At 43.1% G+C, this 144,179-nt stretch overlaps 3 protein-coding genes across 8 annotated transcripts; 2 read left to right on the top strand and 1 right to left on the bottom strand.

Moving 5' to 3' along the window:
* The first annotated feature begins 58,137 nt into the window (after positions 1-58,137).
* On the top strand, positions 58,138-85,949 carry cldn3c (claudin 3c). The gene is made up of 2 exons (XM_014129625.2): positions 58,138-59,181; positions 83,751-85,949. Exons 1-2 carry the CDS (start codon positions 58,694-58,696, stop codon positions 84,406-84,408), a joined length of 1,146 nt encoding a protein of 381 aa, XP_013985100.2. The 5' UTR covers positions 58,138-58,693; the 3' UTR covers positions 84,409-85,949.
* A 16,172-nt stretch (positions 85,950-102,121) lies between these two features.
* Positions 102,122-115,957, top strand: abhd11 (abhydrolase domain containing 11). The gene is made up of 6 exons (XM_014129624.2): positions 102,122-102,544; positions 104,542-104,677; positions 105,416-105,589; positions 107,536-107,706; positions 110,952-111,133; positions 111,330-115,957. The coding sequence occupies exons 1-6, from the start codon at positions 102,417-102,419 to the stop codon at positions 111,463-111,465; spliced, it is 927 nt and encodes a 308-aa protein (XP_013985099.1). The 5' UTR covers positions 102,122-102,416; the 3' UTR covers positions 111,466-115,957.
* A 1,673-nt stretch (positions 115,958-117,630) lies between these two features.
* bicdl2l (bicaudal-D-related protein 2-like) lies at positions 117,631-138,441 on the bottom strand. Of its 6 annotated transcripts, none has more exons than XM_045690158.1 (8): positions 138,170-138,431; positions 129,498-129,686; positions 128,786-129,351; positions 128,056-128,175; positions 121,734-121,892; positions 120,552-120,640; positions 120,306-120,453; positions 117,631-118,266 (listed from the first exon to the last, which is right to left on the bottom strand). In XM_045690158.1, exons 3-8 carry the CDS (start codon positions 129,320-129,322, stop codon positions 117,925-117,927), a joined length of 1,395 nt encoding a protein of 464 aa, XP_045546114.1. In that variant the 5' UTR covers positions 129,323-129,351; positions 129,498-129,686; positions 138,170-138,431; the 3' UTR covers positions 117,631-117,924. The 6 variants fall into 6 exon arrangements, with proteins under 6 accessions (XP_045546114.1, XP_045546117.1, XP_045546116.1 ...); XM_045690161.1 differs by having other exon boundaries at positions 129,498-129,631; positions 138,170-138,427; XM_045690160.1 differs by lacking the exon at positions 138,170-138,431 and adding an exon at positions 132,654-132,731.
* Positions 138,442-144,179: the final 5,738 nt, after the last annotated feature.

Genomic DNA, 144,179 nt, shown 5'->3' with positions numbered 1-144,179 from the left:
CGTCACATGCTAATGTAAAAAGCTGGTTTTTGATATAAATATGAACTTGATTGAACAAAACATGCATGTATTGTATAACATAATGTCCTAGGTGTGTCATCTGATGAAGATCATCAAAGGTTAGTGCTGCATTTAGCTGTCTTCTGGGTTTTTGTGACATTATATGCTAGCTTGAAAATGGGTGTCTGATTATTTCTGGCTTGGTACTCTGCTGACATAATCTAATGTTTTGCTTTCGCTGTAAAGCCTTTTTGAAATCGGACAGTGTGGTTAGATAAAGGAGAGTCTTGTCTTTAAAATGCTGTGAAATAGTCATATGTTTGAAAAATTGAAGTTTTTGTATTTTTGAGGAATTTGTAATTCGCGCCACGCCTGTCATTGGATATTGGAGCAGGTGTTCCGCTAGCGGAACGTCTAGATGTAAGAGGTTAACCAGCAGTGCAATTCAAGAAGAGTTAAGAAAATATTTACCAAGTAGACTAAAATCAAAAGTAAAAATCAAAAAGTAACACAATAAGAATAACAATAATGAGGCTATATACAGGGGGCACCGGTACCGAGTCAGTGTGCTGTTGTACAGGTTAGTTGAGGTAATTTGTACATGTAAGTGGGGGTGAAGTGACTATGCATTGATAATAAACAGCGAGTAGCAGCAGTGTACAAAAGGGGGGGTCAATGCAAATTGTCCGATGGCAATTTTATTAATTGTTCAGCTGTCTTATGGCTTGGAGGTAGAAGCTGTTGAGGAGCCTCTTGGTCCTAGGCTTCATCGCTCCGGTACCGCTTGCTGTGTGGTAGCAGAGACAACAGTCTATAACATGGGTGACTGGAGTCTCTGACAATATTATGGGCTTTCCTCTGACACCGCCAATTTTGTAGGTCCTGGATGGCAGGAAGCTTGGCCCCAGTGATGTACTGGGCCGTTCGCATTAACTTCTGTAGCGCCTTACAGTCAGATGCCGAGCAGTTGAAATACCTGCAACCTGTCAGGATGCTCTTGATGGTGCAGCTGTAGAACCTTTTGAGGATCAGGGGACCCATGCCAAATCTTTTCAGTCTCCTGAGGGGGAAAAGGTTTTGTCGTGCCCTCTTCACGACTGTCTTGGTATGTTTGAACCATGATAGTTTGTTGGTGATGTGGACACCAAGGAACTTGAAACTCTCGACCCGCTCCACTACAGCCCCGTCGATGTTAATGGGGGCCTGTTCGGCCTGCCATTTCCTGTAGTCCACGATCAGCTCCTTAGTCTTGCTCACATTGAGGGAGAGGTTGTTGTCCTGGCACCACACTGCCAGTTCTCTGACTTCCTCCCTATAGGCCGTCTCATCGTTGTCAGTGATCAGGCCTACCACTGTGTCATCAGCAAACTTCATGATGGTGTTGGAGTTGTGTTTGGCCACGCAGTCGTGGGTGAACAGGGAATACAGGAGGGGACTAAGTACACACCCCTGAGGGGCCCCAGTGTTTAGGATCATCATGGCAGATGTGTTGTTGCCTACACTTACCACCTGGGAGCGGCCCGTCAGGAAGTCCAGGATCCAGTTTCAGAGGGAGGTGTTTAGTCCCAGGGTCCTTACCTTAGTGATGAGCTTCGCGGGCACTATGGTGTTGAACGCTGAGCTGTAGTCAATGAACAGCATTCTCACATAGGTGTTCCTTTTGTCAAGGTGAGAAAGGGCAGTGTGGAGTGTGAATGAGATCGCATCATCTGTGGATTTTTTACATTTATTGATATTTAACCAGGTAGGCTAGTTGAGAACAAGTTCTCATTTGCAGCTGCGACCTGGCCAAGATAAAGCATAGCAATTTGACACATACAACAACACAGAGTTAGACATGGAATAAACAAAACATAAAGTCAATAATACAGTAGAACAAAAGAAAACAAAAAGTCTATATACAGTGAGTGCAAATGAGGTAATGGAGTTAAGGCAATAAATAGGCCATTGTGGCGAAGTAATTACAATAAAGCAATTAAACACTGGAATGGTAGATGTGCAGAAGATGAATGTGCCAGTAGAGATACTGGGGTGCAAAGGAGCAAGATAAATAAATAAATACAGTATGGGGATGAGGTAGGTAGATAGATGGGCTGTTTACAGATGGGCTATGTACAGGTGTAGTGATCTGTGAGCTGCTCTGACAGCTGGTGCTTAAAGCTAGTGAGGGAGATATGAGTCTCCAGCTTCAGAGATTTTTGCAGTTCGTTCCAGTCATTGGCAGCAAAGAACTGGAAGGAAAGATGACCAAAGGAGGAATTGGCTTTGGTGGTGACCAGTGAGATATAACTGCTGGAGCGCGTGCTATGAGTGGGTGCTGCTATGGTGACCAGTGAGCTGAGATAAGGCGGGGCTTTACCTAGTATAGACTTGTAGATAACCTGTAGCCAGTGGGTTTGGCGACGAGTATGAAGCGAGGGCCACCAACGAGAGCGTACAGGTCGCAATGGTGGGTAGTATATGGGGCTTTTGTGACAAAACGGATGGCACTGTGATAGACTGCATCCAGTTTGTTGAGTAGAGTGTTGGAGGCTATTTTCTAGATGACATCACCAAAGTCGAGGATCAGTAGTATGGTCAGTTATACGAGGTTATGTTTGGCAGCATGTGTGAAGGATGCTTTGTTGCGATATAGGAAGCTGATTCTAGATTTAATTTTGGATTGAAGAAGCTTAATGTGAGTCTGGAAGGAGAGTTTACAGTCTAACCAGACACCTAGGTATTTGTAGTTGTCCATAATCTAATGTTTTGCTTTCGTTGTAAAGCCTTTTTGAAATCGGACAGTGTGGTTAGATTAACGAGAGTCTTGTCTTTAACCTCTCTGGGCTAAGCGGGACGAAATCGTCCCACCTACGCAACAGCCAGTGTAATCCCGTGGCGCGATTTTCAAATACCTTAGAAATGCTATTACTTCAATTTCTCAAACATATGACTATTTTACAGCTATTTAAAGACAAGACTCTCGTTAATCTAACCACACTGTCCGATTTCAAAAAGGCTTTACAACGAAAGCAAAACATTAGATTATGTCAGCAGAGTACCCAGCCAGAAATAATCAGACACCCATTTTTCAAGCTAGCATATAATGTCACAAAAACCCAGAAGACAGCTAAATGCAGCACTAATCTTTGATGATCTTCATCAGATGACACACCTAGGACATTATGTTATACAATACATGCATGTTTTGTTCAATCAAGTTCATATTTATATCAAAAACCAGCTTTTTACATTAGCATGTGACGTTCAGAACTACTCACGATAAACATTCACAAAAAACACAACAATTATTTTAAGAATTATAGATACAGAACTCCTTTATGCAATCGCGGTGTCCGATTTCAAAATAGCTTTTCGGTGAAAGCACATTTTGCAATATTCTGAGTAGATAGCTTGCCATCACGGGCTAGCTATTTTGACACCCACCAAGTTTGGTACTCACCAAACTCAGATTTACTATAAGAAAAATTGGATTACCTTTGCTGTTCTTCATCAGAATGCACTCCCAGGACTTCTACTTCTATAACAAATGTTGGTTTGGTTCCAAATAATCCATAGTTATATCCAAATAGCGGCGTTTTGTTGTGCGTTCAAGACACTATCCGAAGGGTAACGAAGGGTGACGCGCCCGGTGCGTCACCCTTTTCTCGTAAAAAAGCGATAATATTCCGACCGGGAGTCGTTGTTTTCGTTCAAAGACTGAAAATGAAAACATGGAGTCGTCTCGTGCACGTGTGCCCCAGTCTCATTGTTCTCAGATCGACCACTTACCAAATGCGCTACTGTTTTTCAGCCATGGCCTGCAAAGTCATCATTCAACGTTCTGGCGCCTTCTGAGAGCCTATGGGAGCGTTAGAAAATGTCACGTTACAGCAGAGATCCCCTGTTTTGGATAGAGATGATCAAGAAGGCCAAGAAATGGTCAGAGAGGGCGCTTCCTGTTTGGAATCCTCTCAGGTTTTGGCCTGCCGAATGAGTTCTGTTATACTCACAGACACCATTCAAACAGTTTTAGAAACTTTGGAGTGTTTTCTATCCAAAGCTAATAATGATATGCATATTCTAGTTTCTGGGAAGGAGTAATAATCAGATTAAATCGGGTACGTTTTTTATCCGGCCGTGAAAATACTGCCCCCTATCCATAACAAGATATAGTATCTTCTCTATCTTCTCAGGTTTTCTGAAACCTCTTTGTTGAGTAACTCAAGGAGTCCATTGGGAAGGAGATGGTTGGCATTGCCTTGGGAGATATAGAATGAATCAGCTCCATAATGGCATGTGCTTTGCCCATGTGGGTGATGCACACCAAGACTGGAAAGACTATCGGGTATGAACTGTGATGTCGAGAGCACAAGCCAGATGCAGTGTGATGTCATGCCCCTGAACCTGCAGGTCACCAGAGCCATGATACTCACTTCCATCATCCTGGTGGTTCTGGGGGTCATGGTCTCCATGGTCGGAGCCAAGCGCACCAACGGCATCAAAGACAAAACGTCTCAGCCCAAGTTGATAGTTATCGCTGGAATACTTTTCATCCTGGCCGGAATTCTCATCCTTATCGCTGTTTCATTGGTAGAAAGATCAATCATCAGCAACTCCTCCAAGTGGATCGGAGGGAAGAAGAAGCTGGGGGCTTCGCTGTACTTCGTCTGGGTGACCTGACCTGCTTCTGATTGGAGGGGTCTTACTGTGCATCACTCTTGGAGTCTTTGGATGGATAGTCTCCCTTGTTCCCTGTGCTATCTCTATATTATGCCTAGCCAAATGTGCTTGTGTACCCTCCTATAGGGACATATGTATGTATCTGATGACGATCACCTCTATCTCCTCCATCCTGGAAGCTTTAGGAGTGATGGGGTTCATCTTTGGGACCAATTGCTGTAACTGCATCAAGAGTAACAGGACCAGGGTAAAGGCCAGGGTTATCGTTGGAATATTCTTCATCCTGGCTGGTATCCTGCAGTTCACCACTGTAGAGCAGCACTGTAGCTGTTCAATGTGAAAGGTTATCTTTCTTATACAACAATAACCAATTGAATAACATTAACGTAATGGTTTGTCTAATGGGGGAACTTGGTGCTATACTGTTCAGAGAATCCATTTAGGCAATTTGGTGAACGTATTCCTTTTCTAAATATATGTTTCCAAAGGATTAATGTAGAGCAAGTGTGAAAATTGCAGCAAAATGTTTTAATTAATTTTTCTCATAAATGGGATTTTAAGGTCATCAACATTTAAAGCAGCATTACTTCCCCATGTTTCTTACAACTACAGTGGATAATATGCCATTTGAAGCTCTGAGTATGTACTTCAATGTAATGTAAAATAAAACATTTCAATGTGGAAGGAGATGGTGGGCATCGCTTTGATATTAAAATTATCATCTCCATAGCGGTCTGTGCTTTGCCAGTTTGGAGAGTGACTGCCTTCATCGGAGCCAACATCTTCACCTCGCATGGAAGGGCTATAGAGGAGCTGTTTGGTCCAGAGCACAGGGCTGATGCAGTGCAAGGTCTACGACTCCATGCTAGCCTTACCCCAGAACCTGCAGCCAGTCAGAGCCATGACCATAATCTCCATCATCTTCTGGGTTCTGGGAGTCTCCATCGTCAGGGCCAAGTGCACCAACTTTATCAAGAACCTAGTGAGATTGAGCCATGTTTCTGAGAGCCTTTGGATGGATAGTCTCTCTAGTGCCCTGTGTTGTCTGTATAGTAGTTTCTTATGGACCCACCAGTGGGTCATATGGACTCTGATGACGATCACTTCCATCTCCTCCATCCTGGGAACTCTAGGAGTGATGGGGTCCATATTTGGGACCAAGTGCTGTAACTGCATCAAGAGTAACAGGACCAGGGTCAAGAGCAGTTTTATAGTTGGAATATTCTTCATCCTGGCTGGTATCCACCAGCTCACCACTCTCTTCTTGTTTGCCCATTACATGATACAGAATATTCCATACCTGCTGGATTATTTGGGTGTTTTGCGTTACTTGGCTGAATTCAATAGGTGGTCCGCCTCCATGCTCCTGATAGGTGGGACCATACTCTGCTGCTGCATCTTCAAGAGGAACCAGTCAGATTCAACAATGACTCAATCAACCTCCCGCTAACAGCTCTGTTGTCACGTCCTGGCCAGTATAAGGGTTCATTGTTATTGTAGTTTGGTCAGGACGTGGCAGAGGGTATTTGTTTTATGTGGTTCAGGGTGGTGTTTTTGTAGTAAGGGCATTTGATTTAATATTCCGGGGGGTTTGGGCACTGTTTTGAGATTCATGTATTCTATGTTCAATCTAGGTAGTCTGTTTCTATGTAGGGTTAATTGGGGTGGACTTCCAATTGAAGGCAGCTGTGTGGTGTTGCCTTTGATTGGAAGTCCTATATTAGTTGGGTGTGTTTGTCTGTGTGTTTGTGGGAGATTGTTCTGTGTTTAGCCTTGTCAGACTGTTTGTTGATCGTGCATTCTCTTTTTGTTATTGTGGTGTTCATTTTGGAATTTATTAAAAGTCAAGATGAGCATACACATACCTGCGGCATTTTGGTCCTCCTTAACCAACGACAACCGTGACATCTGTCTTCAACAGGTCATAGAGGAGTTTATGTCCTATTGTGGTGGGATCACTGTCTGGTGGTGCTGCTGCTGCTGCTACTATTGCTTTAACAGAGACATTCTCTAAATCGTGTCGTACATTACCTTGATTTATCTTATCCGTTCTACCACAGTAAGCAATACGTTGTAAGCAATACGTGAAGTATAGTTATATGGTTATGATTAGCAGTGATTATTGATAATAGCTAAACTTAGAAATCAGTTGAATCAGGTGTGTTACCGCTTGGCTGGAACAAAAGCCTACATCCACGCTGGCGCTTTCTGGGACTGAAATTGTTCTTTGAATTAGTAAGACTGACTAAAAATGGCCACACAAAAAACATTGCCACGTGTTGACTCAGTGACGCACAGAAAAGACTCACAGTTACCACTTCCTTTTAAAAACATGTAAGAATGCTGTCTAAAGGCTGGGGTTGAGGTGGGATGTTTTTATAGCTGGCGGAAATACCACCAAAAATAAATAGCTTTATCATTATTATTTACAAAAAAATGCAACTCTTATTAAATTGCAACTGTTGTGCTGTCTCCTAACTTCATATGGTAGAAGCTCGTTCTTCTTCCTACCACGGGGTTGTTTCTGGACAGGGCCAAGGTCTTATCATGGTGTAAGTAGTACAATGGTTTTCTGAGTTGATAACCAGATGTTAGTGGGTCAAATGTTAGATTCTATCATCACCCATGTATGCTGGGGTGGATTTAGAGATTGGAGAGCCCATTTCAAAATGCCTTCGAGGGGATTCCCTACACCCCAAAACAGACATTTCCTCTGTAAATGAACTGCTATAATAATCATCGTCCCAAGATTTTAAATACCTCTTTCATTTGCATTTTTATTTTATTTTATTTCAGGCAATTATGAAATGTTAACGCCCTATAAAGCTTTGGCTAACACATTTGAGTAAAAACAACAATCAAAATCAGTCGGTAAGGGCCCCTTGACAGCTGCGTGCAAATTACTTGATGTTTTCACACCCTTCATTTCCTCTCTGTGTCTGTCCTGCCAAGCTTAGGCCTAGTTTACACCTGAGATCTCTTATCGAATGCAGACATCAGCCTGACCTAATTACCAAAAACGCTCAACTTCACATCTGCTTCATTCACTTAGAAATATGGTTTCCTGTAAAAGGGCAAAAGAAATTGGTCTGTTTATACCAACTGATTTAGATTTAAACCTAACAGTTTTTTCCACATTTGGTTACAGCTGCAGACAGAACTAGGAGTTCTTCCTCATATTTGATGGTAATTCTGACGTTGGGTTGATCTCCCCAGGTTCCCCATTTCTACCTAGTTCCTCGTTAGTGTCTTTGTCTGGGTAGTAAGGAATTACAAGGACGTAGTTTTGTTCTGGTTTTGTTAGTGGAGTCAATTTCAGCAGAAATTAAAAAGTCAGGGACGAACGACAAGAAGTGTTTTATTTTTCTAAAGCACCTTTTTTACAGTATGGTCACCCAGGGATCTTATAAAATATACTGATCAAAAATATAAATGCAACATGCGAAAATTTCTAATACTTTTTTGAATTACAGTTCATATAAGGATATCAGTCAATTTAAATACATTCATGAGGTCCTAATCTATGGATTTCACATTTTATTTATTTATTTTATTTCACCTTTATTTAACCAGGTAGGCAAGTTGAGAACAAGTTCTCATTTACAATTGCGACCTGGCCAAGATAAAGCAAAGCAGTTCGACAACATACAAAAACACAGAGTTACACATGGAGTAAAACAACATACAATCAATGATGCAGTAGAAGAAAAAAAAATAAGACTATATACAATGTGAGCAAATGATGTGAGATAAGGGAGGTAAAGGCAAAAAAAAATGCCATGGTGGCAAAGTAAATAAAGTATAGCAAGAAAAACACTGGAATGGTAGATTTGTAGTTTGAAGAAAGTTCAGAGATAAAATATAAATAATATGGTGCAAAGGAGCAAAATAAATAAAATAAATAAATACAGTAGGGGAAGAGGTAGTAGTTTGGGCTAAATTATAGAAGGGCTATGTACAGGTGCAGTGATCTGTGAGCTGCTCTGACAGCTGGTGCTTAAAGCTAGTGAGGGAGATAAGTGTTTCCAGTTTCAGAGATTTTTGTAGTTCGTTCCAGTCATTGGCAGCAGAGAACTGGAAGGAGAGACGACTAAAGGAGGAGTTGGCTTTAGGGGTGACCAGAGAGATATACCTGCTGGAGCGCGTGCTACAGGTGGGTGCTGCTATGGTGACCAGTGAGCGGAGATAAGGGGGGACTTTACCTAGCAGGGTCTTGTAGATGACCTGGAGCCAATGTGTTTGGCGACGATTATGAAGCGAAGGCCAGCCAACGAGAGCGTACAGGTCGCAGTGGTGGGTAGTATATGGGGCTTTGGTGACAAAACGGATGGCACTGTGATAGACTGCATCCAGCTTGTTGAGTAGGGTATTGGAAGCTATTTTGTAAATGACATCGCCGAAGTCGAGGATTGGTAGGATGGTCAGTTTTACGAGGGTATGTTTGGCAGCATGAGTGAAGGATGCTTCGTTGCGAAATAGGAAGCCAATTCGAGATTTCACTTTGGATTGAAGATGATTGATGTGATTCTGGAAGGAGAGTTTACAGTCTAACCAGACACCTAGGTATTTGTAGTTGTCCACAAATTCTAAGTTAGAACCGTCCAGAGAAGTGATGCTGGACAGGCTGGCAGGTGCAGGCAGCGATCGGTTGAAGAGCATGCATTTAGTTTTACTTGTGTTTAGGAGCAGTTGGAGACCACGGAAGGAGAGTTGAATGGCATTGAAGCTCGTCTGGAGGGTTGTTAACACAGTGTCCAAAGAAGGGCCAGAAGTGTACAGAATGGTGTCGTCTGCGTAGAGGTGGATCAGAGATTCACCAGCAGCAAGAGCGACATCATTTATGTATACAGAGAAAAGAGTTGGCCCAAGAATTGAACCCTGTGGTACCCCCATAGAGACTGCCAGAGGTCCAGACAGTAGGCCCTCCGATTTGACACACTGAACTCTGTCAGAGAAGTAGTTGGTGAACCAGGCGACGCAATCGTTTGAGAAACCAAGGCTACTGAGTCTGCCGATGAGGATGTGGTGATTAACAGAGTCAAAAGCTTTGGCCAGGTCAATGAATACGGCAGCACAGTATTGTTTCTTATCGATGGCGGTTACGATGTCGTTTAGGACCTTGAGCGTGGCTGAGGTGCACCCATGACCAGCTCTGAAACCAGATTGCATAGCGGAGAGGGTGCGGTGGGATTCGAAATGGTCGGTAATCTGTTTGTTGACTTGGCTTTCGAAGACCTTAGAAAGGCAGGGTAAGATGGATATAGGTCTGTAGCAATTTGGGTCAAGAGTGTCACCTCCTTTGAAGAGGGGGATGACAGCAGCTGCTTTCCAATCTATGGAAATCTCAGACGACACGAAAGAGAGGTTGAACAGGCTAGTAATAGGGGTTGCAATAATTTCGGCAGATAATTTTAGAAAGAAAGGGTCCAGATTGTCAAGCCCAGCTGATTTGTAGGGGTCCAGATTTTGCAGCTCTTTCAGAACATCAGCTGAATGGATTTGGGAGAAGGAGAAATGGGGGAGGCTTGGGCGAGTAGCTGTGGGGGGTGCAGTGCTGTTGAATGCAGTAGGGGTAGTTAGGTGGAAAGCATGGCCAGCCGTAGAAAAATGCTTATTGAAATTCTCAATTATAGTGGGCTTATCGGTGGTGACAGAGTTTCCTATCCTCAGTGCAGTGGGCAGTTGGGAGGAGGTGTTCTTATTCTCCGTGGACTTTACAATGTCCCAGAACTTTTTAGAGTTGGAGTTGCACGGGCGAATTTCTGTTTGAAAAAGCTAGCCTTGGCGTTTCTAACTGCCTGTGTGTATTGGTTTCTAACTTCCCTAAAAAGTTGCATATCGCGGGGGCAGTTCGATGCTAATGCAGAACGCCACAGGATATTTTTGTGTTGGTTAAGGGCAGTCAGGTCTGGGGAGAACCAAGGGCTATATCTGTTCCTGGTTCTAAATTTCTTGAAAGGGGCATGCTTATTTAAGATGGAGAGGAAGGCATTTTAAAAAAAATAACCAGGCATCCTCTACTGACGGGATGAGGTCAATATCCTTCCAGGATACCAGGGCCAGGTCGATTAGAAAGGCTTGCTCGTTGAAATGTTTCAGGGAGCGTTTGACAGTGATGAGTGGAGGTCGTTTGACCGCTGACCCATTATGGGTGCAGGCAATGAGGCAGTGATCGCTGAGATCTTGGTTGAAAACAGCAGAGGTGTATTTAGAGGGCACGTTGGTTAGGATGATATCTATGAGGGTGCCAGTGTTTGCGGCTTTGGTGTTGTACCTGGTGGGTTCATTAATAATTTGTGTGAGATTGAGGGCATCAAGCTTGGATTGTAGGATGGCTGGGGTGTTAAGCATGTCCCAGTTTAGGTCACCTAGTAGCACGAGCTCTGAAGATAGATGGGGGGCAATCAGTTCACATATGGTGTCCAGAGCACAACTAGGGGCCGAGGGGGGTCTATAGCAGGCGGCAACGGTGAGAGACTTGTTTTTGGAGAGGTGGATTTTTAAAAGTAGAAGTTCAAATTGTTTGGGTACAGACCTGGATAGCAGGACAGAACTCTGCAGGCTATCTCTGCAGTAGATTGCAACACCGCCCCCTTTGGTCATTCTATCTTGTCTGAAAACGTTGTAGTTAGGGATGAAGATTTCAGAGTTTTTGGTGGACTTCCTAAGCCAAGATTTAGACACAGCTAGGACATCCGGGTTGGCAGAGTGTGCTAAAGCAGTGAATAAAACAAACTTAGGGAGGAGGCTTCTAATGTTAACATGCATGAAACCAAGGCTATTACGGTTACAGAAGTCATCAAAAAGAGAGCGCCTGGGGAGTAGGAGTGGAGCCAGGCACTGCAGGGCCTGGATTCACCTCTACATCACCAGAGGAGCAGAGAAGAATGAGTATGAGGGTACGGCTAAAAGCTATAAGAATTGGTCGTCTGTGACGTCCAGAATAGAGAGAAAAAGGAGCAGGTTTCTGGGGGCGATAAAATAGCTTCAAGGTATAATGTACAGACAAAGGTATGGTGGGATGTGAGTACAGAGGAGGTAAACCTAGGCATTTAGTGATTATGAGAGAGATATTGTCTCTAGAAACATCATTGAAACCAGAAGATGTCATAGCATGTGTGGGTGGAGGAACTGAGAGGTTGGATAAGGTATAATGAGCAGGGCTAGAGGCTCTACAGTGAAATAAGCCAATAAACACTAACCAGAACAGCAATGGAGAAGGCATATTGATATTAAGGAGAGGCATGCTTAGCCGAGTGATCAAAGGGTCCAGTGAGATTCAGACAGCTAGCCGGGCCATAGGTAGCAAGCTGGTGGAAGATGGGAGGGAGGTCTGTTTTTAGCCACCTCGTGCGTTTCCGTCTGTGGGTTAGTGGGGTTCCGTGTGGAAGGGGGGACCAGTCCAAGTTGGCAAAATAGTTAGTTATAGTGGCCCAAGAAAAGTGTCCGATAGACCTATTCAGATCGCAGCCGAAAAGACAGCTAACGATTAGCGGGCCGCAGATGGGCGATCAGGTTACGTCGCGACGGAGGGGCCAGTTGGATAACTCCCTCGGGCAGATAACGTCGGTGGTCCAGTCGTGAAGACCCGATGGGGCTCCGCATCGGCAGTAAAACGGGTCAGGATAGGTGAGTTGTAGCCCAGGAGACACTTCAGCTGGCTAGCTCAGGAATAGCCCAGGAGTGGCTGACGGAACTCTTCAGCTGGCTAGCTGGCTTGCTCCGTAATAATGTGTGTTAATTCCGTGACCGACGTTGCCAATAGTCACTCAGGTAGCAGCTAGTTAGCTGCAAGATCCAGGTGTAAATGTCCAGAGCCTGCGGTAGAAATCGGGGAAAGGAGAGAGAATAGGTCCGGTATGCTCTGGTCTGAGTCGCGCTGTACAAAAACTGGCGATAGCTTTTCGAGCTAATGGATAGCTGAGGACAGCTAACCGTGGCTAGCTGAACTTCAACGTTAGCCAGTGAAAATGGCTAACCTCTTGCTAGCTTCTGTTGTGGAATTCAGATGAGGTAAATAATACTTTCTTTTTAAATTGGTGAGGCAGGTTGCAGGAGAGTGCTTTGAGGTTGAGTTTTTAGAATTAAAAAAAATATATATATATAAAAATGTAAGTGAAGAAAAAAAAGGAAAAAAAATATGTAAATATATATATACACGGGACACGACAAGAGGAGGGTAGAGGTCGTCTGAACTGCTACGCCATCTTGGGGGGAAAAAAGTAACTGGGCAGGGGTAGAGAAATGAACATTCAGTTCTCTGGAAACAGCTCTGGTGAACATTCCTACAGTTAGCATGCTAATTGCACTCTACCTCAAAACTTGAGACATCTGTGACATTGTGTTACGCGACAAAACAGCAAATTTTAGAGTGGCCTTTGTAATGATCTGTTTAATCAGCTTGATATGGTACACCTGTCAGGTAGATGGATTATCTTGGGAAAGGAGAAATATCTCACTAACAGGGATGGAAACAAATGTGTGCACAAAATTTGAGAGCCATTCCTTTATGAAGAATATGAACTCTTCTACTTGATGCTGCTGTGAACTGAGTCAATACTGATCTCTATCCATGTCCCTGTGTCTACTGGATGCTGCTGTGAACTGAGTCATTACTGAACTCTCCCCATGTCCCCGTGTGTTCCTGTGAACATCTGTCCTTGTGTGCGCCACAAATGGCACCATATTCCCTACATCAAATAAATTCAAATGTTATTAGTCACATGCGTCGAATACAACATGACCTTACAGTCAAATGCTTACTTACGAGCCCCTAACCAACAATGCAGTAAAAAAAATTAAAAACACAGATAAGAAAAATATATAAAAGTAAGAAGTAATTAAAGAGCAGCAGTAAAATAAGAATAGCGAGGCCATATACTGTACAGCGGGGTACCGGTACAGAGTCAATTTGCGGGGGCACCAGTTAGTCAATGTTCCTTGGTGATGTGGACACCAAGGAACTTGAATCTCTCTACTTGTTCCACTACAGCCCCTTCGATGAGAATGGGGGCATGCTCGGTCCTCTTTTTCCTGTAGTCCACAATCGTCTCCTTTGTCTTGATCACGTTGAGGGAGAGGTTGTTGTCCTGGCACCACATGGCCAGGTCTCTGACCTCCTCCCTATAGGCTGTCTCATTGTTGTCAGTGATCAGGCCTACCACTGTTGTGTCATCGGCAAACTTAATGATGTTGTTGGAGTCGTGCCAGGCCGTGCAGCCATGAGTGAACAGGGAGTACAGGAGGGAACTGAGCATGCACCCCTGAGGGGCCCCTGTGTTGAGGATCAGCATTGCGGATGTGTTGTTACCTGCCCTTACCACCTAGGGGCTGACCGTCAGGAAGTCCAGGATCTGGTAGCAGAGGGAGGTGTTTAGACCCAGGATCCTTAGGTTACTGATGAGCTTTGATGGCACTACGGTGTTGAACTCTGAACTGTAGTCAATGAATAGCATTCTCACATAGGTGTTCCTTTTGTTCAGGTTGGAAAGGGCATTGTGGAGTGCTATGGAGATTGCATCATCTTTGGATCTGTTAGGGCGGTATGCAAATTGGAGTGTGTCTAGGGTTTCTGGGATAATGGTGTTGATGTGAGCCATGACCAGCCTATTAAAGCACTTCATGGTTACAGACGTGAGTGCTATGGGTCGTAATCATTTAGGCAGATTACCTTTGTGTTCTTGGGCACAGGTACTATGGTGGTCTGCTTAAAACGTGTTGGTATTACAGACTCGGCCAGGGATAGATTGAAAATGTCAGTGAAGACACTTGCCAGTTGGCCAGCACATGCTCAAAGTACACGTCCTGGTAATCCGTCTGGCCCTGCCGCCTTGTGAATGTTGACCTGTTTAAAGGTCTTACATCAGCTGCGGCGAGCGTGATCACACGGTCTTCCAGAACAGCTGGTGCTCTCATGCATTTTTCAGTGTTATTTTCCTCGAAGCAAGCATAGAAGTAGTTTAGCTCGTCGGGTAGGCTTGTGTCACTGGGCAGCTCTCGGCTGTGCTTCCCTTTGTAGTCTGTAATGGTTTGCAAGCCCTGCCACATCCGACAAGCATCAGAGCCGGCGTAATACGATTCGATCTTAGTCCTATATTGATACTTTGCCTGTTTGATGGTTTGTCGGAGGGCATTGCGGGATTTTTTATAAGCTTCCGGGTTAGAGTCCCGCTCCTTGAAAGCGGCAGGTCTAGCCTTTAGCTAAGTGCAGATGTTGTCTGTAATCCATGGCTTCTGTTTGGGGTATGTACGTAGTCACTGTGGGGACAACGTCATCAATGCACTTATTGATGAAACCAATGACTGATGTGGTGTACTCCTCAATGCGGAGGAATCCAGGAACTATTCCAGTCTGTGCTAGCAAAACAGTCCTGTAGCTTAGCATTTGCTTCATCTGACTACTTTTTTATTGATAGAGTCACTGGTGCTTCCTGCTTTAATTTTTGCTTGTAAGCAGAAATCAGGAGGATAGAATTATGGTCAGATTTGCCAAATGGGGGCGAGAGAGAGCTTTGTATACCTCTCTGTGTGTGGAGTAAAGGTGGTCCAGAGATTTTTTCCCTCTGGTTGCGCATTTAACATGCTGATAGAAATTTGGTAAGACCGATTTAAGTTTCCCTGCATTAATGTCCCTGGCCACTATGAGCTCCGTCTCTAGGTGAGCGTTTTCCTGTTTGCTTATGGCGGAATACAGCTTATTGACTGCGGTAGATGGTGTGGTCTACAGCTTATCATGAGACACTCTACCTCAGGCGAGCAAAACCTCGATACTTCCTTAGATATTGTGTACCAGCTGTTATTTACAAAAATACATAGTCCCTTGCGCTTTGTCTTACCAGACGCTGCTGTTCTATCTTGCCGATACAACATATATCCAGCCAGCCATATGTTGATAATGTCATCGTTCAGCCAAGACTCCGTGAAGCATAAGATATTACAGGTTGATTGTCCCGTGTGGTAGTTTAATCTTCCGTAGGTCATCGATTTTATTTTCAAAGATTGCATGTTTGCTAGCTGAATGGAAAGCAGTGGGGGTTTATTCGATCATCTACGAATTCTCCGCCTTCTCTTCACGCAAATGACGGGGATCTGGGCCTGTTCACATGTGGTTTTCCTCTGCGAGATCCAGGTAGAAATCAGGTGAAGGGCAGGTTCTGCAAGGATAGGTCCCGAGTGGAGGTTTCCCTCTGCGAGATCCAGGAGTGACAATATAGCGTAGGATAGATTCCGTATTGGGTAGGTCCCGAGGAGTGGTATTCCCCTGCGAGAACTGTAAAAGGTGCAGCTGCAGTGACAGTGAGTTTTAGGAAGATGGGAGTTCTAGCAGCTAGTGAGTTTTAGGAAGACGAGAGTTCTAGCAGCTAGTGAGTTTTAGGAAGACGAGAGTTCTAGAAGCCAGTGAGTTTTAGGAAGACTAGAGTTCTAGCAGGTACTGAGTTTTAGGAAGACGAGAGTTCTAGAAGCTAGTGAGTTTTAGGAAGATGAGAGTTCTAGAAGCTAGTGAGTTTTAGGAAGACGAGAGTTCTAGAAGCTAGTGAATATTAGGAAGACGAGAGTTCTAGAAGCTAGTGAGTTTTAGGAAGATGAGAGTTGAAGAAGCTAGTGAGTTTTAGGAAGACGAGAGTTCTAGAAGCTAGTGAGTTTTAGGAAGATGAGAGTTCTAGAAACTAGTGAGTTTTAGGAAGACGAGAATTCAAGAAGCTAGTGAGTAAAAAAAAAAGATGATATTCTAACACTGTTTGAGTTACGTTTAGTAGCAGTAGCAATATGGAGAGAGGTTGGTTTATGCCCTATGGGGAGGGGGAACCATGAAAGATTATGTGGAAATAGGAAGACAAGTGTGAATAATTTTGGTAATGTGGGTTATCAACAACAGTGATATTTCAGGCGCAATACTGGAATAAGACATTATGTCATCTGTATTCTCCAGTAACAAATTTGCAGATGCTATAGTATTGGTTCTAATACAAGGTATTAAGTGCCATGACCAATTAATAGACGCAAATACCATCACTTTTCTCCGAGGAAGTGGGTAGTGCTACCTTGGAAAATGGATATTGGAAGGTATGTATTATAGACGGGAGTGAAGAAATCTAAAACACCCTAGACACCGTCGGGAGAGGTTTGGGAATAATAACTATTGATATGGCGACAGGCGGCCCCGATTCTCCAAGTGGAGTTTAATAAAGCAATGGGGGCGCTGAAAGAATGCACGAGCATTCTAGCAATTCATCTCGAATATGGGGAAATAATAGATGTACTTAGCTACAAAAAGACTGGGTACGGGAGTACATTGATAATTTGTACTTCGGCTTTGATGGCAGGTTTGAAACGTGATCAAAACGGCAATTGCGGGGGTTGTGGAGGAAATACAGCCAGATGTTTTGAGAGTGGAATATAACTCCACTCACTTCGCAGATGTGCGAGGGGTTAATACAACAACAGTGAAAGTCACTAACAGTGGTTCCAATGGCCAAGGTAAGACAAAGAAACGTAGCAAAAAAACATCAAAGCATAGGGAGATAGCTCCCTGTTTTAGATGTGGGACTATCGGAGATTGGAAGAATGACTGCAAGTAGAAATGGAGCCTGCTGAATTCAAAGGAAATGCTGCCATGCAAACTTTCACATAGTGGTATATGGCTCAGTCCGATCAATAGTGGTTTAGTGCCAACTGTTTAATAAAGGCCAGGGATCTAATATCGCAGATTCCTTATGATTAGAAATTGGCAAAATTTGCCAATAGAAAAAAGTATTTTGGGTTGAAGAATCTAGGCGAAATGCCAGGGGGTTTGGTTTCTAAAGAGGTAACACATTAAAGTTATCTGGTCAAACACTCCTTGCAAACTCAGAAAACCTTAGTTTTTTTTATCTCATGAGAAATGTTATGTGTTTTATTATGAAATAGATGTACGTTTTATGTTGTCTTATTCTGAAATTGATTTCTAGAATGGATGAATGGGTGTCGGGGTAACGAGGAATTAGCAAAGTGGTTACTAAACCTAAAATTAACTTTACATTTTTTTAGTTCATGAACATTGTGGTGTGGTGGTTATAGAGAATCAGACAGGGAAAAGAGAACAGTGAATTGTTGGACTCAGTGGCGAGATAAAGTTGGCGTTTCATGCTAAATAAAAGATACATAAACGTTGGGGTGGATTGAAACAAACATTTAATGATTGGAGTAAGGACAGTGGATTTACCATTATCATGTTTGGTTTCTCAATGGAATGTCCCCGGAAACTGTGGTATTGGGGAGAGCTGTCAGTGATATTCTCAGTTTTAAGTATACAAGTATTTGGATTAGGCTATAAATGGAATTAAAGATAAGTAAGGCCGGTCCATGTGTGTTTTTGGACGGTTTACCACACACACACCAGCACGCACACACAACTTACCAGTTATGAATATGCGTTAGTGGTGTTGATACAGTTGGATTTATTTTGGATGGGATTTGCTCTTATTCTGTATGGATCTATAGTCTCTGATTTTAACAATTTCCAGCCTTGTAGCCAATGCTCCACGTGGTAAAGTTTTCTAGTTTTGGTACTCAACAATTCACAATCACAGCTCCTGCTGTGGGTTTGCTTAGTCTGTAGAGGATTTCCACAGGAAAGGGTTTTATTCGTTACAATAGAAAAGGGTGTTCCATGACACCAGATCATGTCTGTGCTCACGGGGGTGTGGCCACTGACTAGTTAAACTTTACAGGGAATTCAATTCCCTCATTCTAAAGGTTAACATAAAATTACATCATTTCAGAAATAGTTTCATCTTTACTCATTCATTTTATACAAGAATTAGATGCAAACCCCATAATTGAGAAATGTACACATTCAGAGATATAGTTATGTGTGTTTCCTGTCCTCCATGAGGTCACTGAATGAAACACACTCATCATACCTGTCCCTTAACCTCTCTGGGCTAGGTGGGACGCCCTACTCAACAGCCAGTTGAATCCTGTGGCGCGTTATTCAAATCCTTAGATATGCTATTACTTAAATTTTTCAAAAACATGACTATCTTACACCATTTTAAAGATAAGACTCTCGTTAATCTAACCACACTGTCCGATTTCAAAATGGCTTTACAACGAAAGCAAAACATTAGATTATGTCAGCAGAGTACCGAGCCAGAAATAATCAGACACCCATTTTTCAAGCTAGCATATAATGTCACATAAACCCAAACCACAGCTAAATGTAGCACTAACCTTTGATGATCTTCATCAGATGACAACCCTAGGACATTATGTTATACAATACATGCATGTTTTGTTCAATCAAGTTCATATTTATATCAAAAACCAGCTTTTTACATTAGCATGTGACTAGCATGTGACTAGCATTCCCACCGAACACTGCCGGTGAATTTACTAAATTACTCACGATAAACGTTCACAAAAAGCATAACAATTATTTTAAGAATTATAGATACAGAACTCCTCTATGCACTCGATATGTCCGATTTTAAAATAGCTTTTCGGTGAAAGCACATTTTGCAATATTCTCAGTAGATAGCCCGGCATCACAGGGCTAGCTATTTAGACACCCAGCAGGTTTAGCACTCATCAAAGTCAGATTTACTATAAGAAAAATGTTCTTACCTTTGTTGTCTTCGTCAGAATGCACTCCCAGGACTTCTACTTCAATAACAAATGTTGGTTTGGTCCAAAATAATCCATCGTTATATCCAAACAGCGGCGTTTTGTTCGTGCGTTCTAGACACTATCCTAAAGGCTAAATAAGGGTGACGAGCATGGCGCAATTCGTGACAAAAGAATTCTAAATATTCCATTACCGTACTTCGAAGCATGTCAACCGCTGTTTAAAATAAATTTTTATGCCATTTTTCTCATAAAAAAGCGATAATATTCCGACCGGGAATCTGCGTTTAGATAAACAGACAAAGGAAAAGAAACCATTTGGTCGAAGCGGGCACGCGCCTAAGCCCATGGTACTCTGAGTGGCCACTTGCCAGAAGCGATAAAGTGTTTCAGCCAGAGCCTGCCTCGATATCGTTCAACGTTTTCCCGGGCTCTGAGACCCTATGGACGACGTAGGAAGTGTCACGTTATTGCACAGATCCTGAGTCTTCAATAAAAAGAGCCAAGATGAAACACTACTTCTCAGACAGGCCACTTCCTGCTTGAAATCTTCTCAGGTTTTGGCCTGCCATAGGAGTTCTGTTATACTCACAGACACCATTCAAACAGTTTTAGAAACTTTAGGGTGTTTTCTATCTAAAGCCAATAATTATATGCATATTCTAGTTACTGGGCAGGAGTAGTAACCAGATTAAATCGGGTACGTTTTTTATCCAGCCGTGCAAATACTGCCCCCTATGTCCACGGACCCTTCCCACATTCTCACAAGTGAACATATAGTTTAATTGGGGATTTAGGAGTCATTGCTTGTCTGGATTTCCTGAAACAGAAATTAATTGAACTAAACTGTTGTTCTGATCTGTCCTCTCTTGAGGTTATCATGGAAGGTGACATCAGATGGTGTCTTAATGCATGTAGGAATAATTTGGCCACAAACAGTGTGTGTGTGAACCTCAAAACCCTCCTTAACCGGCTGAAGAACGAGCAACAAAGGCGTTCAATGCGACAGTGACTTTTAACACTTCTGAGTCCGGGCCAAACATGGGTACGGGCGGCAGGAGAGCTGATGAGACCACGCATGTGGAGTGAGCGTGGAGAGAGATAACGGCTCAGGTGAGAGACTTGTGTATGTGAGAGAAACGGATGTATCTGTTTGGATATTGAAATCGGGACATCATCAAGGGCCATCAAATGTGACAGGCAAGAGTTACATGTGCAGTTGGGAAGATGAACTGTAATGCTTTCTGAAGAAGACACACTAGAATGATAAGTGCCGGGAGAAGGGGGGTCTGCACACTGCGAACAATTTAGACTAAGTATGCATTGAGATACCAATTTTTCATTACCAGGCCACAGGAAAACAGGGACAAAGGGGGGTTATTAGAGTACTCACTGGATGACAACTTGGGTCAACCATGAAGGTTTTTTTTGTTTTCTTTTGTTTTACCATCTCATCAGAATTTTTATGTTAAATCACATCGATACATCGAGATTGCTGGTTGATACGGTACAATTAATTGCATACGAGGCTCGTAGTCTGTGTTTTACGATAACACCCAAGGATGAAAATGAAGGAAAGGGCATGGAGACCAGCATCACATGGGTATAGAACGTAATGGTTCTTTCCTCAGTTTTAGTCGCATCAAGGGTGGTGTGAAATTATTAAACATGTACTTTTTTTCTCTGTCCTTTTTAAGTCAATATGTTTTTAGGTTTCGTGGAACATGAGAGTGATCATTGTTCCAGAGGAGGGACTGATGTATATTGACTAATTGATTTGAGAATGGTTTAGTATGTTTATAACTGTAGAAGTGCATTAGGAGTAGTGACTAGTGTGTTATGGGTTAGATGGAATTATATATGTGCAAATGTACCTGTAGCAGGAGGCGAGATACACATGAGGCCTGTGTTTGAGACAGAATGTTTACATAGGGCTGTTAAGTGGGGTGGAATGTGACTGCAGTGGAGATCTGTGGGGGCTCATAAATGAAGGTTGTAGTGGTAGAGTGGTATCATTCCCAGAGACTATGTATATTGTTACAGGAGATAGCTCATACAAGAGGAAGGACAGCTAACTGTGCACAATGTAGGGACTATTATGAAGTTAAATTGAACATTACACATAACCAGATCATGGTGAGAGTAGCAGAGATACCGGGCAGTTCAGACTATGGTAAACTTTCAAGTAACCTGTGACTCAGAGTTTTGTTAGTTGGATATTCTTCCAATTTCATTAAATATCTTTCACAATTTCTAACAGCCGGCAAACACTTGACGTATTACATGCAGTAGTTATTCTCACAGCAGTCGCTGTAAGGACAGGAAGTGAAGGAGGTTATAGTCACGGGCCATGTTAGTAGTAGCAGGGGTTATTTTAGTGGCATTGTTGGGATATCAGTTTATGAGGACTCATGCAACATGGATTGGTAGCTGGTAACTGGGGGACCGATGGGAGTACCGGGGGTGTTATTCAAATGCCGCAAATTAGTGATCTTACCATAAGGGGGAGTCAATGTTGTCAGGAAATGACCCATGCGTTGCAGTGTGTATATCCTCAGGTGAAAGAAGCACATGAGGAGCAGGAGATAACCGAGGGCAGGGCTGAATTCTGGAGCTTGAGTGTACATCAAGACACACCAGGCGGGGTTGTTGGGACAGCGTTGGTCTGGTCCACACACAGTACTCCTTACAGCACCTGCAGCAGTAAAGATCGTCATGTCTCTCCTCGGTGGGTTCACAGTTCTCACGGGAAGTGAAGTCCAGCTGCATAATGGGTGAGCTTGAAGACGCCATGACAGAGGAAGCGGAGCTAAAGAGAGAGAGAGAGAGACTAGATTCCACTGTAGACATGCAGATGGGTTGGATCTGGGAGCTACTTTAAACATCATAGTTGGGTTGGGTTAGCTGCTTTATTGGTTAATGCATCATATGAAGGATAGATGTTGTGGTAATTGTACTGTTAACAACATTTTGGAGGCATTGATGTGAAAGCATATACAGTACTGAGTTACCTCAAGAGGATGTAGCGTTGATTAGGGATAAGCACATGCCTATCAGATGATGTGCCTATCAGGTGGCAATAGAGGACATGGGGAACAAAGTGAAAATGACATGGCTACAGAACACATATTGGAACCTGGGGCTGGAAAGGGGAAGACTGGGCAAAAGCATGAGGAGGCTTTTTTGGGCTTTAATTTTGTGGAATCCAGCAGAAAGGTATCCTGGAGGCATAGACTCAGATGAAGAGAGAGTGGGAATTGTCATTATCTCAGACTTTAGTTTTCATGCATATATACTTATGCATAGCTTATGACATTGTTAATACTGTTATGTTTTGTGTTTCTCATTGCTTTGCAAGTTTTGTGCTATCACTCTCTTAGGAACCAGAAGGAGAACGTTGAACTGGGAGAAGTCAACAGAGCCATAGGACAAGTTATTATCAGTGTTCTATGAGGGACAGAAATAAGATTGTGTATGGTGTGATCATAGAACAGAAGCCATAAGTCTTTGAGTTGTAAACCTCACAGTGAATGTTTAGTTATCATTGTTTGTTTATTTATAAGTAATTTCCCATTTTAAGTAAGTCGAACAGTAGGAAGCTATTGTTCAAGAGGAGGGACTGTTGGGTTCTGAGAATATCAAATATACGTATTCATGAACATGAGGGAGAGAGGGTAATGTATAACGTTTACATTATATCAGAGATTCTATTGAAAGACTGAGTGCAGGGAAGCGATCACATGTGGCAGGCATTGATAAGGGGAGAGAGACATGGATTAGCCATCAAGGGGGTTGAGGTCAGGTCAGGTCATCTTAAGGGAGAAGAAACTATTTATTACCCCATCATTTCATCTTCCTGTCGAACCATTACAGATGTAAGTGTTGGAGAGAAGGAGGATTGCATCTAAATTGGAGTATATATACTTGTGTTGGTGGAAAGATGTTTTGTCTAACGCAGCTGTATTGACCCTCTGAGAAGAATAAACTTGGTTAAGCTTTCATAGTGTCCATTGAGTTTTTTACTCTGAGAATTAGAACCTGACAGCATACAGAGGCCCATTATCAGCAACCATCACTCCTGTGTTACAATGGCACGTTTTGTTAGCTAATCCAAGTTGATCATTTTAAAAGGCTAATTGATCATTAGAAAACCTTTTTGCAATTATGTTAGCGTAGGTCCTCCCATTCCTTTCTTTTCTGGTTAGAGCCAGTTTGCGCTGTTCTGTGAATGGAGTAGTGCACAACATTGTACCATATCTTAATTTTCTTGGTAATTTCTCAAATGAAATTGCCTTCATTTCTCAGAACAAGTATAGACTGACGAGTTTCAGAAGAAAGTTCTTTGTGCCATTGGAACACAGGAGTGATGGTGGCTGATAATGGACATATGTAGATATTCCATTAAAAATCAGCCGTTTCCAGCTACAACAGTCATTTACAACATTAACAATGTCTACACTTTATTTCTGATCAATTTGATGTTATTTTAACAGACAAAAAAGGTGCTTTTCTTTCAAAAACAAGGACACTTCCGTTTTATCTGTCAGATAAAGACCTAATTGGAAGTGAAACGTGCGTGTGCGTGTGTGTGTGCATGTGATCACGTCAGGGGCGGAAATCCCGGGGGGGACGGGGGGGGACACGACCCCCCCATCCTGGGAAAATTATGATTTGTCCCCCCCGAATATATCACTGAAACATAACTATGTCATTTAACCTGTTTAGGATAGGGGGCAGTATTGACACGGCTGGATAAAAAACATACCCGATTTAATCTGGTTACCACTCCTACCCAGTAACTAGAATATGCATATACTTATTACATATGGATAGAAAACACCCTAAATTTTCAAAAACTGTTTGAATGGTGTCTGTGAGTATAACAGAACTCAAATGGCAGGTCAAAACCTGAGAGATTCCTTTACAGGAAGTGGCCTGTCTGACCATTTCTTGAACTTCTTTTCCATCTCTATCATTTACTAAGGATCTCTGCTCTAACGTGACACTTCCCACGTCGTCCATAGGCGCTCAGAGCCCGGGAAAAAACAGAATGTCGTCATTCCAGCCCCAGGCTGAAACACATTATCGCCTTTCTCAAGTGGCCGATCAAGGGACACTGGCTTATGCGCGTGACCCCGACCGCCCCCGCCTTTGGGATTTTTTCCTCTGTTTGCCGAAAAGGAGATTCCCTGTCGGAATATTAGCGCTTTTCTACGAGAAAAATGTCGTAAAAATTGATTTTAAACAGCGGTTGACATGCTTCGAAGTACGGTAATGGAATACTTAGAATTTTATTGTCACGAATTGCGCCATGCGCGCGACACTTCTTTACTATTTCGGATAGTGTCTGGAACGCACGAACAAAACGCCGCTATTCGGATATAACGATGGATTATTTTGGACCAAACCAACATTTGTTATTGAAGTAGCAGTCCTGGGTGTGCATTCTGACGAAGACAACAAAAGGTAATGAAACTTTTATAATAGTAAAGCTGATATTGGTGAGTGCTAAACTTGCCGGGTGTCTAAATAGCGAGCCCGTGATGCCTGGGCTATGTACTTAGAATATTGCAAAATGTGCTTTCACCAAAAAGCTATTTTAAAATCGGACATATCGAGTGCATAGAGGAGGTCTGTATCTATAATTCTTAAAATAATTGTTATGCTTTTTGTGAACGTTTATCGTGAGTAATTTAGTAAAATGTTAGCGAATTCCCCGGAAGTTTGCGAGGGGTATGCTAGTTCTGAACGTCACATGCTAATGTAAAAAGCTGGTTTTTGATATAAATATGAACTTGATTGAACAAAACATGCATGTATTGTATAACATAATGTCCTAGGGTTGTCATCTGATGAAGATCATCAAAGGTGAGTGCTGCATTTAGCAGTCTTCTGGGTTTTGGTGACATTATATGCTGGCTTGAAAAATGGGTGTCTGATTATTTCTGGCTTGGTACTCTGCTGACATAATCTAATGTTTTGCTTTCGTTGTAAAGCCTTTTTGAAATCGGACAGTGTGGTTAGATAAAGGAGAGTCTTGTCTTTAAATGGCTGTAAAATAGTCATATGTTTGAGAAATTGAAGTAATAGGATTTTTAAGGTTTTGAAAATCGCGCCACAGGCTGGCAGTGGCTGTTACGTAGGTGGGACGAATTCGTCCCGCCTAGCCTAGAGAGGTTAAATAATATTAATAATACGCAATGAAAGCAATTGTGCTGATTATAGACACTTAATAGCTCGTTTTTAAGTTTCAAAAGATTGCGACCCCCCCACCCTTTGCCTCACAATGGTTTGATCCACTGCCAGTTCCTTAGCTTGCGAGGTAACGTAGAGGTCATATCTACTGTCTGAAAGGCACTCAATGCACGTAACTGACGTGAGGTTAATCCAGTCAATCGCGCACACACACTAGCTGAATATGCAGAGCTAGCGCGCAAATATTAACTATTAAGCTAGCTAGTACCTATTCCATTTATGTGGCGTCGTCAAAGATGGAATCTTTGCTATCGTCAATTTATTCCAAGATCAGCATGCATGTAAGTTAGTGCTTCAAAGTCACTGTGATAAGGTTAGCGATAAACTGAACAGAACTACACTCTCTTCTACCATTGTTTTAAATATATTTAATAGTCTCGTTGCAAAAGCTAAATTGTCGCAAGGGAACTTTTATTTATATATTTTATTTCACCTTTATTTAACCTGGGTAGCAAAAATTATAGCAAACACCACTGAATTGGTGCTCGCTAGCTTTGCAAATTCAGCTATTGTTAGAAGCCAGCCAATATGAAACAAACGATTAAAATTACAAAAGGTTGCAGCATATGTTGTGTAAATGGTGAACTCATACAGCTGTCAACTATTGTCACTGCAATCCGTTTCACATTTGCTAGCTACCTTTTAGATCGAAGCCCATATAGAATGATAGAAGATAAGATGATAGAAGCCCATCTCCTACTGTAAATAACCTGCAGAAAAATGGCAGAAAAAAGACAGACATCAGAGTATTTTTCAGTACAACAAAACGCAAAGTAAGAACCCTAGTAGCCTAATATCTCATTAGGCAGAGCAGGCAACAGATGGCACACAGACAGCAGAGTTGGGGACAGATATCCAGGGACAGACTGGCAGAGACAGGGAGTCTCAGGTAAGTTTGTTGAGTCTTTGTTTGGCAACATTATGAAAGGTTCTCAAATTTTTTTACTTGTAAAATAGGAACATAATTGGAAAATGCCATGGATACCCCCACTCTCAAAGGCAATGGTATTGCTGTTGTGATTAGTTGTGTAGTTTTGGGTACCGGTAGTTAGGAGTACGGCAAACACCTTATTTCTTTGGTTCCTCAATATACATTTACCATATTAAACGTAGGCTATGTGTTACAGCACTACTTTTGGTGTCCCCCTCAGGAATTGCTCTTGAGAAAATGTAATGTAATTGTCCCCTCCAAAGTTGATATCAGATTTTCGCCCCTGGATCACGTGCGAGCATACTACCTACAATACTGGTGTACGTTTCAGTGTGTGAGGTTGTGTGACTGGTTATTCCAACGCTGCCACAGCCACAGAAGGAAGTGGGTGTAGAATACGATCTTGATTATTTGTACAGGTTATCACTCGACCACATGTTGGTATCACTCGGACAGGCCACTCCACCATGGACAGGCTAATCATGAATTAGCCGCGATAAGATAACATTAATAAATCAAAACTTAATCTGTGTCTGAGGAAGGATTCAATCACACAATCAGTTAAAGCACACTTGATTGCTAATATTATCAAATAAAGTGTTTATTCAGTCAAATAGGAAAATAGTTTAGACCAATGCTGGTCAATAGACTTCTGAAGAATAAAAAACTTGTATTAGAGGCTGTGTATGGGCTGGTTTCCAAGACCAAATGTCTTGTCCTCGACTAAAAATATATTTCAATGGAGATTCTCTTTAGTCCAATGACTAGGCTTAATCTGTGTCCAGGAAACCGTCCCTGTAAGTTATTGTTTTACTTTGAATCAAGAGTAAAGTGAATTGCTGTTGCCTTGGACTAGGTTTATGCACGAATAACATAATTCTACAACCCAAAAAATGTACTAGATGTGCAGTGCAGGGTTTGTTCCTGCCAAGCACCTACACACCTGATTTAATTATTTAATCAAGGTCCATATAGAGTACCATGGTTAGTTGATTATCTGCAGTGGTGTAAAGTACTTAAGTAAAAATACTTTAAAGTACTACTTAAGTATTTTGGGGGGTATCTGGAGTAGTAGCATGACACAGTTGCTGTGTTTCAGTAGTGTCAGCTTTCAGACAGGTTGGCTGTGTTTCAATAGTGTCAGCTTTCAGACAGGTTGGCTGTGTTTCAATAGTGTCAGCTTTCAGACAGGTTGGCTGTGTTTCAATAGTGTCAGCTTTCAGACAGGTTGGCTGTGTTTCAATAGTGTCAGTGTTCAGACAGGTTGGCTGTGTTTCAATAGTGTCAGCTTTCAGACAGGTTGGCTGTGTTTCAATAGTTTCAGCTGTCAGACAGGTTGGCTGTGTTTCCATAGTGTCAGCTTTCAGACAGGTTGGCTGTGTTTCAATAGTGTCAGCTTTCAGACAGGTTGGCTGTGTTTCAATAGTGTCAGCTTTCAGACAGGTTGGCTGTGTTTCAATAGTGTCAGCTTTCAGACAGGTTGGCTGTGTTTCAGTAGTGTCAGCTGTCAGACAGGTTGGCTGTGTTTCAGTAGTGTCAGCTTTCAGACAGGTTGGCTGTGTTTCAATAGTGTCAGCTTTCAGACAGGTTGGCTGTGTTTCAGTAGTGTCAGCTTTCAGACAGGTTGGCTGTGTTTCAATAGTGTCAGCTTTCAGACAGGTTGGCTGTGTTTCAATAGTGTCAGCTTTCAGACAGGTTAGATATGTTTTAATAGTGTCAGCTGTCAGACAGATCCCATGTCTCCTAACAATGATTGTTACTGGGTCTATTAGGAGGAATGGGTCGTTATCGTTACATTTTACCTCTCAGTCCTTCTATGGGAGGAAACATAGAAACAATTTTCTTGCAATACTTTTTGTACCAGATAATCAGTGGTGTAAAATGTACTCAATTGTCATACTAGAGTAAAAGTAAAGATACCTTACAGAGGTGAGTTACCCAGTAAAATCGTACTTGAGAAAAAGTCAAAAATTATTTGGTTTTAAATATAGTTAGGTATCAAAAGTAAATGGAATTGCTACAATGTACTTAAGTATCAAAAGTCAAAGTAAAAATATAAACCATTTCAGATTCCTCGTATTAAGCAAACCAGATGTCACATTTATTATTATTTTAAATTGACGGATAGCCAGGGGCTCACTCCAACAATCAACAAACAAAGCATTTGTGTTTAGTGAGTCTGGCAGATCAGAGGCAGTACACTCCTTCTCCCACTCCCATTTCTCCCTGCCCCGCCCTCCTTTTCCTCGGAAGTCATTACAGGGAGTTTCAGTTAACCACACATATCTCTCTCTCTCTCTTTTCCTCTCTCTCTACATCTTTCTCCCTCTCTCACACACAGGAGGTTGATAAAGAGTATCAGTTGGCAGACTCTCTGTCCGTGTTCCGCTTGTTTGCAGGCAAATAGGAAGCTGATTCTAGCTAACCAAACTGTGTGGTTCTGCTCCCACAGGCATGCACTATGACATGATTTCAAACTGTGGCTACCTGGGAGAGTCACCTGTAAGAGGCAGCACTCCTTTTCAAAACACCCTCTCTCCACGTCTCATTGTTTTGTGTGTGTGTGTGTGTGTGTGTGTGTGTGTGTGTGTGTGTGTGTGTGTGTGTGTGTGTGTGTGTGTGTGTGTGTATGTGTATGTGTGTGTGTGTGTGTGTGTGTGTACTAGCAGACCATGACAGTAGTCTCTACAGCAGGTCACTAGTCCATGACAGTAGTCTCTACAGCAGGTCACTAGTCCATGACAGTAGTCTCTACATCAGGTCACTAGTTCATGACAGTAGTCTCTACATCAGGTCATTAGTCCATGACAGTAGTCTATACATCAGGTCACTAGTCCATGACAGTAGTCTCTACATCAGGTCACTAGTCCATGACAGTAGTCTCTACATCAGGTCACTAGTCCATGACAGTAGTCTCTACAGCAGGTCATTAGTCCATGACAGTAGTCTCTACAGCAGGTCTCTAGTCTATGACAGTAGTCTCTTCATCAGGTCATTAGTCCATGACAGTAGTCTCTACATCAGGTCACTAGTCCATGACAGTAGTCTCTACAGCAGGTCACTAGTCCATGACAGTAGTCTCTACATCAGGTCACTAGTCTATGACAGTAGTCTCTACAGCAGGTCATTAGTCCATGACTGTAGTCTCTACAGCAGGTCATTAGTCCATGACTGTAGTCTCGACAGCAGGTCATTAGTCCATGACTGTAGTCTCTACAGCAAGTCACTAGGTGGCACTGCTTCTCTGTGAGAGTAGACTTCAGGACTCATAGTCAGAAAGCTGCTTGGTAAATACCAGCTGATTGGATTGATAAGTCCCAAATGTACTACTAGGTCTCTTGTTAAAGCCGTGCGCTACTGTATGTATGGAATTTGGTGCTATTTGGGACACAGACAATGTCTTTCCTCTCAACGGTCTTGTGAGATGTATAAAGACACAAATACAGTGAAGAAAAAGCCAATCCAACGCTGAACGATGTCACTAATATAACCTGCCTAAATGACTACCGACCTGGAGCACTCACGTCTGTAGCCATGAAGTGCTTTGAAAGGCTGGTCATGGCTCACATCAACACCATCATCCCAGAAACCCTAGACCCACTCCAATTTGCATACTGCCCCAACAGATCCACAGATGATGCAATCTCTATTGCTCTCCACACTGCCCTTTCCCACCTGGAGAAAAGGAACACCTATGTGAGAATGCTATTCATTGACTACGGCTCAGCGTTCAACACCATAATGCCTTCAAATCTCATCAATAAGCTAAGGACCCTGGGACTAAACACCTCCCTCTGCAACTGGAACCTGGACTTCCTGACGAGCCACCCCCAAGTGCTAAGGGTAGGTAACAGCACATCCCCCACGCTGATCCTCAACACAGGGGCACCTCAGGGGTGCGTGCTCAGCCCCCTCCTGTACTCCCTGTTCACTCATGACTGCACGGCCAGGCACGACTCCAACACCATCATTAAGTTGGCCGATGACACAACAGTGGTAGGCCTGATCACCGACAACAACGAGACAGCCTATAGAGAGGAGGTCAGAGACCTGGCCATGTGGTGCCAGGACAACAATCTCTCCCACAACGTGATCAAGACAAAGGAGATGTTTGTGGACTTCCTGAAAAAGAGGACAGAGCACGGCCCCATTCTCATCAACGGGGCTGCAGTGAAGCAGGTTGAAGCTTCAAGTTCCTTTGTGTCCACATCATCAACAAACTAACATGGTCTAAGTTCCCTAAGACAGTCTCCCCCTCAGGAGACTGAAAAGATTTGGCATGAGTCCTCAGATCCTCAAAAGGTTCTACGCTGCACCATCGAGAGCATCACTGCCTGGTATGGCAACTGCTCAGACCACAAGGCACTACAGAGGGTAGTGCAAAAGGCCCAGTACATCACTGGGGCCAAGCTTCCTGCCATCCAGGACCTCTATACCAGGCGGTGTCAGAGGAAAGCCCTAAAAATCGTCAAAGACTCCAGCCACCCTAGTCATAGACTGTTCTCTCTGCTACCGCATGGCAAGCGGTACCGGAGCGCCAAGTCTAGGTCCAAGAGGCTTCTAAACAGCTTCTACCCCAAGCCATAAGACTCCTGAACATCTAGTCAAATGGCTACCCAGACTATTTGCATTGCCCTCTTCACACCAATGCCACTCTCCGTTGTCATCTATGCATAGTCACTTTAATAACTCTACCTACATGTACATACTACCTTAACTAACCCGTGCCCCCGCACATTGACTCTGTACCGGCACCCCCCTGTATATATTGTTATTTTTACTGCTGCTCTTTAATTACTTGTTACTTGTATCTCTTATTCGTATCCGTATTTTTTTTAAACTGCATTGTTGGTTAGGGGCTTGTAAGTAAGCATTTCACTGTAAGGTCTACACCTGTTGTATTTGGCGCATGTAACTAATACAATTTGATTTGACTTGATTTTGATTTGATTCTAGAACCACCCAGAGCCATAGTATGTACACCAAGTAGATATCTGGTAGTTCAGAGGGTAACTATTCTAGAACCACCCAGAGCCATACTATGTACACCAAGTAGATATCTGGTTATTCAGAGGGTCACTATTCTAGAACCACCCAGAGCCATAGTATGTACATCAAGTAGATATCTGGTTGTTCAGAGAGTCACTATTCTAGAACCACACAGAGCCATAGTATGTATAGCAAGTAGATATCTGGTAGTTCAGAGGATCACTATTCTAGAACCACCCAGAGCCATAGTATGTACACCAAGTAGATATCTGGTTGTTCAGAGGGTCACTATTCTAAGTTGTATTTTAATTCACTGAGAGAAAGAGTGGGGAATAGTTAAAGACCCATGCAGTTTAACATGCAGGCAGACACATACACACACACATTTGTTTTACTATCCTTTGTGGGGGTCAAACAATTGATTCCAATTCAAAATCCTATTTTCCCCAACCCCTAACCCTAACCATTAAGCTAACCCTAACCTTAACTCTCCCACCAACTTCCCACTTTCTGACTGCTAGCTCTCTGTGAACTCCTCTGGACAACACTCTGTGTGTTCTGTTCTGTTCTGTCCTGTTCTGATCTCACAATCTCAAGCCACAGTTAGGCATAAGAACACACACAGAAAGACATGGGACATTGAAGAGTGGTTATTCCCAAATTATACAACGGGTGGTTCTAATCCTGAATGCTTGAATGGTTAAAACCGCATTCCAGCCGGTGTCTATTCAACAAGGTACCACCGGCTAAATCTATGATGTTAAAATGCCTATTTACTCTGTTCCATCTAACTGCGCAATCCACTGTCTCATCAGCCCAGCCTGGCAATTTATAAACTTGAGCTCCACTATAAAAAGCATCTAGACATTTTCTCAGATTTCTTTTAGACTAGAATTTCGTTTTCAACAACAAAGATTTTTATAAACATTGCTTTAAGCCAGAGAAGAAGTTGAGGGCCGGCAAACCGTGCCAAAATTATATCCTTCAAACAGAGAGTATGCCTCTCTCTCTTCTCTCACTCTCACTCTCCTCTAGCTCTATTCCATTCTCTTTTCACACATTTCTCTCTCTCTCTGTACATTTCCCTCAGTCTCAATCTCACTCTACCTCTCCCTCAGTCCCTGTCTCTACCTCACGCTGTCTCTTTCCCTCAGTCTCTATAGCTCTCTCTCCCTCTACCTCTCCCTCAGTCTCTACGTCTCTCTCTCTACCTCTCTCTCAGTCTCTCTCCCTCAGTATCTAAGTATCTATCAACAACAACAGAAAATGTATGGGGCTTTATTGGCATGGGAAACATATGTTAACATTGCCAAAGCAAGTGAGGTAGATAATATACAAAAGTGAAATAAACAACAAAAATGAACAGTAAACATTACACTGAAAGAAGTTCCAAAAGAATAAAGACATTACAAATGTCATATTATGTATATATACTGTGTTGTAACGATGTACAAAAGGGAAAATAAATAGGCATACATATGGGTTGTATTTACAATGGGGTTTGTTCTTCACTGGTTGACCTTTTCTTGTTGCAACAGGTCACAAATCTTGCTGCTGTGATAGCACAATTTGGTTTTTCACCCAGTAGATATGGGAGTTTATCAGAATCAGGTTTGTTTTCAAATTCTTTGTGGATCTGTGTAATCTGAGTGAAATATGTGTCTCTAATATGGTCATACATTGGGCAGGAGGTTAGGAAGTGCAGCTCAGTTTCCACCTCATTTTGTGGGCAGTGTGCACATAGCCTGTCTTCTCTTGAGTGCCAGGTCTGCCTACGGCGGCCTTTCTCAATAGCAAGGTGTCACTTCCTGACCAGTATAAGGGGTTATTAGTTATTATAGTTTGGACTGGCAGGGGTGTGTTTGTGTTGTCTGGGTTTTTGGGTAGTGTTCTATGTTTTGTATTTCTATGTTCTATTTTCTAGTTTTTTTATTTCTATGTCTAGTTTATTGTTTTGACCTTCAATTGGAGGCAGCTGTTCCTCGTTGCCTCTAATTGAAGGTCCTATTTAGTAGGGGTGTGTTTCTAGGGATTTTGTGGGTAGTTATTTCCTGTTTTGTGTTCGTGCACCTGACAGGACAGTTTAGTGTCGGATGTTGTTTTTGTATACGTTTTCCTTCTTTAATAAAATAAGAAGATGAGTTTACACGTTCCCGCTGCGTTTTGGTCCAACCACTACGACAACCGTGACACAAGGCTACATAGTCAAAGCTTTCCTTAAGTTTGGGTCAGTCACAGTACTCAGGTATTCTGCCACTGTGTACTCTCTGTTTAGGGCCAAATAGCATTCTAGTTTGTTTTGTTTTTTTGTTAATTCTTTCCAATGTGTCAAGTAATTATCTTTTTGTTTTCTCATGATTTGGTTGGGTCTAATTGTGTTGCTGTCCTGGGGCTCTGTGGGGTGTGTTTGTGTTTGTGAACAGAGCCCCAGGACCAGCTTGCTTAGGGGACTCTTCTCCAGGTTAATCTCTCTGTAGGTGATGGCTTTGTTATGGAAGGTTTGGGAATCGCTTAATTTTAGTTGTAGAATTTAACGGCTCTTTTCTGGATTTTGATAATTAGCAGGTATCAGCCTAATTCTGCTCTGCATGCATTATTTGGACACTGAGGATATGTTTGCAGAATTCTGCATGCAGAGTCTCAATTTGGTGTTTGTCCCATTTTGTGAATTCTTGGTTGGTTAGCGGACCCCAGACCTCACAACCATAAAGGGCAATAGGTTCTATAACTGATTCAAATATTTTTTGCCAGATCCTAATTGGTATGTTGAATTTTATGTTCCTTTTGATGGCATAGAATGCCGTTCTTGTATTGTCTCTCATTGTTCACAGCATTGTGGAAGTTACCTGTGGCGCTGATGTTTAGGCCAAGGAATGTATAGTTTTTTGTGTGCTCTAGGGCAACGGTATCTAGATGGAATTTGTATTTGTGGTCCTGGTGACTGGACCTTTTTTGGAACACCATCATTTGTCTAACTGAGATTTACTGTCAAGGCCGAGATCTGTCAGAATCTGTGCAGAAGATCTAGGTGCTGCTGTACTCCCTCCTTGGTTGGTTAGTAGACATTTGATTTCGGATTCGAGTAGGGTGAGGCCAGGTGCTGCAGACTTTTCCAGTGCCCACGCCAATTCATTGATATACAGTGAGGGAAAAAGTATTTGATCCCCTGCTGATTTTGTATGTTTGCTCACTGACAAAGAAATGATCAGTCTGTAATTTTAATGGTATGTTTATTTGAACAGTGAGAGACAGAATTACAAACAAATCCAGAAAAACGCATGTCAAAAATGTTATAAAATGATTTGCATTTTAATGAGGGAAATAAGTATTTGACCCCTCTGCAAAACATGACTTAGTACTTGGTAGGAAAACCCTTGTTGGCAATCGGAGGTCAGACATTTCTTGTAGTTGGCCACCAGGTTTGTACACATCTCAGAAGGGATTTTGTCCCACTCCTCTTTGCAGATCTTCTCCAAGTCATTAAGGTTTCGAGGCTGACGTTTGGCAACTCGAACTTTCAGCGCCCTCCACAGATTTTCTATGGGATTAAGGTCTGGAGACAGGCTACGCCACTCCAGGACCTTAATGTGCTTCTTCTTGAGCCACTCCTTTGTTGCCTTGGCCGTGTGTTTTGGGTCATTGTCATGCTGGAATACCCATCCACGACCCATTTTCAATGCCCTGGCTGAGGGAAGGAGCCAAGATTTGACGGTACATGCCCCTGTCCATCATCCCTTTGATGCGGTGAAGTTGTCCTGTCCCCTTAGCAGAAAAACATCCCCAAAGCATAATGTTTCCACCTCCATGTTTGACGGTGGGGATAATGTTCTTGGGGTCATAGGCAGCATTCCTCCTCCTCCAAACACGGCGAGTTGATGCCAAATAGCTCCATTTTGGTCTCATCTGACCACAACACTTTCACCGAGTTGTCGTCTGAATCATTCAGATGTTTGTTGGCAAACTTCAGACGGGCATGTATGTGCTTTCTTGAGCAGGGGGACCTTGCGGGCACTGCAGGATTTCAGTCCTTCACGGCGTAATGTGTTACCAATTGTTTTCTTGGTGACTATGGTCCCAACTGCCTTGAGATCACTGACAAGATCCTCCCGTGTAGTTCTGGGCTGATTCCTCACCGTTCTCATGATCATTGCAACTCCACGAGGTGAGATCTTGCATGGAGCCCAAGGCCGAGGGAGATTGACAGTTCTTTTGTATTTCTTCTATTTGCGAATAATCGTACCAACTGTTGTCACCTTCTCACCAAGCTTCTTGGCGATGGTCTTGTAGCCAATTTCAGCCTTGTGTAGGTCTACAATCTTGTCCCTGACATCCTTGGAGAGGTCTTTGGTCTTGTCCATGGTGGAGAGTTTGGAATCTGATTGATTGCTTCTGTGGACAGGAGTCTTTTATACAGGTAACAAGCTCAGATTAGGAGCACTCCCTTTAAGAGTGTGCTCCTAATCTCAGCTCGTTACCTTTATTAAAGACACCTCGGAGCCAGAAATCTTTCTGATTGAGAGGGGGTAAACACTTATTTCCCTCATTAAAATGCAAATCAATTTATAACATTATTGACATGCGTTTTTCTGGATTTGTTTGTTCTGTCTCTCACTGTTCAAATAAACCTACCATTACATATATAGACTGATCATTTCTTTGTCAGTGGGCAAATGTACAAAATCAGCAGGGGATCAAATACTTTTTTCCCTCACTGTATATGTTGAAGAGGTTGGGGCTTAAGTTGCATCCCTGTCTCACCCCATGGCCCTGTTGGAAGAAATATGTGTGATTTTTGCCTATTTTAACCGCACACTGGTTGTTTGTGTACATGGATTTTATAATGTCGTATGTTTTTCCTCCAACATCACTTTCCATCAATTTGTATAGCAGACCCTTATGCCAAATTGAGTCGAAGGCTTTATTGAAATCAACAAAGTATGAGAAGACTTTGTCTTTGTTTTGGTTTGTTTGTAAATTAGGGTGTGCAGGGTGAATACGTGGTCTGTGGTACGTTAATTTGGTAAAAACCAAATTTGACATTTGCTCAGTACATTGTTTTCACTGAGGAAATGTACGAGTCTGCTGTTAATGATAATGCAGAGGATTTTCCCAAGGTTGCTGTTGACGCATATCCCACGGCAGTTATTGGGGTCAAATTTGTCTCCACTTTTGTGGATTGGGGTGATCAGTCCTTGGTTCCAAATATTGGGGAAGATGCCAGAGCTAAGGATGATGTTAAAGAGTTTTAGTATAGCCAATTGGAATTTGTTGTCAGTATATTTGATAATTTCATTGAGGATCCCATCAACACCACAGGCCTTTTTGGGTTGGAGGGTTTTTATTTTGTCCTGTAGCTCATTCAAGGTAATTTGAGAATCCAGTGGGTTCTGGTAGTCTTTAATAGTTGATTCTAAGATTTGTATTTGATCATGTATATGTTTTTGTTATTTGTTCTTTGTTATAGAGCCAACAAGATTGGAGAAGTGGTTTACCCATACATCTCCATTTTGGATAGATAATTATTCGTGTTGTTTGTTTAGTGTTTTCCAATTTTCCCAGAAGTGGTTAGAGTCTATGGATTCTTCAATAACATTGAGCTGATTTCTGACGTGCTGTTCCTTCTTTTTCCTTAGTGTATTTCTCTATTGTTTTAGTAATTCACCATAGTGAAGGTGTAGACTCAGGTTTTCTATGTTTTTCTAGGTCTCTCTCTCCCTTTACCTCTCCCTCAGTCTCTCTCAATCTACCTCGCCCTCAGTCTCTAGGTCTCTCTCTTACTCTACCTCTCCCTCAGTCTCTCTCTCTCTCAACCTCGCCCTCATTCTCTCTCTCTCTCTCTGTAGAGACTACTGTCATGGACTGAGAGTGAGAGACACGTACGCTACGGTCACAAGACGCATGCCTCCTTATTGTCCCTAGAATTTTTAAGCAAACAGCTGGAGGCAGAGCTTTCTCCTATAGAGCTCTATTTTTATGGAATGGTCTGCCTTTCCATGTGAGAGACGCAGACTCTGTCTCGACCTTTAAGTCTTTATTGAAGACTCATCTCTTCATTAGGTCGAATGATTGAGTGTAGTCTGGCCCAAGGGTGTGAAGGTGAACTGAAAGGCACGGGAGCGACGAACCTCCCTTGCTGTCTCTGCCTGGCCGGTTCCCCTCTCTCCACTGGCATTCTCTGCCTCAAACCCTATTACAGGGGCTGAGTCACTGGTGCTCTTCCATGCCGTCCCTAGGAGGGGGGCGTCACTTGAGTGGTTGAGTCACTGACCTGATCTTCCTGTTCGGGATGGGGCCACAGTGTCTCCCGACCCCTCCTGTCTCAGCCTCCAGTATTTATGCTGCAATAGTTTGTGTCGGGGGGCTAGGGTCAGTCTGTTATATCTGGAGTATTTCTCCTGTCTTATCCGGTGTCCTGTGTGAAGTTAAGAATATTCCCTCTAATTCTCTCTCTTTATCTCTCTTTCTCCTTCTCTCTCTCTTTCTCTCGGAGGACCTAAGCCCTTGGACCATGCCTCAGGACAACCTGGCCTGATGACTCCTTCTCCTTCTGCCTGCGGCTATGGAACCCTGACCTGTTCACCGGACGTTCTACCTTGTCCCGGACCTGCTGTTTTTGACTCTCTCTCTACCGCACCTGCTGTCTCTAACGCTGAATGATCGGCTATGAAAAACCAACTGACATTTACTCCTGAGATGCTGACCTGTTGCACTCTCGACAACCACTGTGATTATTATTATCTGACCCTGCTGGTCATCTATTAACGTTTGAACATCTTGGCCATGTACTGTTATAATCTCCACCCGGCACAGCCAGAAGAGGACTGGCCACCCCTCAGAGCCTGGTTCCCCTCTACGTTACTTCCTAGGTACCAACCTTTCTAATGAGTTTTTCCTAGCCACCGTGCTTCTACATCTGCATTTCTTGCTGTTTGGGGTTTTCGGCTGGGTTTCTGTACAGCACTTTGTGACATTGGCTGACGTAAAAAGAGCTTTATAAATAAATTTAATTGATTGATGGACTAGTGACCTGATGTAGAGACTACTGTCATGGACTAGTGACCTGCTGTAGAGACTACCGTCATGGACTAGAGACCTGCTGTAGAGACTACCGTCATGGACTAGTGACCTGCTGTAGAGACTACCGTCATGGACTAGTGACCTGCTGTAGAGACTACCGTCATGGACTAGTGACCTGATGTAGAGACTACTGTCATGGACTAGTGACCTGATGTAGAGACTACTGTCATGGACTAGTGACCTGATGTAGAGACTACTGTCATGGACTAGTGACCTGCTGTAGAGACTACTGTCATGGACTAGTGACCTGATGTAGAGACTACTGTCATGGACTAGTGACCTGATGTAGAGACTACTGTCATGGACTAGTGACCTGATGTAGAGACTACTGTCATGGACTAGTGACCTGATGTAGAGACTACTGTCATGGACTAGTGACCTGATGTAGAGACTACTGTCATGGACTAGTGACCTGATGTAGAGACTACTGTCATGGACTAGTGACCTGATGTAGAGACTACTGTCATGGACTAGTGACCTGATGTAGAGACTACTGTCATGGACTAGTGACCTGCTAGTGTACATGACAGTATGTACAGGCATGCGCACACATACACAAACACGAACATGTACACATACACGCACACATGCTCACAGACACACACAACTACACTGTCTCTCTCTCACACACACACACACACAAAACAATGAGACGTGGAGAGAGGGTGTTTTGAAAAGGAGTGCTGCCTCTAACAGGTGACTCTCCCAGGTAGCCACAGTTTGAAATCATGTCATTGTGCATGCCTGTGGGAGCAGAACCACACAGTTTGGTTAGCTGGAATTAGCTTCCTATTTGCCTGCTCGCTCCCACCTGAATAAAGGATGACCTTTACTCTCTCTCAGGTCTGGGGAAGCTCACGAGCAAACAAGCAGAACACAGACAGAGAGTCATGATAATCCCTCTGCCAACTGAAACTCTTCATCAACCTTCTGTGTGTGAGAGAGGGAGAGATCTGTGGCTAACTGAAACTCCCTGTAATGACTTCTCAGGAAGGGGAGGGCAGTGGAAGAAGGAGTAGTAGCGTGACACAGTTGGCTGTGTTTCAATAGTGTCAGCTTTCAGACAGGTTAGATATGTTTTAATAGTCAGCTTTCAGACAGGTTAGATATGTTTTAATAGTCAGCTTTCAGACAGGTTGGCTGTGTTTCAATAGTGTCAGCTTTCAGACAGGTTAGATATGTTTTAATAGTCAGCTTTCAGACAGGTTAGATATGTTTTAATAGTCAGCTTTCAGACAGGTTAGATATGTTTTAATAGTCAGCTTTCAGACAGGTTAGATATGTTTTAATAGTCAGCTTTCAGACAGGTTGGCTGTGTTTCAATAGTGTCAGCTTTCAGACAGGTTAGATATGTTTTAATAGTCAGCTTTCAGACAGGTTGGCTGTGTTTCAATAGTGTCAGCTTTCAGACAGGTTGGCTGTGTTTCAATAGTGTCAGCTTTCAGACAGGTTGGCTGTGTTTCCATAGTGTCAGCTTTCAGACAGGTTGGCTGTGTTTCAATAGTGTCAGCTTTCAGACAGGTTGGCTGTGTTTCAATAGTGTCAGCTTTCAGACAGGTTGGCTGTGTTTCAATAGTGTCAGCATTCAGACAGGTTGGCTGTGTTTTATTAGTGTCAGCTTTCAGACAGATCCCATGTCTCCTAACACAGATCTTTACTGGGTATTTTATTTATTTAACTAGGCAAGTCAGTTAAGAACAAATTCTTATTTACAATGACAGAGTGCTTGTTCAGCGGCAGAACAACAGATTATTACCTTGTCAGGACAGGGATTCGATCTAGCAACCTCTCAGTTACTGGCCCAATGCTCTAACCACTAGACTACCTGCCTCCCCTATTAGGAGGAATGGGTCATTATCTTCACAATTTAATTCAAATCAAATCAAATTGAATTGGTCACATACACGTGTTTAGCAGATGTTATTGCGATTTTAGAGAAATGCTGGTCCTTCTATCTCCAACAGTGCAGTAATATCTACCCGTTTCACAACATAACCCAAAATACACGTACATCTAAGTAAGGAATGGATTAAGAATATATATACATACTGTCTATTAAATGTCAGTTCGGCATTGGACTGAGACACGGTGGCATAGTATAGAGTACAGTATATACATATGAGATGGGTGATGCAATATTTACATATAATTAAAGTGACTGAGATACCGTATAATAGTATAGAGTGGAGTGTACACATATGAGATGAGTAATGCAAGATACAGAGACATTATTAAAGTGGCTAGTGATCCATTTCTAACAGTGGCCAGTGATTCCTAATCTATGTCTATAGGCAGCCGCCCCTGATGTGCTGGAGATGGCTGTTGAACAGTCTGATGGCCTTGAGATAGAAGCTGTTTTTCAGTCTCTCGGTCCCAGCTTTGATGCACCTGTACTGACCTCGCCTTCTGGATGATAGCGGGGTGAACAGGCAGTGGCTTGGGTAGTTTCTGGGGTGGCAGGGTAGCCTAGTGGTTAGAGCATTGGATAAGTAACCGAAAGGTTGCTAGATCGAATCCCCGAGCTGACAAGGTAAAAATCTGTTGTTCTGCACCTGAACAAGGCAGTTAACCCACTGTTCCTAGGCTGTCATTGAAAATAAGAGTTTGTTTATAACTGACTTGCCTAGTTAAATAAAAATGTCCTTGATGATCTTTTTGGCCTTCCTATGGCATTGGGTGCTGTAGGTTTCCAGGAGGGTGGGAAGTTTACCCCCGGTAATGCATTGGGCAGACCGCGCCACCCTCTGGAGAGCTTTGCGGTTGTGATTGGTGCAGTTGCCGTACCAGTTGGTGATACAGCCCGACAGAATGCTCTCAATTGTGCATCTGTAAAGGTTTGTGAGGGTTTTAGTTGTTAAGCCAAATGTCTTTAGCCTCCTGAGGTTGAAGAGGTGCTGTGTGGTCCTTTTCAGTTTGTCAGTGATGTGTATGCCAAGGAACTTGAAGCTTTCCACCTTCTCCACTGCGGTCCCAATGCTGTGGAAAGGGGATAGGGGGGTGCTCGGTCTGCTGTTTCCTGAAATCCACGATCATCTCCTTAGTTTTCTTGACATTGAGCAAGAGGTTATTTTCCTGGCATCACACTCCCAGAGCCCTCACCTCCTCGCTGTAGGCTGTCTCATCGTTGTTGGTAATCAAGCCTGCTACTATTGTGTCGTCTGCAAACTTGATGAATGAGTTGGAGGCGTGCTTGGCCACGCAGTCCTGGGTGAACAGGGAGTACAGGAGAGGGCTGAGCACCCACCCTTGTGGGGCCCCAGTATTGAGGATCAGCGAAGAGGAGATGTTGTTACCTACCTTCACCACCTGTGGGCAACCCGTCAGGAAGTCCAGGACCCAATTGCACAGGTCGGGGTTCAGACCCAGGGCCTCGGGCTTGTTGATGAGCATGGAGAGAACTATGGTGTTGAATGCTGAGCTATAGTCAATGAACAGCATTCTTACATAGGTATGCCTCTTGTCCAGATTGGACAGGGCAGTGTGCAGTGTGGTGGCGATTGCATCATCTGTGAATCTATTGGGGCGGTAAGCAAATTGAAGAGGGTCTAGGGTGGCAGGTAAGGTGGAGGTGACACCATCCTTGACTAGTCTCTCAAAGCACTTGATGACAGAGGTGAGTGCTACAGGGCAAAAGTCATTTAGTTCAGTTACCTTTGCTTTCTTAGGTACAGTCCTTCTATGGGAAGAAGCATAGAAACAATTTTCTTGGTATACACTTTGTACCAGATAATCAACAAATCATGGTCCTCTATATGGACCTTAATTATAATATAATATAATATAATATAATATAATATAATAATTAAATCAGGTGTGTTGGTGCTTGGCAGGAACAAAACCCTGCATTGCACATCTAGTACATTTTTTGGGTTGCAGAATTCTGTTATTCGTGCATAAACCTAGTCCAGGGCAAAAGCAATTCACTTTACTGTTGATTCAAAGTAAAACAATAATTTACAGGGCCGGTTTCCTGGACACAGATTAAGCCTAGTCATAGGACTAAAGAGAATCTCCATTGAAATATATTTTTAGTCGAGGACAAGACATTTGGTCTTGGAAACCAGCCCATACACAGCCTCTAATATAAGTCTTCTATTCTTCAGAAGTCTATTGACCAGCATTGGTCTAAACTATTTTCCTATTTGACTGAATAAACACTTTATTTGATAATATTAGCAATCAAGTGTGCTTTAACTGATTGTGTGATTGAATCCTTCCTCAGACACAGATTAAGTTTTGATTTATTAATGTTATCTTATCGCGGCTAATTCATGATTAGCCTGTCCATGGTGGAGTGGCCTGTCCGAGTGATACCAACATGTGGTCGAGTGATAACCTGTACAAATAATCAAGATCGTATTCTACACCCACTTCCTTCTGTGGCTGTGGCAGCGTTGGAATAACCAGTCACACAACCTCACACACTGAAACGTACACCAGTACTGTAGGTAGTATGCTCGCACGCGATCACACACACACACACACACACACACACACACACACACACACACACACACACACACACACACACACACACGTTTCCCATCCAAATAGGCCTTTTTCTGACAGAAAAAACAGAACCTTCAGTGTAATTAGGGGGTCTTTGTCATCCCAGAGTTTATGAACACCATTACTGTTGTACACAGGTAATAAAGAGACAGGAAGGTGAGTATTGAACACAGGTAAGATAAAGACAGGTAGGTGAGTATTGAACACAGGTAAGATAGACAGGAAGGTGAGTATTGAACACAGGTAAGCGAGACAGGTAGGTGAGTTTTGAACACAGGTAAGAGAGACAGAAAGGTGAGTATTGAACACAGGTAAGATAGCGACAGGTAAGTGAGTTTTGAACACAGGTAAGATAGAGACAGGTAGGTGAGTTTTGAACACAGGTAAGATAGAGACAGGTAGGTAGGCTAAGTATCTATGAGCGATATACAACTGGTGCAGTGGCACTAAAGCAGTTCATGGTGTTCTGTGTAAATCTCAGGGTTGTTGACAGACAGCTAATGGTCAGTCAGTCAGCCAGAGCTGAGATCACTAAAGCCCTTGGCCGTGCTGTTACCCACCTGTCCATTTATTATGGTCTAACATGACAGATACAGTCTGGGTTTCATATCCTCTTTGTTATGAATCCTAACTTAACATACTCACACACAACCCAAACTATCGTACACACAACACAAACTATCGTACACACAACACAAACTATCATACACACAATCCAAACTATCATACACACTACCCGAACTATACACACAACCCAAACTATCACAAACACAACTCAAACTATCTTACACACTACCCAAACTATCCTACACACTACCCAAACTATCATACACACCACCCAAACTATCATACACATTTCTCATCAATATCAAAGTGTGATTGTTGTTAACTATTTGTTTATGTTGTTCTGCTGATTAAAACAAATGTTTTTACAGGGAACATAATCATTGCAAAGAACCCATGTGTCATCCGCACACAGACATGTTTCAGCTGAGAACAGACTGAGTGAGTTTAAATGGTCAGTAGATAAGTGAATTAGCCACCCCACCATTTCATCCATTTCCTCTGAATGTATTCAACTGCAATGTGTCATTCACATTTAACCCTCTGAATCAGAGAGGTGCAGGGGGCTGCCTTGATCAACATCCACATTTAACCCTCTGAATCAGAGAGGTGCAGGGGGCTGCCTTGATCAACATCTACATTTAACCCTCTGAATCAGAGAGGTGCAGGGGGCTGCCTTAATCAACATCCACATTTAACCCTCGAATCAGAGAGGTGCAGGGGGCTGCCTTAATCAACATCCACATTTAACCCTCTGAATCAGAGAGGTGCAGGGGGCTGCCTTAATCAACATCCACATTTAACCCTCGAATCAGAGAGGTGCAGGGGGCTGCCTTAATCAACATCCACATTTAACCCTCTGAATCAGAGCGGTGCAGGGGGTTGCCTTAATCAACATCCACATTTAACCCTCTGAATCAGAGAGGTGCAGGGGGCTGCCTTAATCAACATCCACATTTAACCCTCTGAATCAGAGAGGTGCAGGGGGCTGCCTTGCTCAGGGGCAGAACAACAGCTTTTCACCTTGTCAGCTCAGGGATTCCATCCAGCAACCTTTTGGTTACTAGCCCAACACTAACCACTAGGCTACCTGCCATCCCCTCTGCAAAATAAAAACGTTAAAATAATATTCTGTAGGCATACACACGTTTCAGCTGAGCACAGGCTGATTGAGTTTACATTATTGGTAGAAAAGTGAGTTACCGCAAAATAAAAAAGTTTAAATATTATTAGTATGCATATACAGTGCCTTCAGAAAGTATTCATACCATTCGACTTATTTTACATTTTGAATTCAAAATGGATTAAATATAATATTTTTCTCACCCATCTACACACAATACCCCATAGTGACAAAATGAAAACATGTTTTTAGAAATGTTAGCAAATTTATTGAAAATGAAATACATAAATATTCAATTTACATAAGCATTCACACCCCCGAGTCAATACATGTTAAAATGACCTTTGGCAGCGATTACAGCTGTGAGTCTTTCTGGGTAAATCTATAAGAGCTTAATGACCCTAAGTGGCAGTGTTTTTACAACTAATGCCGGTTTGCCTGAGGCTGATGCCATGCAGGTGTTTGTACACATGCATATACACACACTCTCATTCAAATAAACACATACAAGAACACACACATACATGTAATAGTGCCAGACATGCACACAAACATATACAGTTGGCATTGCTGTTATGATTTTAGTTGTCCTTGATGTCCTTTGTTTTAAAAGTATTATTTTGTTTTATCTATTTTTTTGCATTGTTGTTTGTTGTTTTCTTCTGTCTTTTCCTTTTTTCTCTTTAGTTCATTCTCTTGGTTGTTGGTGCATTGGGGGGTTCTTGGGGGTGGGGAATGGAATTAATTGTATTTAAAAAAAAATCTTCCTGGGGGGACTGTGGGAGGGGTCTCAAATGGTTGAGGGACAGCTATTGGGGAGCTGTGGGAGGATCTTGGAGGGTTCAGGTTAATGTTTTTTGGCCTGGTGGTAGATTGGTCAACATTTCCTTGAGCAGGGCATTGACCCTGGATGCTCTTGTGTGTCGCTCTGAATGGGAATCTGTTGGATGACTGGTATGATGTAGTAGTTGAGCGGCTTCACTGCAAGTATATTGTATGTTTCGAATATTCAATAAAAAAAAAAGATAGATATTTTTTTAAATAAGTCTCTAAGAGCTTTGCACACCTAGATTGTACAATATTTGCACATTATTCTTAAAAAATTATTCAAGATCTGTCAAGTTGGTTGCTGCAAGATCTGTCAAGTTGGTTGTTGCATTTTCAAGTCTTGCCATAGATTTTGAAGCCGATTTAAGCTGTAACTAGGCCACTCAGGGACATTCAATGCTGTCTTGGTAAGGAATTACAGTATATATTTGGCCTTGTGTTTTAGGTTATTGTCCTGCTGGAAGGTGAATTTGTCTCCTAGTGTCTGTTGGAAAGCAGAGAGAACCAGGTTTTCCTCTAAGATTTTGCCTGTGCTGAGCTCTATTCTGATTATTTTTATGCAAAAAAATCCCTAGTAAAAGCATACCCATAACATGATACAGCCACCACCATGCTTGAAAATATGAAGTGGTACTCAGTGATGTGTTGGATAGCCCCAAACATAACGCTTTGTATTCAGGACATAAAGTTCCATTCTTTGACACATTTTTTGTTGTTGTTTTACTTTAGTGCCTTGTTGCAAACAGGATGCATGTTTTGGAATATCCTTATTCTGTACAGGCTTCCTTCTTTTCACTCTTTAATTTAGCTTAGTATTGTGGAGTAACTACAATGTTGTTGATCCATCCTCAGTTTTCTCCTATCACAGCCATTAAACTCTGTAACTGTTTTAAAGTCACCATTGGCCTCATGGTGAAATCTCTGAGCGGTGTCCTTCCTCTCCAGCAACTGAGTTAGGAAGGACGCCTGTATCTTTGTAGTGACTGGGTGTATTGATACATCATCCAAAGTGTAATGAATAAGTTCACCATGCTCAAATGGATATTTAATGTCTGTTTCTTTATTTTTGCCCATCTACCAATAGGTGCCCTTTGCAAGGCATTGGCAAACCTCAGTTCTTTGTGGTTGAATCTGTGTTTGAAATGTACTGCTCGACTGAGGGACCTTACAGATAATTGTATGTGTGGGGTACCTAGATGAGGTAGTCATTACACAATGATGTTAAATCCTATTACTGCACACAGTGTAATTCCATGCAACTTACTATGTGACTTGTTAATCACATTTTTACTCCTGAACTTATTTAGACTTGCCATTACAAAGGGGTTGAATATTTATTGACTCAAGACATTTCATCTTTTCATTTTAAATTAATTTGTAAATAATTCTAAAAACATAATTCAATTTTGACAATATTGGATATTGTCAAAATGTAATCTATTTCAAATTAAGGTTGTAACAACAAAATGTAGATAAAGTCAAGAGGTGTTAATACTTTTTGAAGTTACTGTATCTTATAGTATGTTCTGATGTTGTGGGTCATTACGACCTTAAATGTGTGTTTGTGTGTGTGCCTGTATGTCCAGGGCGCTGTGTGTCTGTTCTAGGGCGAAACATGATGTTCTCTCTGCTCTGGTTATTAACGGCTAGGCTGAGCCAGTACTTTCTGGCCCTGAGGGTTAGTCTAAACACATGCCTTCACCCTGACAAAAGCAACAGATTTACACACACCACTACACTCTTGACCTTGGCAGTTCTGATCTAGGATCAGCTTATATTGTCCTGATCCTAACATGAACCATTAGGGGCAGTAAAGACGAACCTGATCTAAGATCAGTGTTGTGTGCAAATTCATCTTACCCCTTGATAAGACAGAGCTCACAAACCTGCAGTCGCTATGGTAACAGTTAATAGGAAATGCTTGAGACTGGACTTACACTATGGACAACACCCATAACTCTGGGAAAGAGTTTACTTGGCCGATCTCCAGCCTTTCCTCCTATCATTGTTGTTTACTCTGAATGGTAGATCCTTCCTGCCAAGTCTTTACCTCATTCTGAAATACACACACACACACACACACACACACACACACACACACACACACACACACAGAGACTTACAGTATGGATAACACCCACAACACCAAGCATGTTGATCCAATAGTACTGGATTTGTCTGTAGTGATGTCTCCAAATAGATATTTTAGTTGCCTCTCTATCATTATATAAACATTGTGTCAGAAAAGGCTTTTGAGCTATTAAAGTCCAGAAATGTAATTTTGTGATAAAAATAATCTCATAAAAAAAATGTAACATTCATATTGGACACTTTTCTTCCATTTCTATTTTTTCCTCCATTTCTATTTTCTGCCATTACTCTTTTCTTCCATCACACTTTTCTGCCATTACACTTTTCTGCCATTACACTTTTCTGCCATTTCTCTTTTCTGCCATTACTATTTTCTGCCATTTCTATTTTCTGCCATTACACTTTTCTTCCATTACACTTTTCTGCCATTACTATTTTCTGCCATTACACTTTTCTGCCATTTCTATTTTCTGCCATTACTCTTTTCTTCCATTACTATTTTCTTCCATTACTATTTTCTTCCATTTCTATTTTCTGCAATTACTCTTTTCTTCCATTACACTTTTCTGCCATTACTATTTTCTGCCATTACTATTTTCTGCCATTACACTTTTCTGCCATTTCTCTTTTCTGCCGTTACTATTTTCTGCCATTACTATTTTCTGCCATTACACTTTTCTGCCATTACTCTTTTCTGCCATTACTCTTTTCTGCCATTACTCTTTTCTGCCATTACACTTTTCTGCCATTACTCTTTTCTGCCATTACTCTTTTCTGCCATTACTTTTTAATTAAAAAACACTTATTTTGGGCCACCCAAGTGGCACAGCTTTCTAAGGCGCTGCAGCAGTGCTTGAGGTGGCAGTGCTTGAGGTGGCACTACAGCCCCAGGTTTGATCCCAGGCTGTGTCACAGACGACCGTGACCGGGAGACCCATGAGGCGGCGGACAATTGGCCCAGTGTCGTCCAAGTTAGGGGAGGGTTTGGCCGGCCGGGATTTCCTTGTCCGATCACGCTCTAGCGACTCGTTGTGGCTGGCCGGCACCTGCAAGCTGACTTCGGTCGCCAGTTGTATGGTGTTTCCTCCGACACATAGGTCTGGCTGGCTTCTGGGTTTAGGAAGCAGTGTGTCAAGAAGCAGTGTGACTTGGAAGGATTGTGTTTCGGAGGACACATGACTCTTGACTTTCGCCTCTCCAGAGTCTGTATGGGAGTTGCAGCGATGGGACAAGACTGTAACTACTAATTGGGGAGAAAAAGGGGTAAAAGTGTTAGATAATATTGAAGCAACTATTTGATAGGTCTCATGAGGCTCATACTGTGTGGATTCATGTACAGTGGGGGGAGAAAGTATTTGATCCCCTGCTGATTTTGTATGTTTTCCCACTTACAAAGAAATGACCAGTCTATAATTTTAATAGTAGGTTTATTTGAACAGTGAGAGACAGAATAACAACAAAAAAATCCAGAAAAAGGCATGTCAAAAATGTTATAAAATGATTTGCATTTTAATGAGGGAAATAAGTATTTGACCCCTCTGCAAAACATGACTTAGTACTTGGTGGCAAAACTCTTGTTGGCAATCACAGAGGTCAGACATTTCTTGCAGTTGGCCACCAGGTTTGCACACATCTCAGGAGGGATTTTGTCCCAGTCCTCTTTGCAGATCTTCTCCAAGTCATTAAGGTTTCGAGGCTGACGTTTGGCAACTTGAACATTCAGCTCCCTCCACAGATTTTCTATGGGATTAAGGTCTGGAGACTGGCTAGGCCACTCCAGGACCTTAATGTGCTTCTTCTTGAGCCACTCCTTTGTTGCCTTGGCCGTGTGTTTTGGGTCATTGTCATGCTGGAATACCCATCCACGACCCATTTTCAATGCCCTGGCTGAGGGAAGGAGGTTTTCACCCAAGATTTGACGGTTCATGGCCCCGTCCATCGTCCCTTTGATGTGGTGAAGTTGTCCTCTTTCCTTAGCAGAAAAACACCCCCAAAGCATAATGTTTCCACCTCCATGTTTGACGGTGGAGATGGTGTTCTTGGGGTCATAGGCAGCATTCCTCCTCCTCCAAACACGGCGAGTTGAGTTGATGTCAAAGAGCTCCATTTTGGTCTCATCTGACCACAACACTTTCACCAGTTGTCCTCTGAGTCATTCAGATGTTCATTGGCAGACTTCAGATGGGCCTGTATATGTATTCTTGAGCAGGGGGACCTTGCGGGCGCTGCAGGATTTCAGTCCTTCACGGCGTAGTGTGTTACCAATTGTTTTCTTGGTGACACTGGTCCCAGCTGCCTTGAGATCATTGACAAGATCCTCCCGTGTAGTTCTGGGCTGATACCTCACCGTTCTCATGATCATTGCAACTCCACGAGGTGAGATCTTGCATGGAGCCCCAGGCCGATGGATATTGACAGTTCTTTTGTGTTTCTTCCATTTGTGAATAATCGCACCAAATGTTGTCACCTTCTCATCAAGCTGCTTGGCGATGGTCTTGTAGCCCATTCCAGCCTTGTGTAGGTCTACAATCTTGTCCCTGACATCCTTGGAGAGCACTTTGGTCTTGGCCATGGTGGAGAGTTTGGAATCTGATTGATTGATTGCTTCTGTGGACAGGTGTCTTTTTTACAGGTAACAAACTGTGGTTAGGAGCACTCCCTTTAAGAGTGTGCTCCTAATCTCAGCTCGTTACCTGTATAAAAGACACCTGGGAGCCACAAATCTTTCTGATTGAGAGGGGGTCAAATACTTATTTCCCTCATTAAAATGCAAATCCATTTATAACATTTCTGACAAGCGTTTTTCTGGATATTTTTATTGTTATTCTGTCTCTCACCGTTCAAATAAACCTACCATTAAAATGATAGACTGATCCTTTCTTTGTCAGTGGGCAAATGTACAAAATCAGCAGGGGATCAAATACTTTTTTCCCCCACTGTATTGTTGTTTTCTGGGTAACTCCTAATATTTTTCTCGTCTGAGTTCATATGAAACTAAACAAATAAAGAAACACAGAGAGCCAACCAGTCTGTGTTTGTGTCCCAAATGGCACCCTATTCCCTATGTAGTGCCTGGTCAAAAGAAGTGCACTACATAGGGAATAGTGTTCCATTTAGGATGCAAGATATCAGTCTGGTTTCCCCTTTTCCAGTCGATACTGTTGTATGTTCATCTGTCTCATGTAGTTTCAGTCAGCTCATTCGTTTTGATTATCTCATTGGTCGACTTCCGTTCCTCCTGCAGGGAGATTTCTGTGGCTGTTCGTTTGCATTGCCCAGTGCTGCGGGTGAGCAGAGTTTGACATTAGTCCCAAAGTTAATTCTCCACCCACCCGCGGGCAATGCAAAACAAACGGTAACAGAAAACTCCCTGCAGGAGGAACGGAAGTCGACCAATGAGATAATCTAAAATGTTAACTAAGTCACTGATGTCCTCGTCACTTTCTACAAACAGACATTTTTGTCACGCAGAGCGGAACAGGTGAACCCAGGAGCAGACTCAGACGAGGAGACTGGGATGAGGTAACCAAGGTATTATTTGAAACACAGGGGGAAGATAGGGTGCAGGCCAGGGGAAGCTCGGGCGGGTTTCAGGAAGCCTGGAGTGGAGGCTGGAGCAAGGGGAGTTGGGACAGGGTAAGCAGGTCCGGAGAGGAATCCAAAGAAGCAGTGGAGTGGGGAGTCCAGGACAGAGTAGCAGGACTGACGAGACGTGGGACTGGAGACAGGGGCCAAAGTCAGAGCGGGCAGAACTGTAGCGGAGAGGAAAACAGCGTCAGGCAAGGGAAAACAGGCACAACAGGAACAAACGGCTAAAAACATGGACTGACTGAGCAGAAGTTACAATCTGGCAGCGTGGAAGTTTTTTGTGTTTTTTTTATTTTACCTTTATTTAACTAGGCAGCCAGTTAAAAACAAATTCTTATTTTCAATGACGGCCTAGGAACAAGGGGTTAACTGCCTTGTTCAGGGGCAGAACAACTGATTTTTTTACCCTGTCAGCTCAGGGATTCGATCTTGCAACCTTTCGGTTACTAGTCCAATGAAGTGGCAGGGCTGAGTATTTGTAGAGCTCTTGAATATGGATCAGGTAGCAGCTGGTGGGGATCTGCTGTGCCTCCAGCACACCTGTCTCCGTCCACACAATCATACACACACACACACACAGAGAGAGGAAGAGGGAGAGAGCACTGGGGGAGTGGTGGCAGGTTAGGGAGACACAGGATGAGAAGTAGAGGGCGTGGCAGGAGCAGATGTAACAATTTTGGGGTATTTGGCCTCTTTACAGCTGCCTCATGGTCTTATAGGACAGGCAGACAGAGAGTTATGAAGGCTGGTCCCACGTCTGCCTCCTGGTCCTATAGGACAGGCAGACAGAGAGTTATGAAGGCTGGTCCCACGTCTGCCTCATGGTCCTATAGGACAGGCAGACAGAGAATTATGTAGGCTGGTCCCACGTCTGCCTCATGGTCCTATAGGACAGGCAGACAGAGAATTATGTAGGCTGGTCCCACGTCTGCCTCATGGTCCTATAGGATAGGCAGACAGAGAATTATGTAGGCTGGTCCCACGTCTGCCTCGTGGTCCTATAGGACAGGCAGACAGAGAGTTACGTAGGCTGGTCACACATCTGCCTCATGGTCCTATAGGATAGGCAGACAGAGAGTTATGAAGGCTGGTCCCACATCTGTTTGTGCGTCAAGCCAAACATTTGGCCTGACAATGAGTGACAAAGAGTTGGTATAATTAAAGCACATACAGACTGGTACTTAGGCTAAAGCTACTGTAGGTTAAGTGTGAGATTATGTCAAACATGCGATGACACAATATTACTGTAAATATTATTATTGTCGTCAAACATGTAGCCTGTTCATGTGACCCATATCCCTCATTCATAACCAGAAAAATCATAAAACTTGTGACACATTTTGTGTTACCCATTCGTCATAAACACATGCATTATGACCTAGTAAAATATGATTTGGTTCTGTCACGCCCTGACCTGAGAGAGACGTTTTTCTCTGTTTAGTTAGGTCGGGGTGTGATATGGGGTGGGCATTCTATGTATTTATATTTCTATGTTTTGGCCAGGTATGGTTTCCAATCAGAGGCAGCTATCTATCGTTGTCTCTGATTGGGAACCATACTTAGGCAGCATTTTCCCACCTGTGTTTTGTGGGTAGTTGTTTTCTGTTTTTTATTCGTTACCTGTCAGAACTGTTGGCTTTCGTTTTGTTTCTTTTGTTCTAGTGTTTCATTGTTTATTAAATTAATAATGAACACGTACCACGCTGCACTTTGGTCCCCTCTCTACAACAGCCGTAACCGGTTCACTCCTTTTTATTTATATTTAGAAGTTGCGAAAGCTTATTTTTATGGACTGTAATAAAATAAGAAGTTTCATTTCTCGGCCTGTAAACATTGCTTGCCCTGCATGCACAGATTAATGTGGGTGTGGCTGCATGCACTATCATTTGGCCAGCATTACGGTTGTGTCCCAAATCACACCTTATTCCCATAGGGCACTGTTCAAAATCAGTTCACTAATAGCCATTTGATTAGATGTTCAGGAGTCGTATGGCTTGGGAGAAGAAGCTGTTTAGAAGCCTCTTGCACCTAGACTTGGCGCTCCCCTACCACTTGCCGTGCGGTAGCAGAGAGTACAGTCTATGACTATGGTGGCTGGAGTCTTTTTTTTAGGGCCTTCCTCTGACACCGCCTGGTATAGAGGTCCTGGATGGCAGGAAGCTTGGCCCCGGTGATGTACTGGGCTGTACGCACTACCCTCTGTAGTGCCTTGCAGTTGCCATACCAGCAGTTGCCATACCGAGCAGTTGCCATACCAGGCAGTGATGCATCCAGTCAGGATGCTCTCGATGGTGCAGCTGTAGAACCTTTTGATGATCTGAGGACCCATGACAAATATTTTCAGTCTCCTGAGGGGGAATAGGTTTTGTCGTGCCCACTTCAAGACTGTCTTGGTGTCCTTGGACCATGTTAGTTTTTTGGTGATGTGGACACCAAGGAACTTGAAGCTCTGAACCTGCTCCACTACAACCCCGACGATGAGAATGGGGGCGTGCTCGGTCCTCCTTTTCCTGTAGTCCACAATCGGCAAACTTAATGATGGTGTTGGAGTCGTGCATGGTCGTGCAGTCATGGGTGAACAGGAAGTACAGGAGGGGACTGAGCACGTACCACTGAGGGGCCCCTGTGTTGTGGAACAGTGTGGCGGATGTGATGTTACCTACCCTCACCACCTGGAGACGTGGGGAAAGGCCTTCAAATCCCAAGACTGGATCAGAAGGTTGCTTCTACATCTGCATTGCTTGCTGTTTGGGGTTTTAGGCTGGGTTTCTGTATAGCACTTTGTGACATCTGCTGATGTAAAAAGGGCTTTATAAATAGATTTGATTGATTGAAAACTGGCCACTAGTGGCAACAGTGAGCGCTATAACCATCAAGTAGGTTTGGGTTTTCCTAGGGCGTTGTGCACGGGGGTGGTAGATGAGGGTAATCCCATAACTCTGGATCAGAAGGCTGCATGTTTAATCCCAGTCATGGACACTGTTTTTAACCATATCCCAAACCTTAACCCTTTAACCTTTAACCATTCTGAATGAGTGACTAAACTTAACTCTTAACTTCAAAATTTGACATTTGGAGCAACTTCGAAATATGACGTTTGGAGATAGTGGATGAACATCTAATTCTGCAGTGAGACTGTGAGAGCTTGTTGCTAACACACCTGATTCAACTCAACAAAGGCATGGAGGGAGATCTGTCAGTTGAATCAGGTGTGTATGTTAGTCCAGGGCTGGAACGAAAGTGTGCACAACCTCGAGGCCTCCAAGAATGGATTGAGAAACTATTTATTGAATTGTCAGCATGCAGCCTATTTTTACACAAATAGGCCACAGTAGACATAGACACACAAGCACACACGCTATCAGAAGCCAGCTTTGTTTCAACGTCCCTGCCTCCCATCAGGTCAACCACATTGCAACCACATGCCTCCATTCCATCAAGTTACCCATCAACCACATAACAAGCCCCGCCTCCCTTCCATCAGGTTACATGTCAACCACATAATAAGCCCTGCCACCCTTCCATCAGGTTACCTATCAACCATATAACAAGCCCTGCCTCCCTTCCATCAGGTTACCTATCAACCATATAACAAGCCCTGCCTCCCTTCCATCAGGTTACATGTCAACCACATAACAAGCCCTGCCTCCCTTCCATCAGGTTACCTATCAACCATATAACAAGCCCTGCCTCCCTTCCATCAGGTTACATGTCAACCACATAACAAGCCCTGCCTCCCTTCCATCAGGTTACCTATCAACCACATAACAAGCCCTGCCTCCCTTCCATTAGGTTACCTATCAACCACATAACAAGCCCTGCCTCCTTTCCATCAGGTTACCTGTCAACCACATAACAAGCCCTGCCTCCCTTCCAGCAGGTTACATGTCAACCAGATAACAAGCCCTGCCTCCCTTCCATCAGGTTACCTATCAACCACATAACAAGCCCTGCCTCCCTTCCAGCAGGTTACATGTCAACCACATAACAAGCCCTGCCACCCTTCCATCAGGTTACCTATCAACCACATAACAAGCCCTGCCTCCCTTCCATCAGGTTACCTATCAACCAGATAACAAGCCCTGCCTCCCTTCCATCAGGTTACCTATCAACCACATAACAAGCCCCGCCTCCCTTCCATCAGGTTACATGTCAACCACATAACAAGCCCTGCCTCCCTTCCATCAGGTTACCTATCAACCACATAACAAGCCCTGCCTCCCTTCCATCAGGTTACCTATCAACCATATAACAAGCCCTGCCTCCTTTCCATCAGGTTACCTATCAACCACATAACAAGCCCTGCCTCCTTTCCATCAGGTTACCTGTCAACCACATAACAAGCCCTGCCTCCCTTCCAGCAGGTTACATGTCAACCAGATAACAAGCCCTGCCTCCCTTCCATCAGGTTACCTATCAACCACATAACAAGCCCTGCCTCCCTTCCAGCAGGTTACATGTCAACCAGATAACAAGCCCTGCCTCCCTTCCATCAGGTTACCTATCAACCACATAACAAGCCCTGCCTCCCTTCCATCAGGTTACCTATCAACCACATAACAAGACCCTCCTCCCTTCCATCAGGTTACCTATCAACCATATAACAAGCCCTGCCTCCCTTCCATCAGGTTACCTATCAACCACATAACAAGCCCTGCCTCCTTTCCATCAGGTTACCTGTCAACCACATAACAAGCCCTGCCTCCCTTCCAGCAGGTTACATGTCAACCAGATAACAAGCCCTGCCTCCCTTCCATCAGGTTACCTATCAACCACATAACAAGCCCTGCCTCCCTTCCATCAGGTTACATGTCAACCAGATAACAAGCCCTGCCTCCCTTCCATCAGGTTACCTATCAACCACATAACAAGCCCCGCCTCCCTTCCATCAGGTTACATGTCAACCACATAACAAGCCCTGCCTCCCTTCCATCAGGTTACATGTCAACCACATAACAAGCCCTGCCTCCCTTCCATCAGGTTACCTATCAACCACATAACAAGCCCTGCCTCCCTTCCATCAGGTTACCTATCAACCACATAACAAGCCCTGCCTCCTTTCCATCAGGTTACCTATCAACCACATAACAAGACCCTCCTCCCTTCCATCAGGTTACCTATCAACCACATAACAAGCCCTGCCTCCCTTCCATCAGGTTACCTATCAACCACATAACAAGCCCTGCCTCCCTTCCATCAGGTTACCTATCAACCACATAACAAGCCCTGCCTCCCTTCCATCAGGTTACCTATCAACCACATAACAAGCCCTGCCTCCCTTCCATCAGGTTACCTATCAACCACATAACAAGCCCTGCCTCCCTTCCATCAGGTTACCTATCAACCACATAACAAGCCCTGCCTCCTTTCCATCAGGTTACCTATCAACCACATAACAAGCCCTGCCTCCCTTCCAGCAGGTTACCTATCAACCATATAACAAGCCCTGCCTCCTTTCCATCAGGTTACCTATCAACCACATAACAAGCCCTACCTCCCTTCCATCAGGTTACATGTCAACCATATAACAAGCCCTGCCTCCCTTCCATCAGGTTACATGTCAACCATATAACAAGCCCTGCCTCCCTTCCATCAGGTTACATGTCAACGACATAACAAGCCCTGCCTCCCTTCCATCAGGTTACCTATCAACCATATAACAAGCCCTGCCTCCCTTCCATCAGGTTACATGTCAACCACATAACAAGCCCTGCCTCCCTTCCATCAGGTTACCTATCAACCACATAACAAGCCCTGCCTCCCTTCCATCATGTTACCTATCAACCACATAACAAGCCCTGCCTCCCTTCCATCAGGTTACATGTCAACCACATAACAAGCCCTGCCTCCCTTCCATCAGGTTACATGTCAACCATATAACAAGCCCTGCCTCCCTTCCATCAGGTTACCTATCAACCATATAACAAGCCCTGCCTCCCTTCCATCAGGTTACATGTCAACCACATAACAAGCCCTGCCTCCCTTCCATCAGGTTACATGTCAACCATATAACAAGCCCTGCCTCCCTTCCATCAGGTTACCTATCAACCAGATAACAAGCCCTGCCTCCTTTCCATCAGGTTACCTATCAACCACATAACAAGCCCTGCCTCCCTTCCATCAGGTTACATGTCAACCATATAACAAGCCCTGCCTCCCTTCCATCAGGTTACCTATCAACCAGATAACAAGCCCTGCCTCCTTTCCATCAGGTTACCTATCAACCACATAACAAGCCCTGCCTCCCTTCCATCAGGTTACCTATCAACCACATAACAAGCCCTGCCTCCCTTCCATCAGGTTACCTATCAACCACATAACAAGCCCTGCCTCCCTTCCAGCAGGTTACCTATCAACCATATAACAAGCCCTGCCTCTCTTCCATCAGGTTACCTATCAACCACATAACTAGCCCTGCCACCCTTCCATCAGGTTACATGTCAACCACATAACAAGCCCTGCCTCCCTTCCATCAGGTTACATGTCAACCACATAACAAGCCCTGCCTCCCTTCCATCAGGTTACCTATCAACCACATAACAAGCCCTGCCACCCTTCCATCAGGTTACATGTCAACCACATAACAAGCCCTGCCTCCCTTCCATCAGGTTACATGTCAACCATATAACAAGCCCTGCCTCCCTTCCATCAGGTTACCTATCAACCACATAACAAGCCCTGCCTCTGCTTCTTTTTACCCATTAACACAATAAAAACCACAGAGGACAGTGCTACTATGGGCTAAAGGCTAACCCATAAATACTACTCCCTTTTATGAGCACACACACACACACACACACACACACCCTCGCTGTAAACATGGCCGGTGTCCAGGCCACACCTGATTGGCTGGCCCTGGTGTATGATGTCATGGCTTCAGTGGGTCTGACCATGCTGCAATAAAATGTATAAAGATAAGAGTGAACAACATCTCAACGGCAGAGAAAACGGGATACCTGTACCTGAGAGAAAGCACACAGAGATACACACACAGAGAGAACGCACTGTGAGAAGCTTCGATTCCTGGATACGTAGACAAGGGAGAGGTGATCTGCTACAGGACTGAAGGAGAGAAGAAGAGAAGAAGATAAGGAGAGAAGGAGAAAATTAGAGAAAAGGACTGAATACAGGAGAGAAGAGGAGAGGGTGTGAGGGGTCAAAGAATGTGAGAAATAGTTACAACCAAGACGTGTGAGGGAGATATAAAAGGAAGAAGTTGGAGATACTTAAGACCAAGAAAAAGAGGGAAATAATGAGGGAGGGAGTGAGAGTCTGAGATTGTGAAAGACAAGAGCAAAATAAAGAGACTGAGAAAGGAGTGAAAGAGTCACAGCTGAGAAGTGAGGGTCTGAGAGAAGAGTAAGGAAAGCGATCAAGACGTCTGTGGAGTGAGTGACTGAAAACAAAGGCAAGTGAGAGAAAGAGGAGTGCCACCCTAATCCTCAGTGGGACTCAGCCAGTAGTGTGGTGCGATGGCGTCGTTTGCTCTGGAGCTGGTGGGGGTGATCCTGTCAGTGCTGGGCTGGATACTGAGCATAGTGAGCTGTGCTCTGCCCATGTGGAGGGTCACAGCTTTCATCGGAGCCAACATCGTCACAGCCCAGGTCTACTGGGAAGGGTTATGGATGAGCTGTGTGTTCCAGAGCACGGGACAGATGCAGTGTAAGGTCTACGACTCCATGCTGGCCTTGCCCCAGGACCTGCAGGCCGCCAGGGCTCTCACCGTGGTCACCATCCTCCTGGGGGTCGTAGCTCTCCTCGTGGCTACCATTGGGGCTAAGTGCACCAACTGCATCGAGGAGGAGGGGGTGAAGGCCAAGGTGATGGTGTCTGCCGGAGTGGCCTTTATCCTGGCTTCGCTGACCCAGATGGTGCCTGTGTCCTGGTCAGCTCACACCATCATCCAGGAGTTCTACAACCCCATCATCCCCTCAGCACAGAAGATGGAGATCGGGGCGGGGCTGTACCTGGGCTGGGCAGCAGCCGCCCTGCTGCTGGTGGGGGGGGCTATCCTCTGCTGCAGCTGCCCTCCCCAGGAGGACAAACCCATTACGAGGTACTCAATCCCCCCCCAGAGCCGAATGGTGTATTCCGCAACTCCACGGTCTGCGGCCCCCAGCTCCTACAACAGGAGAGACTACGTGTGAGAAAGGTGCGGCGGGGGCGCGGGGGGGGCGTGTATTTGTGGGATTCTTATGTTAGAATATAAGGGATTGTTTCAACTGTTTGTTTAAATATATCAGGAGAATGGGTAAAATATTTAACTCCTTGGTTCATTCATGGAAAGGGAGATGTCTTGAGCTTAGGGCGGTTTGAGGTGACCAGAACTCTGAATCAAGTTTACTCTTATTCCTCTGGGACCGAAAAAAAACAACCTTATACACTAATCAAAACAAAAATAGTTTGTTGTTTTATACTGTCTGGTTTACTTTCAGTTGTCAGGGACTCAGTTGTCAGGGACTCAGTTGTCAGGGACTCAGTTGTCAGGGACTCAGTTGTCAGGGGCTCAGTTGTCAGGGGCTCAGTTGTCAGGGGCTCAGTTGTCAGGGGCTCAGTTGTCAGGGGCTCTATTGTTTATTATAAGTGTTCTGTCCATGAGCTGTTCTTGTCTATTGATGTTCTGTATTATGTCATGTTTTGTCTGGACTTCAGGAAGAGTAGCTGCTTCAGCCAGAGCTATGGGGATCCTAATAAAATACAAAATACTCATCATAACTGAGCACTACTATAGACCACAATGCTCTTATTAACTAGAGCTATTGTAGATTTGCAATATACTGTATCTTGTCAATACAGGTTATTAGATAATAGATCATGTGATTTAAAAAAAGTCACGGCTTGCTGGAACACAATCAACTTGACCTAAAGCCAGCGGTGTAATTAAATAAGCAATACTATAAAGTACTACTTAATAAGTTTTTTTGGGTATCTGTACTTTACTATTTATATTTTTGAGAACTTTTACTTTTACTTCACTACATTCCTAAAGAAAATGATGTACTTTTTACTCCATACATTTTCCCTGACACCCAAAAGTACTCATTTTGAATGCTTAGCAGGACAGAAATGGTCCGATTCAGGCACTTATCAAGAGAACATCCCTGGCCATCTCTACTGCTTCTGATCTGGCGACTCACTTAACAAAAATGCTTTGTTTCTGAATGACATCTGAGTGTTGGATATGCCCCTGGCTATCCGTAAATTTAGAAAACACGAACAATTGTGCCATCTGGTTTGCTTAATATAAGGAATTTGAAATTCTTTATGCTTTTACTTTTACTTTTGATACTTAAGTATATTTTTGAAATGACATTTACTTGAATATTTTAAACCAAATACTTTTAGACTTTTACTCAAGTAGTATTTTACTGGGTGACTTTCACTTTTACTTGAGTCATTTTCTATTAAGCTATCTTTACTTTTACTCAAGTATGACAATTGGGTACTTTTTCCACCACTGCCTAAAGCTGAACTAAATGTTTATATAATTTTGGGGGATCTTTTTTAGTGTGCTATTCTTATTTTGAATGGTTTGAATCACTCCATATGTGTGTGTTTCCAAATGTTATGTGAAATATGTCAAATAAAAGTTTTAGGTTTTGTACTGTTGTCAGAAGAAGAGGTAGGACGGCGCACATCTGGTATTGCATTTGAACTGTTGTCTAAAAACCATAGAGGGAGGAAGAGAAAGGGGAAATTGGTTATGCATCAGAGTCCAATCCGTTCAACAGACGTTTCAACAATGCACGATATGTACAGTAAGACTAGGACAATATATACATATATTTTATAAGATACGCAAACAACAAAAATAGACCGTGCAGTGTTGCTGGGGCAACCAAACAATCAGGTCAACAAGGTGGCACAGTAGCAGTAAACTACAGAATACAAAGAGCATTGACAGCAGTGACATTGTGATGTTTGAGAGTAGGAGAGGGGGGAGACTTCATGGTCATATAAAATGTTATAGCAAATCTTCTCACCATAGAGTGAACCTTTATAAAAAAAATACTCAGATAAAGTTTGGACTTTGATATCATATCTGTTTTTGTTGTTGCAATATGTCATCTATTTACTGACAGCCAATCTGGGATATTTTGAAATTCATAACCTTTCCATGGGACGTGTAACTCTTGTACTGTAAATGATTGACCTCTGTTTGCCTGGAAATATTGTGTTTACAGTTTGATGATTCATACAAAACAGGTTATATAATAAAAGTGTTTTACTCTGTTCAGTAAAATGTGTTTTTAGCATTATTTTTTAATTCAATATATGACGCTTTAATGTTCCCCAATAATAAAATAGCTCAAATCTCAACATGTCAGCTGGATGTGGAAGTACAGTCTTTTTCACCTGTATGTTTAGTTTTACTGATTGTGAAATAGAGGGAGCTGTGGTAAAAGGTAGTGTGTGTGTGTGTGTGTGTGTGTGTGTGTGTGTGTGTGTGTGTGTGTGTGTGTGTGTGTGTGTGTAGCTATACTTGTACAAGCAACTAAAATTTGACCAACTGGGTACATTTTCTTGGACCCCACAAGGTAAAAAGTTATTTCTAAGGGGTTTAGTGTTAAGGTAAGAATTAGTATTAGGGTTAGAATTAGGTTTAGTGTTAGGGATCGGAGCTAGGGTTAGTTTTATGGTTAGCGTTAGGAGCTAGGGTTAAGGTTAGGTTTTTGGGTTAAGGTTAGGGTACGGGTTAGGGTTAGGTTTAAGGTTAGGTGTTAGGGAAAATAGAATATTGAATGGGACTGAATTGTATGTCCCCATAAGGTTAGCTGAACAAAAATGTGTGTGTGTGTGTGTGTGTGTGTGTGTGTGTGTGTGTGTGTGTGTGTGTGTGTGTATATTTCAGAGTGAGGTAAAGACTTGGCAGGAAGGATCTACCATTCAGAGTAAACAACAGTCATAGGAGGAAAGGCTGCAGAGCGGCCAAGTAAACTCTTTCCCATAGTTTCAGTTTCACCCATGTGTGACAGAGAGAAGACATTCACATTAAATTACAGCATGTGACATTTCAGGCAAATACCGTTTTTATGATTTATTGGTATGAGCTGGTCAAGTTCATACAACCTGATGTTTTAAGTGCTGTTACGTTAAATGTTAAATAATGTACTTTGGATCAGTAGGAAATGAATGTATAATTCATGTAAGTAATGTACTGATTATGGAATATAAATGTGATTTTGTCACCACGTCATTGTGTGAAAAGGGTGAGGTGGGGTTAGACGAGAGAGGTAGGGTTAGAGAAGAGGGTGAGGTGGGGTTAGAGAAGAGGGTGAGGTGAGGTTAGAGAAGAGGGTGAGGTGGGTTTAGAGAAGAGGGTGAGGTGGGTTTAGAGAAGAGGATGAGGTGGGGTTAGACAAGAGAGATGTGGGTTTAAAGAAGAGAATTGCACATACAAGGACATTTTGATGATCTATTTACTTACCTATTATATCACTGTCATGCATTGTGTTTTTTCCGACAGCATATCTAAACAGTTTCGGTGGAAAGCAGACTATCATACCCGTCATTGGTTCAATAACCATGGTGGTGCGTTTACACACAATAGATAGGAAGAAAATACCATAAAAAGTGGAAGTGTGAGGAAAGTATTCACACAGGTCACACACACACACACACACACACACACACACACACACACACACACACACACACACACACACACACACACACACACACACACACACACACTCCATAATCACAGTAACTCAGCTGGTCTGGCTGGCTCAGGGATACAGACAGGCTGGCAAAGATGCTGACTGGCTGACTGACTTACTGACTGACTGACTACTGCTGCTTCCCTATTTGAATAGTTAAATAGTTCCTTATGGTCTAACTTGAGAGGTGTGGAGGCACATGGCTTAGTGGAGAGGCCTGGAGAGGTGCTGCCGCCGGTGAATATTAACACCACTAAACTACTTCACTTTACCAATCAGGTAGTCATTGAAAAAATAAGTTGCTTTCCATAACCTGGATAGGTAGGGGCACAGTACACCTAAGGTTGGAAAGTTATTATACAAGTTACACATTTAACATATTCTCATATTCAAAGTCTCTGCTGTCTACTGTCCGACCGTGCATTGGGCCTGCATCTGTCCTATGTTCCACTGCTCAGCAGCACGATGACTGACGGAATGAAACTTGCCCTGCTCCTGTTCTTGCTGAACAATGTGACCCTTAATAAGGAGATTAAAGGGGGGCAGCAGCTCAAAACATTGGGCAAGAGTGCGTGTGGGGTCCTCTGTGATGAACTTGGCCTTGTCCCTTGCCTGTTTATCATAGAGACCCTGAAGTGCCCTGCACTACAGCCTGCAGAGCTTGGATCTGAGGTTCACAGTCCGCCTGAGGATTCCCTTATTAGCCACTGACATCCCCCAGTACCAGGCCAGGAAACAGAAGGTCAGCACACTCTGTATGGCCGGTGTAGTAGTTGGACAGTATCCTGGAGTTGACAGTCAGTTGTCTCAGTCTGGTGTAGTAGTTGGACAGTATCCTGGTGGTAACTTTTCTAGGGTAGGGGGCAGTATTTTGACGTCCGGATGAAAGGCGTGCCCAAATTAAACTGCCTGCTACTCAGACTCAGACGCTAGGATATGCATATTATTAACAGATTTGGATAGAAAACACTCTGAAGTTTCTAAAACTGTTTGAAAGATGTCTGTGAGTATAACAGAACTCATATGGCAGGCAAAACCCTGAGAACAATCCACCAGGAAGTTGAAAATCTGAGGCTTGTAGTTTTTTTAATTGATTCCCTATTCAAACTACAGTGACTTAGGGGTCATTTTGCTGTTCTTAAGGCTTTCACTAGATGTCAACAGTCTTTAGAACGTTGTTACAGGCTTCTATTGTGTCCTGGAAGGGAATGACAGTCATTTCAACCAGGTGTCTGGCTGAGTGCCATTAGATCATTCATGCACGTGGCTGTCAGCGCGAGGTGCTTCTTTTTCCTTTCTGAAGACAAATGGATTTGTCCGATTGGAAAATTATCAAAGATGTATGATAAAAACATCCTAAAGATTGATGCTATACATCGTTTGACATGTTTCTACAAACTGTAGTATAACTTTTTGGACTTTTCGTCTCAACAAAATGCGCGAGCATGGCGCATTTGGATAACTCGACTGAACGCACGAACAAAACGGAGGTATTTGGACATAAATATGGAGTTTATCGAACAAAATGAACATTTCTTGTGGAAGTGGGAGTCCTGGGAGTGCATTCCGACGAAGATCAACAAAGGTAAGTGAAGATTTATAATACTATTTCTGACTTTTTTTTACTCCAGAACTTGGCGGGTAACTGTATAGCTTGCTTTGATGGCTGAGCTCTGTACTCAGAATATTGAAAAATGTGCTTTCGCCGTAAAGCTATTTTGAAATCTGACACAGCGGTTGCATTAAGGAAAAGTGTATCTATAATTCTTTCAATAACTGTTGTAAAGTTTATCAACGTTTATGATGAGTATTTTTGTAAATTGATGTGCTCATTCACCGGAATTTTGGAGGCAATACATTTTCTGAACATCACGCGCCAATGTAAAATGGGGTTTATGGATATAAATATGAACTTTATCGAGCAAAACATACATGTATTGTGTAACATGAAGTCCTATGAGTGCCATCTGATGAAGATCATCAAAGGTTAGAGATTCATTTTAGCGGTATTTCTGTTTTTTGTGACGCCTCTCCTTGCTTGGAAAATGGCTGTGTGGTTTTTCTTGTCAAGGTGATGTGCTAACATAATCTAATGCTATGCTTTCGCCGTAAAGCCTTTTTGAAATCGGACAATGTGGTTGGATTAATGAGAATCTTATCTTTAAAATGGGATATAATAATGTATGTTTGAGAAATTTGAATTATGAGATTTTTGTCATTTTGAATTTGGCGCCCTGCTATTTCAATTGGCTGTTGAATAGTGTGTCGGTCACGCCCCACATACCCAAGAAAGGTTAACAGTCAGTTGTCTCAGTCTGGTGTAGTAGTTGGACAGTATCCTGGTGTTGACAGTCAGTTGTCTCAGTCTGGTGTAGTAGTTGGACAGTATCCTGGAGTTGACAGTCAGTTGTCTCAGTCTGGTGTAGTAGTTGGACAGTATCCTGGTGTTAACAGTCAGTTGTCTCAGTCTGGTGTAGTAGTTGGACAGTATCCTGGTGTTGACAGTCAGTTGTCTCAGTCTGGTGTAGTAGTTGGACAGTATCCTGGTGTTGACAGTCAGTTGTCTCAGTCTGGTGTAGTAGTTGGACAGTATCCTGGTGTTGACAGTCAGTTGTCTCAGTCTGGTGTAGTAGTTGGACAGTATCCTGGTGTTGACAGTCAGTTGTCTCAGTCTGGTGTAGTAGTTGGACAGTATCCTGGTGTTGACAGTCAGTTGTCTCAGTCTGGTGTAGTAGTTGGACAGTATCCTGGTGTTGACAGTCAGTTGTCTCAGTCTGGTGTAGTAGTTGGACAGTATCCTGGTGTTGACAGTCAGTTGTCTCAGTCTGGTGTAGTAGTTGGACAGTATCCTGGAGTTAACATTTGGTTGTCTCAGTCTGGTGTAGTAGTTGGACAGTATCCTGGTGTTGACAGTCAGTTGTCTCAGTCTGGTGTAGTAGGTGGACAGTATCCTGGTGTTGACAGTCAGTTGTCTCAGTCTGGTGTAGTAGTTGGACAGTATCCTGGTGTTGACAGTCAGTTGTCTCAGTCTGCTGTAGTAGTTGGACAGTATCCTGGTGTTGACAGTCAGTTGTCTCAGTCTGGTGTAGTAGTTGGACAGTATCCTGGTGTTGACAGTCAGTTGTCTCAGTCTGGTGTAGTAGTTGGACAGTATCCTGGAGTTAACATTTGGTTGTCTCAGTCTGGTGTAGTAGTTGGACAGTATCCTGGTGTTGACAGTCAGTTGTCTCAGTCTGGTGTAGTAGTTGGACAGTATCCTGGTGTTAACATTTGGTTGTCTCAGTCTGGTGTAGTAGTTGGACAGTATCCTGGTGTTGACAGTCAGTTGTCTCAGTCTGGTGTAGTAGTTGGACAGTATCCTGGAGTTGACAGTCAGTTGTCTCAGTCTGGTGTAGTAGTTGGACAGTATCCTGGTGTTGACAGTCAGTTGTCTCAGTCTGGTGTAGTAGTTGGACAGTATCCTGGTGTTAACAGTCAGTTGTCTCAGTCTGGTGTAGTAGTTGGACAGTATCCTGGTGTTGACAGTCAGTTGTCTCAGTCTGGTGTAGTAGTTGGACAGTATCCTGGTGTTAACATTTGGTTGTCTCAGTCTGGTGTAGTAGTTGGACAGTATCCTGGTGTTGACAGTCAGTTGTCTCAGTCTGGTGTAGTAGTTCGACAGTATCCTGGTGTTGACAGTCAGTTGTCTCAGTCTGGTGTAGTAGTTGGACAGTATCCTGGTGTTAACAGTCAGTTGTCTCAGTCTGGTGTAGTAGTTGGACAGTATCCTGGTGTTGACATTTGGTTGTCTCAGTCTGGTGTAGTAGTTGGACAGTATCCTGGTGTTAACATTTGGTTGTCTCAGTCTGCGCAGAAGGTTCAGTCATTGTTGGCATGTTTTGTTGATGTTCTGAGTGTTGGCATTAAAAGAGAGTCCCTGTCGCCATCCATGGCAAATTTAGGAAAAGGAGGATTTTAGCTAGCTAGCTAGCCACCGGAGGACAACGACACAACGAGATGCAACAATTCAAGTTTTTTTCTGTCAATGATGTTTGGCTTCTGATGTGATGTGATTGGCAAAGCTAATTGCTCTATCTGTGTGATTGGTGTGCACCAAATCCAAACTAGCTTCCCTTGACACTTTTTTATGGTGCGCCAGGACCATTCACAGCTGAGCTCACCCAGTTAAGCTCAACGCTGATTGGCTATTATTTTATAGAGCAATTTATCAAGGGAGGCCAAATGCTCACTTGCTTTCAATGCTACGGGCGCTAACAATGTCATACTCTTTTTGACCAGACAGCATCAGATAGATACGCTACACATACTGAGACAGAGGGGCATTGTTTCGTTCGCTCTGATGCTTTCTCCAGTGAGATGCATTCAGCCTCTTGCAAATTGAAGGACATTTATGAAACAAGGAGCGACCAAATCTACATTATTTTGTAGTTATTTTTGGGAAGCATGGCCAGGCTTCCCTTGGCACCCATGAATATGCACCACTGGACACTGGAAGATGTTTCTGAGTAACAGAGTGAAGGCTTTGCCTAGGCGCTTTGTTTAGTTTTTTTGTGGGACTGAAAAACATTTCTGGAACGTAAAATAATGTTATTAACCGGTTCCCTTGCATTTAAAATAATGGTTCTGTTCTCGAACACTATTGATCACGTTCGTTCATGGTTCTTATTCTGTCCCTCTTTTTTACGGCATATCCACACTTTTCACAGTAGTTGGACAAAAATCCAATATAATGTATATTTTTTAACAACAACAACAATAAATAAATGTAAAATGTAATTATATAAAAAGACAAGCATAGCTGTTGAACCAATCTTCTTTATAGTAGGCCAAAGGGAGGTAATTGGTTTTTGAACATATGAAATGGAACACAAACAATTGTTACAGGTTACAGATAACTTCTAAATACGATGATTACTGGTATTCACCGAGGTTCACATCTCTTGTTTCATGATGGGCATGGACACGTAGCCTACATCCTGGAGGGGATCTTAAGCACATCCAAAACGGGACCTGCACGGCAAAAATAATGTGGGCCTGCCTACAATTCATAGATAAAAAGGGAATGTCAACTCACTGTTTTGCTCTTCTCAAACTTTATATTTTAATTAAGCTTTGGTGATTAATATTTATTTCCAAGCAGTCTCAGGAGCCAAAACCTTTATTGACAGTCTTGACAAAAAAAAAGCCTTCATTGGATTTTAACAAAATAAAACAAAATGGAAAAAAGCATTTGTTTTTATGTTTCTAAATAGGAAGTATACAGGCACCAGAAGAATATTAGGCAACTCTAGTTCCATGCGCATATGGGCACTGTGAGTCACGGCTGGATAAGCTGCGCTTCCACTGTCAAAATTCATGCCATAACCAACTGTGTTACCGCTAAAACCAGCTTTTGGTTGATCTTAAATATCCCTATCAGCGCTAATTAGCCCTATGGATCATGTTTTTAAGGACACACCTCAAATATTTCCACCCCTCCTATCTGTTAACGCCGACATAATATTTTAGGGAGTGGTAGAGGTGACCAATAGTAGTTGCAATTGAGATCAGCTGTGGGGGTGAATTTAGTGCATATTGATGGTTTAACAAGACATCAACTGGTGATGATCTAGCACCATCGATGGTTGCAATAGGCCCCTTGTTATTTCATTATATTCCTATAGGCTACATTTTGTAGGCTACCTGTTAGCCTATCCGTACTGAAAGGTGTGACAAATGATAATAGGCTACTGTTTGTGTTTCCCTGTTTGAGAAATTGAAGTAATAGCATTTCTAAGGTATTTGAATAACGCGCCACGGGATTCCACTGGCTGTTACGTAGGTGGGACGAAATCGTCCCACTGGCCCTAGAGAAGTTAAAAAAACTGCTCCAGAGAGCTCAGGACCTCAGACTGAGGCTAACGTTCACCTTCCAACAGGACAACGACCCTAAGCAAACAGCCAAGACAACGCAGGAGTGGCTTCAGGACAAGTCTGTGAATGTCCTTGAGTAGCCCAGACAGAGCTCAGACTTGAACTCGATCGAACATCTTTGGAGAGACCTGAAAATAGCTGTGCAGCAACCCTCCCCATCCAACCTGACAGAGCTTGAGAGGATCTGCAGAGAAGAATGGGAGAAACTCCACAAATACAGGTGTGCCAAGCTTGTAGCATCATACCCAAGAAGACTCGAGGCTGTAATCGCTGCCAAAGGTGCTTCAACAAAGTACTGAGTAAAGGATCTGCATACTTATGTAAATGATATGTTTCAGTTTAATAACTTCTTACATCTAGGCGTTCCGCTAGCGGTACCCTGTTCCGCCAGCGGGACCCCTAGCCAACAGCCAATGGGATCGCATGGCGCGAAATACAAAAACAACTAAAATACCACAATTAAATTTTCTCAAACAATCAACTATTTTAAACCATTTTAAAGATAAGACTCTCGTTAATCTAACCACATTGTCCGATTTCAAAAAGGCTTTACAGCGAAAGCAAAACATTAGATTATGTTAGGAGAGTACATAGACACAAATAATCACACAGCCATTTTCCAAGCAAGGGTATATGTCACAGAAACCGAAAACACAGCTAAATGATGCACTAACCTTTGACGATCTTCATCAGATGACACTCCTAGGACATTATGTTACACAATACATGTATGTTTTGTTCGATAAAGTTTATATTTATATCCAAAAACAACTTTTTACATTGGCGCTTGATGTTCAGAAAATGTATTTCCCACCAAAAACTTCTGGTGAATTTACAAAAATACTCATCATAAACGTTGACAAAATACATAACAATTATTTTAAGAATTATAGATAGACTACTCCTTTATGCAACCGCTGTGTCAGATTTTAAAATAGCTTTACGGAGAAAGCACATTTTTCAATATTCTGAGTACATAGCTCAGCCATCACGGCTAGCTATTCAGACACCCGCCAACTTCGGGGTCACCTAAACTCAGAATTAGTATTAGAAATATTGTATTACCTTTGCTGATCTTCGTCAGAATGCACTCCCAGGACTGCTACTTCCACAATAAATGTTGTTTTTGTTCGAAATAATCCATAGTTATGTCCAAATACCTCCGTTATGTTCGTGCGTTCAGGTCACTATCCAAAGGGTAACGCGCGAGCGCAATTCGAGACACAAAAAGTCAAAATGTTCCATTACCGTACTTAGAAGCATGTCAAACGCTGTTTAAAATACATTTTTATGGTATTTTTACCGTAAAATCGCGATAATATTCCAACCGGACAATAGTGTATTCATTCAAGGAGGAAAATAAAAAACAGCGTGCTCGCGGGAACGCACATATCCAATCTCTTTGTCCTCAGGCAGACCACTCAGTAACTGAGCTCCTATTATCTGCCAAGAGACAGGAGAAGGCTCGATCCACTTTCTGAAGGCTTTAGATAGCCAATGGAAGCCTTAGAAAGTGCAATGTAACAGCACAGATACTGTAGTTTCGAAAGGGACTAGAAAGAAGAACTACATTTCTCAGATCATTCACTTCCTGGTTGACTTTTTCTCAGATTGTTGCCTGCCATATTAGTTCTGTTATACTCACAGACACCATTCAAACAGTTTTAGAAACTTCAGAGTGTTTTCTATCCAAATCTACTAATAATATGCAAATATTTGACTCTGGGCCCGAGAAGTAGGTCGTTTAATTTGGGTATGTTTTTCATCCGGCCATGAAAATACTGCCCCCTATAGCGAAGAGGTTACATTTTTAATAAATTAGCAAAATAAATGTAAAACTGTTTTTACTTCGTCATTATGGGATATTGTGTGTAGATTAATGAAGAAAAAAATAAATGTTATCAATTTTAGAATAAGGCTGTAACGTAACAAAATGTGTAAAAGGTTAAGGGGTCTGAATACTTTCCGAAGGGCACTGTAGAACAATGTGGACTGCAAATGGGTTCAAGATAACGTATTTAGCAAAGATACGTCTACATTTTGTTATTTTGTTTCTGTAAACCATTTAACAAACTATAACAGAATAACATTGGAATTGGAGTTGATTCCAAGGCAATACACAGAAGACAGTAAATACACAACTTGAAGCAACCACATATTTCACCATGGAGCACGTTCTGATTGGCCAGTGAGGGGCCATGCCTCAACAGAATGTTGTGGAAATTCAGTACTGAGAGAGACTTGGTCATTTCTTCAAACAATCATCTTTATTTAATATCGATTAATTATTGCAATAATGAAGCCGTCAATCCAACAGTCTTGACTGCCGGACCGAGTGCTTGAATCATACATATACATTTACATTTAAGTCATTTAGCAGACGCTCTTATCCAGAGCGACTTACAAATTGGTGCATTCACCTTATGATATCCAGTGGAACAACCACTTTACAATAGTGCATCTAAATCTTTTAAGGGGGGGGGTTAGAAGGATTACTTTATCCTATCCTAGGTATTCCTTAAAGAGGTGGGGTTTCAGGTGTCTCCGGAAGGTGGTGATTGACTCCGCTGTCCTGGCGTCGTGAGGGAGCTTGTTCCACCATTGGGGTGCCAGAGCAGCGAACAGTTTTGACTGGGCTGAGCGGGAACTGTGCTTCCTCAGAGGTAGGGGGGCCAGCAGGCCAGAGGTGGATGAACGCAGTGCCCTTGTTTGGGTGTAGGGCCTGATCAGAGCCTGAAGGTATGGAGGTGCCGTTCCCTTCACAGCTCCGTAGGCAATCACCATGGTCTTGTAGCGGATGCGAGCTTCAACTGGAAGCCAGTGGAGAGAGCGGAGGAGCGGGGTGACGTGAGAGAACTTGGGAAGGTTGAACACCAGACGGGCTGCGGCGTTCTGGATGAGTTGTAGGGGTTTAATGGCATAGGCAGGGAGCCCAGCCAACAGCGAGTTGCAGTAATCCAGACGGGAGATGACAAGTGCCTGGATTAGGACCTGCGCCGCTTCCTGTGTGAGGCAGGGTCGTACTCTGCGAATGTTGTAGAGCATGAACCTACAGATACGATTCATACGGAGAATACATTGTCTTTATATACCAAACCTAAAAATGCTTCAACCATGGCTGGCTCCACCCTTCCCATGCAGACTAAGGGCCATCATAAGCCATTCTGTGTTCATCTCCTGGTCACCTGCCTCTGGTGTTATTATTAACCCCACCTTGTCTTAGTTTCCCAGATGCCAGGACAATTAGGAATACTGAGGCCTTTGTTCTGCTCCTCCAGGCTCTAAACATACACCTTATCTTGTCTATGGAATGCAGGCTCAATCAGACCGGAGACATATGTCTCACATGCACCACTAATCATAGAATGGAATGTGGCTGTTTGTTTTTATCACTAAGATATCAATAAACTATCTCTAGTAAAACCATACGCCCAGATTAGCTGCAGGGTGCTAGAGTGGAGACCTTAAAACACACCATTAGCAGGACAGAAATGTCTTACTGTTTGTTAAGTAAATAATTGTTAAATATCCAACAAATCAGGAAAATATATATTTTTTCTATCACAACACCTATCACTACAACTTGTTTATTCATCAAAACCTAATCCTTTCGCTCGCACGCCAGCAAGTGCACTGATAATTGTCATAGTGAAAATAGCAAAAACAATTCTGACACACCCCCAAACCTATAGCGATACCGCCTGCGCTTAGATTTCCCATTGTGTTAGGTTTGTTAAGATAGAGCCCTGAGGGAGATGTATCTATTTGACAAGCATTCCATACAATAGAAATAATGTATTTCATTGTTGAGCATAGAAAATCTACTGTGGCAATTTACCTGACACTTTGTTTGAATGGAAGCTAATGTTGGTGTAGCCTACTATTATTATTTTATTGTTTCCTAATTATGTTATCCCACAGTGTCTTGTATGGGGATTTCTTATCAAGATCGGGGGTAAAGTATCCCTGGACTGTCTATATCTGAAATGTGTAACTAAATCAAGTCAATCGGGGGGATTGAGTTATTTGTGCCAGAAAGGCATGAGCCAGAATCCAACCCACGGCAACACAGAAGGCGTGTGCCCTGAAGGGAGTGTCCCTAACCGCTAGACCATCACAGAAAATGACTGAACACAATTTTGACAGTTCATTCATAACCTTAGGACACACTTCACACTTATAAGTAGTAGACTAGTGGAGAACAAATCTATCTTATGTTATTAAGTTATGTGAAATGATGGTTGTTGATGTGTATGGCTGCATTTCAGATACATTTTTGTACATTTTAATGTTGCAATAAATCAAATCAAAGTGTATTTGTCACGTGCGCCGAATACAAGAGGTGTAGACCTTACAGTGAAATGTTTACTTACAAGCCCTAACCAAAAGTGCAATTTTTAAGTAACAAATAGGTATTAGGTGAACAATAGATAAGAAATAAAAAACAGTGAAAAAGACTGTGAAAAGTCGGAAGTTTACATACACCTAAGCCAAGTACATTTAAGCTCAGTTTTTCACAATTCCTGACATTTAATCCTAGTAAAAATTACCTGTCTTAGGTCAGTTAGGATCACCACTTTATTTTAAGAATGTGAAATGTCAGAATAATAGTAGAGCGAATGATTTCTTTCATCACATTCCCAGTGGGTCAGAAGTTTACATACACTCAATTAGTATTTGGTAACATTGCCTTTAAATTGTTTAACTTGGGTCAAACGTTTAGGATAGCCTTCCACAAGCTTCCCACAATAAGTTGGGTGCATTTTGGCCCATTCCTCCTGACAGAGCTGGTGTAACTGAGTCAGGTTTGTAGGCCTCCTTGCTCGCACATGCTTTTTCAGTTCTGCTCACACATTTTCTATGGGATTGAGGTCAGGGCGTCGTGATGGCCACTCCGATACCTTGACTTTGTTGTCCTTAAGCCATTTTGCCACAACTTTGGAAGTATGCTTGGGGTCATTGTCCATTTGGAAGACCCATTTGCGACCAAGCTTTAACTTCATGACTGATGTCTTGAGATGTTGCTTCAATATATCCACATAATTTTCCTGCCTCATGATGCCATCTATTTTGTGAAGTGCACCAGTCCCTCCTGCAGCAAAGCACCCCCACAACATGATGCTGCCAACCCCCGTGCTTCACAGTTGGGATGGTGTTCTTCAGCTTGCAAGCATCCCCCTTTTTCCTCCAAACATAATGATGGTCATTATGGCCAAACAGTTCTATTTTTGTTTCATCAGATCAGAGGACATTTCTCCAAAAAGTACAATCTTTGTCCCCATGTGCAGTTGCAAATCATAGTCTGGCTTTTTTATGGCGGTTTTGGAGCAGTGGCTTCTTCCTTGCTGAGCGGCCTTTCAGGTTATGTCGATATAGGACTCGTTTTACTGTGGAAATAGATACTTTTGTACCTGTTTCCTCCAGCATCTTCACAAGGTCCTTTGCTGTTGTTCTGGGATTGGTTTGCACTTTTCGGACAAAGCACATTAATCTCTAGGAGACAGAACGAGTCTCCTTCCTGAGCGGTATGACAGCTGCGTGGTCCCATGGTTTTTATACTTGCGTACTATTGTTTGTACAGATGAACGTGGTACCTTTAGGATTATGGAAATTGCTCCCAAGGATGAACCAGACTTGTGGAGGTCTACAATTTTTTTCTGAGGTCTTGGCTGATTTCTTTAGATTTTCCCATGATGTCAAGCAAAGAAGCACTGAGTTTGAAGGTAGGCCTTGATATACATCCATGTCAATTAGCCTATCAGAAGCTTCTAAAGACATTACATCATTTACAGGAATTTTCCAAGCTGTTTAAAGGCACAGTCAACTTAGTGTATGTAAACTTCTGACCCACTGGAATTGTGATACAGTGAATTATAAGTGAAATAATCTGTCTGTAAACAATTGTTGGAAAAATTACTTGTGTCATGCACAAAGTAGATGTCCTAACCAACTTGCCAAAACTATAGTTTGTTAACAAGAAATTTGTGGAGTGGTTGAAAAACGAGTTTTAATGACTCCAACCTAAGTGTATGTAAACTTCTGACTTCAACTGTATTTACAGTAGCGAGGCTATAACAGTAATGAGACTATATACAGGCACCGGTTAGTCGGGCTAACTGAGGTAGTATGTACATGTACACTACCGTTCAAAAGTTTGGGGTCACTTAGAAATGTCCTCGTTTTTGAAAGAAAAGCAAAAAGAATGTGTCCATTAAAATAACATCAAATTGATCAGAAATACATTGTAGACATTGTTAATGTTGTAAATGTCTATTGTAGCTGGAAACGGCAGATTCTTTATGTAATATCTACATAGGCGTACAGAGGCCCATTATCAGCAACCATCACTCCTGTGTTCCAATGGCACATTGTGCTAGCTAATCCAAGTGTATCATTTTAAAAGACTAATTGATCCTTAGAAAACCCTTTTGCAATTATGTTAGCATAGCTGAAAACTGTTGTTCTGATTAAATAAGCAATAAAACTGGCCTTCTTTAGACTAGTTGACTTTCTGAAGCATTTGCATTTGTGGGTTCGATTACAGGCTCAAAATGTCCAGAAACAAATAACTTTCTTCTGAAACTCGTCAGTCTGTTCTTGTTCTGGGAAATGAAGGCTATTCCATGCGAGAAATTGCCAAGAAACTGAAGATCTCGTACAACACCGTGTACTACTCCCTTCACAGAACAGCGCAAACTGGCTCTAACCATAATAGAAAGAGAAGCGGGAGGCTCGATGCACAACTGAGCAAGAGGACAAGTACATTAGAGTGTCTAGTTTGAGAAACAGATGCCTCACTGGCAGCTTTATTAAATAGTACCAGCAAAACACCAGTCTCAACGTCTAGAAGGCCAGCATCCTGGAGTCGCCTCTTCACTGTTGACGTTGAGACTGGTGTTTTGCGGGTACTATTTAATGAAGCTTCCAGTTGAGGACTTGTGAGGCGTCTGTTTCTCAAACTAGACACTCTAATGTATTTGTCCTTTTGCTCAGTTGTGCACTGGGGCCTCCCACTCCTCTTTCTATTCTGATTAGAGCCAGTTTGCGCTCTTCTGTGAAGGGAGTAGTACACAGTGTGTTACAAGATCTTTAGTTTCTTTGCAATTTCTCACATGGAATAGCCTTCATTTCTCAGTTTTAAGGTCTGACATCTGTATATTTTTCTTAAAGGTGCAATATGCAGAAATCCATCCACCATTTTCTAGATGCTAAAATTATAATAGTTGGCATAATTTCAGTTTATGTGACAAAACAAGCAGTCATTGTGTAGAGAATCAGTGTACTATCTAAACCTCTGTGAAATGTATTTTCCATAACCAAAAATATTGTATTTTTTTGCTGTTTGAAGCTGATGTACAAATCCAAAAGTAAAAGACGCAAAAACTAAACTTAATGGGAAGCATAGAAATAGTGCACATAGAAAAGATATATCGCTTTTTAGACTTGCTTTCAATGAGAATGACAGATCTATAACTCATATTTCTATTTGAATTTGGTCCGTTCGCCTAAAAACTTAAATATTGCGACATTAAGGGTAGCTTTAGTGTAGCTTAACTTCTTCCAGTGTAAAGTAATTGGTAGCTTGGTAAACTATATTTTCAGAGTAGCTTCCCCAACACTGCCGTCGGATAGGTTGGGGCACTGCACACATAAGGCTTTTGGTCAGGTCACATGATCAGGTAAAACTAAGACCTAGTTTATCATCTACGGAAAAAAGACCTGTGGTGAATGTCAGTGGCTGTATGTTTAGTTGAATGTAAAACACTCCACTGTTGTTGATGTTGTTGCTGCTGCTGTTGTGTTGATTATTCAGGTGCTACAATCAATGGACTGATTAACAACAACTGTAAACACAACAGACTCAAATGCATACAGAGCAGAGTACTCGTTCAGTTAAAGGTTTCATGTGTAAATTTAGCTATCTCAATGTTGTTGCCGTTGTTTGTACCTGTGAGAGATATATACATTTACATTACATTTACATTTAAGTCATTTAGCAGACGCTCTTATCCAGAGCGACTTACAAAATGGTGCATTCACCTTATGATATCCAGTGGAACAACCACTTTACAATAGTGCATCTAAATCTTTTAAGGGGGGGGGTTAGAAGGATTACTTTATCCTATCCTAGGTATTCCTTAAAGAGGTGGGGTTTCAGGTGTCTCCGGAAGGTGGTGATTGACTCCGCTGTCCTGGCGTCGTGAGGGAGCTTGTTCCACCATTGGGGTGCCAGAGCAGCGAACAGTTTTGACTGGGCTGAGCGGGAACTGTGCTTCCTCAGAGGTAGGGGGCCAGCAGGCCAGTGGTGGATGAACGCAGTGCCCTTGTTTGGGTGTAGGGCCTGATCAGAGCCTGAAGGTAGGGAGGTGCCGTTCCCTTCACAGCTCCGTAGGCAATCACCATGGTCTTGTAGCGGATGCGAGCTTCAACTGGAAGCCAGTGGAGAGAGCGGAGGAGCGGGGTGACGTGAGAGAACTTGGGAAGGTTGAACACCAGACGGGCTGCGGCGTTCTGGATGAGTTGTAGGGGTTTAATGGCACAGGCAGGGAGCCCAGCCAACAGCGAGTTGCAGTAATCCAGACGGGAGATGACAAGTGCCTGGATTAGGACCTGCGCCGCTTCCTGTGTGAGGCAGGGTCGTACTCTGCGAATGTTGTAGAGCATGAACCTACAGGATCGGGTCACCGCCTTGATGTTAGTGGAGAACGACAGGGTGTTGTCCAGGATCATGCCAAGGTTCTTAGCACTCTGGGAGGAGGACACAAGGGAGTTGTCAACCGTGATGGCGAGATCATGGAACGGGCAGTCCTTCCCCGGGAGGAAGAGCAGCTCCGTCTTGCCGAGGTTCAGCTTGAGCTGGTGATCCGTCATCCACACTGATATGTCTGACAGACATGCAGAGATGCGATTCGCCGCCTGGTTATCAGAAGGGGGAAAGGAGAAGATGAATTGTGTGTCGTCTGCATAGCAATGATAGGAGAGAGACCATGTGAGGATATGACAGAGCCAAGTGACTTGGTGTATAGCGAGAATAGGAGAGGGCCTTGAACAGAGCCCTGGGGGACACCAGTGGTGAGAGCGCATGGTGCGGAGACAGATTCTCGCCACGCCACCTGGTAGGAGCGACCTGTCAGGTAGGACGCAATCCAAGCGTGGGCCGCGCCGGAGATGCCCAACTTGGAGAGGGTGGAGAGGAGGATCTGATGGTTCACAGTATCAAAGGCAGCAGATAGGTCTAGAAGGATGAGAGCAGAGGAGAGAGAGTTAGCTTTAGCAGTGCGGAGAGCCTCCGTGACACAGAGAAGAGCAGTCTCAGTTGAATGCCCAGTCTTGAAACCTGACTGATTAGGATCAAGAAGGTCATTCTGAGAGAGATAGCAGGAGAGCTGGCCAAGGACGGCACGTTCAAGAGTTTTGGAGAGAAAAGAAAGAAGGGATACTGGTCTGTAGTTGTTGACATCGGAGGGACCGAGTGTAGGTTTTTTCAGAAGGGGTGCAACTCTCGCTCTCTTGAAGACGGAAGGGATGTAGCCAGCGGTCAAGGATGAGTTGATGAGCGAGGTGAGGAAGGGGAGAAGGTCTCCAGAAATGGTCTGGAGAAGAGAGGAGGGGATAGGGTCAAGTGGGCAGGTTGTTGGGCGGCCGGCCGTCACAAGACGCGAGATTTCATCTGGAGAGAGAGGGGAGAAAGAGGTCAAAGCACAGGGTAGGGCAGTGTGAGCAGGACCAGCGGTGTCGTTTGACTTAGCAAACGAGGATCGGATATCGTCAACCTTCTTTTCAAAATGGTTGACGAAGTCATCCGCAGAGAGGGAGGAGTGGGGGGGAGGGGGAGGAGGATTCAGGAGGGAGGAGAAGGTAGCAAAGAGCTTCCTAGGGTTAGAGGCAGATGCTTGGAATTTAGAGTGGTAGAAAGTGGCTTTAGCAGCAGAGACAGAAGAGGAGAATGTAGAGAGGTGTGAGTGAAAGGATGCCAGGTCCGCAGGGAGGCGAGTTTTCCTCCATTTCCGCTCGGCTGCCCGGAGCCTTGTTCTGTGAGCTCGTCGTCGAGCCACGGAGCAGGAGGGGAGGACCGAGCCGGCCTGGAGGATAGGGGACAGAGAAAATCAAAGGATGCAGAAAGGGAGGAGAGGAGGGTTGAGGAGGCAGAATCAGGAGATAGGTTGGAGAAGGTTTGAGCAGAGGGAAGAGATGATAGGATGGAAGAGGAGAGAGTAGCGGGAGAGAGAGAGCGAAGGTTGGGACGGCGCAATACCATCCGAGTAGGGGCAGAGTGAGAAGTGTTGGATGAGAGCAAGAGGGAAAAGGATACAAGGTAGTGGTCGGGGATTTGGAGGGGAGTTGCAATGAGATTAGTGGAAGAACAGCATCTAGTAAAGATGAGGTCAAGCGTATTGCCTGCCTTGTGAGTAGGGGGGGAAGGTGAGAGGGTGAGGTCAAAAGAGGAGAGGAGTGGAAAGAAGGAGGCAGAGAGGAATGAGTCAAAGGTAGACGTGGGGAGGTTAAAGTCACCCAGAACTGTGAGAGGTGAGCCATCCTCAGGAAAGGAACTTATCAAGGCGTCAAGCTCATTGATGAACTCTCCAAGGGAACCTGGAGGGCGATAAATGATAAGGATGTTAAGCTTGAAAGGGCTGGTAACTGTGACAGCATGGAATTCAAATGAGGAGATAGACAGATGGGTCAGGGGAGAAAGAGAGAATGTCCACTTGGGAGAGATGAGGATTCCAGTGCCACCACCCCGCTGGCTCGATGCTCTAGGGGTATGCGAGAACACGTGGGCAGACGAAGAGAGAGCAGTAGGAGTAGCAGTGTTATCTGTGGTAATCCATGTTTCCGTCAGCGCCAGGAAGTCTAGGGACTGGAGGGTAGCATAGGCTGAGATGAACTCAGCCTTGTTGGCTGCAGACCGGCAGTTCCAGAGGCTGCCGGAGACCTGGAACTCCACGTGGGTCGTGCGCGCTGGGACCACCAGGTTAGAGTGGCAGCGGCCACGCGGTGTGAAGCGTTTGTATGGCCTGTGCAGAGAGGAGAGAACAGGGATAGACAGACACATAGTTGACAAGCTACAGAAGTGTTGTGTCTTGTATTATTGTCTCCTGTGTCTTTAGAGAACTGTTTCACTTTGATATCCTTTTTCTTCTGTCCTGATTTTCTCTTTCTTTTCTTCTGTTAACTAGATATTCTTTGTTGTTCTTCGTTAGCTAGCTAGCTTCTTCCAAAAGAGTCCCTAGCAACTGCTTAGCAACTGGTAAACAATTCAGCTTGCTAAGATAACTACAATTTTATGAAAAATAGTTATTTTTCAAAAGCCTATCTTCTTTGTTTGTTGCTTGTTTTTTCTCCTATTCAGTCTTGCAGTTTTCTTTAGCTTTTTTCCGATGTACTTCACTCTAAAAACCATGTAAATTTCAATATTTGTAGGAGCTCATTTTTCAGCTGCTGCTGCTCAAATTGGAGTTCCGGAACATATATATATCCCAAGGACCGGTAACCAGAGGCAACCAACTGACAAATGTGGACATTTTGGGTGGTTGGGGGGGGTCAGGTCTTTCATCACCATCACAACATGTGACAGGCCTTCCATCACCATCCTTAACACAATACAAATACGTACCCACTTTCATTCAACGCTATTCATCTGCTTTAGTGCTTCACTGACAGCTAAGGCCAAAACAGCAAATTGAGTTAACTGAACGTTAGTTAAACTTATGACAGAAAACAACTGATTTTATTATACAAAGTGTTAGTGAAATTTTTCAGGGTAATTCTAATGTGTCACTCGGTAAATGTAGGAAGCTGTAGACTGTGAGTTCGTAACCGATACTGAGAGGAGTACATGGTGTGTATGCTAAGGGTGTCTGGGCTCTCTCTCTCTCTGTGTGGTCATATTTACTCACAGGGCAGTTTTGCAGGTTTTCAGGGATCTGGGAATGTTTCCCGCATAATCATTCTATTATAGGAACTGACACAGAAACCTGCTGGCTGTGGAAGGCCATGTCACCATGTGGAAGCAGGAAGTAGGCCAACATAATAAATAGTAAGGTGGCTCAACAATTCTGACAGCAACGTCAAACTTTTTCCATATGTCTTTTATTAATAAATTCTAATTCACATAGAACCAAACAAAGGTAGAATTATACAAAGGATTAATTACCATTAGAGTCAAGGAACCAAGAAACTACTGTGAGAAATCACTATCATAAAATGTAATTGTGTATGGCGCTACACAGTAGGCCTAGGTGAATCACGATGTGAGGCTTATTGCTGTGTGTGTGTGTGCTTGTTTGCGTGAGTGTGACTGAGGGCTTTATTTTTCGGCTGGTGCTAAGGAGGCGCAAGTGTCAAACACGTTATTTAGCAATTTTGTCATGTTAAAACTGGGGCATTTTCCAGCCCCATATGCCAGGTTTGGCATTTGACCTGTGGCAATATTTGAAGTGTGTCCTTAAAAACATGAGCAAAAGTGACAATTTCAAGCAGCACTAATGGGAAGTTTTAAGACCCACAAAAAGAAGCTCTTAATGGTAACGCAGTTGATAATGGCATGGATTTTGAGAACGGAAGCGCAGCCTATCGAGCCATGAAGCACAGTTCCCATGGAAGGAGAGATGTGCCATTTGTGTGTGTAAATCTCGATTGGTTTCCCCCAATTTTGTTAAATTTGATTAAAAACCAAGCATAGAAATAGCAACAATTATTTGACACACCCCCGAACCTATAACGCTTTTGTCAGCGCTAAAATGTACTGTTGTGTTAGGTTTGTTAAAAAAGAGCCCTGAGTGTATCTACCCAGCCTGATCACTAGAAATAGACTTTGATTTCAGGAAAGGTCCTGAGAACGGCGATATATACGCCTTCCTTGGCGCTCACACGTTTGTTTTAAATAATGGCCTAGCACTGGGCACAAACTCACATTTTGAAGGGAAACGACGAGATCTCGTTGATCTGCCTTGGTGTGTGTGTTTGTTTCTATGTGAGGTCATAAAGCCTATAGGTAGTCACAGTAAAGCCTACAGGTAGTCACAGTAAAGCCTATAGGTAGTCACAGTAAAGCCTACAGGTAGTCACAGTAAAGCCTATAGGTAGTCACAGTAAAGCCTATAGGTAGTCACAGTAAAGCCTATAGGTAGTCACAGTAAAGCCTACAGGTAGTCACAGTAAAGCCTACAGGTAGATACAGTAAAGCCTATAGGTAACCACAGTAAAGCCTATAGGTAGTCACAGTAAAGCCTACAGGTAGTCACAGTAAAGCCTACAGGTAGTCACAGTAAAGCCTATAGGTAACCACAGTAAAGCCTATAGGTAGTCACAGTGAAGCCTATAGGTAACCACAGTAAAGCCTATAGGTAACCACAGTAAAGCCTATAGGTAGTCACAGTGAAGCCTATAGGTAACCACAGTAAAGCCTATAGGTAGTCACAGTAAAGCCTATAGGTAGTCACAGTAAAGCCTATAGGTAACCACAGTAAAGCCTATAGGTAGCCACAGTGAAGCCTATAGGTAACCACAGTAAAGCCTATAGGTAGTCACAGTAAAGCCTATAGGTAACCACAGTAAAGCCTATAGGTAGTCACAGTAAAGCCTATAGGTAGTCACAGTAAAGCCTATAGGTAGTCACAGTAAAGCCTATAGGTAACCACAGTAAAGCCTATAGGTAACCACAGTAAAGCCTACAGGTAGTCACAGTGAAGCCTATAGGTAACCACAGTAAAGCCTATAGGTAGTCACAGTAAAGCCTATAGGTAGTCACAGTAAAGCCTATAGGTAGTCACAGTAAAGCCTATAGGTAGTCACAATAAAGCCTATAGGTGGTCACAGTAAAGCCTATAGGTGGTCACAGTAAAGCTTATAGGTAACCACAGTAAAGCCTATAGGTGGTCACAGTAAAGCCTATAGGTGGTCACAGTAAAGCTTATAGGTAGCCACAGGCCCAACCACTCAGTGAGGACAACAGACTCTGTAGAACGTATTACTATGAGCTACAGTTACCCTCTCTGGCTTACCTACAGGGAGGGGATTAGAAGGGTGTGTGTGTGTGTGTGTGTGTGTGTGTGTGTGTGTGTGTGTGTGTGTGTGTGTGTGTGTGTGTGTGTGTGTGTGTGTGTGTGTGTGTGTGTGTGTGTGTGTGTGTGTGTGTGTGTGTGTGTGTGTGTGGAGGGTGAGGGAGATTGACTGGCCTAATGTTTGTTTGTCAAACCAACAACAATTGTTTCCCGTCCATGTTTGTTTGTGTGAAACGTTCAAACCATTAGATGACACTAGCTGTACCAGCCATTACCTCGAAGGTACAGAGTACATCCAGTCAGAGGACATGATTTAGCACACTTATTCCCCACATTTAGAGGGTATTTGTTCTTCAGAAAGGCACGAAAGAAGAGAGCAGGTAAGGCCAGGGTAATTGTTAATGCACTGTCTGTCCCTATGTTACTGGAACAAATAGTCAAGAGGGAGTCAGATTACAGGTGAAACTCTCCACTCTGGCTCCCTCCCTCCTCTCATCTCTCCTTCCTCTTCTCCTTTCTCCTCCTCCACCTCCCTCTCACCCCCTTTCTCAGTAACCTCTATGGGCAGGTGTTGTTTTTGTGAAGAGCATTCAGCAACCTGTTCTGCCACCCTGTGACATCATCACCAGGGGACTCCTCCCTCCATCCTCACCTGCCTCCACTAGGCTATAAAAGACCTCAGTTTCCATGGCAGAATCACTTAGCTACATCACACCTGCCACACAGAGAGAGAGAGAGAGAGAGAGAGAGGGGAGTGGTCATACACAGGGCCATCAATAGGAAGAAAACAGAACACAAAGAACCTAGGACAAAGTGCTGGACTGAATCCTCTGTTCATTCTTTGTGCTGAATTCTGGAATCTCAGGAGGTTCTAGAATTCCTTCATTGAGTCACATCCTCATTCCTCCAGGTAGGTCAGGTGTATAAGAGAGACGCCCCCAGGAAGCCAGCATGTCAATGGGCATGGAGATTGTGGGCATCGCCCTGGGAGTCATAGGATTCATCCTGGGCATCGTGGTCTGTGCTTTGCCCATGTGGAAGGTTACAGCCTTCATCGGAGCCAACATCATTACAGCCCAGACCATCTGGGAAGGGTTATGGATGAACTGTGTGACCCAGAGCACGGGACAGATGCAGTGTAAGATCTATGACTCCATGCTGGCCTTACCTCAGGACCTTCAGGCTGCCAGAGCCATGACTGTCATCGCCATTGTCCTGGGGATTCTAGGGGTGATGGTCTCCATCGTCGGAGCCAAGTGCACCAACTGCATCGATGACGAATCCTCCAAATCTAAAGTCATGATCATCTCCGGAATCTTCTTCATCCTGGCCGGTATCCTCGTCCTCATCCCTGTCTCCTGGTCGGCCAACACCATCATCCGAGACTTCTACAACCCCATTTTGGTCGAGGCCCAGAGGAGGGAGCTGGGAGCCTCACTCTACATCGGCTGGGGGTCGGCGGCCCTGCTCCTTATCGGAGGAGCCATGCTGTGCTGCTCCTGCCCCCCCAAGGAGGAGAAGAGGTACAAGCCCCCCCGCATGGCCTACTCCGCCCCTCGCAGCGTGAGTGGGGGTGCAGCGGGATACGACAGGAAAGACTACGTCTGAGAGGGACTATTTCACCTGCATGATTGAACGGAGGGGAGAAAAGATAGAGGGTGAGAAGAAAGAAGAGTGATAGAGGAGAAGTAGATAGATAGATAGATAGATAGATAGATAGATAGATAGATAGATAGATAGATAGATAGATAGATAGATAGATAGATAGATAGATAGATAGATAGATAGATAGACATCTGACAGGAAAAACTAGGAGACAACTCCTACTGAAAAGACTCCGATATGAAGAGATGTGTGTTTTAATGTTACTGCTTAGCTTTTCCTCCGCTTGGGTGTCTCTGTTCAGCGTCATTGTTCAGCTTTATATAGGCTTGTGTGAAGTTTGGTAGAGGCTGTCACACCCAGATGCTGTACATACAATCCCAAAGGGGTAGATTGACTACTGGTAATGACTGGTTTTATAGAATAGTTTCAATTATAGTTGTTATTCATTCATTTCAAACTTCAGATGATAAACCAAAGCCCTTTTGTTTCAGTAAACCGTACAGTTGAAGGGTCTTGGTTTTCAAGTACTTGGGAGAAATGCTTCAGTTACACAGCATGGTGGCTCACTGCAGTATGGAGGTCCCTATTGCGTGTGTAGTTTACTGTTGGCGAGGTGGGATTTGCTTCCACTGAAATGTTCAGTTAAAAGGTTTCACTGTGTCTCATTAACACAGACCAGGAAGGACCAGCACTGTTTTTACATAGATTAGGCAATGAGTTTCAGTATGTGTGTGTGTGTGTGTGTGTGTGTGCACATGCGTGCGTGCGTCTTTTGCATGTATTTGGTTGTGAGAGATTCTGCCTCAGGTATCATGATATCATAGATTCCTTCCTCTTCACAGTTCCACTCTATTTAGGCCTTTCTGTGTGTGTGTGTGTGTGTGTGCGCGTTTGTGTGTGGTGAAATAATATTTGCTTAGTAAAAAAATAAATACAAATAATGAATAGCTTTTTAATGCTGAAAATGCTTTTTGTCAGATTTTTGTCTTGTAAATAGTAAGACATGTGTAGTGTCATTTGTAAAAGAATGAGACTATGTATAGACTAATTATAGTTAGGAGAGTGATGGTAAAGCAGGACCATTGTCTGAGGTGACATATGGAGTCAGTCAGTCTCTTGTTTAACAAAGCAACTGTAAGAACTGTTTGGTGAGCAGGGAGTAGTACACCTGAATGATGTGTGTGTGTGTGTGTGTGTGTGTGTGTGTGTGTGTGTGTGTACATAGAGGGTGAGAGACTACCTAATAAAAGGCATGTGTGTCTAAGGTCTTAATTTTCAACTGCAGGCAAGCAGTCAGGTTTACCTACAAACGCCCATATAACCACAATGGACAGCTTCTGTTGTTTATTTGAATTAAGTCAGCCATTTTAATTTTTTAAAATGTAAAATACAATGCCTAGTTTCAATACTTATTGTTTGATGGAATGTGTATCTTGTAAATTGTCTTCATATACGTATATGTTAAGACAACAATGCTTGAATGGTCTGCTTCTCTCTGCATATTCAGCTGTCCTTTACTATGCTTCAATAAATGTGAAAATGTATTCCCTGTTGTGATTTAGCAGTTTTTTTTCTTCATGGTAAATACCTCCAACCTCTAGCTATACCTCTTCCTGGTAGAGGTAACTATCTATAATTAGTCTATACATAGTCTTATTCCTTCACAGGCAGGTAGCCTTGTGGGTAGGAGTGTTGGGCTAGTAACGGTAAAGGTTGCTGGATCGAATCCCTGAGCTGACAAGGTAAAAATCTGTCGTTCTGGACCTGAACAAGTTAGTTAACCCACTATAACTAAGCCGTCATTGTAAATAAGAATTTGTTCTTAACTGACTTGCTGTCATAAAATAAGTTGTACTCATCCTTAAAAATGTCGTACTGGAGAGAAGAGGACCAAAACGCGGCAGGTATGTGCAGGCTCATCTTGACTTTTATTCACTATCAAAATGAATGCCAAAATAACAAACCATGAGAATGAACGAACAACCAACAAACAGTCTGGCAAAGCATAGGCTCAACACAGAACAATTCCCCACAACCCCAAAGACAAACACACACACCTATATAGGACTTCCAATCAAAGGCAACTATACACACCTGCCTTCAATTGGAAGTCCCAATCATCAACCCAACATTTAACAAACACAAACCTGCCACGTCCTGACCAAAACTAAAACACTAGCTCCATCTGCTGGTCAGGACGTGACAGTACCCCCCCCTCAAGGTGCAGACCCCGGAATGCACCTAAAAAAGAAAAACAAGAAAAATCCCCAATACCCCAACAAAAACCCAACAAACAATAACCCCTAAACCATAAGGGAGGGAAGGGAGGGTGGCTGCCGTCAACGACGGCACTGTGCTACACCCTCCCTCCCCAACCCACCTATCCTGGAGGTGGCTCAGGTGCAGGCCGTTCCAGGCTGTCGGGGCAGTCTGGCAACTCGGGACAGTCGGGGTAGTCTGGCAACTCGGGACAGTCGGGGCAGTCTGGCAACTCGGGGCAGTCGGGGCAGTCTGGCAGCTGGGGGCAGTCGGGGCAGTCTGGCAGCTGGGGGCAGTCGGGGCAGTCTGGCAGCAGTCGGGGCAGTCTGGCAGCTGGGGGCAGTCTGGCCACGCCGGCAGTTCAGGGCAGTCTGGCCACGCCGGCAGTTCAGCGCAGTCTGGCCACGCCGGCAGTTCAGCGCAGTCTGGCCACGCCGGCAGTTCAGCGCAGTCTGGCCACGCCGGCAGTTCAGCGCAGTCTGGCCACGCCGGCAGTTCAGCGCAGTCTGGCCACTCCGGCAGTTCAGCGCAGTCTGGCCACTCCGGCAGTTCAGCGCAGTCTGGCCACTCCGGCAGTTCAGCGCAGTCTGACCTCTCTGGCGACTGTTGACTGGCGGGCAGCTCTGGTGACGACTGTTGACTGGCGGGCAGCTCTGGTGACGACTGTTGACTGGCGGGCAGCTCTGGTGACGACTGTTGACTGGCGGGCAGCTCTGGTGACGACTGTTGACTGGCGGGCAGCTCTGGTGACGACTGTTGACTGGCGGGCAGCTCTGGTGACGACTGTTGACTGGCGGGCAGCTCTGGTGACGACTGTTGACTGGCGGGCAGCTCTGGTGACGACTGTTGACTGGCGGGCAGCTCTGGTGACGACTGTTGACGACTGTTGACTGGCGGGCAGCTCTGGCGACGACTGTTGACTGGCGGGCAGCTCTGGCGACTGTTGACTGGCGGGCAGCTCTTGCCCCGTCAAACAGCCCTTGTGCCCCCCCCTAAAAAAATTCTTGGGGGTGCCTCTCGGTCTCCCTTACCTCGCCAGCCTTCTTCCGCTGCTTGGTCCTTTTTTGGTGGGGAATTCTGTCATAAAATAAGTTGTACTCATCCTTAAAAATGTCGTACTGGAGAGAAGAGGACCAAAACGCAGCAGGTATGTGCAGGCTCATCTTGACTTTTATTCACTATCAAAATGAATGCCAAAATAACAAACCATGACAACGAACGAACGAACGAACGAACGAACGAACGAACGAACGAACGAACGAACGAACGAACGAACGAACGACAGTCTGGCAAAGCATAGGCTCAACACAGAACAATTCCCCACAACCCCAAAGACAAACACACACACCTATATAGGACTTCCAATCAAAGGCAACTATACACACCTGCCTTCAATTGGAAGTCCCAATCATCAACCCAACATTTAACAAACACAAACCTGCCACGTCCTGACCAAAACTAAAACACTAGCTCCATCTGCTGGTCAGGACGTGACACTTGCCTAGTTAAATAAAGGTTAAATAAAATGCAGAAGACACATTACAGTTGTACAACTCAAACGTGTCTTCCGCATTTTTTCATTTTTTTTTGTTCTTAACCTTTATTTAACTAGGCAAGTCAGTTGTACAACTGAAATGTGTCTTCCGCATGTTTCTCTCTCTACTAACACTCTATGGGGAAGTGATACTGCTTGTTCAGAGTATCTGTATTGTGTTTCTATGATTATTTGTCAGTAGAACTTCCTCTGGTACAGCTGATGGCACAACACCTGAATAAACCTGTCCCAAATTAACATATTAACACAATTGAAAACACTGATCTGCTAATGTTATGGTGAGAGGAAAATTGAGTTGGGTTACGTCTGAAATGACACCCTATCCCTTGTATACAGGTTAACTGCCAAAATAAAGGAAAGACCAACATAAAGTGTCTTAATAGGGCGCTGGGCCCTATTAAGCCGTCAGAAAAGCTGCAATGTGCCTTGGCATTGATTCTACAAGTGTCTGGAATTATATTGCAGGAATTCAATACCACTCTTCCACTCCCAGAGTGCAAAGAAACTTGGCGTGATCATGTCGTTCTCTACAAACATCAAAGCAGTGACTCCCTCATGCAGGTTCATACTCTACAACATCCATAAAGTACGACTTTTCCTCACACAGGAAGCGTCACAGGTCCTAATCCAGGCACTTGTCATCTCCCGTCTGGACTACTGTTGACTGGGTTCCCCGCTTGTGCCATCGAACCCCTGTAACTCACCTAGAACGCCGCAGCCCGTCTGGTGTTCAACCTTCCCAAGTTCTCCCATGTCACCCCGCTCCTCCGCATACTCCACTGGCTTCCAGTCATAGCTCACATCCACTACAAGACCATAGTGCTTCCCTAATGGAGCAGTAAGGCGAACTGCCCCTCCCCACCTTCAGGCTATGCTCAAACCCTACATCCCAACCCAAGCACTCAGTTCTGCCAGCTCTGGTCTCCTGGCTGTCCCGCCCCTACAGGAAGTCCAGTCCCGCTCTTCTCCTGGCCGTCCCACCCCTACGGGAAGTCAGCTCCCGCTCTTTTCCTACTAGCACTTTGGCTGATAACTTCTTTATTGAGGAGAAATGTACTTACTATGACTTTGATATGTCGTTATCCCACCTAGCTATCTGAAAATGAATACACTGTAAGTAGCTCTGGATGAGAGCTAAATGACTAAAATACATAAAATGAGAAATCCCATCATTTGATGTTTTGTTGATGGTGGTGGAAAACGCAATTTCAGGCACCGCCCCAGAATCTCCCATTAGTGTTCAATTGGGTTGAGACCTGGTGACTGACACACACACACACACACACACACGCACGCACGCACGCACGCACGCAGACACGCCCTTTAAACCCCCTATACTCCTTTGAGTAATAAGCAACTGGGCATTTTTATACATGACCCTAAGCATGATGGGATGTTAATTGATTAATTATCTCAGGAACCACACCTGTGTGGAAGCAAATACTTTCAATATACTTTGTATACTTTGTATCCCTAATTAACTCAAGTGTTTCCTTTATTTTGGCAGTTACCTGTAATGCACTACTTTTGACCAGGGCTGGGTTTCCCAAAAGCATCGTAGCACTGAGATCATCTTAATTCCATTGAAACTAAATGGATGAAAGATGATCTTAGTGCTACTATGCTTATAGGAAACCCAGCCCAGGGCGCTCAACTAAAGTAGTACACTATATAGGGAAAAGGGTGCCATTTTATGCACAGCCCTAGTTTGTCTTACTATATGACTGACATAGAGCGCTACACAACAATCTTATAAAGGGAAAAGGGTACAGATGCACAATTGAGTGCATCCTGTCGGAATGTATCACTGCCTGGTATGGCAACTGCACCGCCCACAACTGCAGGGCTCTCCAGAGGATGGTGCATTGCTCGTCCTGATATTTATATATTTCTTAATTCCATTATTTTACTTTTAGATTTGTGTGTATTGTTGTGAATTGTACTGCACTGTTGGAGCTAGGAACACAAGCATTTTGCTACACCCGCAATAACATCTGCTCAATATGTGTATGTGACCAATAACATTTGATTTGATTTGATTATAGTGCTATCAAATCAAATCACATTTTATTGGTCACATACACATGGTTAGCAGGTGTTATTGTGAGTGTAGTGAAATGCTTGTGTTTCTATTTCCGACAGTGCAGTAATATCTAACAAGTAATCTAACAATTCCACAACAACTATCTAATACACACAACTCTAAGTAAAGGGATGGAATAAGAATATAAACAGAAACACTAGGCAGACGAAATGCCCTTAGAAAGTTTTCTGGGTCAGTCTCTTGATGTGAGTTTTATGAGATTATATGAGTGTCATTCCACACAGAACACATAGCACACACTCGCTGATTCATGAATAGGGTATGAATATGGTATTCACCTCATGACGCCTGGCAACAAGGGTTAAATAAAGGTTACATTTTAAAATAATATTTTAAAAAACAAGGGCGTTTCTAATTTCTTGCTTTTGTTTTCCTACTTCAGGCCCATTCACAAACAAGCAAAACATTGTTAATATGAATTACATTGGTCAAAACTACTAAATAACATGTACAGAATTTGAAAGATATCTTAATTAAATTAAATTATAAGCACTCGAAAGCCGACATTCGTTAGCATTAGCATTCTCATAGACTTTGACTGGGAGGGTTAGCTAGTTAGCTTTGTAGCACAACAGATAACAAATATCCTAATGTTTATATAAAGACGTTGGCACCGTTTCTGTCTTTTGTCATTGATCTTCTGTTTCTAACAACATTGCCATTTCAAGCATTGATCTTTGATTGAAAAGGGATAGTCCTGCAGCCTGTATGGATAACGACCATTATTAGATACAGTCTAATATGCTAACTAGCTAACCCACCCAGTCAAAGTCTATGAGAATGCTAACGCCAACGAAGGTTGTCTTCCGAGTGCTTATACCACATGAAAACATACGTTGACATTTTTTCAATAATTTCCCTCAACATAGAATTTTTTTAATTGCATTAACGCTGGCAAAGACTTAATACAAATGCTTTAGCAATGTCATTGTATTTGCAGGCACTATAGTGTAATTTAGACTAAACAGTCGTTAGTGTCTGTACAAAATGGCTGGGTTTATCACGACTTTTGGGCACCACTATTGCGTTGACGGTAGAGAGCGGCTTGAGAACGTTCATAAGAGCGGCATGACACGACCGCGTGATGGATGTACGAGTGCCACCTATGAATACAACACATTTCTGAGAATGTAATTTCTGGGAATTCGTCAAAGCTGCTGGGGTGTTCTTACCAATGTCCATTATTTGGGCCATACAATTCATTAAACTCTGTCACATTTCCTAAAGGCCCTAGACTGGTCAATAAGGACACCATAAATCCTTGGTTATAACGATGTCAGTTCAAACAAGGCAGAGCAGAGAGCTCACTTCATCATTGAACATGACATTACTAATCTCCTAAACAAAGATGGGCTTACTCTATCTCACCTCGACCCACCCTAGCACCCAGTGTGTCAGAAATGATCAATATTCTAAGCATTATCAGTACTAACACACACCCAAGACCATTGTGATTTTTTACTAATTGGTTCTACTCTGTCTTTCTCACTAAAACACCAACATGCACAACCACACACAGCCCCAAGCTCTGCCCCCTACCAGTACAGCTATTGGATTTTCAAATCCAAACAATGTCAAGTCTTAACCACCCAGGAAAGAAAACATATATATTTGAGAGAGCCAATCAAAGCTCAGCCCCTTTCTGCACGAATACTGCATTTACAACGGACTCCTGTCCAGACCAGCGTGTCACAATTCTCCCTCACTGTACACCACCTGTCACGTCAGCTTGCATGCACACACGCACACACAAACACACACACACACACACACACACACACACACACAAACACACAAACACACAAACATACATACATACATACATACATACATACATACATACATACATACACACAAACATATATACATACATACATACATACATACATACATACATACATACATACATACATACATACATACATACATACATACATACATACATACATACATATATACATACACACACACAAACATACACACACATACATACTTAGTGAGGTCTCTCAACTTATTGCCCTCCACTCTAATCATCAAATTGTAACATCTTGAGCTTCCTTGGTCCTAGTAACCTGATGTCTGCAGCCGTCCTCACTACTGTTACCATGGGAACATTGCTCCAGGGAAGCAACACACCCATGTCTCACCTAAAGAGGCGGGATGGGAGATTCTGCTCTCTCAACTGGTGTTAGAGAACACAAGGATTCACACTAATTGTAATGAATGTCAACCGATGCATTTCAAATTCAAACTCCATACAGATGCTCTGTACCTTCACATTGCATTCATTACCTTTCATTTTACTGTAACCTCAAACTGGTTTGTGTACATAAAAAAAAAAAAAAACAGGATTATACAAATGCTCTCGTCATGACAATCATCAAGCAGCTGACTTTAAAGAGTTGGAATATGAGGCTGACATGCAGACATGTGGACAGACGGACAGACAGACAGACCATGTCAGCCCTATCCGGATTTTCTGGCCTGTCCAATCCCAACATTTTGTATTTCTATTGTTATATTTACAGGGAACTAGCAGTGAGGTATGACAACATACAGGGAACTAACAGTGAGGTATGACAGGAGGACAGCAGGAGGAGGAAGAAGAGATGGAGTGTTTGTAAATGATGAGAAACTGAATTATGGCTGGCCGGCAACATTGCCATGTGGCTGATTTTCACACAATCTGAAGAACAGAGAGCAAAGTCCAACATGCATCTGATTGGGTCGCCTATTTAATAATCCTCAAGGATCCCCATCCACAGCAGGTTATCAAAGATCCTTTAACCCCTATAGAGGAAATATTGGTTGTTTGTGTGAGAAAGATAACTCCCATTGGATTATCTGATCCTGACACCTCAACTGACTCCGCCAGCAGGCTGTAAATATCTGGACTATATGAGATGATCATCAGGTGTGGTTGAAGGGCATAGCAGTGTTACAAACTCTACGTCCCAAATAGAACTCTATTCCCTTCACAGTGGCGATAGGGGGCAGACACACACACACACACACACACACACACACACACACACACACACACACACACACACACACACACACACACACAACTATGGATGTACCATTGGACAAGATAACAGACGTTTGAAAGAAAACACTCTCTCAGGGACGGTTTTATGGACAAGGGATTTCGAGATGACTGTTAATCCGACCTACTCCTGGTTTTACTTAATCTTCGTAAAACCGATCCACAGTTTCAACCAAAATGTCAACCCTGGTCAGGGTTTTTGGCCTTTTGGGGTGAAACAGTGGGCCATGTTGTTTCTGCATCACTGTAGGGAAGACTGTTGTCTGTGGAAGAAGGAGTAGACCAAAGCGCAGCGTGGTACGTGTTCATGATGTTTATTATACTTGAACACTGAAACAAAAAAACAAAGTGGAACAAAACACAACAGCTCTGTCAGGTGAACACACCAAACAGAAAACAACTACCCACACCAACCCTGTGGGAAAATGCTACCTAAGTATGGTTCCCAATCAGAGACAACGATAGACAGCTGTCCCTGATTGAGAACCATACCCAGCCAAAACAAAGAAATACCAAAACATAGAAAAAGGAACATAGAATGCCCACCCGAGTCACACCCTGGCCTAATCAAAATAGAGAATAAAAACCTCTCTATGGCCAGGGCGTGACAAAGACTCTACAATGTTACATCATGCAGGACGTCCTCTAGAATAGATGAAGGGCCTTGGCATCACACAGAATTTGGATTGCATTCTGGAAATCAGAGTTGGGGTCATTTCAGAGTTGGGTTCATTTCAGGGTTGGAGTCATTTCGTAGTAATTTGTATAGTCTCATTTAATAATTGAAAAAATAGCATCTACTTTCAGTGACAAACTGAAAATATAAACTATTTATTCTAAAAACAATTTATTGAATTGACCACAACACTGCTGTAAATGTGCTGTAATGTGCTCCTAACTTATCTAGCAAGGATGGTCGCTATGCTTCCCCTGTCCTTCAGAACACGTGGCTTGGTGTGACCCTCTGTAAATACTATGGCCTCAAAGTGAGCAGAGCCTCATCCCACCTCCACAGTAACACTGACACAGTGCCCCATCCCACCTCCACAGTCGAACTGACGCAGTGCCCCAACCCACCTCCACAGTCACACTGATGCAGTGCCCCATCCCACCTCCACAGTCACACTGATGCAGTGCCCCATCCCACCTCCACAGTCACACTGATGCAGTGCCAGATCCCACCTCCACAGTCACACTGACATAGTGCGCCATCCCACCTCCACAGTCACACTGACATAGTGTGCCATCCCACCTCCACAGTCACAGTGACGCAGTGCCCCATCCCACCTCCACAGTCACAGTGCCCCATCCCACCTCCACAGTAACAGCGCCCCATCCCACCTCCACAGTCACAGTGACGCAGTGCCCCATCCCACCTCCACAGTAACAGCGCCCCATCCCACCTCCACAGTCACAGTGCCCCATCCCGCCTCCACAGTAACAGCACCCCATCCCACCTCCACAGTAACAGCGCCCCATCCCACCTCCACAGTAACAGCGCCCCATCCCACCTCCACAGTAACAGTGCCCCATCCCATCCCACCTCCACAGTAACAGTTACAGTGCCCCATCCCACCTCCACCTCCACAGTAACAGTGCCCCATCCCACCTCCACAGTAACAGTGCCCCATCCCATCCCACCTCCACAGTAACAGTTACAGCGCCCCATCCCACCTCCACAGTAACAGTGCCCCATCCCATCCCATCCCACCTCCACAGTAACAGTAACAGAGCCCCATCCCACCTCCACAGTAACAGCGCCCCATCCCACCTCCACAGTAACAGCGCCCCATCCCACCTCCATAGTAACAGTGCCCCATCCCACCTCCACCTCCACAGTAATACTGAGCTGGAATAGCTACTGTATTTCTAGCTGGTACCCAACTGTCAACAGCCGGTTACTTCTCAAGGCTAGTGCACACAGCACACTCATTTCAATTCAATACAACTCTCTTATGCCCTCAGGGAAATTAAGGAAGGCATAGTCAGATTAGAAATATCAACATCCCCCTCATTTAGTACGGTATACAGACAATAGACATCACATCCCAAGACATACAAGACAAGACAACTGGGCACTATAAGGGTACTGTGAGGACACTCATAACTTAAATGACTAACTGAACAGGTATAAGAACATCCACTAAGGCTACTGTGAGGACACTGACTGAAAGCCTCACAAGACAGTAAAGTGTTCTGCCTGCCTTTCTAAAGGGAAAGAAGACATTCCTCTTCAGGAACGGACTGGTCACAGGGCAGATCTGGCAAATGCCAGATGGGCTGGTTGATCTTTAGCCCAGTGGGCCTGTCTTGGCCTAATTATTATTTTTGATGCAGACTTTAAGACATAATCAATGCATTTTATCCATGCTTCCACAAAAACAACAAAGATCCCTGCATGTCCCCCGATATCTCTCTCCAAGGCTGACGTGAGTAAGGTTTTTAAACAGGTCAACACTCGTAAGACCGCTGGGCCTGATGGTATTCCAGGGTGTGCACAGACAAGCTGGCAGGTGTCTTCACTGACATTTTGAACCTCTCCTTGTGTCAGTCTGTAATCTCCACATGTTTCATGCTGACTACCATCATTCCTGTTCCCAAAAACACTAAGGCATCCTGCCACAATGACTACCGCCCTGTAGCACTCACATCTGTAATAATGAAGTGCTTTAAAAGGCTAGTCATGGCACACATCATCTCCATCATCCAAATTACATACCGCCCCAACAGATCCACTGACAACGCAAACTCAATTACATTCCACTCTGCCCTCACCCACCTAGAAAAGAGGAATACCTATGTGAAATGCTATTCATTGACTACAGCTCAGCGTTTAACACCATAGTGCCCTCCAAGCTCGTCACCAACTCAGGACCCTGGCACTGAACATCCCCCTCTGCAACTGGATCCTAGACTCCCTGACGGGGCAACCGCAGGTGGTAAGAGTAGGCAACAACACCTCCACCACGCTGACCCGCAACACGGGGGGCCCTTGTGTGTGGGTTTAGCCCCATCCTGTACTCCCTGTTCACCCACGACTCTGTGGCCACGCACGACTTCAACTCCATCATCAAATTGGCTGACGACACGACGGTGGTCGGCCTGATCACCAACGATGATGAGACAGTCTACAGGGAGGAGGTCAGAGACCTGGCAGTGTGGTGCTAGAACAACAACCTCTCCCACAACGTCAGCAAGACCAAGGAGCTGATCGTGGACTTCAGGAAACAGGGGCAGGTGCACACCCCCATCCACATCAACAGTGGAGAGGGTCAGGAGCTTAACATGGTCCTCCCACACCAGCACAGTCGTGAAGAAGGCATGGCACTTCCTCTTGTCCCTCAGAAAGTATTTGGCATGGCACCTAAGATCCCTAGAAACTTTTACATCTGCGCCATGGAGAGCATCCTGACTGGTTGCATTACTGTCTGGTATGGCAACTGCACCGCCCTCGACCACAGGGCCCTTTATCCTGCTACGGGTCACTATTACTCCTGTTCACATGTATTCTCAGTTTATTAGGTACACCACCCCATTCACGAAAATGGCTTGCTCCTACAGAGAGTGATTCATGTGGCCGTGGCTTGCTATATAAAGCAGGTAGACAGGCATCGAGGAATTCAGTTACTGTTCGATTGAACGATAGAATGGGCAAAACAAGTGTCCTAAGTGACTTTGAGCGTGGTATGTTTGTCGGTGCCAGGTGCACCGGTTCCAGTATCTACGAAACGGATGGCATCCTGGGCTTTTCACACACGACAGTGTCTAGGGTTTACAGAGAATGGTGTGACAAACAAAAAAACATCCAGTCAGTGGCAGTCCTCTGGGTGAAAACAGCTCGATGAGAGATGGCAAGAATCATGCAAGCGAAAAGGCGGGCCACAAACAGGCAAATAAAGGCGCAGTACGACAGTGGTGTGCAGAACAGCATCAAGGAACACAAACTCTTCGGTCCTTGTCAAGGATGGGCTATTGCAGCAGACGACCACACCGGGTTCCACTCCTATCAGCTAAAAACAAGAAGAAGCGGCTATTGAGAAATGGAAAATCTGTTCCTGTTGCATCATGCTGATGGCAGAATCAGGATTTGGCATTTATGTGACAAAATAAGCTAGTACACTGTAGGGAATCATTGTACCATCTAAACCTCTGTGAAATATATTTTCCATAACCAAACATATTGTTGTTTCAGCTGTTTGAAACTGGTGTTCAATACCAAAAGTAAAAGACACAAACAAAATAGGAAGCATAGAAATAGAGCACATAGAACAGATCTTGGCTGGGACTGAATTTGTGTTCTGTCAGTGTGTGAAGATACATAGCACACTCTGCAAACACAGAGCGAGAGAGATAAGGAGAGAAAGCAAATGAGAGAGAGGCGGGGGGAGAGAGAGTTGACCAAGAGTTTCGGTTGGATTGCTTCCCCTCCTCCTCCCATTGGGCCTCTGTGTCATGTCATCACCATGGTGACGGCATGCATCGCCTGCTCTATCTTGGTAAACATGCCTCCCATAGCAATGGACCAATAAAAGAGAGACAGGACCTTAGCTCAGACTTCTCTAAACTGATGGTGTTTTTCTCTTTGTTGGTTTCAGCTCGTCATAGATCAGACCATGGCAGCAGGGGCCACAGAGAGCACACGGCACAAAAAACCTAATCCTAAATAAACTTTAACAATCCTCAGATGAGGGGCAGGGAGGGAGAAGGGACCTGCATGCATCATCTTACTACTAGAGCGTGTTGTTTTAGCTTCATCCCCAGCTCAACTGTTGATGCATGTAGAAAGAGTGCCGGCTGGTGGACGAGATTAGTCTTGTTTAGGGCCTAGGCTATAGTACAACTGATGATGGTAGATAGGCCTACTACATACTGTAGTTCTGCCTGGCCTGCCTCTCACAAACTGTAGCTTCAATTGTTTAAATAGTTTTTATTTTTATTTAACCTTTATTTAACCAGGCAAGTCAGTTACGAACAAATTCTTATTTACAACGACGGCTAACCCTGGCCAAACTAGGAGGATGCTGGGACAATCGTGCGCCGCCCTATGGGACTCCGAATCACGACCGGTTGTGATACAGCCTGGATTCGAACCAGGGTGTCTGTAGTGACACCTCAAGCACTGAGATGCAGTGCCTTAGACCGCCGCGCCACTCTGGAGCCCAATGATCTATTCAATGATCTCAGCCACTGTTGGATAAGAGTTGTTGAGTGTTTAATATAATTGTGTCTGCCTTACTATTCAGCTCTTAACAATAGTACTGCCGCAAAACCTTCATCTTCACTTCAGTCAAATTGGATTGGGGAATTTAATTTTATTGCATATACAGGCTGGGTATGTAGCCTAGCTGGTCATTTCTCCATTCATGTAGCCTACCCATTGTACTGTAATGCTAGCGCTCATACAGTGCGTTCAGAAAGTATTCATACCCCTTGACTTATTCCATATTTTGTTGCGTTACAGCCTGAATTCTAAATGGATTAAATATATGTTTTTTCCTCACCCATCTATACACAATACCCCATAATGGCAAAGTCAAAACATGTTTTTAGAAATGTTTGCAAATGTTTTCTCATGAGTAGCTTCCGTCTGGCCACTCTCCCATAAAGCCCAGATTGGTGAAGAGTTGTAGAGACTGGCAGGTTCTCCCATCTCAGCCAAAGACCCCTGTAGTTCTGTCAGTGGTCATTGGGTTCTTGGTCACCTCCCTGACCAAGATCCTTCTTGCCCGGTTTCTCAGTTTGGTCGGACGGCCAGCTGTAGGCAGTTCCATATTTTTTCAATTTCCTAATTATGGAGACCACTGTGCTCTTGGACACAGTCAACACACAAAGAAAAGATATATGCCTCATCACAATTCTATCTTGCCAATATATGGACAGTTCCTTGGACTTCATGGTATAGCTTCTGCTTTGACATGCAGTTATTCTATGATATAATGGTGGTCCGCAAATGAACGTTAAAGGTGCATGACACCACCTACTGTGATGGAGTGTGTGGTAAATCAGGGTTCAGAACATTAGCTCCACATTTCTAATTCCTCCCACCTAACTCACTACTTCTGAGGAAATAAAAAAGAGCCCTACTAACTTCTAATAGACCCTACCCCACCCCCCAAAACTCTTCCAAACACCCCCAACCCCATCCAACCTCAATGACCTTACATTTCAATCTTTCCTCTCTTCAACATACTTACAACAAAATAATTGATGCTCCACCACTCCCCTGAACATACACTCCAGACAAAAACATTCACATGGTTGCCAACCAGATGTAATGAAAAGTTCAATGTACAATTTTCTAGGCGCAATCGATCAAACACCACCTCTTCCTTCCAAATCTGACCTTTGAATCTTGGTCCACCAACCTTTCTTGGGACGACATATAAATGCTCATAGTCCCATCTCTTCTGCCACACATCTGTCAAAAAGGCTCTGATCTTACATTTGGCCTCACCTCTACCCAGTGGAACATTAATATCAATTAAATCTAAGCTCTTTTGGCTAACTGGTCCACATTTTCATTACCTTCCACACCTTAATGGTCTGGGATCAAGCAGAATCTTACTACTACACCCAGTCTCTCAATTCTCCATAATAACATGAATAGCTCCAATAGTAAGTCACTCCTTTTAGATTTACTAAATGATAAACTATTCAATACAGACAGAGAATCTGAGCATACTATAATTCTAACAGGTTGTACGTCCTCCACCCACTAGAGGGCAACTGAGTATACTGACAGTTCATCTGTTAGTATTCTACATATCTGCACATCACATTCAGGAACATAAACATCTGCTCCTGTGCACACACTATCTTGGTAAAAATGCATAAACCTACCAATGTATCTCACCTCATTTGCTCACTTTGTATTTAGACTTATTTTTCTACTATATTATTGACTGTAGGTTTGTTTTACTCCATGTGTAACTCTTTTGTTGTATGTGTCAAACTGCTTTGCTTCATCTTGGCCAGGTCACAGTTGTAAATGAGAACTTGTTCTCAACTTGCCTACCTTGTTAAATAAAGGTGAAATAAATAAAATTGTAATTGTCAACCAGTTTCCCTATATCACAGACTTCTGACCAATCTTTCCTTTTCTCTACCAAGGTTAGATCAACAACAGGATCTGGGAGTAACCATGGAGGAACATCCCCTACCACCACAGTAGGGCCATCCTCCAATTCCCTCAAAGCACGCTCATCAGCAAGCTTTCCAACCAAAACCACTGCCTTGTCTACTAGTATATTCCCAACAGTCATCTAGAACAGTAGCAGTGGGATGGTCAACCTCAAAGACTATCATCCTAACCCAATAAGCTAACGAAAATGTGTATATATCCAAGGCATCTTACCTGCTGATTATCTTACCTGTTGATTTACATGTTTTATTTATTTAACTAGGCAAGTCAGTTAAGAACAAATTCTTATTTACAATGACGGCCTACACTGGGCCAGTTGTGCACCGCTCTATGGGACTCCCAATCACGGCCAGATGTGATACAGCCTGGATTTGAACCAGGGACTGTAGTGGCGCTTCTTGCACTGAGAAGCAGTGCCGTAGACCGCTGCGCCACTCGGGAGCCTAAAAGCATCAATACATATCCTTAAAGCTATATACTGGATTCTGTCCATCCTCTGAAGCCAAGTCTTCGCTGCTGTTCCATAAACTATACACCCCTAAATCAATTGTCGTCCTGATCAGAACTCTATAAATATCCATCAACGATTGTGTTGTCAGCACCCCATTCATAACCAGAGCCCGAGTGCATAAGATTCATCACCTTCTAAACACTTTGTTTCAACATTTATGACACGATCTTCCCACATATATCATTGAACCATAGACTCAAACACTTAGAAACCCTCCCCATAGACTGTCCATACAGAAACATCTGTATATTATCAACAACTTTCTTCTTTGAGAAGGACATACAGCAAGACTTTCTGACATGCACTGTAAACTATGGGGCTTTATATAGACAGGTGTGTTTCTTTCTAAATCATGTCCAAACAATTCAATTGGCCACAGGTGGACTCCAATCAAGTTGTAGCGACGTCTCAAGGGTGATCAAAGGAAACTGGATGCACCTGAGCTCAATTTGGAGCGTCATAGCAAAGGCATGTGAATACTTAAGTATATTAAATATTTATGTATTTAATTTAAATTAAATGTGCTCAAAATTCTACAAATATATTTTCACTTTGTCACTATGGGGTATTGTGTGTAGATGGGTGGATATATATATATATATATATATATATATATATTAATCATTTTTTAATTCGGGCTGTAATGTTTTATTTATTTATTTCACTTTTATGTGGAATAAATCAAGGGGTATGAATGATTTTTTGTTTTGTCAGTAGTTTTTCTTGGTGACCTCTTCTTCAACACTTCAATCACTGTTTACCTAACACAGTCGCACTCAGCTTCTACAAGCTGCTTTTGCAGAGGAAATGTGTTATTGAGGAACGTTTTGAATTGCAATGACTGTGATATGTGGTTGTTGTAACTTTTATCTACCTGAGTTTAATGGAAGTCGCTCGACGCTAGTAGATGAGATTGACCAAAATGAAAATATAATTTATGCTTTGTTTGATTAGTTGTAAGGATCTGGCGCCATCTCCTTGTCCACATGTGTTACGTGCTGACTACTGAACGAAAACGTCAGCCCAGACCTGCGTTTTGCGTCATGACGAAGAGCGTCAGTTTAGGCCAATTGCGCTCCTCCCACACATGCTTTCCACTAGATAACACAGACACAAAGTCAACCTGGGCTATATCGTAAAAATGTATGAAAAAAATTGGTTTTTGATCTTAATTTAAGGGTAGGTTTAGATGTGGTTAATGTTAGGGTTACATTTAAGAAGAGAAATTGTAAAAATAGGCGGGGTTTAGGACTTTGTGGCTGTGGTAACTAGTGACGACTCATTCTCTTCTAATGTCAGTCAGAGAATGATTTTCTCTGCTCCGAAATCTGCAGAATAAAAAGCGCATGTTGTCGGTCAGCCTGGAAGAAAACTAAACGAGCATACCTTGTCATGAGTGTTTTCTGTCGCTTTCTCTCGAGAGGACTTCTCTGCGGACGGGCAACATGTCGGTTTGTAACCGGACAGCAGGATTTCAGCGGTGGCGGGCTGCGGATGGCTCCGGCGGTTGGCTCGACCAGGTAATGTTAATGCCCTCTACTTGCTCCAGTCCAGGCTAATAAATTGACAGCGAGTTCACATTCTAGCTAGCTATCTTCTTTAGCTACGTAACGTTCATGTAAATGCACCGAATAACAACATTATAGGAGAAATTGGTTATCGTATTATTCAAGCAATCATCGGTCTTTATTTGTGTTATTTAGGGGTAGCTATGGTATTTTATTTAGATGGATAGCAAATGTTAGTTAGCTAACTAACGTTAGCAGTACACTTGGCTGCGGACTAAATTAATATATTTCTACATTTTCTGTTGTATGACAAGCAATGTGTGCCCATGCGATGTTGCTTACATTGATTGTATTGTGTGTTGTCAAATCTAAAGCCCAATATTTTACTAGCATGTTATCTAGCCAGCTAACCAACTAGGCCAGCATTCCAACAATGACCCCGGCCCTACTCAGTATTTTTTTCAACTACCCTAGGTTAGCAATGTAACGTTATGGTAAATCAGTTACATCGTTCAATGAGAACATCATTTTGACAGAGTCAGCTACTTGTTTTGTTTACTACATTGCTTAGCCGAATTCATTACCAAGGATACGTTAACAATTCATTCACGTCATTGCCTCTTTCCTCTGTTGCACCCCTTTTGAAGATAGCTAATTTCTTATCAAATACACGACATGACCGTAAGTATGTGGACACCTGCTCGTCGAACATCTCATTCCAAAATCATGGGCATTAATATGGAGTTGGTCTCTCCCTTTGCTGCTATAATAGCCTCCACTCTTCTGGGAAGGCTTTCCACTAGATGTTTGGGACTTTCTTCCATTCAGCCACAAAAGTATTAGTGAGGTAGGACACTGACATTGGGCGATTAGACTTTGCTCGCAGTCAGTATTCCAATTCATCCCTAAGTTGTTCGATGGGGTTGAGGTCAGAGCTCTGTGCAGGCCAGTCAAGTTCTTCCACACCGATCTCAACAAACCATTTCTGTATGGACCTCGCTTTGTGCACTGTTTCCTGTTTTAGCATTGTCATGCTAAAACAGGAAAGGTCCTTCCCCAAACTATTGCCACAAAGTTGAAGCACAGAATCTTCTAGGATGTTGTTGTGCTGTATCGTTAAGATTTCCCTTCACTGGAACTAAGGGGCTTAGTCCGAACCATGAAAAACAGCCCAAGTCCATTATTCCTCCTCCACCAAACTTTACAGTTGGCTCTATGTATTGGGGCAGGTAGCGTTCTTCTGACAACCGCCAAACTCAGATTCATCCATCGGCCTGCCAGATAATGAAGCGTGATTTATCAAATCAAACTTTATTTGTCACATGAAATGCATACTTACAAGCCAACAGTGCAGTTCAAGAATAGTTTAAAAAAAAATACCAAATAAACTAAAGTAAAAAGTAACTCAAAATAACAATAACGAGGCTATATACAGGGGGTACCGAGTCAATGTGCAGGGGTACAGGTTAGTCGAGGTCATTTGTACATTAAGCCAGAGAACGCATTTCCAATGCTCCGGAGTCCAATGGCGGCGAGCTTTACACCACTCCAGCCGACGCTTGGCATTGTATGGTTATCTTAGGCTTCTGTGCAGCTGCTCGGCCATGGAAACCCATTTTATGAAGCTCCCGAAGAACAGTTATTGTGCTGCATTGCTTCCAGAGGCAGTTTGGAACTCGGTAGTGAGTGTTGCAACCGAGGACAGACGAGCTATGCTCCTAGACATTTCCACTTCACAATAACAGCACTTAGTTGATCAGGGCAGAAATTTGACGAACTGACTTGTTGGCATGCTATGACAGTGCCACATTGAAAGTCATTGAGCTCTTCAGTAAATTAATTCTACTGCAAATGTTTCTGTATGGAGATTGCATAGCTGTGTGCTTGATTTTATACACCTGTCAGCAACGGGTATTGCTGAAATAGCCGAATCCACTAATTTGAAGGCATTTACACATACTTTTGTGTATGTTAACTCTAACAATGTATTATTCTATTATCTGTTGCAGCCCTGTGAACCTAACCTATGACGTGTTTGACGGGACAGGGGACGGCACCCCCCTGGTGTTCCTCCATGGGCTGTTTGGCAGCAAGTCCAACTTCCACTCTATAGCCAAGTCCCTGGTGCAGAGGACAGGCCGAAAGGTAACGCATAGTCTCACAAGGCAGACAACTGTTTCAGAAATATTACATGGGCGGCAGGTAGCCTAGTGGTTAAGAGCGTTGGGCAGGTAACCGAAAGGAGTTCGACTAGGTGAAAAATTGGTCACTGTGCTGTTGAGCGAGGCACTTAACCCTAATTGCTCATCTAAGTTGCTCTGGATAAGAGCGACTAAAATGTAAATGTACAATTATTTATCACAAAGAGCAACACATGTTAATGTTAGACTGTAAATCCAGGATGGCTAACACACGAGGAGGGGGGGACACACTAGGCTATGTATGCCTTGGTCTCAACTGATATCTTTCTCTCTAAACAACCAGGTAAATAATACATCTGAATTTAGTGTATAGAATTTATCTGACGCCATGCTGATAAGGCTCAGTTATTCTCTCACATGCAGCCAGTTATGCACCACTCTGGTCTTCGAGGGTGGCTGTTTTATTCATGCTTTCTATTTGGTGAGGGTTGTGAAACCAGATATGTGTACCAATCAGTGACCGTAATGCAGTTAAGTGCCAGTGAGAAATGAATACCAGCCTACTCTCCCTCTCCTCTCACCCCAATGAATCTCTACTGTCCTTCCTTTCAATGAGTGATCACAGAGGACTGGACTGTAGTCTTCCATCTAGCCTATAGCCCTGTGCCCTCCCTCTTCTCCTCCCCTCATCTCCCTCCTCTCCACCCCTCCCTAGTGTCCTAACTGTCCTTTGTCCAGTCAGGTGCTGACGGTCGACGCCCGTAACCACGGTACCAGCACACACAGCGCCGATCTGACCTATGAGGCGATGACCAATGACTTGACGCACTTGCTCGCCCAGCTGCACATCGGGAAGTGCGTCCTGATTGGCCACAGCATGGGGGGCAAGGTCGCCATGACTACGGCCCTGTTGCAGGTGAACAAACGAACGACCCCGGAACATCAATATGAATCCTTACTACACTGTGGTCTCTGTGCCGCTTGAAGCTGCACTAATTACATTAGAAACCTGCAATGATTACTGCTTCACTGTACCATGGGAAAGTGACTGCCCATCTCGCCTTACTTCCTGGATCCAGTCACAATACTTTTTTTGAATGCACTTTTAGATTATATCATCAAATTCACGGAAACGCAGTCATTTAGGATATAAAGTGCATTCGGAAAGTATTCGGACCACTTTTTTTTACCTTACAGCCTTATTCCTCATCAATCTACACACAGTACTTCATAATGACAAAGCAAAAATACATTTGCAAACATTTCAAAAAATCTATTTATTTTTTGAATGTAAAAAAATGAAATACACTTTTGCATAAGTATTCAGACGTTTTTCTCAGTTCTCTGAAGCACCTTTGGCAGTGATTACAACTTTGAGTCTTCTTGGGTATGACGCTACAAGCTTGGAGCACCGGTATTTGGGGAGTTTCTCCCGTTCTTCTCTGCAGATCCTCTCAAGCTCTGTCAGGTTGGATGGGGAGAGTCGCTGCACAGCTATTTTCAGGGCTCTCCAGAGATGTTCAATCGGGTTCAAATCCAGGCTCTGGCTGGGCCACAAGGACATTCAGAGACTTGTTCGGAAGCCACTCCTGCGTTCCCTTGTCTGTGTGCTTAAGGTCGCTGTCTTGTTAGAAGATGACCTTTCGCACCAGTCTGAGGTCCTGAGCGCTTTGGAGCAGGTTTCATCAGGGATCTCTCTTTACTTTGCTCTGTTCGTCTTTCCCTCGATCCTGACTAGTCTACCAGTCCCTGCCGCTGAAAAACATCTCCACAGCATGATGCTGCCTCCACCATGCTTCACCGTAGGGATGGTGCCAGGTTTCCTCCAGACGTGATGGTTGGCATTCAGGCTAAAGAGTTCAATTTTGGTTTCATCAGGCCAGAGAATCTTGTTTCTCATGGTCAGAGTCCTTTAGGTGCCTTTTGGCAAACTCCAAGCAGGCTATCATGTGCCTTTTACTGAAGAGTGGCTTCCCTTTGGCCACTACCATAAAGGCCTGATTGGTGGAGTGCTGCAGAGATGGTTGTCCTTCTGGAAGTTTGTCCCATCTTCGCAGAGGAATTCTGGAGCTCTGTCAGTGATCATCAGGTTCTTGGTCACCTCCCTGACCAAGACCCTTCTCCCCTGATTGCTCAGTTTGGCTGGGCAGCCAGCACTAGGAAGAGTCCAAACTTCTTCCAGTTAAGAATGATGGAGGCTACTGTGTTCTTGGGGACCTTCAATGCTGCAGAAATGTTTTGGTACCCTTCCCCAGATCTGTCTCGGAGCTCTATGGACAATTCCTTCAACCTCGTGGCTTGGTTTTTGCACTGTCAACTGTGGGACTTTAAATAGACAGGTGTGTACCTTTCCAAATCATGTCCAATCAATTGAATCAAGTTGTAGAAATCTCAAGGATGATCAATGGAAACAGGATGCACCTGAAATAAATTTTCAGTCTCATAGCAATGGGTCTAAATACTTATGTAAATAAGGTATTTCTGTTTGATTTTTAAGTTTGCAAAAATGTCTAAACCTGTTTTCGTTTTGTCATGGGGTGTTGATTGAGGAAAAACAATCCATTTTAGAGTAAGGCTGTAACATAACAATGTTGGGGAAAAGTCAGTATGAATACTTTTCAAATTCACTGTATACGGTATATAAAATGATATTCACATTCGTGGGTTAATTTACTTGTACTCTATGCCTCTTAAGAAGATTTTAGAAACTGATGTGGTCACACCTTCCCATTGTATAGAGGGGGCAGAACTTTTTTTTTTTCTTTCCGGTTCTGATTTCTCCCTCTTCCTTTTCTCTCCCTCCTACCTGTCTCTTCATCACTCTCCCCCTTCTCCTTGCTTTCCCCATATATCTTCCGGTAGCCTGGCCTGGTGGAGAGGTTGGTGGTGGTGGACATCAGTCCAGCCCAGACCACCACCCGTACCAACTTCCACTCCTACATCCAGGCCATGAAGGATGTGAAGATCTCTAGCGACATCCCTCGCTCGACCGCCCGCCGCATGGCCGAGGACCAGCTACGCAAACTGGTCAAGGTTAGTGCAAGCTCCTCACTGGCTATCACTACTGTTATTACCACCAGGGTTCACACTACTGTTAACACCAGAGCTGTGTTCGAATACTGTATACTACACACTTAATGACTATATACTATTGGTTCATTTTAGTATACTGTAAACTGTTATCCTTTCAGTTGAGCGTACTAGCGCTACGCCGTCTACCTGAAGTTGATTATGTTGCTATGCAACCTCTTGCTAGCTTGTTAGAGTAACAAATTACTAGCTAGACATCTTATGACTTTGGGTGTGTTTGTAAATTCACTCTGTAGTGCCAGCATGTGCTCTGAGCATTTGTAAATTCAGAGCGTTTCATTCTCGGAGCGTTCAGAGCGCACACTGGACACTCTGGCCAAGGAGTAGGGTTGATCCGAGCTTTCTGGCACACTCAGACTCGAGTGCTCTGAAATGGCCAGAGTGAATTTACAACTGCACTGAATTAACAATGTCCATGGAACGCACAACAACTATCCCGCTTAGCCAAGAATGACGTGAATAATCAAGTCAATAAATGTTGGACAGTTAGCATGTAGTTAATATACTTGCAAGTTCGATGTATTAGTAGCCAACTAACGTTAGGTAGCAAGCTAACATACGGTATATACTGCTGTATTGATATGTTACGCGGCCCGTAAAGGATAGCGTAGCTAACAAATTGTCAGTCAACATAACGTGGAATGTATTTGAAAAGTCATTACTTTACTAAATTGCTCAACATTTTCCTAACATTTGTTGTAATTGGTTAAAGCAATGAATTTGTATCTGCTTTCATTGAACTTGGGCTGCATATTTTCTGCCATTTTCTTCAAATCTGCAGATGTTGTGAAGCCACGCCCATTTTCTGAAGAATTGCATTATGTGCCCTAAAAGCACGGAAATAGTGTCCACTGCTTGTATACTTAGTATTTTGGCGAATGTAGTACTACATCCGGGAACTTTTGGCATACTAACTATATCCATACTATGACCAATAAGCATAGTACATACAGTTGAAGTCGGAAGTTTACATACACTTAGGTTGGAGTCATTAATACTCATTTTCAACCACTCCACAATTGTCTCGTTAACAAACTATAGTTTTGGCAAGTCGGTTAGGACATCTACTTTGTGCATGACACAAGTCATTTTTCCAACAATTGTTTACAGACAGATTATTTCACTTATAATTCACTGTATCACAAATCCAGTGGGTCAGAAGTTTACACTAAGTTGACTGTGCTTTTAAACAGCTTGGATAATTCCAGAAAATGATGTCATGGCTTTAGAAGCTTCTGATAGGCTAATTGACATCATTTGAATCAATTGAAGGTGTACCTGTGGATGTATTTCAAGGCCTACCTTCAAACTCGGTGCCTCTTTGCTTGACACCATGGGAAAATCAAAATAAATCAGCCAAGACCTCAGGAAGAAAAAAATAAAATGTAGACCTCCACATCTGGTTCATCCTTGGGAGCAATTTCCAAACGCCTGAAGGTAACGCGTTCATCTGTACAAACAATCGTACGCAAGTATAAACACCATGGGACCACAGCCGCCATACCGCTTAGGAAGGAGATGTGTTCTGTCTCCTAGAGATGAACGTACTTTGGTGTGAGAAGTGCAACTCAATCCCAGAACAACAGCAAAGGACCTTGTGAAGATGCTGGAGGAAACGGGTACAAAAGTATCTATATCCACAGTAAAACAAGTCCTATATCGACATAACCTGAAAGGCCGCTCAGCAAGGAAGAAGCCACTGCTCCATAACTGCCATAAAAAAAAAAAAAAGCCAGACCACGGTTTGCAACTGCACTTGGGGACAAAGACCGTACTTTTTGGCGAAATGTCGTCTGGTCTGATAAAACAAAAATAGAACTGTTTGGCCATAATGACCATCGTTATGTTTGGAGGAAAAATGGGGAGGCTTGCAAGCTGAAGAACACCATCCTAACCGTGAAGCACAGGGGTGGCAGCATCATGTTGTGGGGGTGCTTTGCTGCAGGAGGGACTGGTGCACTTCACAAAATAGATGGCTTCATAAGGAAGGAGAATTATGTGGATATATTGAAGCAACGTCTCAAGACATCAGTCAGGAAGTTAAAAGCTTGGTCACAAATGGGTCTTCCAAATGGACAATTACCTCAAGCATACTTCCAAAATTGTGACAAAATGGCTTAAGGATATCAAGGTGCTGGAGTGGCCATCAAAAGTCCTGACCTCAATCCCATAGAAAATTTGTGGGCAGAACTGAAAAAGCGTGTGCGAGCAAGGAGGCCTACAAACCTGACTCGGTTACACCAGCTCTGTCAGGAGGAATGGGCCAAAATTCTCCCAACTTATTGTGGAAGGCTACCTGAAACATTTGACCCAATTTAAATGGCAATGCTACCAAATACTAATTGAGTGTATGTAAACTTCTGACCCACTGGGAATGTGAAAGAAGCAAAAGCTGAAATCATTCTCTACTATTATTCTGAAAGTGGTGATCCTAGCTGACCTAAAACATGGAATTTTTACTATGATTAAATGTCAGGAATTGTGAAACTGAGTTTAAATGTATTTGGCTAAGGTGTATGTAAACTTCTGACTTCAACTGTATGTGACAGTGGACTAGTGGCCTGAGGGAACACGATGTGTTATGTAATATTTTAAGGTGTGTGTGTGTATGTATGTATGTGTGTGTGTATCTATATCTCTCTGATGTTAATGGAACCCATAAGGCAGCAGCTAATAGGGATCCTTAATAAATACAAATACTACTGTTAATACCACCCAGGGTTCACACAACCTGTCACTATCATTTCACTACAACAGTAGCAAGCCAATCGTCTGACAGCTGAAAGGCTATGTTATTGAACATATAACTACTGTAATGAAGTAGCGAATGTAAAACATAATACCATTTTATTGCCAAAATGCAATTCCAGTAAATTATGCAAATTAACCTATTGACTGATCAACATGACCAGTTAAATGTACTTTTGGCAGCTAACTGTTAACATCTCTAGTCCTTGGAATGAATGAATGCGTTGTGAAACCAAATGGATATAAAGCACTCAATTGGTTGTTGACTAATTCCCAAGCACCATCTAAAGGGCTTTGGAATTGAGTAAAAAGCAATATTATATACTGTAAATGCTTTCCATTGAAATGTATTTTCTTTTGTAACCAAAGAGAAGGCATTTGGAGGACATACCCGGTGATAGTTTGTTTAGTAATGGTGTCGTGTTCCTTCCTGTGTTCAGGAGCGCTCAGTGCGCCAGTTCCTGCTGACCAACCTGGTGGAGCAGAACGGACACTACGCCTGGAGAGTCAACCTGGACGCCATCGCCGCACACCTTGATGACATCATGAGCTTCCCTACCTTCGAAACCACATACGAGGGCCCCACCCTCTTCCTGGGCGGAGCCAGTTCTGCCTACATTAGGTATAAGATGTCATCTGTTCTACAGTTTAATAGCTGTCATTGGTGTAAGACTGCTTTGTAATATTTCAACTATGATTTGGTGTCTTCTGTTTCCCTACTTTGACTCTTCTCTCTTCCATCTTTTGCCTCTCGCGCTCCCTCTCTCTTTCTGCGCTCCCTCTCTCGTTCTGCTCTCGCTCTGGTCTCTCCCTCTCAGTTCTGAGGACTATCCAGAGATCCAGCGGTTGTTCCCCTGTGCAGACATCCAGTACATCCCAGACGCCAGCCACTGGATCCACGCAGACAAACCCCTGGACTTCATCAGCTCCATCAGCTCCTTCCTGCAGCCCTAACTTACCCTGTTCACCCACCTAATTACTAACCCTACCCTGCTCCAACCCTCTCCACCCACCACCACCTAATTACAGGACAACCGCTGGCCTTTAACATTATTCACACTTGTACGGCACAGCACAAAGCCACTGTTATCCAATGGCGGAAAAGAACAAGCTCCAAAGGGCATGCTGTGTTGCGAAGGCTCTGAGGGTGTCTGTCACTGCTGTTGCCTGCACTCATCAAAGTTCAAATAATTGTTTGACCTTTCCAACGCATGTGCGTGGTGTTCTCGCTGTGAGCAAAACGCCTTGTGCGAATAATGTGAAAGGCCTGTTAGGCTCCGCCCACTCACACTGGGGTCCACCTCTTAAAACAGCCAGTAGGTAGAGCTTCAAACCAGAGGAGGCACAGCCATCTTAGTAGACAATGCTAATATTGCTAACCCTGGACCAAACTCACTTTCTTTCCATGCTGTTTATCTTGCGCTTAAAGGAGCTGTATGGAAAATGCCCTTAATATATCTATAGTAATAGTGGAATGATAGTGTTTCATCATATTTTCTTCCCCAAAAAAGGTTATTGGGCTCACACAAAATTGCATTCTAATGGTGCAGCCTTCTTATTGGTCAACAAAAGATGGACCATCTCTTGTGAAATTGACAACGAGTTACATATAGCTCCTTTAACCGCCATATTGTAATACAATCAAGGATTTGTGTAAATGTATTACCATACTTAATAGGTATGTAAATAGTAAGAAAAGTAGGTAGTTGGGTAGTCAGAGGTTGAGATTATATTTAAAGTAGATAGATTGACAGTTTGTTTTTAAATGAGGGAGTTGTTTTAGGTATGAGTTACTAATCCAAAGATCCTCTCGTCATTGTTGCACAGTACCATTCTACTCTAATCAGGTTGATGTAAATCAGCATTGAGGAAAGGCTTCGAGCCAGGTCTTATATAGTCTAGTCTGGACATGTTCTGTATGCATCTGGCTATGTCTCAAATGGCACCCTGTATCACATATAGTGCACTAGTTAAAGATGCACTATGCGGAAACTGCTGTGCCATTTCCTGGTTGCAAAAATCCTAATAGTTTGCCTAATTTGAGTTTGTGACAAACAGAAAAGTATAGTGTAGAGAATCATTGTACCATCTCAACTGCTGTGAAATATTTTTTCCATAACCTAAAATATTGTATTTTTTTAGCTGTTTGAAACTGGTGTACAAATCTGAAAGTAAAAGATGCAAAAACGTAACTTAAGCACGGGGAGCATAGAAATAGAGCACATAGAACAGATCTACCACTTAGACTTGCTTTCAATTAGAATGACAGATCTATAACTCACATTTTTATGTGAATTCTGTCATGTCGCCCAAAAATTTACATATTGCAGCTTTAAAAGCAGTGCACTATGTAGGGGATAGGGTGTCATAATAGCCTTAATATAGTGCACTATGTAGTCCAGGGATGTCAAACTCATTCAACTGAGTGCCGTGTGTCTGCAGGTTAAGACCTAGACAACCAGGTGAGTGGCGTTCCTTACTAATTAATGACCTTAATTCATCAATCAAGTACAAAGGAGGAGTGGCCCTATGTGGAACGAGTTTGACACGTGTGACGTAGTGAAACAAGGAAATAGGGTGTCTAATTTGAGACAATGCCTGACATGCATCGCAGCTCTAACCCTACAGTATGGGGAATATGGTGTGATCTGTAAAGCAGCCAGACTGTGTGTCTCTGGGATGGGTAGACTAGAGGGGTGATTCAGCAGGGAGCTTGGCAGAACAGGAGGGTTGGCGATATAATCTCATTCTAGTTCTGTGGTTGGAACCCTGGTTCATAATACTGACAGTGAAGCCTGGCCTGAAGACGAGCCAAGCGGAGAGAATGTAAAGCACAGCTAAAGCATTATTTACAAAGCATCTCGGAGTAGGAGTACTGATCTAGGATCGGTGTGCACCTGTTTTTGCCTGATGACTCAAATTGAATTATTCCGCTGCTCTATCGTTCGCTACATACTTCAGTCTGACTGCCATCATTAACCAGGCATGTTTCCATCCAACCTTTTTTTATGCGAGTAAAGTACATGTTAGGTAAAAAATGCCACGATAGCCTTGATGGAAAATGCAAATTTGTCAGTGAACTTTCCAAATGTAGACAAAACAAAATACGCTAGACAAGGTGGGATCTTTTTGTGTCGTAAAATGTATTATGCGAGAACTGGGGGTCCTCCCATTACGACTCGGGAAAGCATGCAGTTTATTAGGCTTAATATGAAATAACTTATGAGGAACTTCACATGGTGGTGAAAGTGCAAGGTGATGATCTTGCTGCTTTCCAATAAATATCGAGGGTCTTATTCTAGTGACATGATGATTGATGTTTGGCTGCCGTTTGACAAATAAAAATAATATTTCTCTTAATAATTTAATCATGCAGGCCAGTTGTCACCAACCGGTTGATCTTCAAGGCATTCCTAGTCTATCACCAAACATTTCTGTAAAAAATCCAACATTAAAGGCTTGCGCTCCTTTTAAATTCATGTTGAGCTGTTGGTGAGAGGTGCGCTTGATTTGAGAAGCACTGCGCACCGGGTAAGCAAAGTTCCCATTTTGAACCATTTCAGTTGTCTGAAAAGTTAAACTGGGGGACCGGGAGCTCTGTGGCTAAATCGAGTGGGCCTACTGGGGTGGCCAATCTGATATATCAAATCACAGTGCCTACAGAGCTTCCACGACCCCAGGCCATAGCAAAGTTTGACACTAGCCTAACTTAGATGTAAAACCATTACCACAGAGAGACTGTCAAAGAATAAAGCAAAGAGCTGCTCATTTTATGAGCGAGTTCATGTTAAAAAATATGTATTCAGCACTATGCTCAGCTGTGCCTTGCAAGAGCTACACCAACTGATCTATATTGTAATCAAATCTCAACTTTTTAAATATTGGCAGGCTAGGCATATAGCCAATATGCTGTGATAATATATTAGGCCTACTGCACAAACATCATTCTTACAACTGTTTTTATTGGGTTAATGTTACATTTTCTTCAGTCATGTTTAAAAATAATAATCCTGAGCGGTATATCTCGTGTTGCGTTTTGACTGAAAGTGATCTTGACTCAAAGGTTGGTGACCACTGATCTGAGCTGTTGACTAAAGCGCACAAGCCAATACGAGAGTGGCCACATTCGCATGTAACGCAACATGTTTTTGTGACAAAACCATCAGTAGGTTCAAGTGTTGAAAATGCCATGGAAACCCATTTAACTTTTTTTATTTGGTACATGTGAATCCGCAAAAGGTATTTTTATGTGCACTACGTCATCACGCACAGCCTTTTATCCACAAGTCCATTTGACGGAAACTCATCTCTGATTTTTTTATATTCACATGGAAATCTGACGCCAATTGGATGGAAACCTAGCTATTGAAGTCGTTTGCGGTGATATCAAAATGGGGGGTGTTGTACAAAGTAATCAGCGATTGGCTCATCTCTAATTAAACCTCTACTTTAACCGTGTGTGTTCTGGCTCTGGCCCAACCCATCTGTTTCCGGGACCAATCAGAACGGTTAGAATGTTTTTCCGTTCTAGAAATCGTTGTGGAAGTACTCAGATTTAGACTCATTGCGGAGAAGAAATTAACACCCGTGGGTGTGGTGCAGCTTTCGGCTGGAGCAAGGAGCTAGGGTAGCCAGGCAACCCCTGGGGGAAAAAATATATATATGTATCCTTCATCAGCACTCCTAATCCTACAATGCTTTATGAATACGGGCCCTCATTTTTTATATTAGAAGTCTGGACTAAAGGCAGGACCACTCAAGCAGAGGGAATGTAAAGTACAACTGCAGCTCTGGACCAGAGATTAGGGTGCTGATCTAGGATCTTTTATTTTTTTTGATCATGGTGAATAACATATGAACAAAGGGTGAACCTGATCCTAGGTCAGTAATCCTAGTCTAAGAAGCTTTATGAATAAGTGCTCTGGTTCTGTCTGAACTGACATGTGGATTTGGCACCTGATGTCAGTGAAGGAACATCTACGGCTCCCCAGAGAGATCGGGGCTGTTGTGTTGCTGTGTGCAATCGCTTTTATACATGGTGTTAATTTGTGTGTTTTTGTGTGCGGTATGTTACTAAGCCTGTGGGAATTAGCCAGAAAGGAGAACAAAGGGGTGAAATGATTGTTACCGAATGGAGTAAGACATTAAGTGAAAGCACACAGTGTAGTCTAGTGTTAAAGCTGTTTTTTTTGGTATCTTATCCTCAGCTGGGGAAAAAAGGTGTTGCAATTGATGCAAACGCTTAGTAAGTCTGACCCTTAGTCTTTGGAATTAATTTCAGTATTTTTTTCAATGTGTAAAGGTAGTTTTTTTTTTGTGTCGTACTACTAGATTACATGTAATGTAACACGTTCTGTTTGACCTTTTTTATAGTGCGATGTCATTCAGATAGCTAAATAGCTACCTTTCTATGCCATTTAAGCGCTAATAAAGCTATATCTTTCCAGGTACTGTATTATCTCCTGTATCTCCCAGGTTAGACTCTACAGCAGAGGGGGTCCTACTCTGGTCCTGAGGAATCTACTGGACCTGCAGGGTTTTGTTCCAGTCCTACACTAACACACTGGAGATCCCTAGGACGGTGGGTCCTGACTCCCAACACTAACACCTTATTCAACTAATCAAGTTCCAGACAGAAGACCATGCATAGTTGATTACTTGAAACTGGTGTGTTAGTGCAGGGTTAGAACAAAAGCCTTCACTCTCTAGGACTGGAGTTGGAAAACCCAATGCTCTATACTACACTCTGGGGTGATTCTCTCTACTCTTCTGTGTTGTGAGTGGCCATTTTGTAAAAATTAACTGTGTACTCTGTGATAATCTACTAGCGTCTGTTTCAATGGTCATTTATTCAAGTATATGAATCACTTTAAGTCTGTAGACGAAGGCTGCATTTACACAGACAGCCCAATTCTGATATGTCGTTTGACCAATCAGATATTTCGTGAATAATTGGGCAAAAGATCAGAATTGTGCTGCCATGTTTTAGTGTTCATGGGTATGTCAGATATGCTGCAAAAATATCTAACTCATATTGTTCTTAATCTTATCAGATTTCCTCTATTGTGGTCGGGTTTGTTCTTCAGTGAAATGTTTTGGTGCTTGTGTGTATGGGGAAAAGTACAATCAAACAGTGATACTGCAGCTCAGTAAGTCTGTCTGTGCCTCAGGCTTTTTTTGTTTTGATCTTTTTTTCATCTCTGTAAAATTTATAACAAGTTTTCCAGTTAACCAGCAGCTCTGAGACTGGTCTCTGTGTTGCCAGTTATGTATATTTTATCACAGGGACTCATAGCCCCAAAAGGGTTCTAGTGTGTTTATCATTTTTGTAGTTGAAAGTATTTTGATCAGTTGAAAGTAAAAATAAATTTTAAAAAATGTACTCTGTTGGATGCCAGGTTTGAATAACTAAAGATATCAGAATGGTTTGTGCTGAGCTAGCTTACCCTTGTTTTAACTAAAATAGTTTGGTGGTTGAGTAGCTAGGCAATGCCCTACCAATCATACTCAGACCCCAGGGTTCATATTGGCTTTCTGTTGGTCAAGAATGTGTCGAGGGGAAAGATTGTACAGATATTGAACCTGGGTTGATGGGGTTTGCACTTTTGGGACTATTTCCTTGGTTCCATTAACACTGTACAAGCTCAATCAAGCGCACACCTAAAGTATTTGAAAGAAAACCAATACCATTTGAACCCAGGTATGAGGTGAAATGATTAATTTATTTAGCCATGTTGAAATTGACAAACCGTAATTTAGTCTTTTACTAAGAGCATGCCTTTTCATCCTCTCGTTCAGTTGTCGATAGGCCTATGCATTTTAACTTTGCCACAGTAACCTTCATTCAATGTCAAGAAATGAATTTAAGATGTTATGTAGTTGTGAGATACATTGGGTGAATAATTGAGATAGTATATTAAATTATGTATTACTGATGTATATTAAAATTGAAGGGAAAAAAATGAATGTCTTGTCTTCCTGTCTCAGATAATACCGGTTAGTCTGCACTTGGTAAATATTATGGGTTAAGGAGAATGGGAAGTTTGGGATATTGTGGCTGATTTTAGCTGTGGACTTGTATCCTCAACTCGAATAAAAAGAACGCTCAGCATTTGGAAGGACGTTTAAATTACTTTAATCAAAGACACGCGTTATAGTTAAATTAATGATTACAGTTGGAGGGACTCTACAACCCAAATGTACTATGCAGGCAACCAAGACACAGAATGTCCTAGTATGAAGGCAACCATTAACACTGAAGAATGTTTTCCTCAAGTAGAGAATTAATCTCCCTGTGAATGTGTGTAATTCATGTCAACTATCAGCTCAATCCATGTATCTCTCCCAGTAGGAATCAACAGTTTGAAAAATGTAGAAAGTAGCTATGATTTGTCCCTCTCATGTTATGTTGTATTATAAGTCTATGGTATGAAACCCCTCCGGTCTGCTGCTGCTACTCGACGACCGCGACACCGGTGATGCCTGCGCTGCATCCTGGTCACCATGACGACCCGTCTTCCCCCTCTTCAGCCTGTCCCTCCAGGTAACAGGGGTGCGTTGTGGGGCCGGCGAGGGGGCAGGGGTATGGACGACCTGTCCAGGGGTGTGGGTTAAGGTGGTAGGGGTGGAGGCTGGCCTCTGGTGTGGGGGTTCTTTAGTCCTCCTCAGCAGCCCCAGACGGGAGGGTTTCCTCTGGGCTTGTTCTGCTGCCTGCTGGCTCTGGAGCTGCTGCTGCAGGATCCTCTGGACGTCGTCCTGACACACGGAAATACATTTGTTGACATCTTTATTGACTAATGGTAAAAAACACTTGATGGATTATTTCTCATTATGGCAATCCAGTATTGTATTTATGTTTATCATTTTCTGCCCACTGCTGCAACTTTTACCTCTGATGCCTTGATAACACCTACAGCGTTATCTAGATGTGTGTGCAACAAAAGTTCAACATTCACCCTTTGCTACCATTTCTGTCAAACCGTCTACGCATACATTCGATAAATCCAACAAATGCAGCGTTACATTGGAAATGAAGGCACTTCCAGTGTACGAAAATACAATGACGCTATTGGTGTGATCGACACCAAACCTGCTACACATTTTGACCAGTGATGTAGTGGTAAAAAATGTGTGAAATCACTAATGCTCAGTGACTTTCAATGTGGCACCGTCATAGCATGCCACCTTTCAGTTCATAAAATTGCTGCCCTGGTCAACTGTAGGTGCTGTTATTGTGAAGTGGAAACTACTAGGAGCAACAACAGATCAGCCACAAAGTGGTAGGCCACACAGGCTCACAGAACGGGACCGCCGAGTTCTGAAGTGCGTAAAAATCGTCTGTCCTCAGTTGCAACACTCATTACCGAGTTCCAAACTGCCTTTGGAAGCAACGTCAGCACAATAACTGTTCTTCAGGAGCTTCATGAAATCAGTTTCTTAGTTTATTTCTCTCTCCAATTTCGTGATTACGAACTTGTCTCATCGCTGCAACTCCCCAACGGGCTCGGCAGAGTCAAAGTCACGTGATGCATCCTCCAAAACATGACCCGCCAAACCGCGCTTCTTAACACCCGCTCACTTAACCCGGAAGCCAGCTGCACCAATGTGTGAAACCTTTCAAATTACGATAGAAGTCAGCCTGCAGACGCCCGGCCCGCCACAAGGAGTCGCTAGAGTGCGATGAGTCAAGTAAAGCCCCCCCCTGCCAAATTCTCCCCTAACCCAGATGATGCTGGGCCAATTGTGGGACTCCCGGTCACGGCCGGTAATCGAACCGCAGGCTGTTGTGACACCCCAACACTGAGCCACTCGGGAGGCCATAAATGGGTTTCTATGGCCGAGCAGCCACACACAAGCCTAAGATCCCCATGCGCAATGCCAAGCGTCGGCTGGAGTGATGTCAAGCTTGCCACCATTGGACTCTAGAGCAGTGGAAACGCATTCTCTGGAGTGATGAATCACGCTTCACCATCTGGGAATTCGACAGACAAATCTGGGTTTGGCAGATGCCAGGAAAACGTTACCTGCCCAAATGTATAGTGCCAACTAAAGTTTGGTGGAGGAGGAATAATGGTCTGGGGCTGTTTTACATGGTTCGGGGTAGGCCCCTTACTTCCAGTGAAGGGAAATCTTAACGCTACAGCATACAATGACATTCTAGATGATTCCAACATTGTGGCAACAGTTTGGGGAAGGCCCTTTCCTGTTTCAGCATGACAATGACCGTGCACAAAGTGAGGTCCAAACAGATATGGTTTGTCAAGATTGGTGTGGAAGAACTTGACTGGCCTGCACAGAGCCCTGAACTCAGCCCCATCGAACACCTTAGGGATGAATTGGAATGCCGACTGCGAGCCAGTTCTAATCGCCCAACATCAGTGCCTGACCTCACTAATGCTCTTGTGGCTGAATGGAAGCAAGTCCCCGCTGCAATGTTCCAACATCTAGTGGAAAGCCTTCCCACAAGACTGGAGGCCCATGATTTTGGAATGAGATGTTCGACGAGCAGGTGTCCACATACTTTTGGTCACTTTAGTGTATGTCATATTGCACCATTAGAGGAAGCTGGTCCCTCACCACCAGATGGCCCCAGGCTCTATTACTCCATTATCATGCTAGGATACCAGCTGGTGACATGTACCGGCTGGATGCATTATACCGTGTGTTAAACCATGGGTAATTTGCCCTTGTTTTCCACCGTAACCTCTCCCCAGCTGAGCCCATATGTTGCTACTGTATGTCTCAGACATATCCATTTTTCCGACTCGCTCTCTCCTCCCACCATCTTTTAGTACCTTCCAGGCCTCTAGTTCCAGTGAGAGCTCCAGTCGTTTCTGCACAGCCTCCAACAGCTGGTTGTTCAGTAACATCATCTCTGTCTTACTGCGGAGAAGCTCCGCCTCCATGGCCTTCTTCCTGTTCAACAGGAAGGGGGAAAAAAAACTAAACAAAACATCAATGTGTCGTTTTTCTACAGGAAAAATGCAGTTCCCTCTTAGGAGGCATTGACACTTCTCTTTGCTGTGAATGTGTGTACTCACTTGTCCATGGCATCGTCTCTGTCCCGTAATGCCTGTTGTAGAACAGCACTGTCATCCACACCATTCCCTTTAACCCAGAATTGGGAATCCTGGGGAAAACAGAGTGGTTGGGGGTAAAAAAGGCAGGTTTGTTTTATTTATATTCACACAGTTATGGAATACATTGACAATGGTGTTTCTTACTCTTGATGACATCAGTTCTTCTGCTAGTTGGAATAAAATGTTTGCTGATGTATTCTGACCTTCCGTGTATGTGGTGATGCATTATGCCTGGGAGTCATGTGGTGATGCATTACGCCTGGGAGTCATGTGGTGATGCATTACGCCTGGGAGTCATTTAAATGCCACCGAGTAATTAAAATTCCATTGAAACAAGGTTGAGCTAACTGAACCCATCAGGTCACATATACCTGAACTGAACCAGTCTGGGCTCACCTGAGGGGCGGTGTCTAAACTCACCTGACATGAACCGTTAGCCTCTGAGCTACTGTTGGATAGGCACAGATTTACTCATCTTTGTATTCTATGGGTTTGCCTGTGGTGGTGGGATCTAAGCTCACCTAAGAGGTGTGAGTGGCTGAGTGCAAGCCTGGGTCACATTCACTAAAAACTGAGGAACTAAATGCATCTTTGAGGACCCTGGCCTAACTTATGCTGTGTGGCTCAGGGCTAGTTTAGACTCACCTGTGCTGTGTGGCTCAGGGCTAGTTTAGACTCACCTGTGCTGTGTGGCTCAGGGCTAGTTTAGACTCACCTGTGCTGTTTGGCTCAGGGCTAGTTTAGACTCACCTGTGCTGTTTGGCTCAGGGCTAGTTTAGACTCACCTGTGCTGTGTGGCTCAAGGTTAGTTTAGGGTCACGTGAAGTGTGGCTCAGTGCTAGCAAGGGCGGCAGGTGGCCTAGTGGTTAGAGTGTTGGGTCAGTAGCCGAAAGGTCGCTGGTTCGAATACCTGAGCCGACAAGGTGAAAAATCTGTCTATGCCCTTGAGCAAGGCACTTTAACCCAATGGCTGACCTTGTAAAACAACATTTCACAGCACCTATCCGTGTATGTGGCTCAGGGCTAGTTTAGGTTCACCTGTGCTGTGTGGATGAGGGCTAGTTTAGGTTCACCTGTGCTGTGTGGATGAGAGCTAGTTTAGGTTCACCTGTGCTGTGTGGATGAGAGCTAGTTTAGGTTCACCTGTGCTGTGTGGCTGAGAGCTAGTTTGCGTGCGACGTTCTGCAGCAGGACCAGCGCTGTATCCAGACTGTTCTCCTGAACAGATGGTTCTACTGTGCTGGACTCTGCTTCTGTCAGAGGAAGCAACAACCTCAGAACGGACTGAACCTCCTCTGTAACCTAGAGAGAAACAGTCAAGGCATTCATGCAGAAGAACAGCTCCTGACTTTTTATAACTTCTTGTTTGTTAAGATCACGATGAAAATGTGCTACAAAATAAGTAATCAAATTATACAACTGAAGATCGAGGAAAAGATTGACAGTGAGTTTAAAAAAAAGCTCTTAATCGTGCTAGCTAGCTAGCTAGCTAGCTAAATTCAAATTTGTCAGTTAGCTTGCTAGGAAGTTAATCCCTGGAATTTGGGGAATTTTGCTTAAATTCATCAAAAAAGTTAGCTTATAACAATTAACCTTTTTTTGTGGGATACACAAGGAAATTCTAAGTCTTGTGGCATATTTTAGTTAAACTATCCCCAATCCAATGGAATTGCAACCCTCTGCATGCACAGTGCATTCTTCCATCACATGTGCAGTGCACTCTTCCATCACATGTACAGCTGATTCTCAAGATCTTGCACACTAATGAGATGCTACAGAGCCCACACTACTACACTGTCTGAGCCAGGGACTACATGCTTTCTGGTAAGTTTATTACAATACTGGATGGGGTGAATATTTTATGACATGCATAATTTTTTGTTAATTAGTAAATAGTAGCCTACAGCCAAAGTGTGTTTAAATCATATCTAACTTGTTAACAATTTCTGCTAGTTAGTTTTTGCTACCATGTGGGTTTCCGCTTGCTTGAGCCTGCTAACTGAGTGTTAATTCACCTGTTTCCATACATGTTTCATTTATCTTACAAAGAAGTTGTAATCCAACTGCTTAACTATTCATCTGTACATGGAATTGTATGTTATTTTTTGTACTCTTTTTTTGTAATCTTTACAGGGAAATGCCACAGGCACCATCTGATGTGTGGAGACTGCAGCTAATGTAGAAGGAAAAGCTGTGTACATTTGCAAACACTGTGCCAAATCATGTGAAGAATGCAACAAAGATGCAGAGTCATCTGGCCAAGTGCATAAAGTTCCCTCATCGCTCACAACAAGCAACCTCTGACAAAAGTCCCTCTACTTCCATTCGAGGTGAAAATTATGAATCAGACACCACAGACACAAGGGACAGACACACCGGTCTCGACATTGCAGATGAGCTGAAGGCAGTCAATGACCTTGGACCACAGAAGGTATTTGCACTGGTGAAACAATGCTGCGAACATGAAGACTGCTTGGTCTAAAGTGGAGGAGTCCTATCCTCACATCACACCTATTGGCTGTGCTGCTCATGCATTGAATCTGCTCCTTAAGGACACCATGGCACTGAAAACAATGGATACACTCTACAAGAGAGCCAAGGAAATGGTTTGGTATGTGAAGGGTCATCAAGTTATAGCAGCAATCTACCTCACTAAGCAAAGTGAGAAGAATAAGAGCACCACATTGAAGCTGCCCAGCAACACCCATTGGGGTTGTGTTGTCATCATGTTTGACAGTCTCCTGGAGGGATAGGAATCTCTCAAAGAAATGGCCATAACACAGTCTGCAGATATGGACAGCCCCATCAAGAGGATCCTCCTGGATGATGTATTTTGGGAGAGGGTGGCAAGCAGCCTGAAACTCCTGAAACCTAAAGCAGTAACCATTGCACGGGTTGAGGGAGACAATGCCATCTTGTCTGATGTTCAGACTCTGCTTGCAAATGTAAGACAAGAAATCCGTACTGCCCTGCCCACTGTTGCTCCAAGCAGAAGAAACTGCAGTTCTGAAATACACCAAAGAGCGTGAAGACTTCTGCCTGAAGCCCATACACGCCACAGCGTACATGTTGGACCCCAAAGCTGCTGGCAAGAGCATCCTGTCTAGTGCAGAGATCAACAATGCCTATGGTGTTATCACTACTGTGTCTCACCACCTTGGCCTGGATGAGGGCAAGATTCTTGGCAGTCTTGTAAGTACACTTCCAAGCAAGGGCTTTGGGATGGAGATGCAATATGGCAGTCGTGCCAACATCATCAGCCACCTGGTGGAAGGGACTTTGTGGATCTGAGGCTCTTTCCTCTGTTGCCTCGATCCTCCAAATCCCACCAACATCAGCCACCTCAGAGCGCAACTGGTCCATGTTTGGGAATACACACCAAAGCACGCAACAGGCTGACCAATACAAGGGTTGAAAAATTGGTGGCCATCCAGGCAATTTTTTTTCTTTTTGAGCCTGACAACGAGCCATCCTCAACAAGGTTGGAAAGTGACCATGAAGATTAGGCCTCAGAGTCTGATGTTCAAGAGGTGGACATTGAGGAGGTCCAGGAAGAAGACATACAGTGAGGGGAAAAAAGTATTTGATCCCCTGCTGATTTTGAACGTTTGCCCACTGACAAAGAAATGATTATTCTATCATTTTAATGGTAGGTTCATTTGAACAGTGAGAGACAGAATAACAACAACAACAAAAATAAAATAAAACATGTTAAAAATGTTATAAAATGATTTGCATTTTAATGAGGGAAATAAGTATTTGACCCCTCTGCAAAACATGACTTGGTGGCAAAACCCTTGTTGGCAATCAAAGAGGTCAGACGTTTCTTGTAGTTGGCCACCAGGTTTGCACACATCTCAGGAGGGATTTTGTCCCACTCCTCTTTGCAGATCTTCAAGTCATTAAGGTTTCGAGGCTGATGTTTGGAAACTCGAACCTTCAGCTCCCTCCACAGATTTTCTATGGGATTAAGGTCTGGAGACTGGCTAGGCCACTCCAGGACCTTAATGTGCTTCTTCTTGATCCACTCCTTTGTTGCCTTGGCCGTGTGTTTTGGGTCATTGTCATGCTGGAATACCCATCCACGACCCATTTTCAATGCCCTGGCTGAGGGAAGGAGGTTCTCACCCAAGATTTGACGGTACATGGCCCCGTCCATCGTCCCTTTGATGCGGTGAAGTTGTCCTGTCCCCTTAGCAGAAAAACACCCCCAAAGCATAAGGGTTCCACCTCCATGTTTGACGGTGGGGATGGTGTTCTTGGGGTCATAGGCAGCATTCCTCCTCCACCAAACACGGCGAGTTGATGCCAAAGAGCTCCATTTTGGTCTCATCTGACCACAACACTTTAACCCAGTTGTCCTCTGAATCATTCAGATATTCAGTGGCAAACATCAGACGGGCATGTATATGTGCTTTCTTGACCAGGGGGACCTTGCGGGCACTGCAGGATTTCAGTCCTTCACGGCGTAGTGTGTTACCAATTGTTTTCTTGGTGACTATGGTCCCAGCTGCCTTGAGATCATTGACAAGATCCTCCCGTGTAGTTCTGGGCTGATTCCTCACCGTTCTCATGATCATTGCAACTCCACGAGGTGAGATCTTGCATGGAGCCCAAGGCCGAGCGAGATTGACAGTTCTTTGTGTTTCTTCCATTTGCGAATAATCTCACCAACTGTTGTCACCTTCTCACCAAGCTGCTTGGCGATGGTCTTGTAGCCCATTCCAGCCTTGTGTAGGTCTACAATCTTGTCCCTGACATCCTTGGAGAGCTCTTTGGTCTTGGCCATGGTGGAGAGTTTGGAATCTGATTGACTGATTGCTTCTGTAGACAGGTGTCTTTTATACAGGTAACAAACAGATTAGGAGCACTCCCTTTAAGAGTGTGCTCCTAATCTCAGCTCGTTACCTGTATAAAAGACACCTGGGAGCCAGAAATCTTTCTGATTGAGAGGGGGTAAACACTTATTTCCCTCATTAAAATGAAAATCAATTTATAACATTTTTGACATGCGTTTTTCTGGATATTTTTGTTATTCTGTCTCTCACTGTTCATATAAACCTACCATTAAAATTATAGACTGATCATTTCTTTGTCAGTGGGCAGACGTACAAAATCAGCAGGGGATCAAATACTTTTTTCCCTCACTGTAGAAGCCTGAGAAGAAGACAACCAAAGCTTTAGTTTCTAGACTATCATTTTACAGATGTATGTTGAAAATGTTGTTGGGAGATGCGATGGATCATTCAATATTCACTTTTGTTGTTCAGTGAAATCATCCCATGTGAAGAGTCAACTCATTTAATTCAAGTTCAATTCCTAACTATGTTTTTTTTATTTCTATTGGAAGGATTTAATAAGTTGCAATTATGTCTACTTAAGGTAAGGTTTATATTTCTGTCTCCATATGATATGGTAAAAACATCTACATTTAAATGGTATTACTATTAATTTGCATAAATTCCCATATTCGTGTTAATTCCCAAGGAAAGTTTCCACCTCTGAATATTCCCCAAAATGTTCAACCCTAACCATGACCACACCTCCATCAGCCTGCTGAGAGGCTGTCTCTGTTAGTGGTATGGGTTACTAATCTAAAGGAGCAGACCCCCAGCTACACCACCTCCAGGACCAGTTCAACCAGTCCAGGAGCTGAGAGAGAGCCTTACCACAGTGCTTGAGGTGGTAAAGGCCACCATGAGGAGAGAGCCTTACCACAGCGCTTGATGAGGTAAAGGCCACCATGAGGAGAGAGCCTTACCACAGCGCTTGAGGAGGTGGCAAAGGAGCTGTCTGTCATCAAGTTCTGCACCATAGAGAACAGACTGCAAAGACTCCTAGAGAAGCTGCAGCACCCCCCCTGAGCAGGACCTCTAAGAAACTTCAGGCCCTCAAATGTAAAAAAGAATGCAGACCTGATGGCATCCTAAATGAAATGCTCAAATTCAGCAAAATTCCAATTGGCTATATTAAAACTGTTTAATTTGAACCTGAGTGTAGGTTACTTCCCTGATGTCAGGAACCAAGGACTCATAAACCCAATCTTTAAGAACGGAGACAAATTTGACCCTAACAATTGCAGAGGTATTTGTGTGAACAGTAACATGGGGAAAGTTTTCTGTAGTATTATAAATGTAAGAGTTCTAAACTTCCTTAATAAGCACAATGTCTTGCCTAAAAGTCCAACCCTGGCCTTTGCCAGGGTTGCAATCTCAGCCCTGCGCTCTTGGCCACTATTCTAGAAAAATCCTCAGCCCCTGTTGTTGGTCTCCACACTACAGAGGTTAAATGCCTGCTCTTCGCAGATGACCTGTCCCTGCTGAAACCCACAGCACATCACCTAGAGCAGTACTGCCAGACCTGGGCCTTGGCAGTAAATCCCCAAAAGACTAAAACAATGATTTTCCAGAGAAGATCTCAGGGAATTAGACCAAAGTTCTCGATTGGTACAAAATATACACAATACTGCACACACTACAATTACTTAGGTTTCAAAATAAGCTCAACTGGACACCTAAATGAGATAGTGAATGAATTGAGAGAGAAATCATGCAGGACATTCTACACCACTAAAAAACGAATCCAAATAGAAATACCTTGTCTAGTTTGGCTAAAACTAATTGAATGTGTCATTGAATCAATTGTACTTTATGGCAGCGAGGTGTGGAGTCCACTTGCAAAACAAGATTTCACCAAATGGGGCAAACACCTACAGTACATGTCCAGAGGAAAACTACAACAATGCATGCAGGGCAGAATTAGGCCAATATCCACTAATAATAACAACTCAAAAAAAAGAGCAATGAAGTTTTGAAAACATCTCAAATATGGTGACCCCTTAAAATAATTTACCAAGCCCTGCAATGCCAGAAAATATTTCCCTCATCCAGCTGGTCCTGGGGCTGAGTTCACAAATCGGTTCTACTAATACGCTGAAGCCTCAGGACTAGAACATCCAATCAATCAGAAAAAAAATCAAATTCCACAGTCAAAACAAAAACTACATTACCTATTGGGAAAAACAAGCACAAAGCAAAATCCTGTGCTATCTGGCTTTAAATCGGCAGTACACCATGGCAAACTATTTGACCACGGTTACTGATTAAAACCTTAGAAAAACTTTGAAAAAGTACAGGCTCAGTGAGCACAGCCTCCGTATAGAGGAAATGCTGTGCAACCACTGTACCACAGCAGAACCGGAGGGAGGGAAGGAGGGAGGGGAAAGAGTTCAACATAAACACAGACTTCTAAAGGTGACGTGCTTCACAGAAACAGAAAGGATTCACTCCTGTTAGCCTACTCCCAGAGACTCCATTCAAGCCCTGTTATGTGATTCTTGTTGTTATTCAGCCTCTATACATCACACTGATCTTGTTTCTGTATGTTTCAACAATTGCATGACCTTTGAAATTACCTTTCAAATATATGGTTATGGTTGACTGTATTTGAAGTGTGTGTGTGTTACCTTCTCCCTGTGTTGGCTCCATGCCGGTTGGTCTCTGTTCTCCTGCAGTTTGTCCACCTGAGCCTTCAGCCTCAGACTGCGTCTAACTGACAACGCCACCTCCCGACGCACTTCCTTCAACTACACACAAAAGCACGTTTGTAAAGAAGCATGTTTAACAAATTCCTACAGGTGTTGCTGAACTTCCTCTTCCCTTCAACTGGACACACACCCACCTCCCGAGGCACTACCTTTAACCACGCACACACACACCACCTCCCGAGGCACTGCCTTTAACCACACACACACCACACACACACACACACCACACCACACACACACACACACACACACAACCTTCAGCTAAGAATAAATAGTGGTAAACTCAGGCACAGTGGTAAACAGTGCTAATCCAGATTCCTGGAAGACGAGACACAGCAGAGAAATCTTGTTGTACTGGATATGCATGTGACAGCTCATATTACACACGCACACAGATACACCAGGCCCCACACTGATAAGAGCCCAAAGAGAGACAACAATATTCCCTTCAGCCACAAATCAAACCTGTCTCCATGAGCTGATAACATTCTATAGCAGAGTATGACACACTTGTACTGAACGAGGTAAAGATCTGTTCTGGTCCAAGATCTTTGAAAATCATAACAAGTACTGCGTCAAATTACACTCAATATACTTTCTTGGCCGCACAGCACACACATTTTATTTTTGGCCATCCTCACTCTCTCACCGTGTCTGAGACTGGTCCTAATGTTCTGCGTCTGCCGAGCTGTTGTCCACTCCTGATGAGGTCCGGTAAGGTTCTGTCTACGTTGCTCCGTCTGAAAGGGCTCTTATCCTCACTGACCATGGTCAAAACACCTGGATCGCCATTCTCTATGGCCAAACTCTCCTTGACCACGGTCAGCTCACCAGAACCATCAGGACCAGCATCTTCTGCGGTCAAAGACGGCATCAAGCAGGTACTGGTCATAGTGAACAGATCATGACAGTCGTCCCCCTCTTCGGTCTGCGAAGTCAACCCTTCTGTGACCACATCCTCCTTCTCTGGGTCATCCTCTGGTTCGATCATGGTCGAGCTTGAATCGTCCTGTGTTTGTCTTTCATCGCTCAATATTGTAGACCGTGTGGTTGAACTGCCACTGACAGTGCCAGGCAGCTGGTGTCCATCTTCCAGGGTGTGCAGGGAGTAGCAGAGTTGTTCCATGGCAGTGAACTGTGGTCTCAGTCTCTCATTCAGGATGGAGAAAGGCACAGGGTCTCCCATGGTATAATAGAGGGGTCACAACCACCAAACTGTCAAGAGGAGAGTTCGAGAGAAAGAATTGAAGAGGAGCTCACAATCTCACTGGGACAAAAAAAACTGGCAGTGAGAAGAGGCTATGACAGAGTGAGAGAAAGAGAGAGCGAGAAGGGGAGGGAACAAAACACAGAATGCCTACCAACTCGTTTTTCCTGAACTTTGAGTAACCAGAATAGGACCAACATATCTTGTGTGATGTCATTGAGTGATGTCAGAGGAGGCTGCACCCTCACTTTTTTTCCCTTCAACTTCTATTGCTACGGTGATGGTAGCCTGGATACGGAGACGTCAACATGTCAGGGCTTGAGGGAAATCAACCTTTGATGTCCTAACACAATCAGAGACAGATTACAGACATGACGTACGATACCTATCTGTTTATACTGCCCTGTCATCATATAACAATGCCAAGCTACACAGACACCATTTCAGAAGGGATGAGGAGCAAGTGTGTGAGAGAGCGATAAGACACAAGACATAGGAGGGAGAGTACAAAAGAGAGAGGTCGTTCCACCAATTCAGTGCCTTTTGAGAAGTGTCACTTGATAAAACAATATATATATATATACAGCACCAGTCAAATGTTTGGACACACCTACTCATTCAAGGGTTTTTCTTTATTTTTACTATTTTCTACATTGTAGAATAATGAGCACATAAGGAATCATGTAGTAAAAAAAAAAAGTGTCAAACAAATAAAAATATATTTTAGATTCTTCAAAGTAGCCACCCTTTGCCTTTGACAGCTTTTCACTCGCTTGGCATTCTGTCAACCAGTTTCACCTGGAATGCTTTTCCAACAGTCTTGAAGGAGTTCCCACATATGCTGAGCACTTGGCTGCTTTTACATCACTCTGCGGTCCAACTCATCCCAAACCACATCAATTGGGTTGAGGTCGGGTGATTGTACAGGCCAGGTCCTCTGATGCAGCACTCCGTCACTCTTCTTCAGGGTCAAATAGCCCTTACACAGCCTGGATGTGTGTTGGGTCATTGTCCTGTCGAAAAGCAAATGATAGCGGGACTAAGATCAAACCAGATGGGATGGCGTATCGCTGCAGAATCCTGTGGGAGCCATGCTGGTTAAGCATGCCTTGAATTCTAAATAAAATCACTGACAGTGTCACCAGCAAAGCACCCCCACACCTCCTTCTCCATGCTTCACAGTGGGAACCACACATGCAGAGATCATCCGTTCACCTACTCTGCGTCTCAAAGACACAGAGGTTTCCACCAGTCTAATGTCCATTGCTTTTGTTTCTTGACCCAAACAAGTCTTCTTATTGGTGTTCTTTAGTAGTGGTTTCTTTGTAGCAATTTCACCATGAAGGCCTGATTCACACAGTCTCCTCTGAACAGTTGATGCTGAGATGTCTGCAATTTCTGAGGCTGGTAACTATAATGAACTTATCCTGTGCAGGAGAGGTAAATCTGAGGCTTCCTTTCCTGTGGCGGTCCTCATGAGAGCCAGTTTCAACATAGCGCTTGATCGTTTTTCTGACTGCACTTCAAGAAACTTTCAAAGTTCTTGAAATTTTGCGGATTGACTGACCTTCATGTCTTAAAATAATGATGGATTGTCATTTCTCTTTACTTATTTGAGCTGTTCCTGCCATAATATGGACTTTTACCAAACCTATCTTGTCACAACACAACTGATTGGCTAAAATGCATTAAGGAAAGAAAATCCTGAATTTAATTTAACAAGGCACACCTGTTAATTGAAATGCATTCCAGGAAGCTGGTTGAAAAAATACCAAGTGTGTGCAAAGCTGTCAAGGCAAAAGGTGGCTACTTTGATGAATCTCAAATATATTTTGATTTGTTTAACACTTTTTGGTAACTACATGATTCCATGTGTTATTTCATAGTTTTGATGTCTTCACGATTATTATACAATGTAGAAAATTGTAAAAAATAAAGAAAAACCCTTGAATGAGATTCTGTCCAAACTTTTGACTGGTACTGTATATATAACTTGATTTCACATCATTTTCATTTTAACATTCGTCATAAAGAGCACTTGTTCAGCTTCATAAAAAAACATGTTTTCCCATCTCATGAGGTTAAAGAGCGACTGCCCCTAAAAAACAACTTCTCGTTTTGAAAATAGCCAGTGACATACGAGTCAGAAACATTTATTATTGTGTTAAAATTTACTACAAAGTGTAAATAGGATAATTTTGGTCACAAAGTAAGTCTCGTCCAAAATGAAGATTTGTGAGATAAGAAAAAAAATGTACCTCATGGAATGAAGGGTACCTTTAACAGTGTTCCTCTGGTTGGGTTTATTTCAATCCTGCCCACATGCCCACAGCGCTCAAGTAATGGTCAATTTGGTTTGACAATTCGATATCTGTACAGGGCTGGTTAGGGACCATCAGTAAATTACACAGTTTACATAATACAATATTTTAAAATGTCAATAGCTCCATATTTCAAAATGACTTAACTCCTTACAAACTATAAAGTGCAGATATTCATAAATATTGAATGCGTTTAATGAGACAACTAAAAGATGTGCAACATGAAAAGTCACATTTACATTGTGTAATTTATTGACAATCCCGTAACTAGCCTCAGAGATAAGCTATCCAATGTCAAACCAATTTTGCCCTGTTCGCACACCAGCCGGCTGAAGCGATTTGAAGAAAGAAGTTGGCCTTGGCGACTTCAAGACAAGACCTGGTTAGGCTGTTTCAAGTTATCTAGATGGGTGAGCGGCTGTAACGGTGTATGGTTTTGGCAGAGTGAATGTACAAACGTTTGCCACGTACAAACCACCCACAAGACAACTCTTGTTTGGTTTCAGTCATGGCCGCTTCATTTCTTACTGACCAAGATGAAATTCAGCCCCCTTAACCCTTGAGTCAATTTCCGCGGCCCCATGGAAATCAAATTAACATATTAAAAAAATCCCCTTATAAAGCTAAAGGTATATGTTTTTTTGCATTGCAGAGTCTCAATTCAACGCATTGGTGGCGGAGCTAAAGTGGTGTTTGTCAGAACATGATACATCCCGAAAATGTGTCTTCTCACGAAAACGTCTAATGTCCGGACGGTTTGATATACAAAATATTAAAAAGATGACTCTCATGAACACAACCCCCACATAAGTGCCAAATAAAGTAGCGATTTAATCGTAAAATCAACCATAAATCCAAATGCTTCACAAAAAGCATTTCTAGCCTGTCTATCTATGTATAGGTAACAGGGTTGGCGTGTTATGCTTGACCCTCTAAGTTTTCCACCACAAAACACCAGAATATTGCCAAAAAGAGTAGCACCAGCTCACCTGCTTTTACACCGGGCTCTAGTTTTGGCTGGCGTTAAACCAGTGCAATTGTCAATCGCACACTCGTTTGCTTATTCAACCTGTTAAAGAAAGTTCTCTATTTAAATTTGTTAAATTTCACTGCTATGCAGACGACACACAGCTGTACATTTCAATGAAACATGGTGAAGCCCCAAAATTGCCCTCGCTAGAAGCCTGTGTTTCAGACATAAAGAAGTGGATGGCTGCAAACTTTCTACTTTTAAACTCGGACAAAACAGAGATGCTTGTTCTAGGTCCCAAGAAACAAAGAGATCTTCTGTTGAATCTGACAATTAATCTGGATGGTTGTACAGTCGTCTCAAATAAAACTGTGAAGGACCTCGGCGTTACTCTGGACCCTGATCTCTCTTTTGAAGAACATATCAAGACTGTTTCAAGGACAGCTTTTTTCCATCTACGTAACATTGCAAAAATCAGAAATTTTCTGTCCAAAAATGACGCAGAAAAATTAATCCATGCTTTTGTTACTTCTAGGCTGGACTACTGCAATGCTCTACTTTCCGGCTACCCGGATAAAGCACTAAATAAACTTCAGTTAGTGCTAAATACGGCTGCTAGAATCCTGACTAGAACCAAAAAATTTGATCATATTACTCCAGTGTTAGCCTCCCTACACTGGCTTCCTGTTAAGGCAAGGGCTGATTTCAAGGTTTTACTGCTAACCTACAAAGCATTACATGGGCTTGCTCCTACCTATCTTTCCGATTTGGTCCTGCCGTACATACCTACACGTACGCTACGGTCACAAGACGCAGGCCTCCTAATTGTCCCTAGAATTTCTAAGCAAACGGCTGGAGGTAGGGCTTTCTCCTATAGAGCTCCATTTTTATGGAATGGTCTGCCTACCAATGTGAGAGACGCAGACTCAGTCTCAACCTTTAAGTCTTTACTGAAGACTTATCTCTTCAGTAGGTCCTATGATTAAGTATAGTCTGGCCCAGGAGTGTGAAGGTGAACGGAAAGGCTGGAGCAACGAACCGCCCTTGCTGTCTCTGCCTTGCCGGTTCCCCTCTTTCCACTGGGATTCTCTGCCTCTAACCCTTTTACAGAGGCTGAGTCACTGGCCTACTGGTGTTCTTCCATGCCGTCCATGGGAGGGGTGCGTCACTTGAGTGGGTTGAGTCACTGACGTGGTCTTCCTGTCTGGGGTCTGGGTTGGCGCCCCCCCCCTTGGGTTGTGCCATGGCGGAGATCGTTGTGGGCTATACTCGGCCTTGTCTTAGGACGGTAAGTTGGTGGTTGGAGACATCCCTCTAGTGGTGTGGGGGCTGTGCTTTGGCAAAGTGGGTGGGGTTATATCCTGCCTGTTTGGCCCTGTCCGGGGTATCATCGGATGGGGCCACAGTGTCTTCTGATCCCTCCTGTCTCAGCCTCCAGTATTTATGCTGCAGTAGTTTATGTGTCGGGGGCTAGGGTCAGTCTGTTACATCTGGAGTATTTCTCTTGTCTTATCCGGTGTCCTGTGTGTATTTAAATATGCTCTCTCTAATTCTCTCTTTCTCTCTTTCTGTCTTTCTCTCGGAGGACCTGAGCCCTAGGACCATGCCTCAGGACTACCTGGTATGATGACTCCTTGCTGTCCCCAGTCCACCTGGCCGTGCTGCTGCTCCAGTTTCAACTGTTCTGCCTGCGGCTATGGAACCCTGACCTGTTCACCGGACGTGCTTGTTGCACCCTCGACAACTACTATGATTATTATTATTTGACCATGCTGGTCATTTATGAACATTTTAACATTTTAACATTTTGACCATGTTCTGTTATAATATCCACCCTGCACAGCCAGAAGAGGACTGGCCACCCCTCATAGCCTGGTTCCTCTCTAGGTTTCTTCCTAGGTTTTTGGCCTTTCTAGGGAGTTTTTCCTAGGGAGTTTTTCCTAGCCACCGTGCTTCTTTCACATGCTTTGCTTGCTGTTTGGGGTTTTAGGCTGGGTTTCTGTACAGCACTTTGAGAATATCAGCTGATGTACGAAGGGCTATATAAAAATAAATTTGATTTGATTTGATTTGATTTATTTTAGCGCCATGATTGGTCATTTACCTGTCTTACATGTGACCCACCATCTCTTTTCGGGTTTATGTTCCAAAATTAGATTTTTATTCATTTATTTTATAGATAAAAGTACAGACTTCTAAATGGTATATCATACCTTGTAATTGGATAAAACATGGGAAAGTAATGCTGCTTTAAAAATTGATACAAGTATAATACCGTTTAAGAGAAAAAAGCATTCAAACATTTTGCTGCGATTTTCACACTTGCTCTGGGAAACATATTTAGAAAAGTAATACTTTTACAAAATTGCCTAAATGGATTCTCTGAACGTTATCTCACCAAGTTCCCCCATTTGGCAAACCATTAACAGTATTAAATTGCCTATTGTTGTATAATAAAGATAACCTTTAACATTGAACAGCTACAGTGTTTACGACCATTTAGCCTCGTTCACACGCTCTTAAGCCAAGGATCTCTTAGAGAATTCCCATGAGAACACATGACTGTGGCCATGTGCTAAAGCAGTGAGGTAGTGCTTAAAAAACAAAATATTTAAAAGGGGAAAAGACTACTAAATTCATGTGCTAAAGGTGGAAGCCTACAATTAGGAAAAACGTAAAACCCACAAACACACAGCCCTAGGTCTATCAAATGAGATCCGCTGTGACTTTGGTTCAGGTCCGGATCAAATCCGACTGAATACAACAGCTGTAGACTACCATAAAATGCTTACTCAAGAGCACTTTCCCTACAAAGTGTAAAAAAAAAAAAATAACAATAGCCAGACTATATACAAGGAGTACTGGTACAGAGCCAATGTGCAGGGGTATGAGGTAGGTATGAACAAATTCATTTAGCCTGAGAGCCTATTTCTGCCCTGCACTTTGAAGCAGGACATGTAATGTCCATGTTTAATGTCCATATACTGAACAAAAATATTAAAGCCAACATGCAACAATTTCAATGATTTTATCTTACAGTTCATGAGGAAATCAGTCAATTTAAATAAATACATTACTATACGGAAACACCGTACAGTTGGCGACCAAAGTCAGCGTGCATGTGCCCGGACCGCCACAAGGAGTCGCAAGAGCGAGATGGGACAATGACATCCGGCTGGCCAAATCCTCTCCTAACCTGGACAACGCTGGGCCAATTGTGCGCCGCCGACTGCAACAAAGCCTGGGATCGAACCCTGGTGATGCAGTGCCTCAGAACGCTGCACCGTCACTGTATTTTTGTGCATTCAAATTGCCATCGTTAAAATACAATTGTGTTCATTGTCCGTAGCTTATGCCTGCCTATAACATATACCCCACCGTCACCCTGGGGCACTCTGTTCACAACATTGACATCAGCAAACCGCTCGCCCACACAATGCCATACAGCGTGGTCTGCGGTTGTGAGGCCGGTTGGAGGTACTGTCAAATTCTCTAAAACAACATTGAAGGTGGCTTATGGTAGAGAAATTAACTTTCAATTCTCTTGCAACAGCGCTGGTGGACATTCCTGCAGTCTGCATGCCAATTGCAAACTCCCTCAAAACTTGAGACATCGGTGGCATTGTGTTGTGTGACACAACTGCAAAACATGGGATCGACACTTTACATGTTGCGTTTATATTTTTGTTCAGTGTATTTCTGCATCAACTGTCAGAAATCGTCTCAAGGAAGCTCATCTGCATGCTCGTCATCCTCACCAGGGTCTTGTCCTGACAGCAGTTTTGCATCATATCTGACTTCAGTGGGCAAATGCTCACCTTCGATAGCCACTGGTAAGCTGGAGAAGTGTGCTCTTCACAGAAGAACCCTGGTTTCAACTGTACCGGGCAGATGACAGACTGCCCGGTATGGCTTTGTGTGGGCAAGCGGTTTTCTGATGTCAACGTTGTGAACAGAGCGCCCCATGGTAGCGGTGGAGTTATGGTATGGGCAGGCATAAGCTACGGACACCGAACACAATTTCATTTTATCAATTGTCGAGCCATTCATTCGCCTCCATCACCTCATGTTTCAGCATGATAATGCACGGCCCCATGTCGCAAGGATCTGTACACAATTTCTGGATGCTGAAAATGTACCATTTCTTTGATGGCCTGGATCGACGTATACGACAGCGTGCTCCAGTTCCCGCCAATATCCAGCAACTTTCTGTCCATCATATATGCGTAGTCACTTTAACCATATCTACATGTACATACTACCTCAATCAGCCTGACTAACCGGTGTCTGTAAGTAGCCTCGCTACTGTTATTTTTCACTGTCTTTTTACTGTTGTTTTTATTTCTTTACTTACCTATTGTTCACCTAATACCTTTTTTGCACTATTGGTTAGAGTTTGTAAGTAAGCATTTCACTGGAAGGTCTACACCTGTTGTATTTGGCGCACGTGACAAATAAACTTTGATTTGATTTGACTTTGAACAGCCATTAAAAAGTGGGACAACATTCCACAATCAACAGAGTGCTGTGAAGGAGCTGTGTCACGCTGCATGACGCAAATGGTGGTCACACCAGATACTGACTGGTTTTCTGATCCACAACCCTACATTTTTTTTAAGGTATCTGTCACCAACAAATGCATATCTGTATTCACAGTCATATGAAATACATAGATTAGGGCCTAATGTATTTATTTCAATTGACTGATTTCCTTATATGAACTGTAACTCAGTAAAATTGTTGAAATTGTTTGCATGCTGCGTTTATATTTTTGTTCAGTGTAGATAGTTAAATAGTTTTCATTTCATTGTGGCTAGTTAGCTAGCGAACTTAGCATGTGTCCCTATCACTTAACATGGGGTTTGATTAGCTTGCTAATCAATTAGCATTCACAGCACAGTGGCTATATCAAATCAAAGTGTATGGTAGAAGATGTTATTGCGGGTGTAGCAAAATGCTCGTGCTTCTGGCTCCGTCAGTGCAGTAATATCTAACAAGTATTATCTAACAATTACACAACATATACCCAATACACACATCTAGTAAAGGAATGGAATGAAGAATATAAAAATATATGGACAAGCAATGTCAGAGCGACATAGAACAAGATACAGTACATGCATATGAGATGGGTAATGCAAGATATGTAGACATTACTAAAGTGACTAGTGTTCCATTTATTAAAGTGGCCAGTGATTTCAAGTCTATGTATATAGGCAGTAGCCTCTATGTGTTAGTGATGGCTATTTAATAGTCTGATGGCCTTGAGATAGAAGCTGTTTTTCAGTCTCTCCGTAAACCTATTTTCGGTAGCTAACTGGTTAAACATGACAGACATGACAAAGATTATCATCATGTCATGCATGATTTAGCACATCAGCAATCAACATTAACAGCACAATGTAACTGGCCAGCTCAGCCACTGTAGCTAGCTGGCAATAACTTACCTGTATAACATTACCGAACTAACTAATAGCTAACAATGAAAACTACCTTTTGATACAGTTGAGGCAATAACGTATGTAACAAGTTTACCTGCTGTGTATGGATTATGATGATGATTCATGGCAGACTGAAACCTTTTCTAAATAATCATTCCCACTCGGCTTCAAATAGACTGCTTTTGCCAACAGTACAGTAGACACAAGCTGTATCGATACCAGCACCTGTATTCAGAACAACACTGTTATTGAAAGCTGTAGCTACACTTCACATGTTGTCCATGAAGAAAAATATGATTAAATCCAATGACTGATCTTTCAAATGTCCGTGGTAGCAGAGAGCAGGACGTGCCATTTGAAAAATAAGCATTGATTGACAGAATGGACTCTCTTTCTCGTGAATGTCCCAGCCCCCTCACTACCTCAACCAATCATGGCTGGGCAGGTGTATTTTCTGTGTTTGCTAAACAACTTCTTGAGTTCACATTTTATTTAGTTTTACAGATTAGATATGACTTGGTTAATAAGGCACATGAAAGTTCATATGTTCAAAAAGGCATTGAGCTGAAAAGTAGCAAAATGTGTCTTATGCCCACCCTTATAAAAAAATATTGCGGTCAGAGTGAACTATGCTGCAAATACTGCGTCCAAAATAATTGTTTTTTAACTACAGTAATTTTTGCAGCACACTGCCGTTATTCTAAAATTACCATGTCCAAAATACCACAGTAGACTGCAGTTACTGCACCTTTACAGCTGTTTCAAAACTGCAAACTTTTTTTGTAAGGGATATAAACATGGAACAAGGGAGATGTGCTTTTTGTGCCCATAACCTCTAAACCAAGCATAGCCTCTCCTCCTCTCAATGTAGGCTGTTTTTTTGTCCTGCCCAATGCATTTGCCAAGTAATCAAGACTAGCAATAGGGTTTGGCTCTTGAGATCACTTTGAAATAAATATTAGTCTGTATGGTATGGTAAGAGTGAGCGGACATCCCCGTTTTATCTACTTGGGCTATTACATTATTTTAGACAGCTCCTGTTTTTATTTTGGATGTGTGTAAAAAACACATGTAGGCTATATGCCCTCGCCATGCTATAATGAACCCTGCATCAACAGCAATGAGTCTGGTGTTTTTCATATTCTGGCCATGCATTTGCCAAGTAGCCTATATCCATAAAAGGTTTCTAAATGGTCTACTCGTAAGGCTTTTGCCAGCATGCTTTTGTATTATTAATAATTCACATAGGCCAAGGGTAGTAGGGGGAAACTAGACCCCTGTAATTCACATAAAGACCACAAGATGTCACCAAATTATTTCCCCAAAACTTTCCCTGCCTGTCACTGTTCTTGCTGAACCAAAAAAAATCCTGTGTCATCACCACTTTTGGAGATATTTCACCAAAACTTTGTGGTAGGTTGATAAAAAAAAAATTACATTTTGAAAAAGTTGTAGATACATTCCAATGAAGTTTGCCACCAATGCTCCTTATAGGACACATCATTGCACTCTATATGTTCTGTTAACTGGTCATCTCTGTATACCCGTCGCAAGACCAACTGGTTGTTGCTTATTTATAAAACCCTCTTAGGCCTCACTCCCCCCGATCTGAGATATCTACTGCAACCCTCATCCTCCACATACAACACCCGTTCTGCCAGTCACATTCTGTTAAAGGTCCCCAAAGCACACACATCCCTGGGTCGCTTGTCTTTTCAGTTCGCTGAAGCTAGCGACTGGAACGAGCTGCATTAAACACTCAAACTGGACAGTTTTATCTCAATCTCTTCATTCAAAGACTCAATCATGGACACTCTTACAGACAGTTGCGGCTGCTTTGCGTGATGTATTGTTGTCTAAACAGTCTTGCCCTTTGTGCTGTTGTCTGTGCCCAACAATGTTTGTACCCTGTTTTGTGCTGCTGCCATGTTGTGTTGCTACCATGTTGTCGTCATGTTGTGTTGCTACCATGCTGTGTTGTCATGTTTTTCTGCCATGCTATGTTGTCGTCTTAGGTCTCTCTTTATGTAGTGCTGTGTTGTCTCTCTTGTCGTGATGTGTGTTTTTAAAAACCATAGCTGATATGGCTGACTTGCTAAATAAATATGTTTTCTACTGGCTCCTTGTGGATTTCTGTAACTGGATAAGAACTGCATTCTCATTCAATAATAATGAATGCCGACATGAGTTTAGACTTTTGAACCATACACAAACATTATTACATTTATGTTCAGTAAATTCACAATGTTTGTTCTTATATCATTAACACTTATCTCTAAGTATATGCAAGTGCAAGCAAATGAGCTGCGACGAGGTAGGCCTTCTTTTAGCACTTTCAAAATGGACACCGACAGAAATTCAGATGTTAGTTCAGATAAATTCAGCAAGATGGGCTTTCCCTCTCAGTCCTTATATACTTATTAATGTTGGTTCCTGCATGTTACTGACAAGGCTTCTCTGAAAGCTGAGACCTTGAAACTGAGATACTCCTCTTGGTTCCCAGGGCAAAGTTCTAGGCGTACCGACAAGTGGTCTGGGGAGGAGGTCACAGTCACCTGCACGAACCAAGATAGAATGAGAAGAGATGCGATGTACAATTCAAGGCTTATTTCCATGCCCTCTGATTGGTTGGGAATGGCAGGACAATGATGGGTGAGGGATAACTGAGGTAGGCTGAGCAGCCAAATTAACGGGACTTAAGGGAAACTGAAGGGACTGTGACGGGAAATTAGGTAGAGAGGAAAGGAGTAGGACGGCCTTTTTTACACAATGTTTCATCAAAATGTACAGCTGTGAGTTGTCCGCATAGCAGTGAAAGTTGACATTGTGTTTCTGAATGACATCACCAAGATGTAGAATATATAGTGAAAACAATGGTTGTCCTAAAACGTAACCTTAAGGAACACCGACCCTTACAACTGATTTGTCAGAGGACAAACCATATATAGAGACAAACTAATATCTTTCCAACAGATAAGATCTAAACCACGCAAGAACTTGTCCATGTAGACCAATTAGGGTTTCCAATCTCTCCTATAGAATGTGATGATCGGTGGTGTCGAAGACGGCTCTAAGGTCTAGGAGCACAAGGACAGAGGCAGAGCAGTCTCAGTACTATGATGGGGTCTAAAACCAGACTGGAGCGTTTCGTATACATTATTTGTCTTCAGGAAGGCAGTCTTCAGGAATGCAGAGTTGCTGCGCAACAGCTTTTTCTAAAATGTTTGAGAGGAATGGGAGATTCAATATAGGCCGATAGTTAAAAAAAAACTCTGGGTCAAGGTTTGGCTTTTTCAGGAGAGGATTTATTACTGACACTTTTAGTGAGTTTGGTACACATCTGGAGAATAGGGAGACGTTTATTATGTTCAACATAGGAGGGCCAAGCACAGGAAGTAGCTCTTTCAGTAGTTTAGTTGGAATAGGGTCTAGTAGGCAGCTGGAAGGTTTAGAGGCCATGACTATTTTTGTGAATGTTTCAAGAGATACAGGATTAAAAAAACGATAGTGTCTCCAGGAGTCCGTAATTGGCTTTCTAATGATCATGATCTTTTCGTCAAAGAAATCCATGAATTCGTCACCGCTGAAGTGAAGGTCATCCTCTCCTGGGGAATGCTGCTTTTTAGTTGGCTTTGCGACAGTATCAAAAATAAATGTTGGATTGTTTTATTCTCCTCAATCAGGTTGGAAAAGTAGGCTGATCGAGCAGCAGTGAGGGCTCTTCGATATTGCACGGTACTATCAGTCCAAGCTAGTCGGAAGACTTCCAGTTTAGTGGAGTGCCATTTCTGTTCCAATTTTCTGGAAGCTTGTTTCAGGGCTCGGTCATTTTCTGTATACCAGGGAGCTAATATCTTGTGATACATTTTTTTTGTTTTTAGAGGAGTGCCTGCATCTAGGGTATTACACAAGGTTACATTTAGATCCTCGGTTACGTGGTTAACAGATTTTTGAACTCCATGTTCTTGGGTAGGTGGAGGGAGTCTAGAAGGGCATCTATGAATCTTTGGGCTGTCCAAGAATTTATAGCACAGTTTTTGATAATCCTTGGTTGGGATCTGAGCAGATTATTTGTTGCGATTGCATATGTAATAAAATGGTGGTCCAATATTCCAGGATTATGAGGAAAAACATATAGATCCACAATATTTATTCCAAACGAACAGAACTAGATCCAAGGTATGACTGTTGCAAAGTGTAGGTCCGGAGACAAAACCCAATGAGACAAAACCCAGTCCGGTTGGACAAAACCCAATGAGTCGATGATGGCTCCAAAAGGCCTTCTCCATGTGAATATTGAAGTCACCAAAAATGTGAATATTACCTGCCATGACTACTTTCGGTTATTTGAAAACGAAATAATCTCCAAAATATCGTTATTTTTAAAACAAGCCATAGAAAGTTGCATACAATTTCAGTTTAATCCACCAGAAAATACAGAACAAATAATCCATCAAATATTGTGGTTAAATTAAATTATACTAATTGATAAAAAAAAGCTTTAATTTTTGATAAAATTGTGAAAAATGTATGTTTGTAAATGATATCATAAATAGGAATGGAAGAGTTATGTCACACATGCAGCAAACACAAATATATGGAAATGTCTGCTCTACCCAAAATTACAACCAACTAATTGTAGCATTAGCGCAAAAATGGAAGAGGCAAGTGGAAGGGGGGAAAAGTAAGGAACTTTATCGTGCTACCTGTCCCAGACCTGCTGTTTTCAACTCTCTAGAGACAGCAGGAGCGGTAGAGATACTCTCAAAGATCGGCTATGAAAAAGCCAACTGACACTTACTCTTGTGTTACTGACTTGTTGCACCCTCGACAACTACTATGATTATTATTATTTGACAATGCTGGTCATTTATGAACATTTGAACATCTAGGCCATGTGCTGTTATAATCTCCACCCGGCACAGCCAGAAGAGGACTGGCCACCCCTCATAGCCTGGTTCCTCTCTAGGTTTCTTCCTAGGTTTTGGCCTTTCTAGGGAGTTTTTCCTAGCCACCGTGCTTCTACACCTGCATTGCTTGCTGTTTGGGGTTTTAGGCTGGGTTTCTGTACAGCACTTTGTGATATCAGCTGATGTAAGAAGGGCTATATAAATACATTTGATTTGATTTGATCAATGGAAACAGGATGCACCTGAGCTCAATTTCGAGTCTCATATCAAAGGGTCTGAATACTTAGGTAAATAAGTTATTTTTGTTTTTTATTTTTAATACATTTGCAAACATTTAAAAAACTGTTTTCGCTTTGTCATTATGGGGTATTGTGTGTAGATTGATGAGGATTTTTTTTATTTAATCAATTTTCGAAAAAGGCTGTAAAGTTTAAAAATTGGAAAAAGGGAAGGGGTCTGAATAACTTCCGAATGCACTGTAAATGTATCACTTATCACATGAAATAAATTATTTGTCAAAGCACAAAATAACTAGGGCTTTACAATGATGGTGAAAACATTGTGACATTTTTGGGATAAGTGGGTTAAAATCGTCCAAGAAGTTACAATGGGTGCAATGTTTGTCAAAATACTGAGTCTTCATTCATATTGAAAATCTGATTTATTGAATTCTCCTTGTGGTCTATATTAAAGGGCCCTTCATTTAATATAACATGCTTTAAAATTAAATATTGATGCATCATTTCTACTTGAGATATCTTAAGGCAGGGGTGACAAACTCAATCAGCACACGGGCCATATTGAAAAAACACAACGAATTTGCAGGCCAGACATAACTCCAGACATAACCTATAACTTATTATTATGTAAACTGCCATTTTAACATATTAAAACAAAAGAAGAGTTAAATCATATTTGTCCAGCCTTTGCATATGCATAATATGCTGCAACCCTAATCAACAAGTATTTCATATTTAACATTTGAGTAATTTAGCAGACACTCTTATCCAGAGAGACTTGCAGGAGCAATTAAGGTTAAGTGCCTTGCTAAAGGGCACATTGACAGATGTTTCACCAAGTCGGTTCAGGGATTCGAACCAGCAACCTTTTGGTTATTGGCCCAGTGCTCCTAACCGCTAGGCTACTTTCCACCTATTTAATATCTCCAAATAACAAACCCATAGCTAGGTTGTT

The sequence above is a fragment of the Salmo salar genome, chromosome ssa11 (genome assembly GCF_905237065.1).
Source record: "Salmo salar chromosome ssa11, Ssal_v3.1, whole genome shotgun sequence".
In the NCBI taxonomy this organism is placed as follows: Eukaryota; Metazoa; Chordata; class Actinopteri; order Salmoniformes; family Salmonidae; genus Salmo; species Salmo salar.
This window is presented reverse-complemented; position numbering and strand designations above follow the sequence as displayed.

Coding starts and splice junctions, on each gene's coding strand:
- cldn3c (XM_014129625.2), top strand. CDS start 58,694: ATGGCGTCGTTTGCTCTGGAGCTGGTGGGGGTGATCCTGTCAGTGCTG. Junction 59,182..83,750: donor AAGATGGAGATCGGGGCGGG/GCTGTACCTGGG, acceptor CCAGGAAGCCAG/CATGTCAATGGGCATGGAGA.
- bicdl2l (XM_045690159.1), bottom strand. CDS start 129,322: ATGGGAGACCCTGTGCCTTTCTCCATCCTGAATGAGAGACTGAGACCA. Junction 120,454..120,551: donor AGAGACGATGCCATGGACAA/GTGAGTACACAC, acceptor TGTTTTGTTTAG/TTTTTTTTCCCCCTTCCTGT. Junction 118,267..120,305: donor TGGAACTAGAGGCCTGGAAG/GTACTAAAAGAT, acceptor TCCGTGTGTCAG/GACGACGTCCAGAGGATCCT.
- abhd11 (XM_014129624.2), top strand. CDS start 102,417: ATGAGTGTTTTCTGTCGCTTTCTCTCGAGAGGACTTCTCTGCGGACGG. Junction 102,545..104,541: donor CCGGCGGTTGGCTCGACCAG/GTAATGTTAATG, acceptor TATCTGTTGCAG/CCCTGTGAACCTAACCTATG. Junction 107,707..110,951: donor AGCTACGCAAACTGGTCAAG/GTTAGTGCAAGC, acceptor TCCTGTGTTCAG/GAGCGCTCAGTGCGCCAGTT.